The sequence below is a fragment of the Antennarius striatus genome, chromosome 15 (assembly GCF_040054535.1).
Source record: "Antennarius striatus isolate MH-2024 chromosome 15, ASM4005453v1, whole genome shotgun sequence".
NCBI classification, from domain to species: Eukaryota; Metazoa; Chordata; class Actinopteri; order Lophiiformes; family Antennariidae; genus Antennarius; species Antennarius striatus.
In genome coordinates this window covers 16932463-17076641 of record NC_090790.1, presented here as the reverse complement: position 1 = coordinate 17076641, position 144179 = coordinate 16932463, and the positions used below count along the sequence as shown (strand labels likewise).

General features: G+C 43.2%; 2 protein-coding genes across 4 annotated transcripts; both read left to right on the top strand.

Moving 5' to 3' along the window:
• The first annotated feature begins 23295 nt into the window (after positions 1-23295).
• Positions 23296-83758, top strand: col5a1 (procollagen, type V, alpha 1). Of its 2 annotated transcripts, none has more exons than XM_068334455.1 (66): positions 23296-23698; positions 37106-37273; positions 42154-42367; positions 42744-42906; positions 51133-51264; positions 51937-52044; positions 52147-52533; positions 52999-53760; positions 53848-53904; positions 55592-55633; positions 56199-56261; positions 56360-56434; positions 58018-58110; positions 58275-58331; positions 58421-58474; positions 58556-58609; positions 58703-58756; positions 58868-58921; positions 59013-59066; positions 59434-59478; positions 60006-60059; positions 60580-60624; positions 61234-61287; positions 61374-61418; positions 62215-62268; positions 63229-63273; positions 63424-63477; positions 63749-63793; positions 64108-64161; positions 65524-65631; positions 66273-66326; positions 66685-66738; positions 67522-67566; positions 67707-67760; positions 67843-67887; positions 67974-68027; positions 68118-68171; positions 68261-68314; positions 68795-68902; positions 69056-69145; positions 69610-69663; positions 69908-70015; positions 70190-70297; positions 71184-71237; positions 71342-71395; positions 71491-71598; positions 71683-71736; positions 71826-71933; positions 74108-74161; positions 74325-74432; positions 74558-74611; positions 74720-74773; positions 74924-74977; positions 75089-75142; positions 75256-75363; positions 75472-75525; positions 75620-75673; positions 75766-75873; positions 75958-76011; positions 76123-76158; positions 76273-76326; positions 76431-76698; positions 76956-77068; positions 78770-78838; positions 81115-81348; positions 81455-83758. In XM_068334455.1, the coding sequence occupies exons 1-66, from the start codon at positions 23599-23601 to the stop codon at positions 81599-81601; spliced, it is 6231 nt and encodes a 2076-aa protein (XP_068190556.1). In that variant the 5' UTR covers positions 23296-23598; the 3' UTR covers positions 81602-83758. The 2 variants fall into 2 exon arrangements, with proteins under 2 accessions (XP_068190556.1, XP_068190555.1); XM_068334454.1 differs by lacking the exon at positions 78770-78838 and adding an exon at positions 78642-78710.
• A 23722-nt stretch (positions 83759-107480) lies between these two features.
• On the top strand, positions 107481-124305 carry olfm1b (olfactomedin 1b). Of its 2 annotated transcripts, none has more exons than XM_068335534.1 (6): positions 107481-107601; positions 113155-113304; positions 113949-114104; positions 115845-116064; positions 120007-120113; positions 122061-124297. In XM_068335534.1, exons 1-6 carry the CDS (start codon positions 107536-107538, stop codon positions 122733-122735), a joined length of 1374 nt encoding a protein of 457 aa, XP_068191635.1. In that variant the 5' UTR covers positions 107481-107535; the 3' UTR covers positions 122736-124297. The 2 variants fall into 2 exon arrangements, with proteins under 2 accessions (XP_068191635.1, XP_068191634.1); XM_068335533.1 differs by lacking the exon at positions 107481-107601 and adding an exon at positions 111328-112007 and having other exon boundaries at positions 122061-124305.
• Positions 124306-144179: the final 19874 nt, after the last annotated feature.

The window sequence follows — 144179 nt, the reverse complement described above, 5'->3', positions numbered from 1 at the left end:
AACCTCAGTTTTCCAAAGCTTTGAGATGTAAAGTCATTTGAAATTTCTGTCAACGCTGTAAGAATGGGCAGGAAACATTTACTCCATCAGGGTCATTTCTGTAGAACTGGATCAGACACCTGATGTCTTTGACAGAGCTGTCCTATAGAAATTACATTATAGCCTTCGGAGTGGATGGTGAAGCCAGAGTATAACAAAAAGCGAACCCGTGCAGACCTGCCTGTGCTTTGCTTTTACCTGAGGCTTTGAATAATGCAGCAGAAAAGAAGAGTCTTTAAACTTTGCAATGAAATCCATCCTCTCTCAGCTGCTGCAGCACATGACAAACGACTTCTAAATCATTTTTCTTTTCTGACTCACCTAAAAAGAAATACTCTCAGGAGCAAATCCAAGAAAGTTATACTGTCCCATGTGTCCATTACTTTTTTTTTTTTAAACTTGGATTCTAAGTAAGTTTACACAGGATTGTGTTTTTACTCTACACGTATTTCAAATGTTTGATCTGAAATAGCAATTTATTGCCTCACTCAACAGAGTCATCAGCCACCACCACCATCCATGTCAACCAACGTATTTATTGACTGAACTACCTTAAGATGCATTGACGAGAAGAACTGTCTATGTTTAAGTACGGATTATTTCACATGCATTAACAAATCTGAAATTCAGTGTTTATTTCTTATATTTCAGCGACTCATTTTTTTTTAATTTTCAGTGCATTTTGATCATAAAAAGAAACGGATTAAGAGAGTAACCTTTTAGACCCTTCAGACTTCAACTTTAGTTAAACTGCTTGTTCCTTTTTTTGTCTGCTTCAGCATAAATTTGCTCTGTGAAGAACAAAACATGTCACCGAAGCCAAAAGGGAGAAAGGGAAAATTTAACGGTGTCAGCAAAATTCTCAGTTAAGTCATTCACTTAGAGGCTGAAAATCATCTTTCGAAAGAATTGAGGTCGTTGACCAATAGATCACATTAACACATTGTGGGTGCTGTGCTCCACATAACTCATTAAATCTATTTGTGTGTACGCCACAGGTGGAGTAGCTTAAATCAACTAAATTAACTTTATTAATATCCATAAAACAAACCAATAACATCATGTTTCCTTTTGCTGATGCAATTGATTCAAACACGATTATCCTAACAAACACAAACACGCCTCAGAGCAACATTTTCCGATATTGAAAGAGGCTCCATGAGGACAAGCATCAGCCACATACCATTAATAAAATTCATGCATTTTTCTAAAGCATCAAAGCTGTGGGAATTTCTATTATTATCGCCACATTTGACTTCTGTGAAAGCCTTGAGAGAACATGACACACTCTAGTAAAATGCTGCTGTTTACATTCCCCCCCCTGGATAGATGGGAGACATGTCTGTTTCTTATCCTCCAGACCAGAGTCTTCCTCCCTTTTTTAGTGAACACCCATCCAACCAAAGTCACGAAGTGAGAGGAAATATGTCACCGTGGAGACAAGCACTACTTTCGCTTTAACCAGTTGTTTCTGGTGGGAGGATGCTGGGTAATGGTCACGGTAAACGACGGTTCTGCCATTCGGTTTGAGGAGGGAAGGGAGGTGTGAGGAAGATCAAGAACCCAACAATTACAAAAGAGAGGTGAGAGAACAGGGGGGGGGGGGATCTGGAAAGAGAGGGTCATGAGGAAAAGAAATGACGGGAGAGTTTGGAAAAGCCTCTGGGAGGAGAACGAGGAAGGGAGTGGACGAAGGAGAGAAAAAAAGAGAGACTGAAGGAGAAAATGTGGGAGCTGTGAGAACAGGAGGCAGATGAAGCAATGAGTGATGCAAAAGGGTGGGATGGAATTTGCTCAAAAGCAAGAGCCAAGGCAAATGTGCAGCTGTCTAGTAGTTTTGTTCTCTTTAAAAACATCTTTCAGTCTTTGTGCGACTTGTTTCAACACATGAGGCCGAAAATGTAGGTGCGACAGGAAAGGGAAAAAAAAAAAGAGAGGAGAAGAACGGAGGAGGAAAACGATGCTAGGAAAGTAAATAAGTAGAGGTTAACGCACCGGGTAAAAATCAACCGTGGAGATCGAAAGATTGGGAACGAGCGAGAGGGTTGTGTAGGAAATATTGTGCAGAAAGTCAAAAGTGCAAAGATCAACACAGTGGAGAAAAGAAAGAGAAGGAGGAGAAGAATTAAGAGTATTTTTTCAGCGCACCATGTATCCCTCACCCTCCCTGCGGACCCGGAGCTTGCGCACATGTCAGCGCACCAGTGCGCATATGTTTCTACTATTACATGATAGGCTGCTGGGAAAATATAGGAAAAGCCTATCTGTGTGTGCATTGGAAGGGAACAGAGGAAGGGGAGGAGGGGGTGGAGTAACACTGACAGAGCTGCCGTTCCAACAATGGGCTCCACCTTCCTCGAGTGGATCCCAACGCCTGGATTTTTCCAGTCCCGTCTCCTCCTCCTCCTCCTCCTCTGTTGCCCTTCGTCTCGCTAGAGAACCTTTGACACTCCAGAAGCTTCATCTCCATCTCCATTAACGCTCATGACAGCTGTCTGCCCCCCCCCCCCCTTCCACACCCAGAAAGTAATTTTGAGGAATATTCCTCTGTCCTGACAGCTTTGGAGCATTTATGAAAAATTTAGCTTTAGGGGTAATAGCACATATCACCTCTTCATATCGCTTTTCACACCTCAATCCACGAACCCTGCGTGGTCATAGATGACCTCATGTCCCATGAGGTCATCTATGACCTCATGGGATGGTTTAGCGGTTGTGTTATGGAGGTTTACTGGCAGACCAATGGTTAAAACAAATGCCTAACTTTTACCATATGTCATTTCCTCTTTCTCTTCACACTCGTGTCTAGAATCTCTCTGCGGGCTTTCGCTAAGTCTTTAAATCAATGGCGAGTTAGCTTTTATTGCGTTGAAGGACGCGGCGGCGATGATAGTTTATGGGAGATGCTTGAACCCTTGCTGTAATGTCAGTTACTAATAATCGAAATTCAAACGTTAACCACCATATTAAAGTCTTTTATTCTGAGAAGATAAATGGGAAAATAATATCAGAATTATGACATTTCACAGTTGAATTGTAGAATCTGCGGCGTGGGTTTTAAAGGTGTGCGTCGAGACAAGAGAATAAAAGCAGCCTGGAGACTTCACTTCCTTTGCTCTGAATCCTCCGGATGATGATGATGATGATGATGATGATGATGATGATGATGATGATCGGATGACTTCAAACTCACTCCCACCATGAAGCTGCTCTTAGTGGTCCATACAAGTCTGGTTCTGAAACGTTTCTGTGTACTTTTATCTCCACCAGCTCAATTCATTCCTCTGTCCTACCCGCACGTCGTCTTTGTCCGAGTTTCCCTCTTTTTTTGTTTTGACTCACAGATGTGTCTCTTTTATAATCTCCCTTCTTCCTTCCATTTCCTGTCCAGGTAGAGGGGTTTTTCCTTTGCATTTTCCCTTTTTGGTTTCTGCCACAACTTCCTACAAGTTGTCTACTTTAAAGCTAGGATGTCTAACCTTTCAGCAATTTGTTCTCAAATCTTTATTGGAGTTGATTTGGAGTTTGTTTTTCTGGTCAGCATGTGAACGTAAGGGTATGTGTGTGTGTGTGTGTGCGTGTGTGTGTGTGTGTGTTTATGTGTGAGCAGATGGGTTTTTTTATGACTCTTTTCATAGAAAACAGTTGTCTGATACAGCTGAAATGCCTCTCAGGGAGATGGGAGACTAAAACTTTAAAGGTGTAAATTTTCATTTGAACGATGCTAATCCATCACTGAGAGTTCCTGTTTGTGTGTTTTATTAATGAAGAGAGAAAGGAAAGACAACGATCATAGATAGTCGCTGTATCTCATCTGATTATTTATAGAACTTAAATCATTAGCTGTGAGCACACGTACTTTAATGTTCGAAGGCCTACAGAGAACTCAATGCACCCTCCAGTCACGGCTAATGAACCTGTCAAACAAACCGTGTGCGGGACCAAATGTGTACAATAAGAAGAAACAAAAGACATTGAGAGTGAGAAGAGAACCAAAAAAAATAAAAAATACAGCTGATGAGTTTATATTGTCCCATTTTGGCAAAGGAGTGAAAAGATATATATTTATGTGACTGCATAAGCAAAAAAAAAAAAAGATAACATTTGTCTTATTGTGTGTTTAATCAAAATTCAAGTGCTATAAACATACCATTTCAACGTGAGATTTGTGTGTATGATTTATGTATGGGATTGGGGGGGGGTGAGAGGTTGTGTTTGTCTCGTGTCAACTGTCTTTAAATTTAGCCAGTGCTCTGTATATATAGAAAGACCATCCCAAATGAATCCAAGTCGACCTCCTTTCTTTATCTGTGTCTGTTAGCGACAGCATGCACAGGTGGCACCGAGTGTTAGCTCATGCAGCATTTAAGGTCCGTCTGAGTGGTGATCGGATTGGCTGCTGGCAGGAATGCTATGGCTGCCATGTTCCTGCTTGCTGAATCATGCATGTTGGGAGAGCAGCAGAAAGAATTTTACTCTGTTTTCACTCAATGAAAATGTTTCTAGTTATAAGAACGCTCGGAATCAAACCCTCGTACAACTGTTTCCATTACACAGGAGCATACATGTGAATGCTTAGCTAATAGGCTAGGAGTGTCTAGCTTTTTAGCATACATTTATGAAACTTCAAGCAGTAACACGCATTCTGCTTTCGGCTTGTGATGTACCGTTGTGACGTGGACTCCAACATGGCTGTAGAGGAATAAAAATGTAAGAGAAAACACCCAAACCCCTTGAGCTACAGCGAAGCATCAAGACTGCTTTGATCCTGCATTGATATATTGCAGCAAGAACCAGATTTATACCCATAAATTCTTAAAGTGCAAACTTGTGTAGATAGAAAAGTCTCAAAAGTGAGTGGTTTATGGTTTTACCTTCAAGAGGTGCTGCACCAGGAGAAAACTGAGAGGCTAGGCATGTCTTAATAAGGTGAGATCTCCTGTGCTGCAGCTTTGCTTTGCTAATGCTTTCACATGTAGAAACACAACTGAGAGTTACCTAAGAGGCTTTTTACACCTCTGTAAATCAATAAAAAATATTGCAATATGGCAACTGACCTGCCGGTGTTTCGTTCCCATCAAGAGAACGTCAAACGCACCCATACCCTGAGGACCAAATGGGTTGCATTCATCTGACGACAGGTCCAGATGGTGGGTGAATTAAAGCTAGTATGTACCCTGGGATTCTGGCAGTCCTGGTCTGTCATGGTTGTCTTTGTTGCTCCGTGTCTTTTGATGGCTACCTGAATGTGTTCAGACAGTATGGTGGAGAGACATTGTGTTCAAGCAGAGATCAGCACTGCCTCACCTTCGTGTTTGACCCCATAGGAAAAAGTCCTGCGTACTTCACCACATCAGAATGCAACTCTTTCCAGTAAACCAGGACCATTGTAAGATTTGACTGCATCGTAACTCCAGTCATATTTTATAATCATGAAATCAAACCTTTACTGTTCACATTTCCTAGAATACATCTGAGACTTTTCGGAAAACCCCAAACTTGTTGAACAAGAAAAAAGTCGACTAAATCCAAGCAGCGCATCATCTTTGTGGATCGTTTTTTTGCAGGGATTGATGGATTAGCGTTTAAGGCAGACGCCACACCTGAGCGTTTCACCGATATCTGATGCCGGTGAATACCTGCGGAGTGTCTTGTTTAGCCGTCATCACAAGGGAGCAGAGCTTCATTATGTATTATGAACAGTACATAGACAATTGGTTAATGATGTCTTATGGCACCAAGTAGTTAGAGCTGATGTATCATCCAACAGGCGGACCACAGGGGATCAGTTCTATGATTTGGACAGTTTTCACTGCCGCTAATTTGTTCCAGGGAAATAGTCTTTCATTCACCACCGCGTTTCAGGGAGGAATATCTCAAAACCAGAGACTGGAACCGCACGGTCGATGACGCCATGTGTAGAAACACCAATGTTGGATAAACAGAACACAAATTGTTCAATCTGTTCAGTTTTTGTTTATTTTGGAGGTCCTGTGTTCATGTTTTCTAAGTTCGTATTTTCAACAATATCATGGCAGCTACAGAACGGTTGAGTTTTAGATTAAGGCAAATAAAAACCTTATCCGGTGTGAGAAAGACTGAAGGCCACCTGGCTTCCCTCCAATCTGGCATCCTGACCCCTGAAACTTAATGTTCTGTCCACCTGGTTAGTATTTCCTGTGTTTGGGTGCACATCGCCGGCTGTTTTACAAATGAAATGACAGATCGGAGTCTTCCTCTTCAAGGGTCTTTTCGATGTGCTCATTCCACCGCAAAGCTAGTTTTTAATGGTCCTTTGACAGGCTGATGACAACGTTGGTAAAGAAGCTTCCTCTCCTGGGCCGAGCCTCGACCTGCTGGAGGTAAAGTTGCAGGAGAAGATGTCAGCAAATCTGTGCCACTCTAGACTCAATGACCTCCTGCTTTCATGCCATGCTGTCAGTGTAATGAAGCTCATTCGGTTACAAGCTAATTCCACTGAGGAGTGCCAAGGAGCAGTTGAGGTGCTGGTTTGTTCCAGAAAAGATGATTGGTCTGAACTGTCTGTCTATCTGTCTATCAAGAAGCTTCCTCCCAAACTGTTCCACCACAATTCAAACAAGAAACTACTAGTTCTTATCTCAATCCCTTTCATTCCTCTAACTCAGACACTTCTTCTTGAGTCACCTGTCAGTCTAAATCCCTTCTCTCTGGTGTCTTCTGGCATCAGATCAAATCCCCTTAGCAGTGGGAAAGGCTCAGACCCCCTGCTTACGACAACATTAACTACAGAAAATGTTAAGTCATCCTGTTAAAGTCACTTATTGCTTCATTCCATTTTGTTCTGAAAGTGCAGAAACAAGGACAGACTTTGCCTGACATGGGTTTTTAACAAGTCTCTGGGTGTACATTTTTCTCGGTGGGGCTGTATAGCGTAATAACTGCCAGCAGTTCAGAGCTGTGAAGACAAACCTCCGTGGTCCCTTCCCTCTTTTTCTCCCCCGTCCCTCCCATTGGCCTCTCTCCTTTCTTGTAATTTTCTGAAGATTCTGGAAAGTGCTACCTCACCCTTTCTATAAACCCCCTTTTAAACAGGGCGATACTTTATATGTGACACGCTGAAACGTTTCCACCGCTTCTAAATTGGATTGTTAAAGACCCTCTTCATTTGTTCAGCCACGGCACAATATTATTTTTCCGTGCTTTGTTGGAATCATTACCGCTGTCATGTTTTTGCTTCGAGAGGAAGTGACTCGAGAGTTACTTGCCTCATGGGAGACCAGGAAGAAAATCAATTAGACATCCAGGTACGAGCGGCCTTGTCGTATCTGATGAAACCCCTCTTTCATGCACAAGCACAAATCCAACATCTGCTTGAAATGTGGTAGGGGCTGGCGCTGCAAAGAGGGTGGAGAATAGCATGAGGGAAGCGAGGGAGGAAGAAGAGAGGGGGTGCACAAAGGGGAAAGACATTGGCAGTGGGAATATGAATGGAAGAGGGAAAGAACGGAGCTGAATTATGGGCACAAAGGCAATAAAACCTGGAGATGATGGTCTAAAAACAAAAGATCTAGAGTAAGCCTCACCAGATCCTTGAACACATGCCCTCAAAGTGCAGCACGCATCACCAGTGCACACATCAAAAGAAAAGCTCAGGCAGGCCAGGAACTGTCTAGACACGCTCTTCCCATCACACCATCTAGTCCAGCTCTGTTAACTTTGGCCTCTCTCCACCGTACTCAGTTTATTTTTTTCCATCTATGTGTCCTCCTTTGGAGTGGGTCACTGCTTTCAGACAACGGTAGCAGACCTTGATTACATTTGTGCTCACTCACCTGAATTACTGAAGGAACAAGACTCCACCGCCATGTAAGCGTCACTGAGATATTACCTGTGATTCCACCCAAACGTAAGCATAAGCATTTTGGGTTCCAGCTGATGCAGTGTTTACCTTGTTCAACCTCTTGACCTCGGGTGTTGCTATGCTACTGTTTGCTAACTAACAGTGAACACAAAGGGACAGAGTCTGATGGCCATTCCAGAGGAACCACAAATGACTGTAACATGTAATGGCTGTTCATCCAACATTTGCAGAGATTCACTCTCAGGAGAGCATCACTATCTTTATATCCATTTTGTTCTAGTTAACAGGGTAAAGCTTATTTTAAGAGATCACACTGCATAAATGATCTGCCAGTGGAGTTGGATGAAAAGACAAGGGGATCAGGAAAGTACTTGGCAGAAATGAAATAGTATGTCTTCTGGTGGAGATGGCTGAAGTTTAAGGGATCTACAAAGTCACAAGGGTTCATCCTCTGGGGATCACGGAAGTCAACATGTCTCCTTTGTCATAATTTACAAGCTATTTATGTTGAAAGACTTTTGCATAAATGACTCATATTGGGATGAAAAGTTTAGAGATAAGCAAAGTCATGAGGTTTTATCATCCTGAGACCCTGAATGTCTATATCAAAAATATGCCAATTCACCTGGTTGTAAACGTACATACTGTAAATGCTGCACCCCTCCCCCACCATCGATTTTGCTCTGTTCATTTATAAACTGTTCTTCTGATTCCATTAGGATGCAGCCTCTTTGCAGGACAAAATCTTTCAAGGTATCCCTGCTCCGGAACAATCTGCCCAAAGAAATAAAGTTGGCTGAGCCAAAGATCTCTCCCAAATCCCTTTCAGAGAATTGTGAAGCTCCTCTTGTTTTTGATGGAATATCTTTTTTTGTTTTTTTAACCTTTAGGTAGTTATTTTTGCTGCCATTGTGAATCACCTGTGAAGTGGTCCATAAATAAAGATTACAAGCATGACTCTGCGACTGCAAATCAAACGGATAGATGTTGCTGGAACCGCTGAGCTGCTAGGAGGAGACGAATAATTAAAATAAAGCAATTAAATGTGGAAAAACATTACAAAAAGAGGAGGAAAGAGGGAATGAAGTGTACCCAGAGTGTATGAGTAGCTCCTAGAGACTGTTGGGAAAGTCCCCCATCCCTCCATCCCCTCATTTCCTCCTCTAGCAGCTCCTGCCACTGAATAAAGGTTAGACGTTGAGCACAATCTTCCACTGAACACCACAGACATGCACCTGAATGGGTTTTGTCTCCATTATGAGTCCATCAGTGTTTCAGCATCCACAATTTATGTCTTATTTATGGATTAAATGACTTACACCGTCTGCTGCGGACTGTAGAGTTAGTAGTCTGGCTGGAAGAGTGTGTCATCAGCCACATGAGACACCCAGAGCAGCCTCTTCTTCTTCTATTATGACCTGTGGCTGTCTGTATGCCCTCAGCGTTGTCTGTGTTTTAATAGAGATGGAAAACAGTTGTTTACCACATGAGGTTTCCAGCTTTATCTTCCTGCCCTGCCCCAAACCATTGACGACTCTCCCTCCCGGAGTTTCTTTTTCCAACTGTGCATTCACCAGGAGACATCTGGATCTCGACGACTGCTCACCATGACATGGCAACAGCTCGGTTTTTATGATCTTACTTTAAGAAGTTGCAAGTAGCAGCCGTAAATCGACTGACGTCCGAGGAGAGGCATGACTGGCGTGTGACGATCGGACACATTGTGCCCCGATGTCCCTTTCATCTGAGCTTTGGCAAATGTCGATTTTATTTCTTAAACATGCTACTTTAATAAATTCACAATTCAAAATTGTGCACTGCATGTCCCTTCTCCAGACATTGTGTTTATCAAGACCAATGAGCTCCCTGGCAAGGCCTGTAGTGTTAAGATTTTCCACATGAGCGCTGCCAAACCTCAATGAGATGTTTGTGATGAATCGCATTAGATGGAAAGTGTATAAAGCGGGGCTGAGATTACTAGTACAATGATGAGCAATGGAACAATTGTGTGCATGTATGCATCACATACATGAGTGTGTGTGTGTGTGTGGTTATAGAGGAACGGTGATGCTCGGATAAACATGTGTTATCCCCAGAAATCCAAAAGTCTTTATGCAAAGCCTTGAAGAAAAACAGGGGAGGATGTCTGATTGGTGGATTCAAGTCGAGTCGGTGTAATTCGGCTCATCCCGCCTGTGCGCCGCTCCACCTGGCTTCTCTTTAGCGAGCTCATCCATGCATTAAATAAACACAGGTTTGCTTTCTTCTCCCCCCTCTGCATCAAACGTGACGAGGACATAGTTTGGATGTCTGAGTCGGGCACTCCTGAAGCTGAAGACAGACCCGGGAGCACTTGAGCAGGGCATTATTCTATTGCATATTGTGTGAGAGAACATCTGCCAGACACATCTGGGATGGGATCAGGATGAGAGGGGAACCGGTGTCCATCTGTCCTTGATCTACGCGACCTCTACATCTTTGGGATTGCTTGTCTCTGAAGCTGGATCTTACGGTAGATCCAAAAAGAACCAACATGCTGGATTCATTTTCATCGGCAAGAATGTCTCCTGGCAATCCAGAGGAGAAAGAGACAAAATGTCTCCAAGTGTCTTTTCTAAGAGGGGATTGTTTAGTTTCTGTTTGAGTCACAATCCAAACCCTCAGATTGGCTTTATTTAAAGAGGTAACCGAGCCAGTTAAAGGAAAAAGATGACCACAGGCCCTTTGACTCAGCACATTTCACCATTTCCAGCATTTCCTGAATATCTCACAATGTACCAAGCATAGAGGATCTATTCAAACTTTGTGCTACACCCTAAGTTTTAAGCTTAAGCTGCCCCGTGGGGCACACTTAATACTTCAACGTGGAACCAAATCGACCACAGAAAGGCTTAGAGAGATTTATTGGTAAATGAAGCTTCTTTAAAAAAGATGGCAACAGATGTTTTAAGCACTTCTTTCCCAATGAGAAATGAATATGGAGAACACCTGTGCAGAATGGAAGGCATGCATACATGACTATATTCTGTAATCATGCCATCACTTAGAATTAAGGCTGAGAGACGCCTCAATTCCCTCTTTCCTGAATCCAGTCTCAATTTGTCTTTTGTTCTTATTTTGAAGAGCCGGTTTCCTGTTTTATTTTGGTGGTTACGTTCTCCATCTGGTGCTATTTGCTTTACACTTCCTATAAACCCTGGAGTTCATCTGGGTTTTTTCAACACTGAATGTCTGACTGTCCACACATTTCTGACTGTGTGTGACATCCTGTGCCAAAATCAAAATGTGTCTCATCCTTCATCCTGAGAGGAATATGACTCAAATTAAATGGAAATCCATTGTCCTGGAGGCATTTTAGTCAAAGACACAAATGTCAATGTGATGGCAGTGCTTAATTGCAGCCATGAAATCTTCAGGGATTAGGCTCAGCGCCATGTGTTGATCTCAATTCTGCGTTGGGCTGAAGACTAACAATATCACCATTGAAGAGGTTAACAAGCTTAAAAAATAAATTGTATACCATAAATGTGTTCCAATTTTCCATGTAGGAAGGGTCATAACATCTGATTTAACATCTGGAGGGCCATTGGGGAATATGATCTCCCAGAATAGTCAAAAATCATCAAAGCTACAAATTCAACCAAGAAAATGATTTGATAAAAAAGATTTGATCCAGATTTTCAGGGAAAACCCCATAGACACTGCCAATGTTTTAAACCCCGACGTAAATTTTGGGCATCTTGCTGTGATCTTGGCCACACCCCATTCAGACTTTATCTCTACTCTGTTTCTATTGTGGAATCTCTGATTAGCATATCCTTTAAGATCATAATTACTCCAGTCTGTGAAATTTAACTGATGATATCAGTCCTTTAAAGACAAAAAAAAAAAAAAATTCAGTGAAATAAGAATGCGAGACAAAGAACAGCGGGGCCGACGTGAGCCAAGAACTGGGGCTGCATGCCACATGTGGAACCATGTATCTGAAAGGTTTCTTGCCTGCAGAGTTGAGCGTACACTCAGGCTGGAGGCGAGCAGCAGCAGAAATGTCCTCAGCTGCTCAGTCATTTCGGTCATTGTGTTCTCAGTGTCTTATCTCTTCTTATTTGTTGATTTGCAGTCCAATTTAAGGTCACATGTACGTAAGCACCATATGGGCTTGCTGTTATACACCACAAATGCAACAGCGCACCAACGTGGCTTGGAAGTTAGCGAGCTTCTCACATGAAGCGCTGCACGGCAACTAATTGTGACTTAAGTTCTGCAGATATATTCATGACAGAACATTTTTATAGCTGTGCAACGATCAAATCAAATCAAGATATACAGGAGAAATGAAGTCTCAAGGGATCTTTTTATGTCTCATAATGAGCAGAGCAGAAAGATAGTTCTGGTTTTTTCTAACGAAGCAGCTCCCTGTTAGAAACCGTTCGTGGATCTGCTAATTTTGGCTCATGATGGGTTATAGGTAAGAAATCAGATCAGAACATCAAAGACACAGAAAGTTCTGCCGCGTTTCGATCAATGAACCTTTTCAACTTCACCCAGCAGGTGGTTTGTGTTTTCTTCTCATCTGCCTCTTCTTTTCCACGATGTGGCGGTGAAAAAACATGATAAATTAGTAAGAGGAAATTATCTTTGTGAGTTTTATGAAAGGGGTTTTAATGAAAACAAGTACTTCTGCAGGAAGGTCAACACAGTGATCATGTCAAGGTTTCACAATGAAAGAGTTCGGATTAATGATTACGTTTGTAAAATAGGTAAAATATATTTGCAATACAACTCACAGAGTCAGATGTGCATGTGCTGAATTGCCTTGACAGACAACAAAAGCCCTTCATTCAGTAAATGCATACGATGCAGTTTTACCGCAGGAGTTGAGGTCTTGTAGAATCAGCCACAAAATATTTCATTTTGGAGCCAGACAAGACCTAGGACTGGTTGGAGTAAAGGTTTATTGTAGTTTTGCACAGGTGGTTGAACTGACGTAGGGAGGATTGAGGGTTGAGTCAGGTTTGAGGTTTGGGCTGCAGGTGAAGCTGAGCGGACTTGTGAAGCCGTCGCTGGCGATTCAGGTACGAGAAACACATGTTGGGAAAAACAGCACCGGGCGATAAACTATAATATGGAGCCACTGAGCAGCCAGGAGAGTTTATATATCACTGCACCGAGCTGGCAGAACCATCTGGCCGTGAGCGGATGAGGAGCCAGGACTCCTTTAGTGGGACATGTGTTGATCGTAGGCAGGTGTGGCGATCGCTCAGGTGCCAAGAACCAAGGAATTTACGCCCACCGCAAACACGATGACGAAGAGAGGGAGACACGAGGGAGGAAACTGGGGCTGGCTTCAGGTTTCCAGCCTGAGTGTTCCTGTTCTGCAGGGGGGTCATCCCTCTGAAGTCGCTGGACAGTTGGTTCATCTGAGTTTTTAGCTGAAGTAAAAGGAAGAAATCGATTGGATGCTGCTGAAGCCAATTCTGAAGTTGATCTGAAAGCATCTCAAAGTTTTGTTTTCCTGTTTGTAGAAGCTTGAGCACCAAATAATGATAAACTCTGAGTGAAGCGGGTTTAAACGACAGCGGTGAAGATAAGAAACCAGGAATGAAAGTTATTTTATGATTTGTGAAATAAAAAATTAACAATACCCCCCCCCCCACACACACACACACCTGTATGACGACCCAGACCTCGATTATTTTAAAGTCAGACTGATTCCAGCATATTTTATAAGACATATAAAGAACCGAGGATTTAACAATGATGTTTGATTTCATTCTCCGAAAGGTCATCATAAATTTAATCTGCTGAACCTTTTCTCCTGTGGGATTTCAGTATGTGTGTGTGTGTGGGGTGGAGGGTGGGGGGGGTGCTGCTCCTGCAGCCCACGGGACCCCCGCCAAAGCAAAGCTCGCACTCAATTGATGACTGGCAGCTGGTGAGTTCATGACGTGTCAAGTGTGTAGCGTGTGTGTGCGGCGTGTGCGGTGGTTAGTGTGTCCATGCTTTGACATTGTCGTGTGACGGATTCCTCCCTCGCTAGCAGCTGCTGAAGCTTTTCTGCTCGGGTTTTACTCATTCCTGATAAGATTTATACGAGTGCAAACTGAAGGCCGATGGAAACGATCTGTGTCCGTAACCACCATCATCACCATCATCACCTTCTTCATCATCACCATCGCCATCATCATCATCATCATCATCATCACCATCATCATCATCGTCATCTTCGTCGTCATCGTCATCACCATCATCATCATCATCATCATCATCTTCGTGGTCATCGTCATCATCATTATCATCATCATCTTCATCATCGTCATCATTGTCATCATCATCATCATCATCATCATTATCATCATCATCATCATCATCAGCATCATCATCGTCTTCTTCATCATTATCATTTTCATCCTCATCATCATCACCGTCATCCTCATCCTCATCATCATCATCAGCATCATCATCGTCTTCATCATCAGTATCATCATTTTCATCCTCATCATCATCCTCATCATCCTCATCCTCATCATCCTCATCATCCTCATCATCCTCATCATCATCATCATCGTCATCATCATCATCATCATCATCATCATCATCATCATCATCATCATCATCATCATCCTCGCTGAAACAAACCCCAAAAGAAGAGGGGGTACCGTCTGAATGAAGATTTCCTTTTACTTTATTTAATTACAGATTTTGAAAGTGAATGTTGTCACATTGTACTGATTCTGTTTATGTTATTTTATGTTTATTTATTCGATGTAACCACTGACAACACAGAAGTTGTTTTTTGAATTTACAACTTTAAACTTGTCTCATGTTAGCTTACTGATAAACTACTGTATGTTGATGCTAATATAATAAAGGCTTCAGCTCCTTTACAAATAAAGACGAAGGCTCTGAACAAAGAAGTAAACAATAATGATAATAAATATATTTCTATTGGCTCACGATGTTTGATCCATGGATGTTTCTGCATCATTCTGGATGCAGGCCCCCATGAACTGGCCCCATTCGGGGGTGTTTAAAGTCTGAAAGTCGTTGACGTTGGCAAAAACGCCTTTATTCACCGAGTCAGCTGACGCGGCCGAGTTGTCCTCTTCGTTTCAAAAAGGCTCAAACATTGGGGCATTACTTCCACGGGGCGGAGATCCTGAAACTGTGTGCTGTCCACACAATGGCTGGTGGACAGATGACCCTGACCCGAAGCTGTTTCCTTTGACTGCAGGGACAATTTCTGCATCCTGCAAGCGCAGAACATGGAAGGCCGGCAGGCTAATGATATATCGGAATGCCACGTTACGTAACCCTTACAAGTTGCAAACAGTAAGTTGTAATCAACACATGCGTTTATTGGGAGCCACTGCAGAGAGGCCCAAACAGAGGTTGCAGTCAGTTTCTTAGTCTCTGCTGTGGGATCCAGTGACGCATAATTTAAAATAAATCAAGACTGATCAATTTGTGTCTTTCGTATTATTTTTGTTTCCAAGAATTTGACGTGATTTGGTTTTACTTTGGGTCCAAAGTCAATACTTTTGTTTACTCAATCAATAGGGGAAAAAAAAGAGTTATATTTTAACCTAAAATAGACGTGGTTGCATCATGAACAATAATACAATAATAAGATTGTGTACTGATGTATATTATTGGTCATCATCTTAGGTTGTTAGCATGCTATCAATAGTATCACAAACAGTGATTCTGGTGATACTGAACCACCAGATGTGAATTTAAGGGATATATAGTGATTCATCTTGCTAGGAATATCACTGTGTCTCTGTGGCCACTCCCCCTGGAGATGTGGGTGTGGCCACACACACACCTGACATCTGGCCCTGCTTCATACCTGACTCATCTGAGGTATAACTACTCCAGCTCCCCAGCCTTTCCTCACCTGATTTTATTCACACACACATCTGTTTGGGTCTGTCCTGGTCAGTAATTTCCTCCAAGTTTCTAGAAAATCTGTCGATTATTTTTTGTGTAATCTTGCTGAAAAACCCAACAACAATATATGGTGGAAACACGGAAAATTTTATGGTGAACCATCCAAATATTGAGATGCCGGTTTGGCCTAGGATGGTTTCCATTTTCATTCATCTCCCCAAAAATGAAATTTAAAACTGTATAATTACAATCAAGCAGGAAGTTTGATGCAAATAGGAGGGAAACTTACAGAGCCTTATGTGAAACTTTGCTGATATCAACGCAATCGTTGCTTTAATTTGAGGTTTTTCCGTTCATTTCTGAGCTCTGCTGCAATATTAAAGGTTAAAACGGTAAAGAAAAAAGTTTTTAGGTGAGCTGCCAGGCCGCGAGTAGACTAGAATGGGAAAAGAAGGGAAAGTAAATGTGTAATAGGAACTGGCCTATATTTTCAGATTGACTTTGGCCTACTGCAAGAGAAATGTTTTTTCCTTCTTTTATGAAGTAGAAACAAGATTTAAGTCTCAAACACGTCGAAGTATAAATTAGGTCAAATAAACAACCAGTTATTCTACCAGGTAAAAAATCAGTTTTCGCAACTGGAAACAGTTTGGGAACATCCTCACAAATCACTCGGTGTTTATTTCCCTATTTACATAAACACTCAACAAAGCTTCCCCGTAATAAATCCGCTGTCAGCTCAAGCCTCGGTCGACATAGAATTGTTTGCAGTGTCGCTCCTCAGACCTTTGTAATTACGACATAAGACGAGGGTAACAAACGACTCGTTAAAACACACGGGTGTGTAAACTGCCTCCATGATCACAGCCGCCACTACAAACAGCCAACGGGGGGCGGAGCCAAGACGGTTTGTTTCTTCCTCAGTCGACAGGCGACAACTTGGGCACAATTTTCCTCTGTCAGATTGAACTCATTCAAGGGAGTGTTTGGTCTCCCAAATCCAAACTGATCATAGACGAAGGATGTTAGTGACACTACTTGCGATCTGTTCCTTCACCCTTTGGGTTTATTTTTCTTCTTCTTGAAGTTTTCCCACCACAATTACGTCTCTTGTTCCTCCTGATGAACTCCATGTGTCGGCACTTACCTCTTTATCATGTCGTTAAAACTGCATTCATTTAGACTTTTAATGGTAACATTAACCAAAAACCCAGCGGCGCCCAATTAATCAAGAAGTCCTGTGACATTTTTAGGTTTAAATGTTTGAGAAAGAAAATTTGGGAAACCTCCTAAATGAACATGCAAAATCTTTATCTTTAAGACAGTTTGAGACTCTGCACCTCCAGTTCTTTGAGGTCTCTGCTATGCTCACTCTCCACCTCTCCATCCCCACCCAGACCGACTTCATCAGTTCCTTTACCCCATCAGTCTCAGCAGTGTCATCAGCCAGCGCCGCCACCACAACCATTGTCTGGACTCCATTTCTTTGGCATTCCTTCAGTGAAACATTGACTGATGGGTCTAAGAGTCAAAGATGGATTGGAAAGGATGCAGAACAACATCGTGTGGTTTTCTAAATGAAAATGAAAACACAATTTGAACATTAACAAATCTGCAGAGGAGAAATAAAGAACCAAGAAACAGCCTCAGTAACTTCTCAGATGTAGACTTCAAGTTGGATCAAGCTCACTATTATTATTACAACAGCTTGCAGGAAGTTGTGGACCACAGAGAACACAATAGTTTGCCACGTGCATCAGCAAAGTAATCCCTTATTGCGCTTTACAAAACCATCATGTACCTTTGGGACCCTTTAGAGTATCGGCGCGCCAGTTCACATGTCTGCAAATGGTAACGCTCTCTGATCCTACGACTGCTTCACTCTGTGATGCATGTCAAAAGGCCATACATGCATGTTTCCTTTATGTGTTGCATACATGGATTGATTCATGTCTGACTTCAGTATTTTTGGCTTGCGTCTATAAGAGAGATTATATCTGTTCTTGCAAAACTTTTCCAATACATGTTGAAGGGCAGATGCAAGTGGGAGCAAGAGCAGGCAGATGCGACTGACAAATTTAAGACTTGTGTGTTTTACTTCTTTGATGAATGACATTTTTTCATGAAGTACTCTCATTATGTTTTTTTTTTCTAAGATGTGCCACGATTCCTCCAGTTTGTCGAGGGAGGTTTGAAAAAAAACCTGGAATGGGGTGGAGTCACATGGAAAAAACACACTACACTTGTATGCATTTGACAGAGGAGGCATCGAGGTCATTGCCATCAAAAACTACTTGTGTTCATTAAATTGCCAAGCGCTGCTTGAAAGGTGATTTTAATAGTTTTATGACAGCTGGTTCTGTAAAGCCTTTCTAATCTGATAAAGAATGCAAAACCTCAAAACGAGAAAGAAAACCTCAATTCGACACGGACGCGCTGCACATTTGTGTTTCATATGGCTGTCTGAATTAATTAACCTTTTGATTACACTCTGAGGAAACACAACTGGCCTCTGACTCAACTGTTGTGTATGAAATTTTTTCAAAAGGAATGTCACGCTTTTCCACCATCGTACCCTCGCCTCCTTTGCATTGATTTGTATCCTTGTATGAAAAAGGATCGCAAGGCCTTGTCAAATTGTGCAGTGAAATTACAAGCGCAACCTTGCATATGTCTTTATGGACCATCATCTGTTGCACTTTTGTTTGATTTATCATTGTTGTTGTTTTATATTCTACTAGCTGCACAGCGATTTTCTCCTTCAGGGATTATAAGCTTTATTCCCGATCCTCAGATTTAATTCCGAGTTAGAAAGCATCTAAAACGAACGATGAAACCTGAGGCTCACACTTCTAAATTTCACACACTCCCTTTGTCACTCCCAAATTCTTGATTTGCAGCACAACTTCTCACACTGCTTAAAAATCTAATCAACATTTGGAGCTGCCAGGAGCTGCTCAGTGCCAGGATCCACTATTTATCTGTTTTGGTGTGCTGTATGTGAGCTTCCTGCTTCTGAATCTATCATTGAAGTCAAACCACAGAATCAACTCCATTCTGTAATTCCTCCTTCATCATCACAACACAGAAGGATGATGTTTTGATGTACGGATCGTGAAAGATTATTGGGTGTCTGAGGAATGATTGAAAAGATCTAAAAGGCAGGTTTAAGCACGTGTAATTTGACTTGTATAAAGTTTACGACTTCTCAACAAATGAAATGCTTCGGTTTACAGGGAAGCTGAGGAGGAAGAACACGTGCAAATGCAAAGTCTGTCCTGTAAAGATGTCCCTTTAAAGTGCTCCATGTGTTTAAGATGCTACAGTCAGATTAAAACTTCATAAAAGGGAACAAAAAAGTGATTCAAAAATAATAAAAACTGTCTTTGCATTGAGTTAAACAGGACATAATTATTATTTTCAAGCAACAAAACATGTCTTGTATTATTTTGTCGGCTCTCTAGAGTTTGAATTAACCAACTTTGGCCAAAGCCTTTCTGCAAGTTGTCTCAAAATTCTAGTTTCTTGCATTTAAACTTAAATGTCTTCACCAATGAAGACTAAACTGATCGACATAGGGAACCAGAACCAGGCATGGACTCTGTCAGACCCCTGAAGGTGTGCTTCAGTATCCGACACCAAAGACAAAGGATCAAGGATCTTGAGAGGTCGCAGATATTTCTGGAATAATCGTCCTCTAGATTTCGACTTAATCTCATGGTTTCTGTGGATGGAATGCAATCTCAACAGGGAGTCCATTTGCTAGACTGCTGTATGAAACAACCAGTGAACCCATTTTTTTATAAGCACAATGACATTTTCATGACCGTACCCTGTAATCTGCAACTCTTTGTGTCGTGTTACCAAAGAATGAGGCCATTATTTCTGCAGAGGGGCATCAGCTGCCTGCAAACCCTTCCAACCATGACCCCTCGCAGTGAAGTCCTTCATTACAGCCTTCCTCCAGCACACTTAAAACCACTTAACCACTGCAGATCAGAAAGGAATAGGGCCAGAAGTGATGAAAATGAGATGAAGCCACTGTAATATATGACATTCGATGTAAATGATGTGCAGTGCAATCAAAAGACACTCGAACCAGCAGTTCCAGGATCATTAGACACTTCTAACCTTAATAGAGGAGGTCGTGTCAGATGTGAATGACTGATTGGTAAATTCTGCTGTGTGTCAATTCAACATTGAAGCACTGGTTAAATTATTGGTCTATCTATTTGAGAACAAAGGAAAAAACTGGGACGACGTGGTGTTCCCATTCTGATCCATTGAAAGCCCTCCTGTTTTTGGATTTAAACATTCAAGCAATGTCCTTAATATGTAATATGGAATGAAGGACATAATAAAAATCGTGTTTAATAACTTAAATCAAACATCAATTCCCTTTTTTCTTCTGCTACGACCTCGATTTGTTGTACATCAGCCACTGATACATCCATGATAATTGCAGTCGCGAAATACCAACATTTCATATTTACTTAAAAAAGATTTCTTTTTGGACAAGTGGTTTTAATTTAACAATTTAGCCACTCTAAACACTTACGTTATAGTCAGAACAGCCGATGAAACCTGTTCCTGGTGTGTTTACACTGAGATGGCTGTCAAACAAGAGTCTGAAATATCCCAGCTGGCTCCAGAGGCTCATCGTCTGTACTGTAGGTGTAGCTTTAGTACTAGAGAACAATAACAGAAGACAGATTGAGCTGGCGTCTCGTGGACGTATAATAAAAGACGGAGAGACGGGACTGAAGAATTCATCATAAATCACTGTGGTTTTTTTCTATTATAGGTGGTACTTTTGCAGAGAACGTCTGTCTGAGAGTCCTCAGATGAACCATAACAACCAGCGTTCCAGCTTCAGATGAGTCACCGTGTTTTTGGTGAGATGACATTTTAACGGAGCGACTGTAGGCCTCTCGCAGGAGTAGATGGAGAGCTTTAAAATCAGTTTAAGTTCCACCATAAGTACAGGCCTCAGACCATAATTTGTATGTAACGTGTATTTGACCATGTAACCGTCGTGATGTCCTTTCTCTTCTCGGGGACGTGATACAAATCAAGAGTATAAACATGTGGTTTGGAGGGTTACCTGAAGGCAAAAAGGCAGAATGATTGATGTCGTCGCTCATGTCAGTGAAAGAATCGGTGGTGCATAGGGGCCTTTTGTAGCAACAGTGACCACTCAGTAGAGATACTGCATTTTCAAGCTTAATGTTACTCTAATTTTATACATAAATACTCTATAAATACAATATCTAATAATAGAAGTGCTTTAAAATTGGTGTAACTTTAACTCAGGCCACTATGAACTTGACCCCATGATTGGATCACATGGTGATTTTAAATCTTCATAACCAAGAAAGTCTATTACGTAAATCACTGCCGTCATCTTTACGCGACAGTGCAGATGTGATGTGGTACTGTGTACCAATCTCGGCCCATTATATATAGTGTAATATATTTTTATATAGTTTCATTACATGTCAATTGTAACTCAATCTTTTTTTTTGCGCGATTTGAAAATGTTGAGAATGAGACTTTCAATGTTATTTTATATTTTAATGGTTTTGAAGGGTTGCAGCTAAAATTGGTGTGTTTGTTCAGAGTGTCAGCTAGAAACGCCTGTAGGATATACATGTTCCCATTAAAATATTTGTACATCGTATTAGTTTATTTCAATTTTACATTTATATATTCATGTTAGAAACCTATACCAACTTTTTTGAAGTTCGGAGAGCATGTTTTTGGTTTTTAATTGCAATTAATACAATTTTTACTCATTTTGAATGCGATTGTTGATGTATATTTTGGCCCAATATATCAATTAAGTAGGGTATAGTGACATTATAATTATCTGTTCATATAGCTGAAGTTGTGCTAAAGAAAAAGATACCAAGCATGGGCATGTTGAACATTTTTTATGTGGTATATAGAGACAAAAATCAAAGGTACTAATAAATGGCCAAAATAGGCTTAGGGGCCCTGAATGCACCTTTAAAATCATCTTTCACCCTAACCTCAGTACAAATTTGAATTTTCCTGGTTTTATCCTCCTCTCTGTGGAGCCTCTGTGTTCTTGGGTGGATGTTTCCTCCTGTGCTGTATATATAAAATAATATTGTTGTATCTCTGTTCATTTCCACTTCAGAGGTCTATAAAGCACAGCGGCTCACAAACAGCTTCATCATAAGCTGACAGAGGAACTCTTAAGTCAAGGTGCACTGAAAGGTCTGGCTTCCCCTGGAGCTTTTAAATGCATTCCAGGGTCTTCAAAAGGGGAGTTTAGGCAAGAAGAATTACCCTTGACCTCAAGTATTATTCCTATGTCAAGAATGTTCTTTTATGCTCACCTTAAATAATTACAGTCCTGATACCCACCAAAAAAAAAAAAAAAAAAGTTAAGTCTGACCTGATCCTAGTTTTTGCCTCCTAACCGATTTGGTATTTGATTAAATAAATAAACTTTAAGCAGAGCATAAAATGTAGTGAATGGGTTCTCTGACTTTAATCTCATTTACAGAGTAAAAATACTTTTTGATACGTGTGGATTAACTTGTTAAGTGTGCTCACAGAAAGAATTTGATGTCTTCAACATGAATTTGCATCAAAAGGCTCCACAACAGACCACGGCCTCTAATCCTTTATCCATGCTTTGATAAAATACAACCGTGGGAGTGCATGTACAATCTAATGAGGAGTTCACACCACACATTTTATAATAGTGCATGGTCTTAAAACAACTTTCCGTGCAGTGAACCTAAATGGTCATGTGACCTGGATCAAGATCAAGCCTGATGCTAAATTCTAGGGGCAGGTTTCCAGGATGGAGTTGTGAAGGGCTTCAGAAGATGATTCTCCATTACACGAATGAATTAAATGTTTTGGGTGTTTTATTATAGAGAGTACACTAGTATAGTAGTGTAGTGTAGTATTAATGGACACGTACAACCTCAGGTATCTCTTGTACTTGGTTCCAATCCACAGCTGCCATCTCATTAGAATAAAAACTATTTTCTAGGTAACAAAGTTCCATTTTAATGTCTTATTTTAAACAACAAAATTAAAATGAATCATTTAAATTACTAAAAGTTTTGTGATGTATAACATAAAATTTTCTCATTTTTCCCCCCCAGTATAAATCAGCTACCGGTTCAAATTTCCTGCGTCTCCCGCTTGATTAGTTGTGATTCCGGTGCCGTGCGCGCAATGTCGCGTCTTCTTCCACCACTATTTAATTTCTCACCTTCTCCCTCTGGAAATCACGGGTGGAAGAAAGGGAGAGAGGGAGAGCAGGAGTCGGAGGCGTGAAACTTTCCCTCAACTTTTTCCTCCCTTCCCTCCCACGGCCGGTAACGGGGGCCGCCTCTTACGCACGGACTCCTCTGATTTGCCCGAATCTCCTGTCCGGGGAGTGAGTGACAGCGCTGGAAGGAGTGCGTGTGTGTGTGTGTGTGTATGTGTGTGTGCGTGTTGCCCCGTTGGACTTGGAGGGGGCTTTACGTGACGACTGAGAGAGGGGGCAACACTTCTGAACGGAGGCGCAGCCGTGCAGGACAGTTCAGAAGAGCAGAGAGGAGAGGAGCTGTGCGGGAGAGACGGGTGTCCATCCGTCTAGTAGCTGGAGGAACGCGCACTAACAAACCCTTATGGCTGCTTGAGAAATAACGCTACACCCCCCCTCCCCCTTTTTTCTCTTTCTCTGGGACTTTTGGCTTTTAGTAGAGTCCTGACCAGGAGTTGTTGCGAGTCTAATTAGTTTTCTCCAGGTTGAAAAGTGAATCCACTTGCCGTGGACCTCTCTGGCGGTCATGGATACCCATATAAGATGGAAAGTTAAACGGAGGATAAAAGACGCCCAAATCACTTTAGCGGTGATCCTGCTTTTTGTCACATCGCAAGCAAGTTCAGGTAAGATGCAGCTGAGGGATGGGGCTGGAGATCCAGATCCGGTTCGGAGCTGTTCTTGGGTGCGCTTCAACTCATCCCTGTCACTTTCCCCCTCCCCCCCTCCTTAGAATAAAAGTTTTAAATTCAGCTTGAGTTTTATAAAACAATCCAGATGTAAAAACTTTATTTCTAGGGTACATAAAAAGTCTTCATATGTTTTACACTCATGCAGACTTTTTTTTTTTTTTTTTACACACTTTGGTGGAGTTCAAAAGGCCTTTGCACCTTTCCCCCCCTCCTCTCTTACCCTTGTCTTTACAGAGGGATGAATATGATTTTTAATAAGAGGGAGGGGCCGCAGCCTCAAGTGGCAGGGTGGAGCCGTCCTGAGGGCTCCAACATCAGGATGCAACAGGGGGCCCCTTCCTGAGGCTCCAGCTCTGCATCGTTCTTTTATACTAAAAGTCATGCAAGTTCTAAAATATGAAAGGAAAAGTTAAGGATGTCACCCAAATCCATTTACATCATTTTTGTTTTGCAGCACTGCGACGTTCTTTGGGTCTAATGTGGTGGTGGTGGGCCCCGGGGGGGCTGGCCTGCATGTATTATTAGTACCTTAAGGCCGCCTGGCACGGTTGGTGGTCCGCCGCGAGGCTCTGACACGGGGGCTGCCGAGGTGAACAGGTGGCTTCATCTATGTGGACGGTCAGAAAGCGTTCAAGATTGTGCCGAATGTGCCAGATTTGCTTTTAAAGCTCAGTCCATTGTGTAAAAATTTGATGCTGACAAACTGGAACTTATAAAAAGATGGCTGACCCTTGTTTATTTTCATGTTGCCTATAAACAGCGGTTGTTAACTCAACACAATGCAGACCAATGTGTAAAGATCCAGGTCCAGATCTGAGTCATTTCTGATGACAGAAGAGCTCTTCGGTTTTACTGGGTTGTTAGAGGTTATGGAGAATGTCACTGAATCGTTTTTCCACAGCTCTTAATAATATCAACAGAGGGAAAATAGAGTGGTGTAAATTATCCTCAAGGGTGCTGGTACTACCCCTGAAATGTGACACTGGACACAAGCTGAAGGAGGCCGCGTTAGCGACATGCCAGCTACATGCAAGGCTTGTGTTCATCAACCAGTCTGTTTGCTACTTTGGGTTCAGGGAACCGTCAGATTAAATTAATAATTTCTTGTGAGCCTCAAACATTTGCAGCCAGGCTTTAAAGCTCCATCTTCATCATATGATCGGATGACCTCCTAGCTGTGAGGTGGACATGGGTGTTTCTGTCTTGAAAGCCAGCAGGGGGGCCCGTCCAGACCCGCCACCACCTGAGATGTCACACGTGTTAGTACTGTTCACAGAATGCAGAAACGGTTATAACTGATAACATGACGTGAACTGTAAAATCAAACTGGCATGTTGGATTTCCACAAATAGTGTGATTGTGATTGGGCAATTGAGCAGAACTGTTTATGGAGCTGATGTTACTTCATTGCCTCATGATGTCTGACAGATAAAGTAATCATGTGTTAGCGCTCGAGTGGAAGGATCCAGATTTGCATGATCAGAGTCTAACGGGGCTTTTATGAAGTCATTCCCAGGGTTTATTTTTTATTAAGGTATTAATTTTGCTAATTAGCTTAACATAAGAAAAAATGTTCAAAGGCAAATAAGTTTTTCGTTTAAATATTTAAAGCTTTAACACTTCTTCACCATCTGGAGGCAGCAGAAGCTGAAAACACAAGACTGAAATTGATTTAATTAAGTTATGCCAGCAAGACTTGGGCTCCAGCACCTCCAGGAACTACCAGGTTCCTCTCTGTCCCTTGATTTTAACCAGCTAACTTGCTAACATTGTTTGTGCTGCTGTAGTTTTGTAGCTTTCATTAAAGAAGCTGCAGCTTGAAACAAAGTTTATAAGAACAGTGACAGGAAAAAGACAAGAACATCATTTCCTGCTGCTGAGTTGAGTTAGCTTTAAGATGCTCTGTTGGGACAACGCAAACTGGAGTGAGATTTTTTGTCGGGTTTGTCATTTACGCAGGTTTACACACAGGTTTAAGGTTGATTTGTTGTACTGAACCTCAAAAAGGTAAATATGCAGTCAATGTAGCTTAGTATTTATTAAACAGTTCATATAGATGTAAATGCAAGAGAATTCAGTCGTACAACGAATCATATTCCCTGGGTGTACAACTTTTTTTGGCACACTACCAATTTATTTGAAGTTGACAGCAACTTGAGGTCAGAGAGGTTCAACATAATGATGTAAGTCAAGCTTTATTGGAGAGAGAGGGTGAAGTGGTCGTCCATGTTTCTTAGGGGAAGTCATCTCGCCCAGGCGGTAATAAGGAAACCTCACTTTAAACTCATGTGAAAAGTGGTAATAACCATAGACTTATAAGACTAAAGGTCAAGAATGAGAGGAAGGGTCAGCGTGGGTAAGGGAGAGGGTGAAGGTTGGGACTTGGGTTTACAGTTTCACTGCATGAAGAAAGGAATTCTTGCTGTTGAAGCACCAAAGGTTCTTGTTTCATAAAGTCTCGTCTGACTCCTGGAGGTCAAGTGCGTGGTAATATGTTTCAGGTCAGCATTTAATGGTTTTTTGGAAAATAACCTGAAATTTCTTTGGACTCCCAAATACCTGGCTAGCCTCCTGGTGTAGAACTTCAGTTGTTGTGTAGTTTTATGATCATCTTACCTCCTGTAGACCAAATTTATAACTTCTCCCCCAAATGGTTTCTGCTGAATTGCTCTTCTACTTCAGTCAATAGGCCCTTTTCACACATCTTAGAATATCTTTTTCGCTGTGGTTTGTTATTTCTAATTAACCCAAATTTTTTTTGGATGGTCTATGTCGATAACAAACATTCGTGCAGAAGTAGAGCCGTCTTGTGCAGAGTACTTAAGTCATCAAAAATACTGAAATAACATTCTTTGAATAGCTTGAGCAAATGAAAACAAGGATGGATTGTGGCCAGAACCACCAATGACCGATAAGTATTTCTGAGTATGTTGAAAAGACTTGCGGAAATGCGGAGGAATCAGAAAATATGCTCAAGATCTAAAAATTGTGTTATATATCAGGCATTGATTCTTGTGGTATCCTTATGACCATTTGGAATTGATAAACAGAAGAAGGCCGTTGCTGTTTCACGGAGCGCCTTCACATCTGGAGTCGATAAGTTCCATTGTGCTGTCTGCTAAGACCTCCAAAAAGCCAGAAAAATGTCTTCCAGATGTTTTCTTCTCATTCGCGGTGGAACAGGGGACCATAAAAAAAAAAAAAAGTCCACCGTTCTGTGCTGGTTGTAGTGAAAAATCCTAATCGAAAAACATCTGCAGTCTTTATAGCTGAGTTTGTAAAGATAGCGGAGTGGCTGGTGTGTCAGCCACGTTTGCACTGACAGATCACGGGTTATTAAAAGGTTCTTTATGTTGAAGTGAGGCGACTTTATTACACAGCTAAATATCCGATACAGCTGTTCCACAGCGGTTTCTCATTTACTGTTTTTTTTCCAAAGGAAATTGTGATGCTAACAGTCATTTTTCCTGATGCTGTGGAACTGAAATGAGAAAATGGATCGATTGATTAGATTGAGATCCGTTGGACTCTAACAAACTCATTTTGTCCCAGGATATATTTATGAGTTGTCTACGTTAGTAAATAGAAACATCGTGAAACAGTCTTTCTGTCATTACATACTTTACCTCCATGCATTGTTTACGATGACTTTGATCCAACCACTAGAGGGCAGTGAAGTTCTAAAAGTAACAAATATGGCGCCAGTCAGTCGGAGGAGGTTGAGATAATGTGCCTACTAAATACAAAGAGTGAAAAAATGCTATCTGAGGCCAGGAGGTTTTCTTTTTACTTTTTCACTTAATGATTAGCCTCACTAACCCCCAACTGTTTTTGGTGTTATCTCGTCTTAATTCCGAAACTACCAAAAAACATACCCAAATATGTATGAAATGAACGTTTTCCGATGAACAGAAGTCCGTATCCTTCAGTGATGTAGATCGTAAATGGTACTTCAGCGTCATCACTGAGCTACATAGTAGCCAAGAGGCTGTAAGAGTCCAACGAAAGCGGGATTGCTTATCCCCATGGGAATATCATACTTCTATTGTTTCTCCGTGGGTTGCCTTTTACCTCTAAAGTGCCAATTGTCATGTTTGTGACCATTTCAATCAGATAAAAGGTGATGAGAAAAATGGCTTCTTGTGTGAGCCAATCACCTCAACGCGATGGCCGGAATCTGAGGTAGCTGGACTGTGGAGAGAAGCAGTGACCCTGCAATCAAATATGCCACTTTATCCTGTAAATGCAGGCTTTGTGGGAAGCACTCATCAGGTTCAAGGTCTGATAACAACATGAGAGATCCGAAAAAATTTGCAGGCAAAGTCTTTGACCCTGTGTCACAATTTAGATCCTTTTGCACAACACAAGTAGTGCATTATTTGCCCCTATTCTAGACAGTGTGCTGCTTATTCCTTTCCAGACTAATCAAGGGGCAAATAATTGCTGCTCCATGGTCTTCAGACTAAAGCTTGATTTGAAGGCAGATACAAATGGTTTCCTCTAAAAGTATTGTGACCAAAAACTAGTTTCTGCAGAAGATCATTTTGGTACAAATGATATCTGAGAAGGACAGTATGTGCTGCTCTATGGCGGACAATAATGGAACAAAAATCGAGCTGGTGGTGTCTGAAATGTCATCATAAGCACATCAGCGATGTAAAAGTTGGATGTGCTCATGATGCAACGTCCACTCCTGCATTTCATTTCCACCAGAATGCCTCGTAGCTGAGCAAAAAGACGGTGTCGTCCAGGCTCACAATCCCAGTATTCACTTGAGCTGGGAAACAGTGCTTTTCTCTGTAATAGGGTATTATAATCATTGAGCATGGAAAGCAATGTATGACTCATCCTTTCCGAACCCATTCCCCCTTTCTTGGCCCGCGCTTAGCCACAGCCTGAGAAGGAGAAACAGAGTCTAAGCTTTTTCTTTCCTAGTAATGAAAATACAAAAGTTTCTGGTAACTCCAGAGGCTTCAATGTCGTCCAAAAGTGATATTATTGTTCATCCCATCAGGTCGTGAAATTAGTAAGAGATAAAATGGAGGGGTGGTTGTGAAGTAAGTAAAGTGAGTTTCTGCTTTCTCACTAGTCGGTTTTGTTGCAAGGACAGATCAAACAGCAAAAAACTGTGTTGGAGCAAAGATTAATCTCAAATTCATATTTATGTTTTAGTGATTTGAAGAGAGAATTTATTTAGTCACAAATGTAATGAAATAGGGTGGGAGTTTAGACATCTGATGGGGGTTTGGAGAAGAATCAGTGCTACATCCCATCGAAAGAAATCAAAACCTGGAATTCTGGTCCACCTTATCTAACCTCTGTGACTAGGGCCACAATGGGCAGACAGTAATGGACAGATGGATGGATGAATGGATGGATACTTTAAAAACCTGATGTCAAGTGTTATTCGATGGTTGTTAAAACAATTTCAATGCGAGAATAAAACGTCTGTTGATAATGATAAAAGATTTCGTACATTTCTTTCTTTCGGCTCGCATGTCAAAGACTCCCATTTCCTACCGCAAAGCAACATTTGGAACTACCAGTGAAGAAAAAGGATTAGAAGGATGTGCTCTCTGAAAAAGAAGAACAAAAATTAGTGGAACTGCAGGCCAAAAAAGTGGTTTTCGCCTCCTAGCCTCTGCTCTCTGTGCTGCTACTTGTTTGCAGGAGGGCGGGGGCTGCAAAAAGTTAACTCCGGAGCAGAGAAGGAAGCAGATTTAAAGGGCGAGTTTTTGTCTTGTCTTTTCTCAAAAGCATCTCATTCAACCTGGGGCCAGTTGGAAGCTGGTTTTGACTGTTCACTGCTGATGCCAGGCAGTAATAGCCTCATGTCAGTCGTGAAGTTTCTCACAGTAACTTCTGCTCACCCACATGGTTGTGAGTTCGACCCTGGTGACAATGCGGCACTATGACTCAGTCGTTGAGCTTTCCTTTCTGCAGACTGCAGTCTTAGGAGTGTGTGCTGTCGCTCTGGGAAGAATAACGATCGGTGACCCGGATATTTGCTTTCATTTCCTCTTTAGACATTGATTCCTCGTGCAGTGCCAAACCTAAAATTTATCAAAACTGTATTTAAAAGAAAAACATTTTACAATGTCGATCTTATTTTATTGAGTTACATCAGTGAAGGTGATGCTTCTCAAGTTCTTGTAAAACATGATGTGGCTTCTTTTGGCTCTATTGGAAACTTAAGGGAACATATCTTTAATTTTTATTTAAAAAACACATGTTTTCCAGTAGTGGTGGGAAGTTTTCCAGTAAAAATGAATCCACTTACTCCCCAGCCTCGGATGATGGAAGTCGATGGGGACTTTTTTTCATGAACTACTTTTGCAGTTTTGTTGTGTTTATCTTCATGTTTGTTGTGTTAGTTACTAACTGTAAATCTAGTTGTGTAAACTATACGCCTCCACCTGAACACTGGAGCCTCAGTAAAGATGCAGTTTAAAGATTTAATAGAGTTTTTGTGCTCATAAAATTGTAAATGTTTTGTATTGTTTGATTATCCTCTCTTGCCGCTGCTGTGGAATCCATATAATGTTTATGGATCACTAATGATGATGATGATGAAACTCTTTATGAGGAAACATTTCATATTTTGGAGGGCTCCCAGTTTCATCAGTGAACAAGCCACTGACTGAATTGTTGGACAGGCCTCGACTTGCTGGGTTGCCTTTATTGAACATTAAAAAAAAAATCATTATTTTCCAGGATTTATTTGCTTCAGGTTCATTTTGTTGTCTTTTCAAGTTGCCTCTGGAATCACGTTTCTCTGCGTGGCCAAGTGAACCAAAATGGGTCGATAATGTCGGTTCATCTGGAGTCTCTTTTAGAATTGAGAATGAAGACCAGAGGTTAGAAAATACAAGAATAAAGACTTGTAACCTTCAACAACAATACTAGAGGGGGGTGCAGACAGTTATCGCACATGTGAGTTTTAACTTCTTGCTGTAAAATGAGTTTTCAGAGTCGACTCCTGACGATGTTTTTCCATCTCAGTCTGTGGTGAGCAGCAGACGGTGATTTATCGCCGCTGATGTGCTCTGCAGCATGGAGACAGTGAAGTAAACCATTTGGTATTCCCCCTGTTAAAGCAATAAGAATCAGCGCCGAGGAGAAGCTCTGGTCTGATCTGGCCTGTGGTTCAAGAGGCGATAGATGTTGTCTGAGTATGTCTGTACTTCTGTCAGCCTTTTTCTTCATCTCGCCTGCAGCTTCCCTTAGATTACAGCTCGGAGTTAATCTTTTGAACATCTCATAATGAGCGTCTGAATGACATGACCGTGACCGGGGGGAAAGAGGACTTTAGGTACACAAACCCTGATCTCACTCCTCTCATTTCCTCTTCTTCCTCTTCCTCCCCGCTGTTGCGTTCATGGACAGTCTGAGTCAGTCTGGATTAAAGCCTGCCGATAAAGTGAAGTTACTGAATCTGATAGCGGCGTGTGAGGTCAGTTAGAGGATGCTGCTAGCAGCTGGTGGTGTAAACACTGTCCTCTATATGAACAGAATGATTGCGATCACCAATGCTAAATCATTAGCATCCTTGTTGAAGTGCACCATTGGAAGTCTTAATGAGTTCTTAGATATAAACCACTTTTATTATTCTATTCTTGCCGTTCAGGTTTATTACATTGTGTCATTGTGTGCTGTTTTTCTTTGTTTGCCGTCTTTATGAAGTCGTAACCTTCTTCAAAAAAGTGCAGTATAATTAAATTTTTTATTATAAACTTATCACAACAAACTAAATCTGAATGTAACTGCAAAGGCCAATCTAGTATATTAAAGCAAGGGTGAGTGTGTTTTATTGTTTATTAATTCATTTGAAAGAAATTTAATGTTTATTCTTTGCAAGGTTGCATAATGAAATCTTACAGTATCTCCTCAATTTATACATAAATATTTAAAAAAAAAATTCATTTATTCTCATTTTGAACATAAATAATCATTGAAATAATATTTATTAAGACAAATTTTTGGTCACATCATCCAACTGTGTGTCTCTAGAGCTTGTTGCTCGTGGATGCTGCTAATATTTCACTAGAGATGTGGAACTTTCACGGCCTCCAGTGAAGCAGCGATTGTTCATTCGTGTTTGTGTTGGTGTCAGTTTTTACTTGTGTCTCTCAGAGGATGCCCATGCATGTGTGCAATGTGCCCAATCTAGCCAGTCATTTGAAGTAACAAGTCCAGGTTAGGAAGTTCCTCTTCAGGTGACATCTGTAGTATTTATTTGTTAAATAGCACCATTTCTCACTGAAAATGCAATATATGAAAGAGATCGGATTGATGAGGATTGATTTAAACTCCCTGGTTAAAGAAGGCGGCCAATGAGGCCACATTTGGCAAATTTGGGGTAAATTTGTGAGCATTAGGTAGCTTCACTTTTCCGCAAACCGCTTGATTGCACTGAATATTGTTTTTCTCCATCCTTTAAAAGTTATTCCGCCTTAAAAAACAACCTTCTTTATTGACGGAGGCGCCACCGTCACAACACTGCAACCTCATGTAAGGTTTTATAACAAAATCAGGTCAAATTAAAATTAAAAAAAACAACACTCGTACGCCCTCCCTGTCTGTGATGCACACGAGGAGGGGGGCGGCGGGGGGGGGGGGGGGGGGTTCGTCATTGGGCATTCTTGTTTTCAGTTTCCAAGAGGGGCAGGGTCCTCTTTATGGCTGCTAATTACTCCATGTCCTCAGCACCAGGTCAAGCATGTGCCTGGAGAGTCAGGCCTCACTTCAGGAAGGGCTGGAGGAGGAGGAGGAGGATGGGGGGCAGGGAAAGAGGGAAGAATGTTAATCTCCCCCTCTCCATGAAAAAGTCCTAATTCACTGGTCCAGCAGCCCTCCTGTCAGACGGAATGGTGTCGTCTGGAGTCACTGAGTGTTTCTGCAGAATGTTTGTGTGTCTGTTAGTGTGTGTGTACGTGTGTGTGTGTGTGTGCATTGGTGGAAATCCAGAAGAGATGGATAGGTCAGGGGGAATGGGATCCACCACAGTCCTGGCGCTGGGCCATGCAGGATTATGAATGTGGCGCTGAAGCTACTGCTTCAGAAAGAAAAAAGGTAGAAAGAAAGGAAAACAGGGAGTTTTTCTATCAAACAGCTGTTTTAAATGAAGCGACTTCAACCCACGAATTTCTAAAAAATACACACATAAAAGACACTTTTATGAATTCATTATCCTCAACTTCGCTGCGACTTCATGCGGCCCCCGTGTCTGACAAACAATCCCATAAAAGGCTGAAAGGAAAGCTAACCGCTAACTCGTTCAGCACGTCACCCTCGTGAGCCAGAATTTGCTCATTAAGTTGTTTAGTTTGCACGGCGCACATGGCTCGAAAATACATTACACACCATCCGTCTATACGCTGGAGTCACAGAAACATTTGTGACACAAACTTGTGAATTAATACAAAACCTTAATGTCTTTGTTTTGTACATCGGATGCTGTTTGCCCCTGTGTGTCGACGGAGGCACGTAAGTGTGGATAACATCAGAAGCAAAGAGAAGTTTTTATTTCTGCATGAAAAAGCTAATAAAGTAGGGCCTTGCAGACTGGACTTGCAGCTTTGGCTTGTTGCGTTCCTTTAAACGAAAGCAGCAGAAGTAAGGAGGGCGCATTGGCAAAGAGCAAAATGTACACATGACCTTGTCAAATAAACAGCTTGTGTGTATGTTTGGAGAAGCCGCCGCTTGGATGTGAGCGGCTGTGGTCAGAGGGAAACTCATTTTTAACATTCAGTGCCAGAGGTGTTGGTCCCCCGAGGGATCTGCCATGCTAAGTGGGTCAACAACTCAGTCTTAACAAGGTGGGACTGAGACCCAACCTGGAGGTTTAGGATGTGGTCGGCAGCTTCCTCTGGAAGGTCGACCTCCGTCGTCGACGGGAATCCGTGAATGGAGGCGTGTGACGTGAAGCGGGGAGGTAAACAGAGCTGATTGTGTTTGTCCGGCTGCCTTCGCCGACGTTTGATTCAGACGAGTCTTCGCTTTATTGGGTGAGACAGTTGTTGTTTTTTTGGAGATAGGTCTATTACGGAGCTGGTGCAGCAGCGGAGATATATTATGCTAACCTTTCACCGCCCTCTTCTTCCCTTGTAAGCTGCTAATTGGCCCTCTCCACCTGGCTGACCTCCAGGCGACCCTGCAGAAGCCCTTCATGCTCCTTTACATCCATCAGGGGATCTACCATCTCGAGTGAATAAACAACTTTCCCTGGAGGAAAAAAAAAAAAGGGAATAAGCAAATGGAAATTAGACGGCGTTCATTATATAGACGACTGATTGATGGAAGGAAGAGCGTTTAACGTCTACGGGAAGGAGGCGTCCTTGATGAGGATTTCCTTTTCCCGAAAAGTCACTCAACTTCCTGGGATTACTTTGCGTCGGTGCGGATTAGCACACAGCGGGGGTCGTGATACAGTTAGCAACGATTGGATGCTCCTTGCAGACTCTGAGCTGGCTGTTGCTATAGCGACGGCTGTATTTCTCTACGATGTGCGGAGACAGGAGGCCGGCGCTGCCCTAAAGGTGTTGCTTTGAATCGTGCATCACTTTGTTGCTTGTTGCTGTCATCTCTGAGCTAATCAAACAGCCGTGGGTCATTGGAAACTTCTTATGAGGCATTGATTTGTGTTTAGCTGCTTGTGTCAGAAACCAGAGCACACAAAGTGATGGTGAACTGAGAGCGATCGTATTGATTGATCACATGAAGGACGATAAGAAGTCCAGCTGAGTCTTTACAGAGGGACTTACCCCAGGACGTCTCCATGTAAGGAAGTGAAGGGATCCGTGTTGAGGAAGGCGATGGATCGGAGGCTGAGGCTGGTTGCTTTAAAGGGACGCTCAGACAGCGGTTGGCGTGTTGAAGCGTAGGACAGTTGTGTTATTTCCATGCCTTGTATGGACTCCAGCCACCGGTGATCGATTGATTAGCTCAGGGGGGGGACAGTGTGCTGCTGGATGTTGGCAGGTTAAAGGATGTTGCTGTTGTATTTACCTTTGTGGCTTTCTGAGAAGCTCTCAGCGTAGCTCGACCACCGTTCTTTAAAAACAAATGACATTAAAAGGATTTTTTCCACAAGTTTACATAAAAAAATGAAGGGTTTTACCTGAAACATGTAAAGGTGTTGGTGAGTTGTTGGTGTTGTGGTTGTAGGTTCCCTCTGGGTACAAAAACATCCAATGAGGTCATTAGATGTGTTGTCATGTGGTGACCCCGCCTCTCGATGAGTGACGGTTGGGGATCAACTTGACATTTATGTGCTGCAAAGTTTGTTTTCAGGGTCATGCTTCCATACTTTCCGATTGGTTTTGCACTTCCCGGCATTTAATGTCAGAGTAATTTGGACACAGTTTTACATCTCGTATCAGATTCAGAGCAACAGCCCTTTGATGGAGTTTCATTCGATTCCACGCTGAAACTTTAAGTCAACCTTTTTGTTGTTGTAGTTGTAGTTCCTGAAGCCAACAAACTCATAAAGCATTCCATATGTTCACATTCCAACGTCTCCCACTTAAAGTCAAATAATGCGATGATGCACAATCGCAGCTTTTGATTGGAGGTTGGGTTGCAATAAAAGTCATCTCCCTTTGGCCGGCGATCACACGGCCGTGGTTCGGTGAGGCGCTCATTAATCGAACCTCCATCATGGAGGTGATTGATGGATATCTCCTGGCTGCAGAAACACGTTCTGTCTCTTCATTATGAGTTGATGACAATCAGACTTTTTCTTTTTTTGTTTTTGGTTCATTATCTTTCTTATCAGTTCCATCTGGAGGTGTAAGGATCTCCAAGATTTTTCTGGGATGCCAGCCCCGGGTATGATACTTAGATTTAACAAATTATTTGTTATTCTATTTGCCTCTACTTAATTATCCCCCCTAAAGCAATGCTACTTCAGTTACAGAGACTGGGATTGGTTAATGGGCTTCCTCCAACACAGGAAGAGCAGGCGGTTCTTTGGATAGAGATAAAAAGATGGAAACATCCTGATTGGGAAATCACCACACATCAAAATGTACTTGAGTACCATCCCATCATATCTCCTTTAAATGGCTCAGACTTGTTCCAGTCTGCCATTATGTGAACATTTGTGACTTTAATCAGGAACAAGTTGCTCTTTTAATGCTTGATTTGTGGAGTAATCTGAATAAGCTGCGACTGACGTTGGCGCGTTTTAAGAACTTCTTTTTAGTTCGGGGTCTTTTTGTGCAGCTGCAGATCAACGCGTGCAGCCAAAGTGCTCCTAAATGGAGACCTCTGTTTAAGAATGTCATGTTATTATTTTTTTTCTGATTGATCTCCGCTGTGTGTGAGTCATGCTTAATGACATTCAGCTGGAGGTTGTCGCAGGGAAACGCAGAATGTACAAACACTTTCCCTCTGCCCGTTCCCTTTTCCTGCTTTCCCAGCGTCCCTTTCTCTCAGGATTTCAGTGAATGCTTTTTTTCTTGTGTGTGTGTGTGTGTGTGTGTGTGTGTGTGTGTGGTCTTTCTAGCCTGACATTTGGATGTCTTTACCTGTGTGTGGGTCGCCTTTGACATTCCACATTCACATGACAACACAAAAATGCCTCCAGCAGAATACCACAGCTTTTGTCTTTATTTCTTAAACTCCCGTGGTCATAAAATCCTTCTGTTGTCCTCGCTTTCATGTTTGTCCTCCTCTAAAATACCCTGACAGCCCCTGTCCTAATGTAAGCGTAAGGTCCCTGCGGACATGACCCAATGTCCTTTGCTGGGCTAAATGCTAACGTCTTTTATGCAGCTGGATGTGTGTGTGTGTGTGTGTGCATCCAGCTTGTAGGAACAACTGTTTTTCCTGGGTGGTTTTGGCATTGCTGGTTGCGGTGCAGGGTCAAACCCCATGTCGCATTGTTCTGACCCAGTGTGTGTCTACGGCGGTCCGGTTACAGCCAGGGCGAGCAGTCTGAAAGTGTGCTAATTGCATGGCTGTGGCCAAAAGGAGGTAGCGGTAGGTTTAGAAATGAATGGAAGGATGGGATTCATTGTGGATCTAAGCCACAATGGTCGTCTATAAATGGGTACATCTTTATTTTGCACTTAAATGTATGACAGAAAACCACAAAACCGAAGTCCCCTGCAGAGTAACTACAACGTCTGAGTCAGCAAAGACAGAATGTACAGGCATTGGTTAAATATATATGTATATGGTGACGCTTTTGGCTTTTTAAAGGTTTATATTCTTTTTATGAAAACGTAATGTATGGACTATATGTTTAGCATCGTGGTTTAGAAATATATGACAATTTAAAGCTATTTTTGAAATACGATCTAACGTCTTTCCTTATGTTTCTTCTCTCCTCTGCAGTGGAACCAGCAGACCTCTTGAAGATTTTAGATTTTCGCAGTTTACCTGAGGGTGTTACAAGAACAACGGGATTCTGCTCACATAGGAGATCAACACAAGGACCCGATGTGGCTTACAGAGTAACCAAAGACGCCCAGCTCAGCGCCCCGACCAAACAACTGTATCCAGGTGAGCATCCGTCGAAACGGTTTACCTATAAAGACATATCTCACTTCGATCCGTTTCATCTCACGGAGCAAACATGCTCATTTTTTCCGTAATCCACTGCAGATGTTGCGGTTCCTTCTTTCAAGACCTTTAACTTATATTAGAAGCTGCCTCTGTGATATAGTCTCCTTGCCATCTGGTCAACTTACTGACCTTTAACCCCACATCATAGTAAAATGGGATTACAACATTCAAACGGAGCTGGGAAGCAATTTGTATTTGCTCCCACCTGGCCCGTTCCTTTCATTCCCCCCCAAGGTTGTGCCTTTATTGGCTCCTGTAACTTCATTATGTATGTCGACTCCATCTCTGCTTTATGAGATCTCGGGTAGGATATGCCTGCTGTGTCTGCTTACCCTCCATTTAAGCACATTTACCCCTCGCTAACACTTCTCCTGCATGCACAGATTGTTACAGAGAAGTTTTTTTTTTTCCCTTGCTAAAGAAACGAGAGATTTCAAGCACATCTGGATATGTTTGATAAGTGGGTCAGTCCTGCTGCCGAAAACATGAAATTTGAAATACAATCTAGGGATAAATATAGATAATGCATGCTTATAAAAACCAACAGCAGATGCATGAATCCAGCTCTGTAATATTTAATGTCGTGGGAGGAGCTGGGGGATGGAAAAGCAGAGAAACTAGGGGGAGGGATGGTCGGAGGGAGGGAAGTCTTGGGTTTGACTTTCTCCTTGTTCTATTGTGCTGACGTGGCTTTGGGTTACTGCACTATGGTGCGCTGCAGAACTACTTTCCCCTCCTATCCCTCTCTGGTAATCTTTCCTCACTTTCCTCCCTCCTTCTTCCTCTTTATTTTCCCTTAAGCATCATAATTTTTCCCTCTATTATTCCTCCTAGACTACCGCTGCAGCTCAGAGCTTTCTCTCTTTGTGTTCCGCTTAAATTTTCTCCCTTCTCTGCAGATATATATATAGATATATTTTTTATTTTTTTACATTGCAGATAATCAGTTCTGTTACTGAAGCAACCGCTTTTCGAACTGATTAGTTTTCGTGCCGCATAGAGGCATGAAAAGCAATGCAGAAAAGCAGATACAGGAAAACAGAGGAGCTTCCCACAAAAAAAAAAGTTAGATTGGATGACAGCCCACGTTCACGGTCTCGTGGAGCTGTTGCATCGGCGTCGGTGGAACTTTGATCCATGTCACGGTTCTTCTGCGGGGCTTAAAGTAGATCCACGAAGCTCCGTTGGCCAGCATGCCGTATCACGCTCTCCAATCAAATAAATGCTGTACTCTTTGAAGCTCTATGACAGCAAAGCCTATGTGAGTCTCTGTTTGGAGACACATGCTATAATTACACACGTGCTGCTCCAGATCAGCCGAAATAACAGTCCACATAAAACAAACTGGATTGGAGGAGTTCTTAGCCGGCGGTGCTCAGTCTTTAGGTGCAAACAGAGCGACCAGCTGTCTGCGGGTCAAACGACTTTAGTTCCGTCTGTGATGTGGTCTCTCCATCGCATCCACGTTCAGATGCAGTCTATCTGTATCGGTACCAGTCTGCAGCAGGACGACAAGACATTAAAATTTGCTGCTGTTTTCAAGACAAACGGCAAAAACCCCACGGCGCCGATCGAGGAAAAAAAAAAAAAAAAAGCCCTTGACCCCAACGCCACAGACAGTCTGTCGTGATGTGTTGGAAAAAAAAAAAAAAAAGCAAGTACAGACATGGAATCATTAAGCAAACATGTGGAAGGGATGATTCATTTCAAACCCAACGAGGCGCCGAACACAGAGGAGGCCTTTCTTACCTTTATTATGTGAACCAGAGGGAAGAAACGGAAATGAAGCCGCCTGCCCTTTAACTTTAATACCTCACACTCCCCATGCGTCTCGCTAGTCCGACTCCACCTGACAAGTCTTCATGCGTCCAGATCGACCTTCTGGAAACATCATATGTGAGTGTGTTCCCTTTTAGGTTGTTTTTGGGTGTCAAACATGTATCATATCTCTATGTGTGGCCAGTTACTAGTAAATAAAGAATCTGTGGATGCAACAGCAATAAAGAAATCCATTTTTTAGTGCAAAACATAAAAAACAAAACAAAACATCAACAGAATCACTCTGTTGTTTCTACGTGACGTAGTTAGTCTCCTCCGGATGTCCCTGTTGCATCCGTTAAAAAGATTAGCCTGCACTTGCACCACATCTGCCTGAAATTATCACCTATTTGGCCTCCGGCAACGAGCGGCGAGGGGCGTCACCGGGAGCAGAAGCAATCAGACGTGCATCGTAAAAAATAAGTTGCTTCTTCAACTGATGATTTTTTTTTTTCTGTTCTGTTTAATCACACAAACCTCGCCTTCTCTCGCCGTTCTTAAATCACAGACCTAGTGGATGGATTTCAGGACCTACCCACTCTTTTTCGCATAGGTTTCCCCCGTTTTGTCCTCGTCCACCAGGTACTGACAGGTACACTCTCTGCAGAGATGTGCAATCCCGCAGGAATGCTTCACGCTCCTTACAGAACAAGGGGTTTGGACACAGCGATGACTGAATGACCAATTATGGGATACACGGCTTTCTAGCTCATTTAGCCGCTTGAATGCACGCTGACGGTAGAATGGATCAGTCAAAGCACCGGCTGGAGTCGCTCTCAGGTTCTGCAGCGCACCGTCAAAATGAAAGGTAACTTTAATTGGGCTCTTAATCTGGAGGAAATTGCCGGGTTCCGTGTTTGTGGGACGTCTGGTGTTTTTGAGTTTCACACACTTTTATAAGTCAGTCAGACGCTGACGGTGGCGCTGCTAGTGGAAACTCCCAGAACGTCTGGCACTACAAACACACACACACAGAAAATGAGGAATGAGGTATCTCTCATCTGGTGGCCTGAGGTAGAAAAAAAGCGGCATTCCAGGGAAACCTGAGCTTTTCCCGACCCCCCCCTCCCACCTCACCCCTCTTTCCATCCCCAGATTGTTATGAAGGCTTCTGGAAAGGGTGAAGAAGAAAGGATGAGAAAAATGCTCATTTTAAATCCCCAAAATTTTTGTTGACCTTCCCCCTTTTTACCTTCTCTTCTGGTGATAGAGGTTTCCTCAGGGCGTCTCAGCGGCAGGGGGGAGAGGAGGCGCTGCATAAACATGAATCTGCAAATGAGAGGCCCTCTCTGCATAAACGCTGAATCGCTTCTCCTCAATTTAACCAAAAAAAACCCCAATGAATTCGAAAATTTGTTTTTCTGTTGCACCTTTCAACCATCAGCTGACCCTTGACCTCTGCAGAAACAGCCAATCCTGAGCCGGTGCTGAGTCAAATATGTCTCCTCAGCAAACACGGGAAAAAGTGGCAAACTTTTCTTTGTCATTCTTTCTTTCTTGCACTTTCTTTCCATATTATCCTTCCTGTCCTCTCAATTCTTCATGCATCTGTCACCAAACTCCTCTACGAGATTTGTGAAGGGTTGTCTGTCTCTCCTTCTCCTCCTCTTTTCTTCTGTTTATTCCCTCCTGCTATCTGCCATGCAACATCCTGTCAAAGCGTCTGTCAATCAAATCAGCGTTTCCCTCGGCGTGCCCAAGCTGAATTCCAGCGGGGATGCTCTGCTAAAGCATGTTTTCTCTGCATGATGTGATTTTATATATATATATTATGTCATTAATGAAGGATTAATAAGAAGGCAGGAGGATGAGAAGGCAAAAAGACACCCAGATGCTAAAGGGGGTGAAAGAGCCACAACCATCCCTGCTTCTTCTTTTTCCTACTATCTCATCCTAAACACCCTGGGGTGTCTTTTTCTGCTCGGCTTCTGATTGGATGTTTCGCTGTCATTCCGTTGTCAACATTTTCCTGCCTGTCTCTTGTTATCCCAAAAATGGTACGACGACAGAGTGAGGGGCGTCGATGGCTGCATGCTGCAAAATCCACTGCAACCACAGACCCTGCCTCCTTTTTTTTTTTTTTTTTTTTTCCGGTCGTCTGGAAATTTCTGCCCTGCACACACTGAGAAGAGGACATCTGCAGTCATGCGTTTGTATTTGAACTATGCTAAACGCATTTTTCAAGCATGAATCATGGATTCAACAGGTTTTAATTTTTTGTCAGACTACAAAATCAGAATTCTCTGTTTGCCTCCAGTGTCGTCTGATCTCTACATTAGTCGCCTCAGATCGCGGTGGCGTTCTCTTTCTGGGGTCCTGAGAACGCCCTACCGAGGCAATCTGTCTGGCAGATGTGGAAAAAAATGGAGGAAATAGTTGAAACTGTACACTGGAAGCATGCAGATGGTGGCAAAAACATCTACGTCCTGTCTCTGCACCTTTTATGTGCTTAAATACTTCAATACGATTCCATTCCCATATTTGTATCTCACAAATTCTTCCCCCCTATAAAAAAATTCTTCACTCCCGTTTTTTCGTTTCTGACCCTCCGCCGGAGCGTCTCGGAGTCTGCGAGTTCCATCAAGCAGTGGGAGAAGAGAGAAGTGGAAGGGAGGGGTTTGAAGGATAGTCTCCCAGGATCACATGCTTTTGTAATTAAGCTTCTCATCCTGTTTCGTGCTGGAAATACTACTTTGCACTTCGAGCTTCTTCCTTCCTTTTACAGATTGATCCTATCCTGTTACATTTTGGGCATCTCAGATGCTTCCTCTCAGATCCCCCCACCTTATCCACTCTCTTTTGTCTGTTTTTGTAGGAGTTTGATCCAATCGAGTAGCAAAAAATAACTTCAATGTCTGATGACACCAAAGATCACATTATCCCTGAATTAATGATATTTTTACAACATTCTGGAGGCGGATAGAGGATTTAATTTTTCAGGTGATGGATGGTTATTGCTATCTATAACTCTCCTTTTCCCTCCCTCTCCGTCCCACCAGGTGATGTCTTCCCTGAGGACTTTTCCATCTTGGCTACGGTGAAGGCAAAGAAGGGCAGCCAGTCCTTCCTGCTGTCCGTTTACAACGAACAGGGCATCCAGCAGCTCGGACTGGAAGTGGGCCGCTCCCCAGTGTTCCTGTACGAGGACCACACCGGCAGACCCAGCCCCGAGGACTACCCCCTCTTCAGGGGGGTCAACCTAGCTGATGGAAAGTAGGTGCACCGGTTTCACATCTGTCGTCATTATTGTCCAACAGTCCCGTAGAAAACCATGTCGGACGCTTTTTGTCGATGCGTCTTCCCCTCTCATTGAGATCCGGCTAAATGTAAGCCTTGAGGCACCTGGCCCAGGTGTCTCTTCTGCATTAGATATCTTAACAGCAGCCTTTCCTTCAACCCCTTACACTCTATATGGATTGCATCACCCAGTACAGTGGATTATATGCTTGCAGGCACACTTTAGGATTCTGTTTGGAGAGGAGAGTGAGATTAAATTCCACATTAGTCCAACAAAACGAAGGAGACGTATCTGAATTTTGAGGCCATGTAACCCAGTAAGTGCGTGAATTAACTTCACCTCCTCCTTCAGGTGGCATCGAGTGGCCATCAGTGTGCACAGGCAGACCATCACACTCATTCTGGACTGTAAAAAGAAGACCACCCAGAAGCTGCTCCGAAGCCCCAGCCCCATCATCGACACCAAGGGAATAGTCGTGTTTGGAACTAGAATACTTGATGAAGAAGTCTTTGAGGTAATGTCCAATCAGGATTTATCAGTATTTGGACTATTGGCATGCTTGTTTCGTGTCATGGGACGAGTGAATTGAATTATATGTTTGATCATTGCTGCTATTTTGCATCTCCAGCAGTCACCAGGACAACTTGGATTCAAATTCCTCAAGCAAATGACATTACAGCAGATAAGATTGTTCATGCTAACTATGCTACTCGCACTTGTGGTTGCATCGGGAAGCATCACTGCTCGCATTCCCGATTCCCGTCCTGAACTGGCTGCAGAGGTGTTTGACTTTAGCATCGGTTTTAAACCTTCTGACATCTTCCACTTAAAAATCAGATCGACTTAACTTAACCTGTGTCACATTTTTGTGGCTTTTAAGTCATTTTGCATCGAAGCAGGTAGGACTTGCCAGTCAAAATGTTGTATTGCTGTTTGAAATCAGCTGTAGTGATCTTGATTAGATGGGTTCTCTTAGACATGACAGGTTTTAATGATTAGAACGATGTCCGATTCTTCTGGCGTCTGATTGTATTGCTCTTGAAAGGAGATTACTGATAATCTGACTAGTGACATGGAGCCCCTTGGTGATTCATGATACCCAGATGTGTAGGACGGCAAAATATTTCTTGCTTTCACATGGTGGCGAAGAATGATAATTAGTTTGGAGATCCTAGAGCTGGCTTTTTTGTGTGGATGTATGCGGTTCTTAAACACGACCCGTCGCACATCGAAGTTCAAGCCATGGAGAATAGTGTTGTCTTTGTCCTGTCAGAGTCGTGCTTGTTTAAAAGGGGATTAGTCCGTGAGGTTGAGGCCCTCAATAATAATTAGTAACAGAGGCTGACTGATGTGACTGATGTTGAGCCAGCTGACCTTTAACCTCACTGCTGCTCAGTGAGAACAGACAAAAAGAATCAGATATGACATCACCCCCCCTCCATCCCCACTCCTACAATTCATAAAGTCAGTCTGCCAAGCTATAGGGGGGATAGATATATATATGTACACGGTGGGATATAAACCTAAAGCCTCACTTCATGCCTTAATTTAAAACCATTAATCACGGTACCATAAGCAAAACCAGATTTCTATATTTCAAGACAGACATGCGGACACAACTGGATGGTTTATAAAATCATGTGTTGGAGTTGTGGCAGCAGCCAGCGGCATTACCTGTCAACCCAACGGGGTCTGGGTTTGAATTCAGAAGTCTCTCCACGCTGCATCGAGAGTCTTTCTTGTTTCATGAATGGATGGATGCGGCAGCGCTGTGTTGTGTCGTTTCTCCTCGCACTGAGGTGTGGATATCGCTGTTTTCTCATGTACCGTATGTTTCTAACTTTTACTTTTGCCTGGTGACCATCAGTTTTGCCGAGAAAACAACTATTTTTTTGTTTAACTTCATAAGGAGATTAGAGTAATTCGGCGCCACGGTAATAGTTCTATGGTTAACGTGGGAACGGACCGATATTTTTGCAAAAGATGTTAAAAGCCTTCCTGCTGTGCGTGTCTGCCAGTTGGGAGACAGGACAGGCTCCAGTGCCTGCAGAAAATGGAAAATATGCCACATACTTTCCAAATTATTCTCAGGCTGCGCTCCTTTCCTCCTCTCTAGTTTGGCCTGATCCCGTCGGATACCACCGAGAGGCGGTGTGCACAAAAACATCAAGAGGACATATTTGATCACACCTGCAGGCAAATGAGTTCAGTCGACTCGAGGGAGCAAATTCCAGCCAATCTCCTCAGAAAAGCAGCACGTAAAAATCGGGAAGAAACGATAAGGAGAACAGGCGCTCCAGAACTTTTTTGGGAGCTGGTGTTTGACGTCTTTCATTTGACTTCTCCTGAGACTTAGCAGTAAAATCCTCGTCCATCGTAAGGAAGAGATAAAGAGAGATATTTAACGTCTTTCCTGGATTTTTCTCTTGTCAGGGAAAGTCTTGAGAGGGGCTCGAGTCGTTCTTTTCGTGCAGTCATCAGGACGCAAGTAGCACTTAGTGTGCTGTGGTGGTTTGTGGTTTGGTTTCTGACATGGTTATTGTGGTCGCAGTGAGAGTTTCTACCCTACATAAATGCCATAATGGTATTTTTCCCCTTTGTAGTTTTGAGAAGAGCAACAGTCAAGAATTTGACAGCAAACGAGGGGTTGATTGAGGGCGTTTCACTGGTAATCGATACTGATTAGTTGCAGAAGGCATCATTACTCCCTTATAATATGCATGTTGGCACCCAAATCTGTTTGCAAATGTTAATGTTCTGCATAACTATGAGTTCTTGGGTGTGGACGGCGTGCCTGCATTTCCAATATATCTTAATCTCTGTAAGGTAGGGGCCTTCGTGACATAGCCCATCTGCAGAACGTGTCCCTTGGTTTCTGTGTTCGCTGTTGCTTCCCAGCGAGCGTGCCAAGAAAAACCAGGAATGATTTAATGCCCATCCCTCGGCTCTAAGTGGTGTTCAGTGAAAAAAAGAGCTGCGGTAGGTTTGAGGGGAACACAAACTCAACAAACGGTCCACTCACTCCGAGGTAATCCGCAGGGGACCTCCGGCGAATCGAAGCAGCCGAGGGGGAGTCGTGCAAACACAGCGGTTCTTGTCTGGCCTCCATTGTCGTCATACCCTGAATGTGGGTGATCGTATGGTGTCGTTTTTATCAGGGAGTTTGGAATATTAGAGCGTCGAGGCAGAAGTAGAAAGAAAGGAGGTTTTGGGTTCGTGAAAACAAGCGTGAAGCGAGATCGCAAGGAGGACCGAGTTCGGATAGAGGAGCCAAATGTTTTGGGTCGCTCTCTGGAAAGAATGAGGAGCTCTTTCCCACTGATGTCAGTCATGGAACAACACCTGTGGCACATGACATCATGGTATCTGCTGATAGGCCGTCCCGGTCAGATGGGCCGAACGGGGGGCAGGGAATGTGTCAGATGGGCGTTTTCTATAGGTAGGAGATGAGGAGGAAGCAATCTTCATGGTTTGAGAGGAAGAATGTCAAGTTAAGACATACTGTATGTTAAAGGAGGATTAGAGCCGGAATGAGTGGGGGAGACAAAGGCAATAAGATGAGCAGTGGGCTGGGAGGCCTTTTATAGGGCTGGGATGAAGCGGGTTGTGGGTCTCCCATAGTGCAACAAGAGCCAGGAAAAAGTAATAAAAGCATGCAACACATGAGCTTGATGCTAGTAAAGAGCTTCAATTCCGTGACGCCACGATGCGTTTTACACATCCTGTTTCCTCAAAACATCTAAGGTAAAGACACCTGGAGAGACACAGGACGCACCGCAAAGAGGCGGAACCGGATTTAAGGCTGGGTTTGATTACGGCTTCCCTCATGGAACCCTTCAGATGACACTTAGAAAATGTGACGCCCCGCTCGGGCGTTCCTGATTGGTCAGTTGCAGAAATATGAAGAGGTATTTCAGCCGATTCCTTGACTAAAACTCGAGCTGTGGGCGTGATCTCAAGTGGAAGGCTCTGAAAAGGGTTTGCTGGAGTCTCGTTTTCAGACATGACCACAAATCCTCGATGGCATTCTGTTCGGCGGTCCGGTTCATTCTGTGATTGCTGCAGAATTTTCTTCTAAAAAAAATCTTTTTTTTAAAAAAGAAACTGCAAAAAAAGGTGTTGGTGGTGGAAATATAATTATGTTGTGGTTAGGTGAGGTTTCCAAGGTTAGGATACTGCAGGAATACCTGAGGAGCCGAGTGTGAACTGCAAACAAATAGCCGTCTGTCATCAATGTGAAATGAATGGGAAATAAACACCTTTCAACACAATGTGATGCGGCGCAGCTCAGTTTCAAACAGTCAAAAAAAACAAAAATTACACGCGTCTGAAAGGCCGGACGCCCTGCAGCATCGCTCAATTACAAAGCAGCCAGTTTTCTACGTGGAAACTGGAAAAACTGAGCGCAATCATTTTCCCACAGATAAAATCGAGTCACCGGGGGAAGTGATGCATTCAGTTTATGAGGCATTCTGACTAAATGTGTCGACCGCGGTCGCTCCCAGCTGGATTTAGACACAGCAACCCAAATCTATCAGGGTGCAGCGCTATTCTGAAGCGTTAGTCATCGCTCCTAATGGACAATCACAGATTCAAGTAGAGAATATGCTGCTGTTTCTACCGTGTCACGGTGTAACCATGACATCCTCTTTGGAATAAGTCGCTCCGGTGCAGCATATATGTTAAAAAACACAAAGTACATGACGTCAGATTCCTGTAGATGTACATGCGTCGCTGCAGACGTCGGGGCTCTGCATCATCTTGTCCAAAAATATATTTCATGCTTCAGTGTCAGAACACACTGCTTCTATACAGCACAAGTTGAGGAATGACATGCCAGCTTCGGTAAGCCCCAGGGGAGATGAATTTTCCACCGTGGATAATTAAGAGAATTTCCCTAACTCATGTCAGATGTTTGTATTTCATCCCCTGTTATCCCTCCACTGTGTCAGCAATAGCCGAAGTGTGCCCTCAGCACTTTTTTCAAATGCAGATTGGAGAAAATGGCCAAGCCAAACACGGAGAATCTACGTCTGCTGAGGTGAGACGAGGCACTCTGGTTTCCACTACCCCACAAGAATGGGAAATGGAAAAAGGGGGCTACCCGCAGTCCACGGAGAGGTGGAATTAAAAGTCTAACACAGAGGGCAGTGTGATGGGAGCCGGGAGGCCGGCGGCGGTAACAGTGGAAAGGCCGAGGTGGGATCCAAAAGCAGGACAGTGGTGAAGAGGTGAGGTTAACGGATAAGTGAAGGTGGGCGGACGGACCTGTTGGTCTTGGCGACGGACGGAGTTGAAATCTGCACGGGAAAAAGGAATCTGGATTAGAAAGCGCTTGATGTCTGGGAAAGATTTCATTCTTGCAAACGTGTCGTAATGGAAATACTGTGCAGCTATCAGAGAAATCTATTCTCTGTCTGTGTTAACGTGACTTTCGCATCGGCTTTGATTTACGGCCTCTGCACGGCGAGTCGACCTCTGTGATGGCTTGTTTGGTTTTGGTGGTCCGGCTGGAGCGTGCCCAGGCGCTGTCATCGGTGTGCCGGTGTGGGCTGGCGGTGGGACCTGGCTCAGAGCTCAGGGGTGACTGTGTAAATATGTTGTGAAAGTAGCTCGCCTTCAAATCCAGCCAGAGACGGGACCTCCCAGACTCTTATCCTGTTCTGCGAGGCACTCCCACCCCTTTCCCCTTGCTGAAATATGACCGGTGAAACAAGGAGAACCCCGATTTTCTTCTTTAAAACTGTTCTGTTAGCTTTCCGTGAGGCTCGAAAAGATAAACAGACGCATTATCAGGTGTCCCTGGGGGATGTGAAGAAATTACCAGCATCGGTTTTGTGATGTTTATTTCACGCCACGCTGCTCTAAGGCAGGAAAGTCCAAATTTCATTGGACGACGAGTCAGCAGGGGGTCACCTGACATCACTGCAAAACTTTACTTTAATCAGAATAAGCTTTTCTTGTTCTGTCTTTACCTCATGCTCAAAGTATGTGTTTATATAAAATAGAAAAGGAGTTGCAGAATATATACTTTAAGCCTGCAGCTCCTGTTGTTTCACATACATTGTCCATCCATCCCCTCCATCATTTCTTTTTGACCCAGAAGAAGCCAATGAGCTCGGTCCACCCCGCATCACTGCGGGTCAGGTTCAGATGGAGGCAAATGTTTGGCAGCAACGCTCAGAGCTCTCTACTGCCCCCACCTGGACACGACCGGAAGGTCCAACAGGGGACCAATGAAGGGGGGGGTGGGCGTTCAGTCAGGAAAATCCCAAAAGCTGATGTGGCATGTCAGCTAATAAAAACGTCCAAATGTTGGTTGGTGCTCATCCGTCTCTGGTTGTTAAGCTACAGTTTTGTAATCACTACCAGCGATGTGTGTTTCACATCGGCCAAGAAAACATTTTTTCTCCGACTTTTTACCAGTCGGCGCCAGAAGAAGGTTCTACTCATGCTATGAAGTTTTAAAAATGCAAATGAAGAATAGCAATTCATTTCAACAGTGTGCAACATTAAGCCATTATATTTAAGACATAATTATTTGGATGCATGGCTAAAAGTCTCACCTGTTGCTCTTGGGCAGAAAATTATGATGTCATTGAGATGTTTTAGCCTGTTGCTATGGTTTATTAAACTTTGATGAGGTTCTAATTAAGTGACTTCGCCAGATTGCATCCTGGGAATCCGGTGATTCGGTGGCGCCTCAGACTTTCGAGAGGATCTGTAAATGAACGAGATGGCTCGCCCGTCCAATTTGCGCTCGGTGTCGAATTCTCCTTTTTCAAAAAAAAAAAAAAAAGTCCAGAACTTTTAGCGCAGAATCAAACTTCAGCTGGAACAGTTGGTGCAACGTGACTGAACAAAGCTTAGCTCAGTTTCACATTCCCTATCCAGCTTCATCCTCGTTTTTCCCCCGAACATGCCTTTGGCTATGGAGCTAGCACAATCAAAAGTAGCCATCAGCTTTTTCAGCCTCATATCGGCTCGCTTTTCTTTAGAGTCATTCATACGTGCACATATTTTTAAACACGTCCTGCCTGCACTTATCTCATTAATCCTTAGGTGTATGATTAATTATCTCTTCCTGGTGCTATTAGGAACACCCCCCCTGCCCTCCTTGTAGTTTATATCTACCCTGACACTCCTCTGCCTGCTCCGAGTGTTGGGGAAAGGGAGCGTTGGGAAGAACCAAAAAAAAAAAATAAAGCTGAAAAATAGCGTGTGGCTCGGAGAGCGGTTGCTACGCTCCTATCAGCAAGGGATGTTTGGTGACCTCATTCCAAATACTGAATTCCCATCATCCCCTTTCAGCGCAGCTGCGACAGGCAGTCACGCCAGAATGAGGGAGAGACTGTCAAACTGCAATAAAGTGGAAGCTCCTTAAGGATCCCCCGCTCCGGACTAATAGTCCAGTCATGTGAAAGTTGTGGGGAGCTGTGACTTCATTACTGGGAGGGCTGCTCCAGTCTTACAGGAAGTACTGGGATTTGTTTTCCTGCATCGGACATAAACCCCAACTGATAACATAAGCCAAGGACGGAGCAGGAAGACATCATCTTGTGGGGTTTCACAAGGGCCATTAAATAAAGGATCTGGGTTCTGACTTCTGGGTGGTATTTTTCGAGTGCGGCTCGGGTCGTCGCTGATCCGTCACCGGTTGGGCCGCAATCCATTTGTGTTTGTCAGAAAGCAGAGCTAACCTCAGAGAGTTGGAGCTGAGGAGGATGCGTTGAGGGATTCACGGCGGGTCCGATTCTCACACTCCACCCCACCCCCTTTAAAAAAAAATGTATTAACTTCAGCGCAGTTGAAGCTGTGATTTTTGCAGGATGACATCACTCATTTTTTTGGACGCGTGATCGGTTTCTGGACGGATACAACACAGCCTTTTTGGTGCCGTGTGTGTTCTGTTCAGAAACATATGGCAAACACACACACAAACCCAGCTCCCCACGTAGCCCGGGGATCCTTCTGAGCCTCTTCTTTCTTCCTTCCCTCTCATCTCCGATGAGCCTTTTCTATCAATCTTCTCTCTCTAGTTTCTTTTTTCTTTCTTTTAAAAAAAAAAAAGAAAAAAAGAGTTCTCCTACTTTGATTTTCTCACTTCTGCTTCTACCCCCCCCCCCCCTTCAAGTCACACGGTTCATATCAGCTATCAATAACTGCAGGTCCGCTCATGTTCTGCAGCGCCGCTGAGTCGATCCATTCATTTAACACAATCGGCTCAGAGGCATGAATCAGTCGTGTCCCGTTCAGGTCTTGGAGGGGGGGTGGGTGGGTTGTGGTGGTGGGTGGGGAGGGGTCGGGGGGATCCTTCGTGCTGCTGATAATCCTTCATCTCGTTACCGTTGAACTCTGGGTGTTTGTGTTTGTCGACATGATGTCAGCCGTTCCGTGTTATCTCGTAGTTCCGCTCTGTTTACTGCGAGCTCGCTCTCTGCTCCTCCACCCCGATGCCAAATGACATTCTTGGACCCAGACTAAGTTCTTCATCATGTAGCCACCATTTAGACCCCCCACCCCCACCCCCACCCACCCCTCCGTGCTCGTCTTCCTCCCACAGTCGCCTGTTCTGCATGTGGTAATGCTGCAAACAGATGTTCTCCCTCATCTTTATTTGTTTACCCCCCCCCCCATTACAAGACGCAGAATGTGAGAGCGGCATCTCTGTCGTTTGTTTGTTTACATGCACGGCTTGTGCCTGCCAGTCACATGACTTCCTGTTTGTTGTGGTTTCCAGGGAGACATCCAGCAGCTAATGATTGTACCAGACCATCGTGCTGCCTTTGACTACTGCGAGCACTACAGCCCCGATTGTGAAGTGCCGGCACCGGACCAGCCCCAGAACCAGGACCCCAACATCGACGAATACGTGAGTGACTAGACCCTCTCTTATCATCTGACGTTTTTCTTCTGCCTCACTCATTTATTTATTTTTTGACAGAAGCACCTCCAAAAGTGCTCGATCTTCCTCAAGGAAGTTCATTTTCATTATTCTACGACTTCAATGTTGAAAAACTCAGCAGGATCCTGTGCAGAAAAAGAGCCTCTGGGCTCATGCAACAGAGCTTCCCTCGGCGCGAGGAAAGTGCTGACTAGGGGAGAAAAAGGGTTATCAGGCGATGCACTTAGTTCATAATGTTCAGGAATGATGTGCTGCCTGCCTAAGCCTGTATGCCGGCGCTGTTCAATGCACTGAATACCAATACGGCGTTAAATAAAGGTGCGCCGGTGTTAAAAGGGAACACAGAGCTCATCCTTTTGACCTTATCCTGGCCTCCCGGGGGGCGCACATGAACTCACTCATAGATTATTGTACAAAGCGCTGGAAAAAGTCATTTGTCATTCAGTCCCAACAAGTTATAACAGGAAGGTAGGACGACGAGGCGTTCCTGCGTCCTTCTGATCGATGGCGACGTTTGTCATGCAGGTGTCAGCCTGACCCGGCAGCAGAGCATCATATTTAGAAACCATATTTTTAATAATTGATGAGCGTTATTTCCATCTCGACAGAAGTGTAATGCCCCCCCCCCCTTTTTTTTAGAACACAGAGGAGGACAGCTACTATTATGAATACCCTTATTATGAGGATGTGGACGGGAAGCCATACGCGTCGCCAACGGACACCGAGATCACCTCAAAAGACATCAAGGTAGTCCTTTTCTTCACATCAGTGAGAACATCTGATTTGTTCCCGTTACGTTGAGTTAACCGTCAAACACATCCTCCTCTTCCTCTTCTTCCTCCTCTGCAGGTGACAGACGATGGCAGCCTGTCGACCACGATGAAGGAGGTGATCGGCGGAGATCCCTCCGGAAAGTTGCTGACCTCCATCTCCACCGACTCGGCTTCCGCCGGATCGTCTTCCAGCTCCTCAAGTACCGCCGCCGGTGGTGACAACTCCTACGGCGCGGAGAACAGCCCTTATGACTACGACGGCTACGGTAACTACGAGACCTACTACGACTCCACCAGCGCGCCCGATGGAGACTCCTCCAGACGCCTTACCATCACCAACACGGGCGACATGGAACTGGGAATCGGAGGCGGTCTGGATTTTGGCGCAGGAACCGGAGGGAGGGTCGTCACCGGGGGAGGAGGAGGAGGAGCCACGGGATCCGCAACCATCAACAAGACATCAGTAGGTTGACGTTGGTGTGATTGATATGATCAATAGGTTTAATGGATTCCACCGGTGTGTGAACTCAGTAGGACCTTCTGCCTGTAATAACCCTCCGATCCACAGGGGGGAAGCAGAGCCAATGGGGAAGTCTGAGATTGGGATGGGTTGTATAGAAATCATTGTATACTCTATATAAATCATTAATTTGAACTAAAGTGAGAAATTGCCAAACTAAGAACAAGTATGTAAAATAAATAAATAAATAAAACGACTGGATTTTATTTAAGTAAATTTTTATTTAAAATACGATTGTAAATTTCCCAGGGATACAATCATAAAATCAATCAATTATACTTTTCCAATACTTTCCGACATTTTATAAATGAAACATTTTTAAATTCAAAAGCTCGCAAATCAATGTTTGTTTGCTGACGTGAGAATTTGTCAGATTCTTCTAACGCAATCACGTCTGTGTTTTAATAGATAGCCGGTTCCTATGACGACTATGCTGAAGGATACGATTACAACATTGACAGCCATTTCACCACGGGTGGAGGCGGCGGTGGCGCCGGCGGCGCCGGCGGCGGTACCGTTAACATCGGTGGTGGTGGTGGAGGAGGCGGTAGCAGCGGCAAAGTTCTCATTGGCGGTGGGGATGGCGGCGCCAGCAGCACGGTCGTTGTAGGCGGTGGAGACGGCGTCAGCGGTGGCAAAGTCCTCATTGGCGGTGGGGATGGCGGCGCCAGCAGCACGGTTGTCTTCGGCGGCGGAGACGGCGGCGTCAGCGGTGGCAAAGTCCTCATCGGCGGCGGGGATGGCGGCGGCAGCAGCAGCACGGTTGTCTTCGGCGGCGGAGACGGCGACGGCGGCAGCAAAGTCCTCATCGACGGTGGGGATTATGACACCAGCAGTTCCACCATCACCATGGGGGGCGGGGCTGCCGGAGGAGGTTCCGTCTCCGTGGGCGGAGGGTCCGTTTCCGCGGGCGGAGGTTCCGTCTCCGTGGGCGGATCTTCAACCGCCGGAGGTGGATCGGCCAGCGCCGGCGCCGGAGCAGGGGGGTCCATCGCCACCGGAATGGGTCTGGACTTGGAAGGCGAGGGCGACTACACGGATCTGGACAGGTTCAAGGAGGAGTCCATAACGGATTACGATTTAGACCTGTACGACACCTACGGCGACCTGGATTACGTCGACAAGGATGGCAAAGTGCTGCCCGCCGAGACCGATGAGCTCTTCGGACAGGTGACGCCTTCACCGGCGTGGCGTGTGATGAGGTTGAGGAAGAGGAGGAGCCTAATCATGTTTGTCCTTCTGTGTTTTGGCGTGTAGGTCGACGGCGCTCGCGGAGAGAAGGGACAGAAGGGAGAGCCTGCTGTCATCGAGCCTGTGAGTACCCATATTTAAACGACACGCTCGTGCAACAGATGCACGCTGCGTGCGCGCGTGCATGCACACGCGTGTTTATATTGGAGCACATGTGAGTGGCCTACATCCAAACTGCCCCTCCATCCCGAACCAGAACCCCCCCACCCCCACCCCACGAGGCTAAACATTCTGGTTTAAGGTGGACTGGAACTTTCTCGTTGCGTGGAGTCCTCGTTCCTCGCTGGTCATCACGACCGTGGCGTAAACAATTTGGACAACAGCCATGCAGGGATCGTCAATAATCTCCAAACAGTGTGTGGGGAGTGTGTAAACACAAGTGGGGGTGGGGGGCGTAGAACGAGAACGAGAACAAAAGGGAGGAAGGAGGACTGTCTGCTTAAAACCTCTTCAGGAATAAAAACAGGTGGGAGACATCCAACACTGGTGCGTACTGGTGACGGTGCGAAGATGAGGAGGACTCCTTTTGTGTGTTTTCAAAGGTATATACATCAGACGGGGGTGGGGTGGGGGGGGGCGTTCACGAGCTACAGCTGTTTCACTTCAAACAAATGTCACTGAGCTCTTCTGAGTACACAGGCCTCTGCGTCTGACTCCATCCACGTCGTAGGATGCCTCGTACCCCCCCCCCCGCCCCCCTCAAGTTCGCCCACCTCTCTTTTCGAACATGCAACATGCCTGAAACACGTTCACGGCTTTCGAGCACAAAGCTGAACCCCTTTTCCGTCACTCATGCTGCAGGGGGACCGCCAGCTCGTCCTGCAGAGCCTCGTAAATTACTCGCCGTTACCCGATGGTTAAAACGCTCCATGGGAACGGGATGGTCAGGGGTTGATGGGGGCAAGGGGGGGGGACAGGGGGTTCTGTGAAGGTTTGTTCCCAAATACTAAACAGGAAGTCGAAAGCAAAACTGTTAAAAAAAATGGATAAGTCTCGATGGCGTCGCTTTATTTCGGGATGCGTTCACTCACGCATGTTCAGAGATGCTTTCAAGGGCTTTCATTTTGATAAAAAAAACGTTCCCTGCAGCTTCTCCGAGTTGAAGTCCACCTCAGGGCGTTCTCCATGGATTAATTGTGAGCCTGACTGGAGTGACAGGCAGGAATGCACATTAATTTGGCACAAGCTTTGAGCTGGAAGGTCGACGGGCAGGTGTGTCGGGACATGTAGGCATGTGCGCTTAACCCTTGCGTGTCGTCTTAATGTTCCGCGTCCTCCCCTTTGCTCTCAGGGTCAAATACGATCTGTCTTTCGCTAAACTCCCACGATAAACTAATTTAAATGATTTATAAACCCCGAATCTGCTTGGTAAGAACAAAACAACATCGTTCATCAGGAATGTTGTGAATATCTGGGGAGGTTTTCTGAGCAAAAGCGCAAAGGTGCGTTTAATTTTTATTACAACACGGTTGCCGTAAATATTTCATCCACTAAATCAGAGGTTTATTTTACTGTTATTGTTTAAAGTAGGGATATTTTTACCTTTGTCCAAGTTTGTAGTAGCAGAAAAGTAAGTATCACTAGAAATGCATTTTATGCTGATGATACTTGACTTTTAACTACTGTATATTTCAAATTTTTTCCTTTCAAACGTAGCGGCGGGTCATTTATGAAAACATGGGTCACTTAAGAATGAGGCTGTGAGATAGACGAGCTCGCATCTGATTATTTCTGTGCTTGTGTGTTTCAGGGAATGTTGGTGGAGGGTCCGCCTGGGCCTGAAGGGCCGACGGTAAGTCATTCTCTACCGCTCTGAAGACGCTCCCTATTAACGTCTTAGCTTGTTAGTGTTTGTCCTCTCTTCTCTTCTGTCGCCCTTGATCACAGGAATTGTTCTGTTTAGCCTCCTCCGAAGCCGTTTCTTCTCATCCGTTTAAAAAAAAAAAAAAAAAAAAAAGCACATTCAGAGCTTCGCTGCAGATATTTTCTGGCTGCCTCATTTGTAATATAAAGGCAGTGGCGTAGGCCCCCGTGAAGAATATGGACTTGCCCAGATGTTGGACGACTAAATTATAAATCTTGGCAGATTTTTTTCAGCCACAGTTACTCTTGAAACCCTGCAGATGGAGTCCCGCATAGATCAGCCATCCGAGCGTTGAGCTGCAGACAAATAAAGAGCGCCTCAAAAAAAGGATTTACAGCTCTGCAAGCTGTCCCGTATCGCCTCATGCATTCCTTTCTACCATGTGTGACCACTTTGCAAGAGAAAACTGTAGTGGAGCTTATAGGACTGTCTCGTTGTTTTTTGCATAATGCATTTATGATTTGTGTAAAACCAAAGCCTCTGCTTGAAATAGGGTCTTCCAGGACCACCAGGTTCTAGTGGCCCACCAGGCAGCCCTGGAGATAATGGAGAGAGGGTGAGTGGGAATTTATCCTACCTCACTTCCAGAGCTAAAAAGTGACAAGAAGCTGTTTTTAGCATGTTCTCATATTGTTGTGTCATTTCCATCCCAAGGGTCTTCCAGGTCGTCCTGGTCTTCCTGGTGCTGATGGTCTGCCGGGACCCGCTGGAACCGTCCTGATGCTGCCTGTAAGTACATCGCACCAAAGGGTTAAAATGGTAAAGTAGAAGCAGCTGCCCGTTTGAATGTTTACCCTACTTAAAGGTTTAGTCTTGATAAAACACAAGTAGGATTTAACTATCTGTGCCATCAATAACTCTGACATTTGGTTTACGCTCGGCAGAATGGAGGGGCTTTCCTTGAGTCCTTGAAGTCTTTTCTAATGGCCTTACAAATAGTTTGTCATGTAAATCTGTGTTTTAGCAACCCCTTGTGGTGTGTATGTTAGCCAGCTAGCCCAGTGCCCCTCAGAATTTTCATTAAATTATATTATAGAACTTTGTCCCCCCAATACTTGTAATTTCTTTGGGCTAAGAAGTCAAGAAAGCCAAGCAGACACGCAGCCATGCTAACAACCTCTCTATGGCATTTAGCTTTTTAAGAAATTTTTTGAAAAAATGTTTTTTTCGCTTTCTTGCCTTTGTTCTCGGAAAATGAAACTGACACTGCTGCTTTTGGATCTGATTAGCCGTGCAGATGTGAATCTGTGGTTTTGAGGGCTTCTCGGAGCAGTCTGGTTCGAGCCACGTGGCAAAACTCCGTCTGGACAGGAACTCATGTCCTTCTGGTGTATCCGCTGGAAGAAAGCACGATTTGAAACACGATCCACCAGCTCCAGACCTAATGAGAAACACACAATGTTGTTTAAGCTCCCTTTGGTTCACCGTTGAAATCGTGATGTAAACACAAAGGCGAATTTCATCATCCGTCCTGCGGCGATGCATGTTTCTATTTGACAGTCTTTAAAAAAAATGAAACTCCCAAAGTGGTTCCCATCATTCCTAAAGTTTTTCTTTTTCTCTGGGCCTCTTTACTTGACGATTTAATGTGGCAGAACATTTTGTTCAAGGCTTGATGATACAGAGGAATGTCAGTAAAGGAAGAATCAAAGACAGACCCAATGGCTTGTGGGCCGGCAGGCTGGTGAACGGAGACTGCGTGTATTTGACTGTGCCGGAGATAGCGAAGGGAAAGGGCGATCTTAAACGAATCTCTGCACAAACCGAGTCAGAAGAAATGGAGGTATTTGCACAAAGGCTGCAAATGATTGTGCAAGGGATAAAATGGATCTGACACTGCCTCGCCGTTCAGAATCAGCTGTTTGTGTTTTGCCCCTTGGCGGAGATCTTAATGTGATGATGAAATCGGCATTTCACTGTAGCGTTGCATCTGTAAACCAACGACCGCCCTGGAAACGGCTCTGGGTAGCCCCACCCCAGGATGCCTGGTTCAAACAAACCTGTGTTGCACAACGAGCCCGCGTTCAAAATGGTGCAGTGCAGACTTACCGCCACCAGATGGCAGTAGTATTTGGAACTCACGCCCAACAGAGGCGGGTTTTGGTGGAGCTGAATTGGACGCTAGAGGCTGGTGCTGACTGTAGTTCAGGTCTCAGTATGAGGAAACTTTATTTGAGAAATAATATTAAGAATTAATTTCAGAATCAAAAGTAAAAATGCCGATTTTTATCCGCATTTTCCTCAGAAATTAGTTTTCCAATTGTGTTGGTCCTACTGCGGGGTTCACCTTTGACCTTTGACTCCCTCCATAGTTCAGAATGAGTGCTGGAGGCGATTCTGGACAGAAGGGACCGGCTGTATCAGCACAAGAGGCCCAGATGCAAGCCATCATGCAGCAGGCCAGGGTAAGCGCTGACACGCCAACGCATCGTGTTCTTTTAATTAACTGTAAAACTTTTTTTTACATTTCAATCCATTTTATGTTTAATATCCATCAGATAAATGTTGAATTAATCTGCCTTTTTAAGTTGATTTCTTATCATTTTGCATGTTTTCTTTTTTCATGCAGCTCGCGATGCGAGGCCCGACTGGTCCGATGGGTTTGACTGGCCGATCCGGCCCTCTGGTACGTATGCAACACCCTACCCGGACTCGGAAAGCTATGGAAGTTAATTGGAAGAAAACATGATCAGTGAAGTTCCTCTTTGTTCCCAGGGTCCTCCTGGTGTATCTGGTCTGAAGGGAGAGTCTGGAGATGCCGGTCCTCAGGTATGAGGAGTAAATCTATTTTTATTTTCAAAGCCATTCTAAGTAACTTCTTTGAAATTTTTTTGTTCATTTTTTTTATAGGGACCACGTGGTCCTTTGGGATCACCAGGACCCACTGGAAAGCCCGGTAGAAGGGTAAGAAAAGCTAAGCTTCCGACATATCATTGAGTGGAAACCCAGACGTGTTCTGCTCTTTGCGTTGTCTTTATGTTGGTGTTGTGTTCACAGGGTCGTCCTGGATCCGATGGTGCTCGGGGTATGCCAGGACAGCCTGGACCCAAGGTACTTTCCCTGCCAGTCTTGACATCCTTTGTTGCACCATATTTCATAATCCCGGTTTAGAAGTGTTCTTGAAGCTCGGACAAAAGGATGTGCATCTTTCTTTTTTCTCAGGGAGACCGAGGGTTCGATGGTCTTGCTGGACTTCCTGGCGAAAAAGGACACAGAGTGAGTTGGTTTTTTTTCCCCGCCACGCCGTGAAAAATACACAATTGCGTACATGTGCCGGCATTAAATCGAAATTTTTGTTTTCACACAGGGTGAAGCGGGCCCCACCGGACCTCCTGGCAATACCGGAGAGGATGGAGAGAGGGTAAAACAGAAATAGCATGACTTTCCTCTGCAATTTCTTTTTGTCATCTGAGCCAAGCAGACCTCATATAAAGAAGGCCTGCATTTCATCCCTCTAATTGTAATTGTTTTGCAATAGAAAGACTTTGCTGACTTTGCTGAAATTCTCACTCGTAGGACCCAAATTTCCTCTCTCCACTGGTATTTTCTGGCTTCTGCGTGTCTTTATCTGCTTCCAATCTCCATAAACCATTCCCACTTTACCTCCAGCTGATGCAACCTGATCCCCTCTTTCTTTGTGCCATCCCATTACCTCTGCATCCTCGCTTTTGCCTCCATTATCATTCGTAGTCGATTTCCCATCCTTACCCCTTCTGTCTCTCCTTCAGGGAGACGATGGAGAGATCGGACCCAGGGGACTTCCCGGTGAACCCGTGAGTAAAAATCGCCTGTACCGCCATTTAGTCGCGCGCCGACACATTATAGGACTCTCCATGTCGTAGTGTTAGCAGACAGTCGTGTGGGCTGATGACATCATGTATCACCTTATGCAAATAGAAAGTTTCATTATGCAGTCGGGGAAAGTACACAAAGATCAGACGTTTGCTTTTGCTTCACTTGTGCAAGAGCATCTTTGAAGGAAAGACACGCAGGCAGCTCATGTTGGGCTTCTTATAATAGCCTTCTACTCCCTAAAGTGGGCTATTTCTGATGAGGGGGGGGGGGCAGAGAGATGGAGGAGTTCCATTTATATCTCCTGCAATGAGTCATGTTGTCCACTAGGGTGTGCTGCTTTGGTTTCAGGCTGCTAAAACCTCAGGCCTTCACAGCGCTGTGCGACAGACGTCTCAGGAGAACACACACACACACAATGACGTCTAATTTTCAATATGACGTCATTAATAATTCATTACCCCTTCCTCAGATGCGATGTGATGTAATTTCTCTTCTTGTTTCCTAGGGGCCCCGTGGTTTGCTGGGACCAAAAGGACCTCAGGGACCTTCTGGACCTCCTGTGAGCCCCTCGCCCACCCCCTTGACACCTTCACCTTTTCTATTCCATATATGCTGTTACAATAGATTTACTGTTTAGTGAGCAGAATCCATATTTTGCCGTTTCATTGGCGACACTGCAAACAACACCCGCAGGGAAACACAAAACAATATATTTCAGGCGGCGAACATGATGGGTTGCAAACGTTATGGAGCGTAACTTCAGCGTTTCAGATAAATGTCGAGAGAACAACGAGGCTTAAACTTAATCCTGGAATTGTTTCAGCTGATTTTAATGTAACAGAAGGTGAGCGCTACAGCTGATATCACTCACTGCAGGATGTAGAGATCTGAAATGCAATAAAGCACAAACTCAAATTCATAACGTTGCAACCGCAAAAAACAAAGTGTGGATTACAAACATCAGCCAAGAGTAAAAATTTAACAGATGAAGTTTCACATCAACTAGTTTTTTTTTTTCTGTGTGGCACAGATTTGCTCACCTGTCCTCACCTATGTTGTGTTTATTTCATGCGCTGTAGGGCGTTACCGGCATGGACGGACCATCTGGACCCAAAGGAAACATCGTGAGTGAAGCTTGAATTCATTAAATCGCTGCAATTCTTGATCAAATGTTCTGCACTTCAGATAAAGTAACAAAAAAATCAACATATGTTCTTTATGCTGTCTTAAAATCGATGTGCCTTCTCTTCCTCCTCCTCCTCCGCTTCCTCCTCCTCGTTCTGTTATGCTCTCACACACACCGGTACAGTCGGAGGATATTTAGGAGGTAATGAAGAAAAAGAAATGTTCATTTGTTTCCATCCAGGTCAATTTCTCCCAGTGCCTGGCTATAATTAAAGGATATCTAGCTGGAGCATCTGGTCTGCTCTGTTGGGAAATTTTCCAACCAGGTTGTGATGGAAAATCAACAGATTTCCTACAACCCTGGACCAGGGGAGCATAATTGATTGCTGCTTCTCTGAGAAAGAAGTTTTTTTTTGCGTGTTTGTGGTTCAGGAATTTTCTTCGTTGGGAAATTAGATGTCAAAAATTGTTCGCTGTGGGTTATTCCTCTTTCTTTGTCATCTTTGCAATTACTTCTTTCTAGAGCAACTTTAATAATTGAACCACATGCAGCAACAAATTGCACTGAGATTGATGAGATTTGTGTCTTTTTTTTTGTTTTGTTCCAGGGACCTCAAGGCGAGCCAGGACCTCCAGGACAGCAGGGCAACCCAGGCACCCAGGTCAGCGCAGAAACCGAGTCTGAAATCACACGTGTTTCATCTTCCGTCAAACTAAATGTTCTGAGCATTTTGTATTCCCTCCACAGGGTCTCCCAGGACCCCAGGGAGCCATCGGACCCCCAGGAGAGAAGGTACGACGTGGCGCCATCGCACAACGACAGATCATGAATTATGACTTTTCATAAGGGAAAAAAAGTGCTTCTCTCATGTATTTGCATGAGCTAAAATACAAGTTGCTTATCTCACTTTTATGCAAACAGTATCCACATCCCCGACACAGGACCACACAGAGGCGAGCAGACATTACAGATAGAATGTGATTTAAATTTTTGTTCCATTCTGAATACTTTTTAATCCAATTCCAGCTAGATCACATCTGCCAACGTCCGGATTGGTTTTATTATTGAACAGTTGGAATTAAAGAATGAATAATGTAGGTGTTACATTTCTCATGATGATGAATTTAATATTGCAGCCTACTGAACCAAAGGAAAATGGAATATAAAAACAAATTGACTTATTCGAAAATGTCGATTTTGAAGAAATAATCCAGAGCTCGAATTTTTCATTCATCATAAAAATGTACTGGATGTACTGGATCATCCTGAATGCATCACTAGATCGATTGGATGGACCATTAACTATGTTCTCTCGCTAATCCAACTTCCTTGATTCCTTGACATTTTTATTTGGGGCCAACAACATCTCAAAATTTTTATTTTCAATCCAAACTGAGATATTTGCGAAGGTTTCAATCAATCTGAATTTATTGCTGATTAGCAAGTGCTGGAATTCTTGACCCCACTGAAATTTTGAACATATTATCTTGATAATATTGTTATTGCAAGCACATTAGCACATTAGTTCACTGCAAAGGTGCACTGAGCCGCTAGCTTTTTGCTCTGCTAACAATGTATTTGTCTTTAGGGTCCTAATGGAAAACCAGGCTTGCCAGGAATGCCAGGAGCTGACGGTCCTCCTGTGAGTCTGTGCTCCACACATCCAGTTAATGCTTCCAAGTCAAACCATCCCCCGATCTGTCTCTGCTTTAATTCAGCTTTTTAAATAAATTTTGCATTTAAAAACTGGCATAAAGATGAAGTCAACACTTCCCAAAGTGCTTAAAAGCACCTCTTAGTTGCCATAAATTATTTGGCTTAAACGTGTGCACGTGATGCGGCACGTGTGTGTAACGGCGAAACAGCACACACAAACCGACACACGCAAGCAACACATTCCCATCATCTGCACTGAAGACACCTGATGGCAGATGTGTCCTTCGAAGGCACCAGGTGGCACCTAAAAAAAACCCCCCAAAAAAACCTGTGAAATATGAATGACAACAGCGGAAGAAAAAGAGAAATGCTGCTAAGAATGAGGGAAACGGTCGAAGGTAAAAGAAAGAAATCACTGTACGGTTTCCCTTGAGTCCCTCGGTCCTTCATTCTCCTTCATTTACTCCTCCTTTCATGTCAATACCTCTCCCCCACCCTCTCGTCCTTTTCTATTTCCATCTCCATCCTCTCTCTCTCCTGGCTAAAAGACTGTTAGAAGCTTTGCAGAACTCCATTGTCTCTTGAGATGGAAATCAATTTCCTTCCAATATCTTTAATTCTTTTTACCGGATGTCAACGTTAGATGTGTGTTTTCGTGCCTTCTGCATTGTGTGTATATATACATGTCTGTATACTATGCCTGCCATGAATTATGAGCTCCTATAGCTCTTAGAACACAGTAATAGCTCTGCGGTAATACTGTGCATTAAGGTTATTAATCCCAAATGAGATTGAACTCTAAAGGCTCTTATTCCAATTTTCCGGTTTGATACGTCCTCCCATAGTTTTATAACTTAATCCCTCCGTTAGCGTGGGGTTTTGTGGTATTTATGGTGGTAATTATCCTGAAATGAGATGCAATAACGTTTTTCTTAATAATTCACAGGGTCACCCTGGAAAGGAGGGGCCTCATGGAGAGAAAGGTCACATGGTCAGTTTGGATTCACGGCTCCCTTTTGGATATTTCATTGTTTTCTTTTAAAGATGTTTTTCTATACTTTTTCTTTCTCTCAGTTCAGACATATTTGCTTGAACCCATGTCAAGAGTTTTGTAGTTGATTGTGTGCTTCTTTCCATTCAGGGCCCTGCCGGCCCTCAAGGGCCCATCGGTTATCCTGGGCCTCGGGGTGTGAAGGTGAGATGATTACAAACTGGGGAGAGGTGAATTCATGATGCTAATGGTACCGCACCATTTAGACGTTTTATGGGCTAATAGTTAGCCATTATTGAAAAGCCTTTAATTTAAAACATTTTAAAATAGTTAAAACAACTATTTTCCAAGATTTTTCCAGCCTTAAAATCTGAAAGAAGACAAAAATGCTTCCATGATTACTTTTCTAAATATAAAGCAATGGTGATGGTTTCTCTGACTCGGCATCTAACGCCTGTCTTTTCCTGGCTTACAGGGAGCAGATGGTGTTCGTGGTCTCAAAGGGAACAAGGGTGAAAAGGTGGGAGAGCGCAGACCGTCGGATCAGAGAGGGACTTAAAGCTTCTGAGAAATCGTAGCCTGAATTACACTGAAGATCTTTCTTTTTTTTTGACAATGACGCAAGTGGCCTTGCTTGAGATGTTTCCTGCTAATGATAAGGATCTCTGTGAAATCCTGTAAAACCGATATGAATTTTGCAAATGCAGACAAAAAAAAAAGAAAGAAAAAAGAAAGATTATTAAGGGTTTCTATAGCAACAGGATAGGGCATGAACATCTGTATCGAGCTACTCATTCTCCCATTCTGTGCGTCCTTTCCTCTGCTTCTTGCCAGGGAGAAGACGGCTTCCCTGGCTTCAAGGGGGACATGGGCATCAAAGGCGACAGGGTGAGTTTGTGTTAATCGCATCTCGGGTCCGGGAACATCCATCAAATGAATTAAACTGATCCGAAAACCTGAAACATCTGCGCTCAGAAATGTTTTCCCGTCCTGTTTTGGCAATAGTTTTGAGGGTGACCTTTATCCTTACTAAATTAAAATGCCAACTACTGTGACACGTTAGCCTGTGGTGGCCTAAACTTCAGTGACTACTGAGGAATTGTGGGAAATGAGCAAACACAAGGCATGGCTCCGACAGGCCAAATGTTAGTGTACTGGCGTGTGAGCAGGTCCCATTCCTTTGGGGTTTTTTTAGTCAATTTATTCCATTTTACAGGTGTATGCAGGAACAGCGTCTTTCTCCAAACCACGTTAGGGACTTATGAAGTCAAATAGCGGTAAAACAGTGAGAAAACATTCTTCGCCCTAGCCCCGACTTCAAACATCAAAATCCCCGGTCCCTTACCGCTCTAGCCGAGTACAGAAAGGAAGGGGAAATCAATGGCACTTTAAACCCCATCAAGCTCGAGAGAGAGAGAGAGTCGGGGCTCCAGCCGGTTTTCCTCTGGAGATACAGCAGATCCAGATGAAAGCAAGGATTTGAGGAGGCACTCGGCTATGGAGGAGACACACATGGGCCAGAATCTAAATGACTCCTTTTTTTAGCATGCCTATGTGTGTGTGTGTGTATCTCTTTGATGAACTTGCAAGTACGAGTCAAATATAGTTTGCGTGACGGAGATTTACGTGCACTAGGGTGTGGGTGAGAGCGCGCTCGCTAATCACACGAGTCTTTAACTGGATATCTTTCACACACCACCGGATCTCTGCTGCAGCGACTGGTTGTCAGAACGAGTTTGTACTCGTGTCATTTAGCTCACGTCCCGCTAGAAATCTATCGCAAGTACAGAGAGAAGGAATAATAGATTCTAACCATGTGGGAAAGTAGCTTCACTCCATTCTTGAAGCGACTTTACAATCACAGCGTGTGACCTGAAGTGTGTGAGCCTGTTCTCCTCTGAAGGAAAATGCTTTTATGGCATTAAATAAAAATGTTTACGAATGCATTTTACATAAAGGATTGATGATTTTCTCGTGTCTCCAGTATCTATAAGTGATGTCGGTATAATATTAATGTTTACGCTCAAAATTTGCAGTTGCAGTTTAGATTACTGACGCTAGGTGGCAGTAATGTGTCCAAAATGGTAACAATGCACTGATAAAAGGCAGCAAAGAAGAAAAGTCATAACTAGACATAAAGATAAAATATGCAGGGATTAAATCTATTTCTAAATTGTGGTTTTACTGAAAAAATACAGAAAGTGAACACACAAGATTTTATACTTATGCATTTTCCCCTGTGCCTTCTAGGGTGAGCTCGGGTCATCCGGACCCCGAGGAGAGGATGGTCCAGAGGGACCAAAGGGTCGCTCAGGACTCCCAGGAGATTCTGGTCCACTCGGCCCCAGCGGTGAGAAGGTAAGATCCTTCTAACCTTTGGCTTTGACAACCCAATTTCCTGCTCTTACCACAGCGTCAGCCTGAGCTTCACAAGAACTGATGCAACCGAATGAAAACCCATCACTCCTTTTAATCATCAATCATGTTTGATTTAGGACGGTAGATCGGCAGGACTTAACAAGGAAATTATTTTTTTCCCCAATCGTCTCCTCTGAGCGGTGGTCTTTTTTTTTTCTTTTTTAAATTGTGCTGCTGTTCATGAAGCAGCTGGCAGCACAAAATGGACTGAGCTGTTAATGTTCTTCATTGTTGAACTGATCGCTGTATAATCTGTTTTCTGACAATGGGCTAAGGGTATGCTGCCATTTCTGTTGCACACACAAAAATAACTTTTAATGGCCTTTTACGCAGGCTGCAGCCTCTTTATAGTCTTTCAGCAACAGACTGGGCTTGAAAAAAAAAATCTCATCCACAATCTGGACTGGAGGGAAAACTTTCATCAGATTTCACAGTAAACAACGTGCACATGTTCATCTGCCTTATACCCTCCTCGAAAAGTGCCTTTTTTGGAATTTTAACCATACTTTTAACTTAATGCGTGTACAGAACTAAATTGTTTCAAAGTGAATCTTAAACTATTTGGTTTCCCTCATTTACAGGGTAAACTTGGAGTCCCTGGATTGCCAGGATACCCAGGAAGACAAGGACCAAAGGTAATCAATCGCATGTAATCAACAGATGTTTTTTGATTGTTGTCCGTTAGAAGCCTGTTGATAAAAATTCACAATCTGTGCATCTGCATGTATCTGGAATAGAAAGAATGCATTGATTTGCTGAACTCCTTTTTTTTTTTTTTTTTTTGGCTCATCTTGTAGCCAAATCCTCATTTTGACAACCGGACATGCTTGAAGCTCCCCCGATCAAAGACAGCCGGGGATTTAAAGCACTTTTTTTTTTTTTTTTTGTAAATTCATGGTGCACTTTAATCTCCTGTTGCAGTTAATACCCTCAGGAATCAACAATGTTAAAGTTTTGTCTCTCTAATCAATAACTGCTGCCTTTCTCACACAGGGATCTCAAGGTTTCCAAGGTTTTCCAGGTGCCAACGGAGAGAAAGGAACTCGGGTACGTGGTGCAGTTGTTTTTTTTCCCCTATCATTCCTACAATGGTTTGATCAATGCCGACGATACATTCCAGATGTGCTCCTGTCCTGGCTTGCATCCTGCAGATGCATCAAACGACAGGAAGTTGCTGCCTGGTTATAAAATAAATATTTTTTTACCAAGGCAATCACTTCCTCATTATCACTTACACAGCTCATTTCAGACCACCAAAAAACATTGTTTATCAATTTGCGGCTCTTGAGCAATGTTTCATTTTCTTGTTGTTTAAGCGATGGGCCATTAAGTTGCCTGTAAGAGTAATGGTTTTTCACCGCAAGTAGAGGAAGATGCACAAAGCTTTTTATCTTCAAAAAACATTTGTGAAGTTTATGAGAGTGAGCTCCCACACGGAAAGAGACGTAGGCACCATTAACGTAGTTCCGCAGCACTTATTTGAAATTTAAAAGCTTCAACAAACACAAAGCTGTTTTTCTCATTTAAGTGATACGCAGCCACTGTTATCGAATATTGCCTTGAAAGCCCTAAATTGTGTGTTATTGTTGATTAAAATGTCTCTTTCCAAGGTGCTAATGAATCCGCTGTAAGTGATGATGGGTGTTGACGTTACTTTTGAAGCCAGTGATCCCAAATTAACGATAAAAGATCATCTCTGAGACCGTAAATGGCCCACTTCTGTTGAAATGCAAATGCTACCGTCTGCTGACATTATTATAAAGCAAAGAAGCTCCTTAATTATGCAAGTGCCGCTCCTTTGATGGTGGTTTCTGTTCTTGGTGTCCACAGGGAACAGCAGGAAAGCCTGGCCCACGTGGACAGAGGGGACCGACGGTTAGTCTTACTCAGCAGAACCCTGCTTATGCACAGATGGCCGTCTTGGCACCCGAGTTAGAATACAGGTTCAACTGGAGGCTGGTAATACATCTTAGTAACCTCTCTATGATTTCAACCAATGTTATTTTTCCATCAAGGGTCCTCGAGGAGAGAGGGGACCAAGGGGACCAACAGGAAAAGCTGGACCAAAGGTGTGCAGGATGTTTTAACTTTTCGTTTTCTGGCACGTGTTGTGGCACAAGTTCACCATTTACTCTATTTTGTCTCTTTCAGGGTAACTCAGGAAACGATGGCCCACCAGGACCTCCCGGAGAGAGGGTACGCACCTCAAGAGTCTTTTTTGTAAATTCACTTAATGTGTAGAAATTTATTCGAGATGACTCACTGGGAATCATGTGTTTCAGGGTCTGCCAGGGCCTCAGGGACCAACAGGTTTCCCAGGACCAAAAGGCCCTCCCGTAAGTCTAAACACAAACCCCACATGGCTCTAAATACCCTTTTTCTTTGGTCGTGCTGTGTACTTAGAGATTTTTTTGTACTTTTCTCAGGGACCTGCAGGGAAAGATGGACTGCCTGGACACCCTGGGCAGAGAGGAGAGACTGTGAGTAAACCGATCTGAATAATGAGCTCTTCATCTGTATCCCATAGAACCGCAATGTTTGACATCTCTATTTCCTCTGCAACACACAGGGATTCCAAGGCAAGACCGGCCCTCCTGGTCCTCCAGGAGTGGTTGGACCTCAGGTGAGTCCAGAAATTTACTCTCTGGCTGTTGTTTTGGTGACATGACTCGTATCGATTGTATTTCTGCATAGAAAATAACAAAAATGCACTAATCTAAACAGTTTTGCAGATTTGCATTCAGTTAAATTGCTAAAACACAAAAATGTTCCTGCATCATAGGAGCTGTGACTTCTGGGATATTTGTTGTCTTTTTGTGTTTGCAAAGGGTTCCTCATCCATAATGCATAAACATTTGGTCTTTCCCTCCCCAACCACTAATGCTGTTTGAGAACACTGATGATAATGGGTCTGTGTGTGGCCTTAATGACTAGTAATCCTCCCACACAGCAAATGTTCAGCTTCCTGGTGCCATGTTTTGTGTAAGACGTGGGAATTTTGGTTCAAATCGCCGATTTTACTCGCAATGTTCCTCTTCTCTTCCTCACACCTCTGCTGCAGCTGGGTGTGTACACATTTACATTTTTCCTCTAACAATCACAGGGACCGACAGGTGAAACTGGACCCATGGGAGATCGTGGCCACCCTGGACCCCCAGGCCCACCTGGTGAGCAGGGTCTGCCTGGAGCTGCAGGAAAAGAAGGCGCCAAGGTGACTTATTCAGTTCACACCCATTGGTAGCATAAAATATACCAGTAATAACATCAATATGTTAATATGATGACTTAACTGCATTAATTTTCTCATTTAGTCACATAATTGCACCACATTCACAGAATTAATAGCAATTTGCTTTGACTTTAGGGTGACCCCGGTCCTGCTGGCCCAGCAGGCAAAGATGGACCCCCCGGACCCAGAGGTTTCACTGGAGAGAGAGGTCTGCCTGGCCCTGTGGTTAGTATGAAGAAGCTTCTCTCACAGCTTTCTTATTGCATAATAGTTCTTGGCAATAAAGTGGCTGTAAAACCACTAAGACATCAGACACCAGAAGCTCAACAGGGCTTTAGGCTGTAAATGTATTTTTTATTCTAACCATTCTAAAACGAGTTAGTTTGACCAGCTAGTTAGACCATTCAGACTATTTTCTTTACTGGTTGGACTAAAATCATTGGCAGAAACATCTGTCTCTCATCTCCTGGGTTGCACACATCCATTTATAATGTGACGGATGTTTGCAGCAGTCCTAGTAAATAACTGATCTCCCCATCTGCTCCCAGCCTCCACTTTGGGGACTGTAGGAGGTTTTCCATCTCACGCTGAGCCTGATTGAAGATAGACAGTCCGGTGTAAAGTAGGAAGTGTGCTTCCCCAATGTGTGTGTTTGTTTTCTGAAGCCTTCATTTTATTCTGTCCTGCAGGGGGCTCACGGTCTGAAAGGGAATGAGGGTCCTCACGGCCCACCTGGTCCTGCTGTGAGTACAATTTGCTGCATTCGCATTCCCACTTTGTCACTCCGGTTAGCTCCCTCTAAGCTCCCATAATGTGTCTACATCTCATAGAATTGCCTTCACAGTGAAGTCAGAGCCCTGAGCGGTTCCAGGCTCATATATCGTAAAAACGATGAACACTTTTAGGAGAATAGATGCGTCCGAATGTATTAAAATTAACATTTTGAGTTACTATGATTGCTAACACCACTATGTGGCGCTGTTGTAGGGCTCTCCTGGAGAACGTGGTCCTGCTGGCCCAGCCGGACCTACGGGTCTCCCAGGACGTTCCGGCCCTCAAGGACCCCCAGGACCTGCTGGAGAGAAAGGCGGACCCGTAAGAACTTGACATTACAGAGATTTCGAAGACAATTACAGAATTTTCCACACTATAAGGCGCACCTTCAATGAGTGATCTATTCTAAAGCTTTTCATGTATAAGGCGCCTTATAGTGTGGAAAGTACTGTTTGTTTCCTAGACAATCTATAACTGAAAACAAAAACATTTTAGGGTGAGAAAGGACCCCAAGGCCCGGCTGGAAGAGATGGCATTCAAGGACCTGTGGGTCTGCCAGGACCTGGAGGACCTCATGGACCACCCGGAGAGGATGGCGACAAGGCGAGTAACATTGAAAGAAGATTTCAGATGTCTTCTTGTCTTTTTCCAAGTCCCACATGAGAGAAATCTATCTGATGGAGTCTGCATCGATTAGCGGCTCTTTAAAAGGCAAACCTGGCTTTTTCTACATAGGTAGAGAAGGGAGGGATTATGTGGCGACGACAGAAAGTGTGAAAGTGACCCTTTAGAGGAAGTCAGGATTCTGAGGAAGTAACGGCTCCTCGTTCCCTCTATAAACATTTGCAGGAACATCCATGGAGATTCTCAGAGGATAATCTCTTATCCTTTTGAAGAATGTCTCGGGTCTTAAGTGACCTCACTGCGGTCCCCGCGGAGCAGACGGACATGGATAATACAGACGGGATTAGCTATGCAAATAAAAAGGATCTCTGAAGCTAATCTTTACACACATTCAGACACTTTCTTTTTTTTTGATGTCCTGTCCACTGGGAACGAGTAACTCCAAGGATTTTATTTTAAATAGCCTTATATCGACTCACAATGAGCATCGTCTGACTCCAGAAGCTCATGGTCTCTCCAGGCACCCACAGATGGTTGAGGCTTTGAAGTAACAGCCCAAGGTTCAGCAATCTGGGAATTCTGGTGCCAACAGGTTGAGATGAGAGTAATTATCTTTCCTGCTTTGACGTCTGCTCGTAGCAGCAGTGACTGATAATGATAAGCCCTGTCAGATGGAAACTGCATTTGTCACCATTCGTCAGAGGAGAGATGTAACTAAACTACGCATAGACAGATCTTGAAAATAAATGTCTCTTCAATAGAGTGTCTGATAATAATTTAACCTTATTCGTTGCCATATTCTGGCTCGCGCGCCTCTTAGAATTGAGGCTTTGGTCTGTCCTCGCGCTAACATCTCTTTCTGCAGGGAGAGCTCGGTGAGCCGGGCCAGAAGGGAAGCAAAGGTGACAAAGGAGAACACGTAAGTTTTTGTAGTGCAATTCTAAAATGCATTATTTATTACCCTTGACGATGCAAGAATAATTGGGTTTTACTGAAAAATGTGGTGTTTCCTCTCCTTGATAGGGTCCACCTGGTCCCACCGGCCCTCAAGGACCTGTTGGAGCACCCGGTCCTGCTGTAAGTGTCTAGTTAAGGCGGTTCAGTACAAGTCATCTATTTTAAATGTTGGGCAAATAGCATCATTATCTTTTCCATGTTTGTGCCCTCCTCAGGGTGCAGATGGAGAGCCTGGTCCCAGAGGTCAGCAGGGTCTGTTTGGCCAGAAGGGAGATGAAGGATCGAGAGGATTCCCTGGACCTCCAGGTCCAGTCGGGCTGCAGGTATGGACATCAGCGAAAAATACAACCTGTAGTACGTTTTATCTTTAGGAAACTACGTGTTTAAATCCTTCACTCTCATTTCAGGGCTTGCCTGGTCCACCTGGTGAGAAAGGTGAAACTGGAGACGTTGGTCAAATGGTAAGAACTCCATGGAGAACACTTCATCGAGATGACTGATATTTCAAGCATGAAAAAGATCAACTCATACTGGATTTCTTTGGGTATAGGGTCCACCCGGTCCTCCTGGTCCAAGAGGACCCTCAGGACCCCCAGGAGCCGATGGCCCTCAGGGACCTCCTGGTGGTATTGGTAACCCTGGTGCTGTCGGAGAAAAGGTAAGACTCGTTTCTTAGTGCTGTTTAACTCCAGCGCAGTGATGTAGCTCTACCCCCCCCGAGGTGTTCCGCTCCAGCTGAGGCAGCTCAGGGAGCAGAGTGTCAGTTTGATGGCATCGATTCTGGCAGGGCATCGCACCCGTTTTTAAATCGCACCTGCCTCCTCTTTAATGGTCAATTAAAGCCTTAACGGACGGCCCCCAAAGTCACACAGATGCATTTGAGGGGATGTTGTTTTTTTTTCGTGCCTGATGCTAATCGCGCAGACCTCCAAGAGCACAAATCACCATTAGTGAAAAACACGTTGAGACGGACAGTAAAAATGACTTAAAGATTTAATTGTAGCTCGCCAATAATATTCTAATTACACAAATGAATTTCACTCCCATGACAATTTTATGCACATAATTACACACGGAAAAATCTGCTAAGCAAAGAACACGGCCCACCAATTTAAATCCTGTGTTTAAAGTGCTGTATCGTCATTTTAATGCAAGTGGCAGAAACTGTGTGTACACACACACGCACGCACACACACACACACACACACACACACACACACACACACACGCATACACACATATACTCCTGCAGTTGAAAATTTACTCCATACTAGCCCTATTCCAGTATATATTAAAAAGTAAATGTATGCTATTTTTCCACACAACAAAAGTCCCACAGTGGGTTTCTTATACACTCCACACCTGACTGTGGCACACTTTTTATTGTAACCCCCCTATAAGCTCTGACCCACTTTCTACTCAGTTGACTGGTATTTCTAACGCTGTTGAGGAGACAGCGTGTTAACGGTTTGAAAGCTCTGCGGTGAAGCCTGTGAGTGATATCTTTTCACAAGGCAGCTCTTAATATTTCCCATGCCTATTTATGTGATACCCTTTTAAATGTGACATGCAGCCAGAATGAAAGACGCAGTGAAAATCTAATGGACATCAGCAATGGTACAGCTGCTGTGTGGACAGAGTGCGAATTAATATTCAAGGGCACTGTAGTCTGAATTATAAAATGGTGAAATGCATTATTAAAGGTGGCTGTCATGAAATCAGCTCCAGCTCTTATTTTTCATTCGGAAAGGTCTCGTTTGGCAGCTTTTGCCTCCCTCTGACTGCAGTGCGGTGCGCCATCTCATCACTTTTCTGTCCATAGTGGTGGTGTGATTTGTTTTATCTCCATGGTTCAGTCAATAGACTCACCTTTTACTCCTTTATAATCTCGCTGGAGGATAGCCTGCCCTTCGCCTGTGCAAACAAGTACAGCACTCTTTTGGCCTAATCGCTCTTTAGCTGATCCGGCATTTTATCAGTCAGCTCAGGGAGCTGGCAAGCAACCAAACCTTGTCTTTTTTTTGTCTTTTTTTTTTTGTCTTCGTACGCATCCCTGTTTATATCCGAACAAGCAGCTATCTTTCATGCTCTCAGTCTCTATTAGTTCAGTAGCTTTGTGGTGAACATCGGCAGGTTTTTGTTGGGGATGGGATTCAAGGCCCCGTTCATGGTTTCTGGGATGCGCTCCAGCATAAAGACCCTTGTATGAGTCTGATACAGGAGGATGCTCTAAAACAAGCGCTGGTGCTGCTTCAAGTCGATTCCTTGACAGCAACAAGAGAAGGTGGTGGAAGACGGCCAGACACTTAATTTAAGAGTTTAGCGATACGGAGTTTTACTTGATGCTGGAGAGAATGGGGGATAAGCTCCACAAACTGCAGCGCTGTGCAATCGATTGGCTCCTCGCCTCCCCAAACAATGACACGGACTAATGTCGTCTCCTGAAACAGGTGTGTCAGACTGTATCTCCAGTCAACCCCAGCAGGGAGGACAGTGGGCTTATGTGACATTGAATAACGATAGCGCCCGGCGTAAGGGTGAGTCAACAGGGCAACTATCCAATGAGGCAGGAGAAGGAAGACAAGATATATGTGCAGGGGTCCGGTGAGAACAGTGAGGTCAGCGCCGTGCTGAGCCTCGGTCGTCCAATCTGTTGGAGTTGATGGATTAACATCGCTTGTGTCATCTCTTTCTCTTCTCTATTTGGGTGACAAGGGCACCCAGACAGTGAGGGCTGCTGTGAATGATGGGGATTTTTAAGACTCACGGTAGATCAACAAATCACCTTTCTGATGATGCGCTTCTCTCTCACCCTCACTTGTCTCTTATCAGGGAGATGCCGGAGAAACAGGAGAGCCAGGTCTTCAGGGAGAACTCGGCCCACCGGTGAGTTATCTCATCCCTCTTTCATCCACTTCTGCGTGAATGAGGAGAATGTGAGCATCAAACGACCCACATAATTCCACACCAAAGAGATGGAATCATGAGTTCATCCAGGATGACTCGCTTTTAATGAGGCTGAATGAGAACCTACTGTGTGTTATTCCAGGGTCCAAGAGGAGAGAGAGGAGAGAAGGGAGAGTCAGGTCCGGCTGGTGCAGCTGGACCTCCCGGCCCCAAGGGTCCCCCTGGAGATGATGGTCCCAAAGGAAGTCCTGTAAATACATTTTACCTTCTAAAGCAACCAACTCTCTTTGCTGATTTTACCTCGCGTAACTGTGGCACAGAACAAAATAACTTTCCTTGAAAAAAGCAGTAATGCAAGTTTTCATTCATTTTAAGGGTCCAAGTGGATTCCCCGGCGATCCTGGTCCCCCCGGAGAGCCTGGTCCTGCTGTACGTATGGCATCAACTAAGATGTGATGGAATTGTGCAAAATCCAAGGTTGTTTTTTTTTAAAATTTATAATACAGCATTACTGATGTTTGTTGAATTTTTATGAAGGGGTTAGACGGCCCGCCCGGTGACAAGGGAGATGATGGAGAGGCCGGTCAGGCTGTGAGTGTTCCATTTTGTATTACTTTGCCACAACTCTGTTCTTGACTGAAAATATTTTTCATTCTGAAGTAGTTTTTTTTCCAAAATTTGAAATTCAAATTGCTGGAAATGAACAATGTTTAATTTCCATTTCAATCAAATTCAAACTAGGGTTCTCCTGGACCCACCGGAGAGTCTGGTCCTTCTGGACCACCAGGAAAGAGAGTAAGTACTGTTTTTCTGTCTCTTATCCTTGCAAAATATCATCAGTGCTTGAATTTTAAAATGTTCCGTCTTCGTATTCCTCACCTGTCGTTCCTTTTTTTTTCTAAATAGGGACCCCCTGGAGTAACAGGACCTGAGGGAAGACAAGGAGAGAAGGGAGCCAAGGTAACACATCCAACATGATCAGAGTCCCTGTTCACCCGGTGCACCAAACACGTCAGAAATAACAAACGAGCGAGAATCAAATAGGTTGTGCTTGTCTTGATTTTGCGTAACAGGGAGAGGCTGGATTGGAAGGTCCTCAAGGAAAAACTGGTCCTGTTGGTCCTCAAGGATCTCCTGGCAAACCCGGCTCTGAAGGCCTCAGGGGTATCCCTGGCCCAGTTGTGAGTACTTTCTACCTTCACACTAATTTATCACGCAGCGATGTTGTGCAGTGTTGATGAAATATGTTTTCTGATGGGCCAAACACGTGTAATTTTATTTCTATGCAGGGAGAGCAAGGTCTACCTGGTCCTTCTGGGCCTGATGGACCTCCTGGACCTATGGTGAGAAAGAACAGCCCTGGTCTGAGGTATCTCATGTAATATCTGACCCGCATTCTTTTTCAACAGCTATTTCCTCTCCGTTGTGTTCCTACAGGGACCTCCTGGTTTGCCCGGTTTGAAGGGAGACTCTGGTGTCAAGGGAGAAAAGGTGAGACCAGTTGAGAGAACCGAGAACGAAACATTCAGATGGATGTATGTTTGTTGTATCGATAACACACGTGTGTCAATCTCTACCCACAGGGTCATCCAGGTCTCATTGGTCTCATCGGACCCCCAGGTGAACAGGGAGAAAAGGGTGACAGAGGTCTTCCTGGTCCTTCGGGATCTTCTGGTCCCAAAGGAGACAATGTGAGTAAACGTAAAGTAATTGACCAGAAACAGACAACTAACCGAGCCGTTACATAATCAGCTGCTCTGGTTTTTGTCCCTCAGGGTATCGCTGGTCCTTCTGGTCCACTTGGTCCTCTCGGTCCACCCGGATTACCTGTAAGATTTCCCTTATTATGTTTGTTGTACAAGAGAAGCTCTAGTGTGTGACTCAATATCGGGTCAGGTCTCTGTTGATATTGATCACTTAATCATCTTTGTTGTTTCCAGGGTCCTCCTGGTCCCAAAGGTGCTAAAGGCTCATCGGTGAGTGATTTGTTGGAGAGTGAAATCCATTAGAAGCTAACAAGCGTCTATCGTAACAATCCTGAAGTCATTTTTCATTTAAGATGACTGATTTCTGTCTTTCGTTCTGCTCAGGGTCAAACTGGACCAAAGGGAGAGACTGGTACACCTGGACCTCCTGGACCTCCTGTGAGTAAATACATCAAACCTTCATCTTATCTGATCCTCAAGCACGACTCGCGCAAATGTACATCTCCATCTTTATCTCCAACTTTTTCACCTCTTCATTACAGGGACCTCCCGGCGATGTCATCCACCCACTCCCCATCCAGGCATCCATGAAGGGCAGAACTCGTAGGGACATCGACGCCAGCCAGATGATGGATGACGTCGCTGTGGATGCCAACTACAAAGACTACGACGATGGCATGGAGGAAATCTTTGGCTCGCTCAACTCCCTCAAGCTGGAGATCGAGCAGATGAAGCATCCGCTGGGCACGCAGGGCAACCCCGCCCGTACCTGCAAGGACCTGCAGCTCTGCCACCCTGATTTCCCCGATGGTTTGTATTGCATTGACGCTGAAAAAAATGGAGAAATTTAAACGCTTATAACTTAGAACTAAATAGTTTGTTTTACCAGATAGATAATATTGAATTACTTTTAGTCCGTGCATCATCTGAAAACGATGTGAGAAGCTTCTACCCAAAGCCGTGCAGCAGAGACATCACCTTGACCCGACTTTAAGTCATATAAGCTACTGTATAATTGCTCTCCCTCTCTCTTTCCCTCTGTTCTCCCGCTCTCTCCATTCCTCCAGGTGAGTACTGGATTGATCCGAACCAGGGCTGCTCTCGGGACTCCTTCAAGGTTTACTGCAACTTCACAGCAGGCGGAGAGAGCTGCATCTTCCCTGATAAGAAGTCTGAAGGGGTAAGGCCTTGTACACCGCACGCACACACATGCACACACACACACACATAGGAAGTACAGTCAGGCTGAGGATACAGCAAGCGAGAATGTTGGGACTAGCAAGGTGCGGTTAAAAAAAAGAAAAGAAAAGCATCTATTTTCATTCTCGGGGTTGTGAAGTGATTGACAGTAAAGAAAAGTGAAAGCTACAAATAAATCCATCTTTTTTTCCGCACGTCTGAGACTAACAGTCGCTCACATTGTGTAAACAACTGGTACGTCTCTGGAGTATTTTGCAGCGATAGCTCTATTGCGCTTACACGTGTTACCATATAATTAGCCTCTGTGAGATAACTCAGTGCGTTGTTACCACGACGACGTGGAGATGACTCAACAGGACTGCGTTTCCCACGAGGAACAAAGTTATCCAAGCTAAAAAAAATCACTTGTTCTGACTGCAGACGCACACACACTCGCCCCAACACGTCCGTATTATTTGGAGCATCGTATTTAGGAGGGATACCATTAAGGGCTTTATCACCTGTAAAGCCTTTGGTAGGTGACAAGCACATTTAAGAGGATTTTCGGTTCATTATGCATCTAGCTATAGAGGAGAGCAGTGGAGTGGTGAAACATTGGGAACGCTGTCTTTGACAAGTCTGGGGGGGGGGGGGGGGGTTGTGTAACAGCGCCACGCTACAGCCATTTTAATGATCCCACTTACCGAGCCTCAGAGGAGCAGGAGTTTGCTTAAGCTTAGAATAATGAAGCTGACTTTTTATAGCCCGCTGCTGATGGGCTACTCTCGTTTGTGTCGAGGTCGAACAGAAAAGGCGCCGTTCTGTCAGTCTTTCCAAAGAGCCTGCAAACACTCCCACGTGCATTTGGATCAGCGCGGTTATTATAGTCTGCATACAACGGCCGTCGCAAAGCCACACACACTAGCATGGATTATAGAAGGAAAAGAAAGTCACAGCAAGGACGTGCGTTCTCTCTCCTGCACCATTCACTCCACTGAAAGCAAGTGAAGGTCACCTTCAAGGCAGCGTGGGTTTGATATACGCCATCTCCTAGCGATGAGCGATCTGCGGCTCATCATTCATTAAGGCACTAATGTATTGGTGACAGTTCGATATCAAAACCCTACTATCTAATTATCGGGAATTCTTCATTTTCATGGCTGAGACCATTAGAGCCCTGGCCTTTCGGACAAGTCGTGACTTTAAAAAGTCGGCGCCCAACAGCCCAGATAGAGGCTGCGCTATAAGGCCGATCCTTGCAGACGATCATTTCCTAATAAATCACTGTGTACTCATGAATTTTTCAGCAGCAATTAGCCAGCTACAGTTTGTACTCTAGAAAATGGCATAATGGTTTACTAAAATCTTCTGCAATTGGACCTGGCTGGTCTGGTTTGAGCTCACAGACTGCTGTTTCAGGTTCGGAGGACTCCTCAGAGGACAAACCGAAGAAGAAGGAAAAAAAATAGAAGGGGGTGGGAAGGAGAGGAGATGTTTGTCTGTGGGATCTGTGTCCTTTCTTTAACAATGTTTTTTCCTCCTCCTCTTCTACCTCTGTCAATCCATGCCCCCAGGCTAGGCTCACATCCTGGGTTAAGGAGAATCCTGGCTCCTGGTTCAGTGAATTCAAACGTGGTAAACTGGTAAGCCGGACTCCTGACTTCCTCCAATCCCTTCCCTGAACGCCTCTTATATTTTACAGAGCAAAATGGCAAAATGGCCCAAAGACTCGCCAGGCACATGGTATAGTCACTACAAGAGAGGTTCCCTGGTAAGTGACCCTGCATGCGGTCCCAGAGTCCTGGTTTTTGGCCTGGACTCTGCGTACCTGAGGCTATGCATGGTTCTGGTTCTACAAAGTATGTATATGCACTGGCACCTTGCTTGTTGGTAGTTCTGGTACCGTGGTGCATGTTTCAGCACGTATCGCTCTCACCTTCAGTCCAGCAACACGAATGATGCTCCCATATGGAAAAGGAGGAGAGGTTTATCGGCCACACAGGCATGATTTGCAACCCGATCGGAATCTAACGGCGTTTTAACCGCGCCGAGAAAAAACAAAGTGCCGTTCAGTGGTTTAAATCTTGCCTGTGTCCCCCCACCCCACCCTCTGCAACACCTATACCAAGATACGAGAGCGTCTCTAAGAGTGACCGTGCGCCTCGACACACCAATGACTCAAGGAGCAGCAGCATGCCCATAAAACAGCGAGACAAAAAGCACCTCCCCTACGCATTACGTTTGTTCAGTTGGGTCATGCATCCTTCACAAGAGAGAAAATCAAGTTATTTCCCCTTGACTGCAGCTCTTCAGGCCAAAAGTCTCCTTAAACATAAGTTAGCTGCAGCGGATCGGCTCCGAGTCAGACAGGTCAGGCACTCGGTCACCACCCAGGGGCTTCTGGGTAGTCGGTCACTTTTGACTTGCGGCTGTGATGATGAAAGAGGTAATGTTTTTCTGGCGATGTTGGGCTGGATCCACACGCTGCATTGGGCGGGGAAGAGGGAGGAAAGGGCGTGGCAGGTTCAAACTAGAACCGCATGAGACTGTCCACGCCACTCAGTGTGAACGCAGTTTCCACTTCGAGCCGTGATGCCGACACTCAAAGACGCGACGCCGTGGTGGAGTCATGGCTTCACCGTTCATGTTATGATTAACCAGCCAATTAAAACCATCACTGGCAGCTTGTTGCTGCAAAAAACAAAAAGAAAAAAAAGAGACGATTAGCGATTCGCTCTGCTAGCTTTGAGTGTTGCCACACGGTTTGCACATGCATGTGAGCTGAGGTGTGTGTGTGTGTGTGTGCATGCGTGCAAGAGGAAACAGAAAGAATACCTCCGGGCTCGCAGATGGTTGGACGCTCTGGCTGCATGGCGCTGGCGCCGCATGCACCCCCCCCCACCCTCTCAGTAAGTCCTGTTTGTCTGAGAGACGAAGCCACCATGTGGATCTAATGGATTTGTGATGGTTGGTATGCAGATAGCCACAAAAACCGAACCGCCAAACGGTTCCAAGCCTTCAGTACGATCAGCCAGGATTACTCAGCGTTATAATAAGCGCGGTGGGATACATCACTGTTTTCTGACACGAGCTCAGAAAGCTAAAGGTTAATCACCGGGCAATTAACACATTGTTACCCACACATATTGACATTAGCATAATTACATTTTCACATACTTACCATAATTTTCTCATAATTAGTTATATATTTTACATAATTAGATAAAATATAAATCGTGCATTCAGTTACGCTATTTTCCTTTTCTTTTGTTTTTTTTGTACTTTGAAGGCAGATTTTTCCACATTAAATTTGCACAGCCATTAAATTCTTGAAAATATCATACAGCCTCCCACCTGGATGGAATTGTTGATGAAAAATGTCGTTAAAAACAGAATGCAAAGACTTTAGAGAGCCATAATATAACATATTCATTGATTATAGCCACTTACCATTTTAATAATTAACCTGAAAAATGTTTCAAAAAATGTTCCAAACAGGTGTTTTTAGAGCACCTTCTGTTGTACCTGACATAACCTATTTAATAATTAGTACTTATTTCCATTACATTTGTTTTTTATTTGTTTTATAATAATAAAATATTTTTTAAATATCATCTGTTCATCAGATGTGTGGATAGTGTAGTTCTACTGTTGTTCAAACCGGTCCAATACCACACTAAATGTATTAATCCGCAGGTAAAAATAGTCCCCAGTCTGTTAGAATAGAATATCATATTTATGACCTGTTCCGCACACACTGCCAAAATAAGAGCACAGCAGTGTGTTAACTCCGAACGCCATTATTGTGATGCTATTTTCAACAAGAGAGATGTCCTAGAAACACAAAAACAGCCGTTAATCAAAAACTAAAATACGAGTCATGGGGCCCCCAGAAGACAAACGCTGCACAGTGCAGGCCCTAAATCTTCTGTAGGGATCTTCAGGATACTCCTCATCATCATCATCCACTCCTCCTTTACTCCTGTCTCTTTTCTCGGTGTTTCCGTTTCAACGCTCAGCTCCTCTCTCTTCCCTTTTTTTTTTCAGCTTTCCTACGTGGATGCTGAGGGCAACCCCATCGGCGTGGTCCAGATGACTTTCTTGCGACTGCTGAGCGCCGGAGGTCGACAGAACATGACGTACAACTGCCACCAGTCGGTGGCCTGGCACGACCAGGATGAGGACAACTACGACAAGGCAATACGCTTCCTGGGCTCCAACGACGAGGAGATGTCCTACGACAACAACCCCTACATCCGCTCCCTGGTCGACGGCTGTGCGGTAAGTTGATCCAGAAGGGCCCCTCTGAAGCCGGCTCAGTCAGCAGCAGTGACACGTTCTACCCCCGAATGCTAACTCCTCATTCCGCTGTGCCTCTTTCTGACAGACGAGGAGGGGCTACGAAAAGACAGTACTTGAGATCAACACGCCAAAGGTGGAGCAGGTGCCATTCGTCGACATCATGTTCAACGACTTTGGAAGTTCAGCACAAAAGTTCGGATTCGAAGTGGGCCCTGTCTGTTTCATCGGCTAAGACTTTTCCCTGAGCAAATGGAGAGAAAAAGCATATATTTGTTTTCTCAGAAAAAAACCCCCCCAATAGGACAATTCTATTTGTAAAAAAAAAAAAAAAGCAATTTTGTTTCCATAAAGCAACAAGTATAAGTAAAATGAAATCAAGCTGAGAACATGGTGAAATTCTATAGGAATAGAGGAAAACCAAATAACCTTGAAACCTCAGTGTGCCTTCTCCATCACATGCAAGTTTTGAAACTGAATGTCAGATCCTGCCTCCTGTAGTCCCATTTCATCAACCTTGATTTATTTTTTATCGACCCAAAACATCGAAGGCCACCCTGAGAGCTGCGGCCGATCACGACGCTCGCGGCGTCCGCCATGGACTCCATCTGATTTGGCTCTTTTCTTTAAGTTTCCACATTTTTCTCCCTGGCTTTTTTCGCTTGTCTTTTGTTTTGTTTGCTCGGTCACTATGGGAGCTTTTGTTTGTGCATAATTGTCTCCCCATTCTCTTTGAATGGATCTTTTATATATATATATAAATATATATAAATATATATAAATAATTTTTATGTTTGTAAGTACATTCTGTATATTTTTCCTGGTAATGTTTATTGCTTCTGGCTTCAAAACATGCATGTGACTTTATTAATTGTGAGATAGGAGATGGCTGATAAGGGGATAACATCCAAACTGTAGAAATTTTATTAGCGAAAGTGAAGAAATTTGACTTGTAAAAATTGCAAAATTTGGAAAAAACAAAAATTGGGAAGTCCTGTCTTGTTGCAGTTGTGGAGCACACCTTGTTGTAATTTAAGAACGGAATGGAAATAAAAGACGAAAACAAGCTCTGTGATATTATGTGACAGTTTTGATTTGCGTAACAAAGAAGAAATAATACATTCCTGCTTTTTGCGCCCTCTGAACAAACACACCTACCGTGGTCGCAACGGCGTTAACTTAATAAACAGCTTTTGTACTTTTTTTTTTTTTCCTCAAGCACTCATCCGTCTGACTATGCAACAGGGAGGTGATGTCACATTTGAATGAAAATACAAAAGAAATCAAACCCTAGGTGCTATTTTTCTCTTTTCTCTGTGGTGCTATGTATTTTTCAAGTTTTTTTTTTGTTGTTGTTTGAATGAAAGGAAGTTGCATCCCTTTTTTTTTTTTTTTTTTTGTTTATTCATTTTAAATGATCAGCGGTGGTGTTTGCATGACATATCTTTATGTATCTGCTCACGGATCAGTGCGGCATGGCGGTGCATTTTATCTCCTGCTTCAGCGGACTGCACAGATAAGAAGCTTTTTTTTTTCTTCTTTTTTTTCTTTTTTTTGCCAAATGTCGGAATAACAAGAAGAAGCTAAGATGGCGCCGTTGGCTTGGCGTGTGGTCGCTCTAAAGACGCTGCATTCGGGCTCTCGCTGTTGGATCGTTTGTACCACGTCGACCAATGGATGAAGCCGGATATGTGATCTGGCCAAAGTATTGTTAGGTGCTTGAAACCCCTGTCACCAAAGATTTTGTCATATATATTTTGCTCTAAGGGTCAATCTTCACTTTACGCGGGAAACAGTCTTATTTTTGATTTAACCGCTTCACCAAATTCGCCGGATGAAAGAGTTGTCCTCGTGCAGCGTCGAAAACTAGCTTGTCGGTCTTCTATTTTTGCCCTTGTTGTAATTATGCTCTTCATTCTAACTATGCACTCTCTATGCTTATGACCACTAGTATCGACCACAGAATTTTTAAAGCCCTTGATAGTAAAAGTTCAGTTTTCTTTATTTTACACTTTCGAATATGTGACTTGAACCGTTTCTGTTAAGATAACTCAATATGCTTGTAGATCTCCTGCTTTTCTTTTCCATTGTGATGCCGTACACCAAAAAAAAAAAAAATTTACACATTTTTTGCATTCAATAAAAAGGACAAATCTTTGTAAATTTCCAGAGCCAGCAGTGATGCTGCCGTTGTTTTGTTTTGTCTCTGTTTTATTTTGTAGATTTCCATTTGTCTGTCTTTGTTTGTTTGTTTTTCACGGTCTTGGTAAACCTGTGTAAGGATAAGATGATAGAATTTATATTGGTTTTTTTGTCAATAAATTCAACTCTACTGTGGCCATCCACTCTTGTATGTCTTTTAAAGCATTAAAACCTATCTGTATGCATGAAACTGTAAAGTTTTTTTCTCTTGTTGGAATTTTTTTTTTGTTTTTTTTGTCACGTGACCTCCTGTCCTCATGCGATTCGTCAGGATACATCAGTTTTTGGAGAAGCTGTAACTGAACTAAATTCAATGTTCCTTTGTAGCGTATTTATTGTATAATTTAAAATAAATGTTAAATGACACCATAGTTTAAGAGCCGCCCTCTTTACATGTCCACGGATAAAACTAAATTTAGTGACGTCATTCTACCGGAAAAGCAAACGTTAGGCCACATCATGTAATTGAACATCATCTCTGGGGTCTGTGTGTGTGTGTGTGTGTGTGTGTGTGTGTGTGTGTGTGTGTGTGTGTGTGTGTGTGTGTGTGTGTGTGTGTGTGTGTGTGTGTGTGTGTGTGTGAATGAATGCTGAAGGTTGAATGATGTCTGCAGCACAGTTGAAGCCATTTATTCCTCTATGTTGTGATTGTTTTTAACATTTGTTGCCCCACAGATGCTTCAGAGAGAAGAAAGGCTGCATCTCATGATCGGACATCCAATCATCCATCGATTGTTTCCTGCTGATGCCTCCAATAAAGTCTGCTGAAAGAATCTTTCTGACTAGGCATTTTTGTGGACAGCTAATGAATTCTATCACTTAATCCACTTTTTTTTAAGTGCCTGTAAGGCATTATGATAAGCCAAAAAGTGAATGATAACTCCTCAGCTGTGTGCATTTTGTGCAAATCCACCGCAATAATGATTAAATTAGAAACTCCTCTCATGCACCACTAATTTCACAAATCTGTAATCTCTTAGCATTGATCAATTTTGCGGTGGTGAGGACTCGCAGCACTTCAAGTGTCTCATTAGCAGAAAGCCTTGCAGAGCAGAACAAACAACATTTAAAAAAGAAATCGTGCACTATTTCATGATAAATGTTTAATCCCGTGTTTATGGGATGGATTCAGAGCCATCAGAATGCAGGGGTCACAGTGAAGCAGCATCCTGAGAGGAAGGAAAGCAGGGTGATGCTGATAAGTAGAGCATCAAAGTAGGTTCAAGATGAGGAAGGGAGGGAAAAACATGCAAGAAGGTATTTATGTGCTTTCAATTACGGCGACAGGTGATGTGTCAAAAGACTAGACTGGCGCCGAAGCGCCAAGTGCTTGTGAAACATTTTGCAGGAGCACATTTAGGAATGTGTGAAAAGGTCACTTTGGGACATGCAAATGTGTTTGCAGCAGCAGCAGCAGCAGCAGCAGCACTCCAGGAAATTTATGGTGGAGCAGATGCATCAATGAATGCAGGAGAGCCACGGGCGATGCTGAGGTGCAGAAAGGCTCAAGGAGCAAAAACCCCAAGCTCAGATCTCCTCCCTGGCAAAGTGATGATGTAAAAGTTCATTAGAAAAGGAAAAAAACTTCATTTGAGATGCTTTTATGGAAAGTAAATGCATAAAGGCGGAATCAGCGAATTATTCTTGAACTAAAAGCAACCACTGGAGAAAATCCCCCCTATGGCTGCTGAATTATTCACTAATTTATGGAGAAAATCTTTTGTGGGTTTTCTTTGTAATTGTTTGGTTTGTGGTTTGGAGTCGGGACGCAGAAGCTGAATCACAGGAGAGGAAACAATGACTCAGATCCTTCCACACACCTCTACATTCATGTTTGCACCCACACTGCTGGCTTTTATGTATATTTTTGGATCATTTTAACTCTTTGATCTTCAAACAATCCACGAAATGAAACCTGAATCTGAGAAGCTCAGAGCTGAAAATCACAATTTATATACAGTACGTCTCTTAACTTCTCTAATGCTATCTTTTAATTACGTCTGATTTATTCTTAGCTCTTTTTTCCAAGGAATTGATGCAAAGGTCGTTGGCTTTGATCATCATCGCTGACAGGTGAGGAGGATGACCCTGATGATGTAATCCCAGCAGCACCTGTCAGTGGGCGGGACTTACTGGGCAGCAGGTAAGCAACTGCAGACAGAAACATCTGAGGGAGAAACTATGAAATCAATGGGGCACCATTGCAAATCAATATCCTTAACAGATTATAAATATGTTTTACAAATTTCACGATGTAAAGCTGGCGTTTAAATCCGCTTGTTCTTCTGCCTTTCTGGAAATACAGGGGAGCGCTCGAGTCTAGATCCTTTATTGAAACATTCAATTCACCATAACCTCTATTTTACTCCCTGCTGTGTTACACATCATTATTCTATTTGTGAGGATCTGACCCCGTGAAATAAACCATAAATGAAACAGACACACATTAAGATCCGCTGCCTTTCTTCATCCCACAGCAGCTCGGAGCGACCTTGACTTTATCCGTATGAAACAGACTTGTTTGTTATTAAATACTGTAGAGGAGTAGAAAGATCCTGGACCGTTTTTTAAGCATTCATACTGTATCCGACTGCTGCGGTTGGATGCATCCATCACGTGCGTCCGAATTAAGAGTTCAGAGCCGTTGTTCTTGTCGACAAATGTAGACTGAAGCTGTTTGACTGCAGACATGCAGCCATGTGAAGCCGCCTGGGTGGCCGGCCTTAATCACATTAGAAAACCAACACTCTGAACTCCAGCCACTCCTTAAACTCAAAGTCTATTAGAGCGGAAAGAGGCTGGTATTAATATCCCGATATGACAGTCCCTGTGCTGTAACGCTATCTCTCTCTCTGCTATCTGATTCATATATAAGTAGGTCGGTGGAGCCAGGGCCTGGCTGTGAACGGTCTCAATCAGTCTGAGATCTACAGGCTCAAAGCAATTACACATTAAAGTGGGGCCCTGTCCCAAATTTCCCTTTTAGCTTTCGCCATTTTGGCCCCTGAGCTCTCCCCTAAGCTTTTCTCAGCCCTCGCTAACACACGTAGGAATGGATATATGGTTTCACCAGCAAATCGCTGGATAATCAAAAGTAACCACAGAAGAGAAGGGTTTACGTGATATTTAGTGTTTTCAGTGCTTTACGCTCCTCATTTCTCCATGCATCAATTCCATAAACAGCAACAGATCTCTAAAGTTTACAGCCGACACAATTACTTTCCCACAAATAAATTCAAGTGTGAAGGTGTTAAAAAAAATTTATGCAGAATACTGAATATAAGTCAGCCTGGGATCAGAAGAATTGAGGCAAAATTTGAGGCAGAAGTTGTACAAATAAATGAGTTTTTGCATCTGGTTTAAGGGGACGATTTGATTATTTGGAACAAATGTGTTTCAGTTTGTCTGACTGATTATAATTATTTTCCAGCTGAATTTAAACTCAGTCTTAACCCGAGGATAAAAAACCTCCAAGCACTGAAAAAGAAAACATTTTTTAAATGTTTGCTTTTTTTTAAATATATCTTCAAGGACGCTATAAAGCTGCAGGGTGAAGTCTGTCAGCTGTCAATCACTCCATTTTGACACACCCTAAACGCTGGCAGGTCCAATCAGCTGAGAGAATTCCTGTGTGAGCGTGAGCTCGAGCAAAATGAAACAACTTCATTTATTCATACACATAAAAGTTTGCTCATTTGGTTGACCTGGAGGATTTAAAATGAGCTGTAAAAAATGTGATGGGTGTGTGAAAACGGAATGAAATTAAACTGTATACTCTGGTCTGATTTTAAGATGAAATAAGACAATGAATATAAGATAAGATTCTCCTTTGAGAGGAGGTAAATTAAGATAAGAGGAGGATTAGAAGAGCGCTAGAAGACAAGAGGAACAGAGTGATGGAACTGAGGGAAATGTTTGATGTGTAAATCCACCACACACAGCTGGCAATGTTTTCCCTGCAGAGTGCAGGTAAATAACACATGAGTTTGGTTCATATTTAGAATATTATTCAAATAAGTGTCACTACATATCATTAGCATGCAGGGAATGAATTATTCTCCTCGTCTTTGTTCCTCTCAGCCATCGTCAGGAGGGATACAAGCATCTGGGATGTCGTTAAATTCAATTCTTCAGATGGGAGAGCTCCCGGGTGGGGGGTGGGGTGGGGGGGGGATCAGATGTCTGGAGGAAAAACAAATGTTTTACCTGCAAATTAGCAAACAATAAAAGTTTTCCACATTAACATAAGGAGCACATGTTGGTGGGTGTGGGTGGGGGGAGCGTTAGCAATGTGCAGTTTCTTTACAGGAGTAATTACTGGTCCTTCTACTGATGTCATGAATTCTGTGCCAAAAAGAAAATAGCTAACAATACGACGCAAACCTCCTCTCAGCAGAAGCTTTGTCCCACTCGTGTAAAACTTAGCGCTTGATTTAATTAGATCGTCCTGTTTCACGGCCAGAAGGAAGAGCATATGGTCCTGCACTTTTTCCTCCCCCCCCCTCCTTAACTCACAAACAGTAGTTCTGTTCTATTTTCGGATTCTCAGAGAACGGGCTTTGAAGCTTCAGGCCTTTCCTCCACACGCCGGCGTCCCCCCATAGAGAGACAGGGGTCAGGTAGACCCGTGTGGTACGGGACCCCAACAGCACCCAAGGACGGACCCCGGTTAACAGCATTAATTACTTCCCCTCGACGCCGTGGGAGCCCAGGTTCTTCCCTTGATGCCTTTCAAAAGAGACAAACAAGGACGGGGTAAGTTATTCACTTAATAGAGATTATTCTACAAAACACGGGCTGTGAAGCTGCACAGCCGGCTCCAGGGTCTATTATTAAACGCCCCTGAATGTTTCTATAGCTTCACGTACCTCTGTTAGATGTGTAGCAACGTGATGGGACTGACTGTGGGATGCTTCCACAGGAAGAGGAAGGAGGAAGAGAGAAGAAGGATGAAAAAAGGAAGGTGAAAGCTGAGGAAGAAGTAAAAGAAAGAAGAAGAAAAGGAAGTAGGGAGACAAAGAAGTTGAGAGAGGACGAAGAAAAAGGAAGGGAAGAAGTGAGGACGTAGAAGTAACAGGAAAGGAGATGAAGAAGAAAAGCAGGAAGGTTCATGTCAGAATTGAAATCAAAGAGTAATCACAATCGTAAATAAAACAATAAGCAATGCAGTCACAGACTGCAACATCCCGCGACACCCCTGAATTCAAAATTTTACCCTGACATACTTCCATAGGTCAAAGATCAAAGCTAGTTCTACTTTCATCGATCAGTACTGGCTTTGATCACTGGCCTTCTCCCTCGTCTTTCTATCTTATCCGGTTCCTGAACGTACAAAAGTTAAAAATTGACCTTGACCTTAGTTTTCTCAAGGTCAAGGTCATCTCATTTTTATCCCCTTTGCTGCCTGAGTAATGTGCTTTTTGTTTCATCTTTCTATCTGCAATGGTTGCGAAGATATTTGTTGGACTAACTAACGTACGAACGGACAAACACACAAACGCTGACAATCACATATACATCACCGCTTTGAAACGGGATGTAAACATTTAATACATCTCAAAAAATAGAATCTCCAAAAAATCTTCTGAATAAATGATTGTTGAAATCTGTCTTCGGTGTTTTCAGCTCGCCTCAGTCCAGTCCGGTTAACTCCTGATGGAGAATCCAGTAAACGTTTCACACCAGCGCGTCTTCATCCCGGAAGAAGACGAGACGATCCTGAAATATCTCCGATGGACACGACGCGTTTACGGCGGATGTGTGGTGTTACTGCTTCCTGAGGTGCGTTTGTTGCTCGAGGAGAGGCAGGAAGACATAGTGGTTCCTTTATGACTCCACATTTGGAGGCAGGGAAAATAAACTGGAGGGATCTGACGAGGTCGATGAGCAGAGAAATCAATGCTGTTTGCTCTCAGATTCAATTTGGGGACATTTTATGTGGCGGCGTTAGCTGTCAACAAACAATCTGTCATAATATAGGTTTGATTACGTTTCCTCTCCTCAGCCTTTCACGAGGAAACGCATAACTACGAAAACATCAGCTTCATTCAGACTTCAGTTCTCCTCCATTTTCTCTAGACCCTCCATTCTCATATATCTATGAATCGGATGATAAAACCATTTCAGGACATTCAGCTGAATATAAATGATGCTGGCAAATGCTATCAGCAGCGTACTTCATTCCCCTCCTGTGCATTTAAATCATTCCAGAGACGGCAAAACAGAAGCCAGGCTTGGTCGTATAGCGGATGCAAATTCAGCTGCTAAAACACACATTAATTAGCATATGCAGACTTGTACATGCAAACCAGCGCTTGTAACAAATGGATTAAATGTACTGGGGTTGTATATAACATAGCCACACTTTTTTTTTTTTGTAGCCCTTGTATATCAACAGTCAGACTCTCATCTGCAGCTGGTTGCAGTAGTCTCTAAAATAGCATCTGGTTGGCTCCTTGGGCCGGCCTTGACCACCCTGCCTGTTATATTTCAGTCAGTGTCACATCAACGGCCACTAAAATGACCTGGATGTCAGCTTCTGCGGTGCAGACTGGGTCATTTCCTTTATGCATACATGGATCTGGCAGTTGAGGTCACTCCAAAGTATTATTTTTAGTCCAAGCGGTGCAATTTAGTTCGTTTTTTTTCTTGCATTTAAATCACAAAACCAACCTGACTTTGCATTGATTGCAGTCTCCTAGAATCACAAATCATCTCTGCATCCTGCCACAACTTTAAAAAAAAAAAAAAGGAGATGAAAGTTGGGAAATAAGGAAGATTAAATTATGAAAGTGCAAATGTGCCACCTGAGGTCACGCCGTATGGAGGTAATTCATCACTGTCATTTCCGACATCAACGCTTTTCCGGCAGGTCAAGAAGCTTCCTCCTATTAAACATCAAGAGGAGACGGCGATGCCAGGAAGAATCAAACCAGTGAAGCGTCTTTGGCATGCAGGAAACTCGTCCTGCAGTCTGCTAAGCAAAACAGATCTCTAACCAGTCCTGTGAGAAACATTCGATTATAATGAGGTTATATTGCCAGCGGCAATTTGACATCATTTCACTGACGGTTCTGTTGGCTCTGAAAACAGAATATTCCAACCCAGTGAATATTTCTCTCCCCCTCCCCCCTTATCCTTATGAACCTTATCATAAAATATCATTGGGTGTAAAATATGAATGTAGGAAATTACCAACATTTATCTTGATGGTGATTGGTTTGAAGTGCAATCTCTGACAACTTCCTTGACCGTTGTGAGTGTAATCACTATCCTAAATAATGGATGCATGGCATGCAGGTTAACTAGATTCTGGCTGGCAGTGATGAGGACCTGTCCTATTGAACACTTTCTACTCAAGTACAAAGCGGGGTTGAATAAAAGTCAGTGGTTCAATGGCTAATAAGGTCTAACAGCTTCTTCCAAATTGGCCCTTCCGATCAAGACTGGTCCTGGTCGGAATTAGAAATAGGCCTAACTGAAATCCTAGGAAGGTCTGATTTGATTTGAGTTGTTTAAATTTCGTCCACATTGTTAGATAAGAGTTTTTTTGCTTTAAAATATTTTATGCTGGTGTCAAAAAATAAATAAAAAAAATCAGGGCAATCAAAACAGAAATACCCCATGTGTCCAACTGGATCCAAATCCGGATTAGCAGTGTGTGGACAAGAGAAAAATCATCTGAACTTGTGAGTGTCTTGATTCCAAAAACTATCCAGGGCAGTATTACTTCATTTGGTGTAAAGCTTCATCATCACCAACAGCTACCATAGAAGAAGAATGTTCCAGATAGATCAAACTATGTAGTTATGACTGTGCCTCTGGTGCTATGGCATTTCAAAATGCCTTATGTGATGATATACAAAAAAAACCCAGTGTGTTAGAGCAATATCTGTGGGCTACTGACAGGATTATAGAGGCAAGGATAGGCTAGACTCATTTTCCTGAACCGGACAGATTGATGGGGAAGAAAATGGCTCTAATGACATTAAGTTGACTCATCTCATTGCTGTCGACCGACCTGTTAGCAGACATCCAGCCTGCAAGCTCTTACCTTGTTTTAGACTAAAGTAGAGACACATATAGCCTGGAGAGAAACTGAACCAATTTCTCTTCCTCGGCTGTCCTTCATCGCCCAACTGGTCTTCCTCTCTTTCTCATCCCACAATGCTTTCTAGCTTGACGTCAGAGTCTGAAAGCGTCTCTTAGTGTTTGTTCTCCGACAGCGAGTCTCCCATCAGCCTTGAGTCAGTCAAACTGATTGCGTTTAACGGCTGACTTCACAACCCTTTTTTTTTCTGAATGAGGCGTCATTAACCGTCACCTAATATGACGGCGGGGGGTTTTGGAAATGCCGAGCACACTCCATTTGAAGTACAACAAAGATGTTTCATCATCCAAAACCCAGCTGGATCAAATAAACTTGGGTAATACATCTTTAATGGTGCCTTGGCAGGCGTCAGGAAGCATTAAGGATTTTGAGGACTAATCTACCCTTCGGTGTTCTTACATCGTTGTTATCATTGATCTGTAACCCAAAACCTGTCACATGAGGTTGTAGGTGCGCCAGCTTTACCTCGACCACACTTCTCATTCTTGTCTGTCTTGCACAGGAAGTAATTGCTTGGGTCATCGGTAAGAGTTCACGTATGACGATGGACTGATGATCTCGGAATACGCTTTATTTCGTAAGTAGGCCTCACATTGACAAATGAAGACAATTTAAAAAAAAACTTGGGTAAACGGTGGGCCACGTACAGTATACAAGGTCCACAGTCAACAGCTCGAATATATGTTGAAAGCAGAAGCACACATGGTGTTTATCATCATTTACGGCACACATCAAATGCGTCCTTACAAGCTGTTTGATGCACATTTGGAAATATGAGTGGGATATCAGCACACCTGCAACAGAGAGCTGTTGTGAGTGTTATGATGAATAAATCATCGCCTTTTGGAATATCACTTGATTCGAATAGCAATAAGAAAACACATCTGGGATACACTTTGAGGTAATTTTGAGTAAGATGCCAGATGGAGTTGAAAGAAAAGCAAGATAAAAGCTCCTTGAGACAGTCAAATTGAGAATCCTAGTGTGTTTCTCTGAACTGGATTGATTTGGTTCCATTTTCATTCCTCCTCTAGTTCAGTTTCCTTACAATAAAAATAACGGCGCCTCCTTAATCCTGCATTATTAATTAAGATACGTCTGTTTTACAAATAAAAGTGTCTGTTTCTTCTCCTCTTTGCCTCAAACAGTAATGCATTTCCACCATTTCCAGCCTTGGTGAATGCATTTATCCCATAAATGATAAATCAAGAAGACAGATCTCAGCCCCGTCCCTTCCTTCTCTTTCTGCTCTTCTCCATAACAAATGGCGTAGACATCCACTTCCTCAACTGTTCAGATGTCTTAATGAAAGAAAGAGAATGAGTCTCATGAGCATATGCTTTTCCTTAACTAATTAAAACATAAAGCATTTAATTAGGGACTCAATCAGCCGCCCCATCTGTCAAAAAGTGGGACACTACCAACAAAATCCAGGCGTTTCTTCGTATCGCGCCGACCCGCCTCGCCGTTTGTCGTCATTAACTATGAGATTTTCGCAGGTGTGCAGGTGGAAACCAGTGGCCGACGTAGAAACAGCTGTGGAAGCAGAAAGGAAGTTATTTCATTAACCACTTCAAAGCACATTGGTTATTTCACTGCATTTACCAAGGACAAGGTTTCATTTGGATTACAGGGGGAATTTGGAACAAATTAAATCAAAGTTTTTTTGCTTTTCGAGGACCAAAATATTGTACATTCTAGTCCAGTTTGGTGGAACAGCATATAAACTAGGTAGCTGGAAAAGTATGACAATGTTCTGCTGCACTGTACCAACATTAATACCAATTTGCAGGATTCCATTTGAGCGCTGCTGCTTGGGGCCCAAACAAAAGTGTGTATACATAACTCGACATTTTGTTATTTCCCAGCTGTCGGTTTCCTCCGTCTTTGACCTGATTCCATCTTCAGGTTAATTCCACATTGGCTTCGATGAGGCTGCAACCCCCGCAAACAGACAGGTTGATCATTATGGAGACCACGTCTACTGCAGGAGCCGCTAGCTTGCAGCTCTCACCGGGCTGTAAATGCTGACGTGGTGGAATTAAACCCAGCTCGAGCTGTTGGAGCGAAGGCCGTGACCATGAGGGCTGAAATTTTTCAGCCCTCGCGGCTGGTCCATCATGAGGTGAAAACGTCATATAGAGCATCAGCTGTCAAAGGAGCATACAGGTAGCAAGAATTGAAAGCAGCTTGTGGAACATCTACTGTAGAAATGGGCCTCAATATGAATATGAATCGCTCTTTGGCATGACTGTTTTAGCGAATACGAGGGAGTGTGAGGATCGTCTGTTTACGTGGATAGTTTCAGGAGTTTTGGGGGAGAAATGTTAAAAAGATTCAATTTTTCCCTAAAAATCATATATGGACATGTAAGCATTTTCCCATGCATGCAGGCTAAACAGCTTGTGCAAAATCTGTCTCAGTAAACAAAGATGGACAAAGATGCGGGATGTCACAGGTGATTCATTCCCTCGTGAACTTGGATTGAATTTCGATCATAATTGCAGAACAAGTCTGTTGGTGAAATATATGCATGACCCTGAAAGCAGACGACAATCTGTCTTTGTTGAGTCACTTTATAGCTCTCATACATCCATTCCTGTCTTCTCTTCCTCTTCGTCTCATTCAACACTTCTCAGCGATGATATCAAAAAGCGCCTGATGTAAAAGCGCCAGCATCCACGCATTAATGCCAAAGTTAATGGGAAGACAAAAAAGGGTTGGGTGTGGGATGATTTGTAGGGGAGTGTGGACTGTCCACACGCCCGCGGTTGTGGTTATGTAGGAGAGGAATTCAATCACGACGGCGGGCCGTGTGATGTCATACAATGCAATACGTCGGCGGCGATGGCTGGAGAATTACTCGTTAAATCAAGCGGCGAACACGTCCGAGCTGCTGGAGAACATGATAACCAGCTCCAGGAGTTATAAAACTGCAACAGGGCCTTGCATGTAGGTGGCAGTAACTCACTGAGCTGCGTACAAGCGTGGGCGTGATTCAATGCCAGAATTATGAGTCTGCATTGAAGATAAGCTCAGAAGAAAAAGACAGGGCCGTCTTCATATTGTTGTCAGTATCTGTATTATTACTGCATTTGTCTGCGTGACCTCTTAATGCATACGTGATTTATCATTCCATGAGTGTCTGTGTGTGTGTGTGTGTGTGTGTGTGTGCAGGCAGCAGAAGGCTGATAACGGCCGCGTGATCTGAAATGTCAAATCTATGTATTTGTTTCTGTCGCTAACATGGCTTTTGTCGTGTGGCCCACATGATGCTCAGTCAATGCATTATTAATGATGTTGTGCTGCAAGTAGTGTTGCATTTATCCGGTACTGGATAGCAAAGAAAAAATACCATATTTGACAAACAAGCTGCTCGTGTAGCCAGGATTTAGAGATTGGGGAATTTATAAAAGCTGAGCCCGATGCTAATTTCTCAAGTGTTTAAAAAAAAAAGCAATAAAAAATTGTAGTTTTGCTTCAATCGTAACAGTACAAGTTTGCGGTATCATCATTCTGACACACTCCTTAGTTCCAAGATGTAAATTGGACCTGTAGAGCTCAGTGCCAGCATCCTCGCAATTTCAATTGGGCTCATTTAGGCGTAAACTGGCCTCAGAGACAAAACAAGGCCCGGGGAAATGAAGAATTAGCCGAGAGCCAAGTGACGGAGCGTTCGGCACCTGATTCTTAGGCTGGGACAGATGGCAGAACTGCATTAGGATGGCACAAACATGCTCCAAGACGGAGAGAGGGAGAGGGAGAATCAGAACGCCGCACACACACATGCAGCATTGTCTGTGATCCCGGAGGCAGGCGGCCAAAAAAACTCAATGTTTCATGAGGATTTAAGTCTCTGCATAAAACCTGCGACTGTGGACGTGAGACATCGGATCATAAGAAATCGCCCAAGAACAGCTGTCAGGGTCTGGAGACGCAAAGTCTTTTCACACGCCATTTATTTAGTCACGATATGACGACACGTGTGTGATTTTTCATTCGGTGACCATCGCACTTAGCCCGCCATGTTCCCAAATCAATCTCTGCCAAAAAGGTCACGAACCAGTGGGCCGTTTCCCCTCCTGTACCGACGCCGTCCACGCAGCCGAGCTGGCTAACGTAGTTAGAGGATCATCCTGGCTTTCACGTCACGCTCAATTTTGTGTACCGGTATTAACTGCTCCTCGCTTAAGATCCCTGGTCTCCAGGGGGAACGATAATCCATCAATATTTAGATTCGTTTTGCCACTCCTCCATGATCCAACGTGATGAGCAGAGCTAATAAAAGTATGGGCAGGCAGAAACTGGTGATAACACATTATCCGCTATCTAATCCCACTTCTAATTAGGGATGCTGGCTTAAAGGAAAAAAATAAATAAAAAAATGGGAAAAAATTGAAAAGACGGTACCGGATAGCCGCTGGGATTTTCTATTGTATGAACACATGTGTGCTTGTACGACAACAGTCTTGGATATCTGAGACCATCCGGTGCACTTCCACAACCTTGACATTGCTTTAAACCGCGTTCCAAAACACGCCGTAGGGTTTTGTCAGATTGATTTCATCCCTCCCAGGCAGCCATGTGTTCTCAGCCGTTGGTTTCATTTCGGCATTTCACTAAACTTCATTAACTTCCACAGAAAATTCAAAATGGCGTGTAATAGGTAATCCATCACCAGGAACATTTAGCCCTTTTGTAGGAGTGAGGTGCTGTATATTATCAGCAGTGATTACTTTGAGAAGTTTCCCCCTGAAAACGTTCATGTGAACGGCAAGCTGCCAAAAAGTTACATTTGACAGATGCGTTTTAGTTTATTTGCTAAATGGCGAGCCTACGGAGCGACTACAAAGATCCTCGAGCAAAAAGAGGCATTGAGATTTCTAATTAGGATGCAAAATGAGACGGAGAATGCATTTTCTACAGTTCTTTTAGGTGTTTATTTTCCCTTCCTCCTCCCCGAGCCGAACGTCTCTCTCTCTCCGTGAGACAAATTGAAGCGAGCTTACGTGGAAGAATCCCTCTCAAACTCTTCCTGACACCCAGTGTCACGACTTACAAAAGTTTTAGAGCACTACGCGGGGGGAAAAAATCTCTAATTGCCTTGCAAGAAAGGCCTTCCCAACAGCTTTAGAACTAAGGGACAGCAAAGGGAAATATGGATCTGATGTCCAAAGGAGGTCAAAGCTGCAGCCAAAAATCCCAAATTATTCTTTTATCCGTGTTTTGGGACTATTTTCTGCTGTGAGGAAGCGTAGCAGCTCAATAATACCCACCCATTAGAAAGAGAAGAGTGAGGTTCACTCTTTATAATTCATAAACGCAGTATCCTTTATAATGCATTATAACACTATCTTATTGCGGGTAATGCAACATGCCTATTAGCCAGCCCACAGTAGCATTAGCAGACAAAACAGATAAATGAAAGCTTCCTCCTGTGGGGGAGCTTCCATCTGCAGCAAAAAGTAACCTGAGATCAGCCTCTCTACTGTAATTCCTCTTCCTCCATCAACTCATCCTCATCATCCTCCTAACCCCCCCATTGTCCGGTTAAAGAATGAATGTCCTCTCGTTTCTCTATTTCCTCTAACAGCGTAAAGAACCACTTTTCCTCTTGCTTGAGCTTCGATTAATTATTCAAAGCCTGAAATTAGATTTTAGAGGAAAAGCCATCTTGGTAGCGATGGAGGTTATTGCGTCGTCCGCCTGCTGCGTTTGAAGGGGGAAGGCGTTTTGGGTTTTTTTGTCTCGTAAAATATAAAGTAAAAGTCACTGTCTAAAGATTTGTAAAGGCTGCTAATGATACCCAATGTGATGCAAATGATTCATTCACGGCTGCTGCCCAGCTTCCTGGAGAATAGATGGGGGTAAAACTCAGGCCTAATGATGTTTGGAAAGGAATCTGTTCTGCAGTGAGACTCAAATGCATCTGCAAACACAATGTCTTTTTTTTTTTTTTTTTTTTAAAGCCCCCACCACTGATTCAGAAACAGAAAGGAATCCTGTTTGAAACCTGTCGATGCTTGTTCAAATTACATTAGAAATTCTGTTTCAAATTGAGCAGCCTCATCATCGCACCGATGGTAATCTCCTCATCCTGTTAGGAGCTGAGGCAGACGGGCGTATGTGGTGTCAGTTTCATCCAGACGAACGTCGGTTATCAACCGCTTTAGGCAACAAGTTTGGGTTGGGCAACATCAAAACTCTTGCTTTCAAAATCAATCCTCCTCATACGCATCACATAAACAACTTGACAACAACGTAAATGAAACTGGTGAGATGCATTTGGCAAGATGAAGAAGGATTTATTTACTCGGCGTCCAGTTGGAGATATAAAAACAAAAAAAAAACAAAAAACATGCATCTGTTCTGTGCCAGCTGCACATCGGCGCCCTCGCACACCATTTGGATTCTGTCGACACAAATCTGACTCAGGGAGGCACTCAGATCACAAGACAGCGCCGCTATATGAAGCCGTCAGGATGAGACTCGCAACTTCCTCTTGTGAGATGAAAGAAAGAAAAAGGTCTTGTCAGCTCAGTGGAGTTGTGTTGATTTACTCTGTTGTACACAATCCAAAAATAACAGCAAAGCAAGCGGTTTTAACTCATCATATACATCTGCAGGAATGCTGTGTTAAAGCCAAATGAGAGAAATCTTCAAATTTTAGTGATCCTGTGCCGTGAATGTAATGAATCCCACCATGTGTGGTGTGGTACTGTGTGCGGGGCGTAATCGAGTATTATTACTGATCTATTTCCTGTATATTCCATTACTTGTTCAACACAGAATTACTTTTCTAACCACAGTAACAGTATGGGGTGGGGTGGGGGGGGGTTCTACTATACTGCAGCATGGAGGTTAGACCCACTGTGTGCATGTCAATGAGCAAAATGGATGCTTGCTTCCACACAGGTGTAATTGGATCATTCACCTGCCTCTAGTGCAATCATTTATCCCCCCCACCCCTCCTGTGGGACCCAATATTTAAGTTGGAGAGGGGGGGGGGGCTGTGAGGCTCAGCTTCTATTGATTTGACTTCTCAAACTGATGATGAGTCTTTGAACACGTGTGATCAAGTCGTTACGTAATGTCTTCAGGCGGCTGTGGATGTAAAAATAGCATTTAGAGTTTATAAGATGAATAAAAAGTAAAGAGCGAGAACAAGGACATTTATTGAATGAATATTCCTGCAGAAAATTCAAAATATATGGATTGAGATGGTTACAGCACCACAACTGTGCTGATGAAGGCAACCAGCGACACAACACGGGTTGACAGCCGCATTATATTCATATTTTATTAATGCTGCTTGCAAAACAATACAGACCTGGTGATATATGGGGAAAATGTTCACTTCCAGGTATTGAAATGCACATTTTGACATTTCTTTGATGATTAAATTTGTAATTCATTTATGAAAAAAAGAAAAAAGAGGCAGACTGTCACGCAGCCGACCGTTTGTTCTTCGGTTGACATTTTCTTGGCTTTGATGTCATTCACCCAAAACCCAGAGGACAGCACTGCTCTGGGGGAAGGGAGGGAGGTGGGGAGGGGGGCAGTGGCAAAGCCAACATTTTAAAAAGCATCATTGTCATCGGTGGCGACAAACAGTCATTTTTAATGTATAAAGGTGCGTTTGTTTGTGACATGAAGGTGAAAAAAGAACTTTTCAGAACTAGAAATGACTTTATAAATTTTATTTTACTATATTATAGTGTTTTTGCATAAAACGGTAATAGTAGTAGAAGATTCTGATGCTATGAATGTATGCATTAGACCTCCGTTCTAAATCAGTATAACTGAATAGCCGTCTCTTTCATATCTGGGAGTTCCACCAGTCGCCGTTTGATTTGATTCTTTTCAATGATGCTCTTTGACTGGATGCAGAAGTCGCCCCAGGCCATGATATTACAACCATGATGAATACAGAAAAAAATGCATTATGGGAGTTTTACCAAGTGCTTATACACGGTGTGTTAGGATGATGAATTCTGGTGCCTGGGCACCCTCCAGATACAACACAGACAAAAAAAAAAAAGATGAAAACTGTGTCATACGCAGAGGAAGAGAGAGCGAGAGAGAGAGACGGATACAAAGAGAAAGGGGAAACACCGGGGTTTATTCACAGCGTCTGAAGATGATAAAAGATGGAGCATACGGTGCAGTTTGTAATACACTGCAATCCAACACAACAGCCTCACAAACCAAACTACAGTCACATCTGCTTCTCTCTGACACCAAAGCTATGGATTATAAGATCAACACAGGTGGATTCAGGGCTGTACAGGAGTGGGGGGGGGGTTTAAGAGATTATAACCACCTCTTGCAGGTCTGACATCACCTGTCAGAAACAACCTGTCAGGGTGTATACAGATAAAAACCAGTCCTCTTGTGATTTGACGGATCGTCCTCCTCAGCTGAGGATGATGCTCAGCCTTGTCTGATTTATGGTCTGTCTTCATTTCTGCACAGGGAGGTTTTTTTTTTTTCTTCTCTCTTTTTGGTTTCTATGGCACCCCGGTGTTCAAGCCAATGAGAGGTGCCAGTTTTGAAGTTGTAACAATCGCACCGCCGCCGCCGCCGCCACATTGCGAAGCAGCAAATGCATCTCTATCATCTAAATGCTCCCGTTGGATGAGCTTTGGAATAACGTTTAACCGAACTCCACGGCGCCAGAGTACAATGTTCATATTGAAATCCCGAGCCGCACTCAAATCATTATTAGGTTTTTGCTCCTAAAAATAAAATCACACACACTCACCATCATAAATCACTGCTAGTCGGCTGGAAAGTTTCAGCGGACCAACTTTGAATATAAAGGCACTTTCTTGTCGACTTTTCTCTGAGTTGTTTTTTGTCCCCCCTTGTGTCCCGTTAAACCGATTCCGCTCGGGATGTAGAATCAAACAATTTACACACGAAACGCAGTGTCAGAATGACAAATCGGATTTCTTGACAATAATAACATAACCTATGTAACAGGGAAACATAATTTTCTGAGAGAGGGAGAGATCAACTCAATTGTGCGCTGACGCCGGAAGACATACCTCATACACAAATTCTTCTATTGGGGAAATACGACTGCAACCGTCATGAATGACTTAATACCCAACAAGCTGTGTTGCTTAAAGCTTTGCTGCTGGATTTGTGGGATGATTAGGACGCCTGTCGGGAATACAGCACAGAATTAACATCCCTGTTTTACCATATACTCAGATATAGAGTGCGCTATCTGTGATTTGCACAGACAAGCCCGATCCATTAACTGGTACCCAGCTGCTAATACTAGATACAGATTGGGTGTTGCAATGAAACATGACAGACAAGATGATTTCTCATGGTTTTTTGTTTTTTTAGAATGTTGTGATGTCTTCTGGAGGAGCAAAATCATGTATAACAGAAGTATTAGCATGTTTACCAGATACGCAGTAAGGCAACGAAATAAAAATGTGCTCTTTAAAACCAAAACCAGTCTGAGGATAACAATCAACCCCAGAGCGGTTCAGAGAGCGAGGCAGTGACCGTGAAGATGCGGCTCCAGGTTTTAAAACAGAAAGATGCATCCAAAACCCCACAGGCAGTGGTTAAAAAAAATGGATAGAAAACAATAGGAGATGAAAAACAAGGCGAAGAAAGGCTGAAAGGGCAAACAAAAGCAGATAACGAGACACGGGTGGCAACTGGATACAGGTGAAACCGATCACGGCAGGAGGCCATAAAAAAAAGAAGGGAAGGCGACAAAACAACAACAAACATGGACAACAACACATGAAAACACGACATGGAAAACAGTTTAATTAATTAGTATCCATCTGTGTTTAAAATTAGAACAACGCATTGTACAGTACAAAAAACAATGCAACATTTAAAGCTACATTTTGCGGCAAAAAGCATTTCTATGAATTCTGAAATGGGCTGCTTTGACCTTCCGGGCAAACTCCTAGCCTAGAAATACGATTATTTCAGGACACACAGAAGGTGAGGCGTTGCTTCCAGCTCATGCCGCATAATTAAAACATTCACAAATCTGGCAACCCAGTAGGGTGAGAGCACATTGCTGGGATTCAGCTCTGCTGCTCCTACTAGTGATCTGGCAACTGGAGGCATCATCCGGTAATTAGTTCTGACACGAGAACAAGAATCACACAGAGATGCTGTTTGCGATGAGCAAACAGAGGATGGTACCTCATGACAAAAATACTAATGTCAAGCTCTCCTCTCTCCTCTCTCCTCTGTCTGCTGTTGTTCATCCATCAGTCAGTCTCCTGCCTTCCTCCTGACTATTCTTTGTTTTCTGCTTTTTCATGACAGCCTCCGGTCCAGCCTCTCCCACCCCCCACCCCCTCCTCCGATGTCCTTTCTGTGTAAGTCTGCTGCATCTTTCCTGCCTGACCTACATAACCTCTGGTCATCAATTCTGTACATACCCCACGCTCTATGATGATTCCTAAGTTTCAAAAAAAAAAAAAAAAAAAAAAGGCCCTTCCTGGGGGCCGTGTGCAGCACCACGCCATTCAAACGCATGCACATGCTCAGACAGACATAAGCCCCCACCGGCAACAACCCCGAACCGACAGCGCTGCAGCCTTTTCAGGGGCAGGAGAAAACATGGCGACTCTGACACAGACGCTGGACGGGAAATAAAAGAATAAATGGAACGGATAATTAATAGATGGAGGGAGAAACACGAAAAAATCTCACTGTAACCTCGGCTGACTGGGTGGATGGACGAGAGAACAGACGGGGGAAATGTCGACTGTCAACCGTGAAGAAGTTCGATCGCCACAAGAGCGCACAGTGGATGTCACGTAGACTTTTCCGGGAGGGGGTGAAGGCGTACATGCGGGATGGCTTTTCATCAATTTAGGGTTTTGTATCGTTGCTGTAAATATCTGCATTAGTCAAATCACGGGGCTGAGTCGGGGCATCACAGGCCGGGCTGGAGGGCTGGCCTGTAGGCTTTGTCGCCCCGGGGGCCTCGAGTTGTTTGTGTTTACCGCAGCAAACTGTACGGTTCAGCAACAAAACCCGCCCAGAGGAAGACCATTTCACGCTATCACCTCGCCCCTCTTCTTATCGTACCGTGCTGTACGCCTCTTTTGTGCAGCACCCCCCCCCAAAAAAAAACAAAGAGTTGGATCTCTTTTAAAACACTTCTTCCTCAAATTCATTTCGACTTTTATTATCTCCCATCTACTCGTTTCGATTATCTTACACTCTCTTGCATTCATTTCTCTTTTCCGGTGCTTTCGTCCTCACTCATCCCGCTCAGCCCATTCTCTCATCTGCCCATGTTCTGAAGGCCCAACACCGATACGGTGATTATAATATGGATTAATATGATAATCACACCTTTATGGCAGTTACTGGTCAAGGTTCTGGGCCCTTTCAGACCCGGTCTGCAGCCGACTAATGAACCCAGCATTACTGAGACCTGACTGACGTGTAAAACTCCCTCCAGAGAGTGCAGAGAGAGAGAGAGTGATGAAAGGGGGGGAGTAATGGCAGCGTGCCTGAGAGGAAAGACACAAATTCCATTAGGACCTAAATTTAAACTGGATCTCCTTTTACTCACTTTGTCTCCCACTTGCTTTCACACACTCCACTCACTGATCCAAATGGGTGAGAGGGAAAGAACTCAATTGGTGAAAGAACTGGGCCTCGTTTTAAAAAAAAAAATAAAAAATTAGGACACAGTTTGAAGGTTTAGTTGATTATGCAAACACAGTTAAAAAAAAAAGAAAAAAAGAAGAGGTATAAGGAAAAAAAGTGAGCGTAGGTGTGCGTTCAGGCAACGCAAGCATTCGCCTCGGAGTCACTTCCCCTTCCCAAGAAACTAAAAGGAAGACGTTTTACATACATCTGCATACAAACAAGACAATCTGGCCATTTTGCATTTTGAGCTCGATCGAAAGGAAATAAATGTCGGAGGAATATTCATACATGCATCCACATTAAATCAACAACCCTGTTGATCTTAGCTCTGTTTGAATAGTTGTTGGTTTTTTTTTTTCAAATCTGCCAAATCTCAAACTCTTATTGACTTTGCTGACATTCACCATCCAAACATTCTCCATCCATCACCCGTTTGCTGCCCTCATTGCACGCCCGCTCCTCTATCTTTCTGCATTATTGCCACGGCTGAACTCTACCGTGTTGCACCGACGGCGCAAACCTGTCGCCATAATTGGATTTTTATGTTGAAAAACTGCAAGATAAAAATATCCCTGCATATTAATTAATCTCTCTCTCTCTCACACACACACACACACACACACACAAGACTTACAGTAAACACACAAACAAATGCACATGCAACGCTTTTTGTTTTGTTCTCCCTTGCAACTCATAACAGAAAATTTCATCAGGCATGCAAAAAATAATCTGCTGTGCTTAGTGGTGTCCTCAGTTCCTTCATGCTTCTGAATGAACTTAAATATTAACTGTGGTGAGATGCGTTCCCCCGGTCGTCAAGGGCTGAGCAACGCCATGCAAGGGGGGGGGACGGTCTCCCACCGCAAAAACAAATGTTCCTATTTCTGTCCAGATCATTCCACTTCCATCACTCACTGTTCCCATTCTCCTGGCTGGTAATCAACATCATTGATTGAGTTAAAAGTCAGCCACACGCATAGCAACCAAATGCATTAACGCTTGCGTGCAACATATGGAACACCAGTCTGCAAAGGATGGATCCGAAAGCTTCACTGATGCTCTAGATTCAACCAGCGGGTGTTTGCTTAAGATTTAAAATCACCATCCCAAAAAAATTTTTAAAAAAAAATCATCCAACAACTTTTTTCAGTTTGACCTTGCATCGCCTCATTCTCATGCGCACAGCAGCAGAAATCTACCAAAACACACACAAAAGATGTATTTTTGCCCCGACGCCAGCACCCAGGTGATTTATGTATCTGTGAAACCAAAACAGAATTAATTCCACATCTACATCCTCTCGGCGATAATGTGATTCAGACAGACACGGGCTGCGGGATCATGTGACCTTCCAATTAAAAGCTTATTGTTGACATTCACAATGGAATAAGTGCTGTACCGCCCACGCAGAAACAGAGCACCCGGGTATCAAAGTAGTACTCCACACAGCTCTGGGCATGAAGCGTACTGATGAACTGACACACTATGGGATTGTATTCGGTTATTTTAACCTCAAAACTTCACTTTAAAAGTCCTGCCAGAGGCTTTTCATTCTAACTGATGAGACCTCTGCTGGCGCTGAAGAGGTGGAAGGTGAGCTGTAATAGGATTTACACGAGGTCACCAGACTTCAGTCCAAAGGGCAAAGATGTGATTTGTCTTCCATCACGGGCTCGATACAACCATCGGGAGGGTGAGGGAGACGGCCGACGCGAGGCCTTGGGGTCCTGAAGAGCTGATCAGGCATCACAAATGATGGCGGCAAACCAAAGAACATGGGCGGGTCCAAGGGCCGCGTCAGAAAGAAGTGGCCCCAGCTGAAATCTCAGCAATCCCTGAAGTGGCCCACTCCTATTTTGACGGAGTGTCAAATATTGTTATAACCATTTTGTAACCATGGTGATGGTGCATTTACATCACGTGGGAGGGAAACTTTCAACCTGGAGATCAATTAGAATCTTATTAATAAGTAAGAATTGATCAATTAGATGTGAAAATATAGGAATTGTGACAATCTGGTCATGAAGTTAAATGATTGGATGTTCAGAGATTCCCTCACAACAGAGGATTAGATAACCGTTGGTTTTTCTGTTCAGAAGATCTGATTTCTTGAGTAACAGAAAATTTATTTTATGACTTCCTGCATTCAACAGTAGGTGGTTGTCACTGCTGACAGCCACACAGCCTTACGATTAAGATTAGAATTAGACTGGATTAAGGATGTACATTTACATACAGTGTATGAGCAATTTAAAAGCAATTAATCGATTTTTATTTGCTCCTTTTTCTGTGTGTTGTAGTTTTTGCTAGATACTTGATGGACGTTTGTGGAACTAAATGGAAAGGTTGGGATTGTGGAAATAATTTTTCCACCACTATTATATATAAGAGCTCTTTAAGTGTTGTTTTTAAAACTTTTTAGTCAAAAAAAACTAGTTATATCAAGGATTATTTTTAAAAAATAAGAGCAAATTCTAGATCTATTCTGTATTCTGACGAGACCCAACAAGTCCTCTAACAAGAACAGACAGAAACCTGCATCAGAGCCAAGACTGATGATGATGATTATGATGATTATGATGATGATGATTATGATGCTGATGCTGATGATGATGGTTAGACCTGCGGAAGAGGAAGCATCATCCCAAACAAACTGAATTTATTCACTTTCCTTTACAGCAAGGATGTCAGACTCATTTCCACCGAGGGCCACATCAGCATAATGGTTGTCTTCAAAGGGCCAGATGTAAGTAATAAATGTAACTAAATGTAACTCAATGTAATGTAACATAAATGTAACTACTCCTTAATGTTAAGTAACTCTGAATTCATTGCTTATTTAAGTTACAGTTGAACAGAAAAAATATGTTTGCTTGTTTCTCTGTTGTAACATAAATCCTTTTAATTTGTCAGGTTATTACACTCACAGAACTCCATCATACAAGAATCAAACTATAAGTGAATAAAGTAATATAACATCAAACACAAGTTAGGACATTAACTTTGTTCAATTTGTCAGAGTTAAAATGGGCTTAATCACTGCATTGTGAGAAATGTAGTCTTTGGTCAAGGCACACTTTTGACATACTTAATTTTAGACACTGACCTTTTATGCTCTTGCGGGCCACATTTGGTCCCCCTGGGCCTTGAGTTTGACACATGTGCTTTACAGTCACCCTCATTTCTTTTTCAAAGCATAACTTAAAAGCTGTTCAACATTTTTTCACACAACTTAACAACCAAGTGCTGACATGGTGCATTTGCATATTTAGACTACATGTAAGCTTACATTTGAATTCAGGCTGGAGGTTTGTCTCATAAATATTTGTCGACTCATCTCATGTTTTCCTTTGAATACTTGCAGAGTTCTGTTCATTTGTTTGTTTGTTTTTTACTTATAAAATCATATTTTTTCCTCAAATCAACAACAACTAATGATATAAATGCAGCAGAGTATTCAAAAGCACACAGAATGTCATGCTTGATTGAATTTGCATTTACTAGGTGTGTATTTTTTTTAAAAAATTTTTATTTAATTTTGTCTGCTTTATTTTGAAATGCCTCGGTTTCACTTCGGTTTCAAATGTAGAATTGCAAACCTAATCTGATTAGGAATGCTTTCTATAATCTATAAGGATGGACCAACAGCGAGGCTTGGAGAGCTTTCCCCTCCTGAACGCTCGCCAATTTGAATCTCCCTCTCTCAAAGCGATGCAGCTTCCGTTTTCGGAACCGTGTACGAAGCTCCGTCACTCTCCTCTTTTCATCCAGAGCTTATACGGGCAGCTTGAGGCGTGGAGGTAAACTTTTGGCGTTATCAGAGAGACGGTTTATTGCCAGTGTAGGAGACAGCTGTTTGCGCGCCCGCAGCCGGATGATCAACGCGCTCCGACGCAGCGATTATTAAGTGCGTCCGCGAAGAGCGAGAGACGGGAGAGGCGCAGAAAGACGGACTCTCCCCCCGGTCTGAACTGAACATGCACAGGCGCGATTCCGTGAAACAGATCCGTCTCCTCCCGGGCTGCTGAAGGATCGAATACAGATAATAAAAAGAATCAAGAACAAGAATCAAGCGAGAGACAGCGGAGGAAAGGACTGCCGTTCTCCGGGTGGGTGGGTGGGTGGGTGGGTGGGTGGGGGACGCGACGGGACTCGATCTGCATGTGAGACCGCTGGTCCACGCACACCGGAGGCAAGAGATGCAGCCTGCGAGCAAGCTTCTGACTCTGATTCTCCTCATCTTCATGGGCACAGAACTCACACAAGTAGGTTTTTTTTTATTTATTACACCTTCTCCTCCTTTATTAAAAATACATTTTAAAAAAAATTAAAAAAAATAGAGCCCCGCGGTTAATTGGCTCCAGATCGGATGAGCGATTATTCGGTTACCTCGCATTCCAAACCCCGGCTGAATTAGCCCCTCGACTCCTCGTGAACAGATTAACGGATGGGATTACACGATGTGAATATGTGACTTCACTGGTTGAGGGGTCTGGTGTTGGATGTGATCAGTCGATTTCCTCCGATTAATCAACTACACGGTATCAGAATGCAATGTTGTGCGCGTTTCTCTCTCTCTTTCTCTCTCTCTCTCTCTCTCTCTCTCTCTCTCTCTCTCTCTCTCTCTCTCTCTCTCTCTCTCTCTCTCTCTCTCTCTCTCTCTCTCTCTCTCTCTGTGAGGCCATTGTTGAATTATTCTCTAAAATCACGGCTCCACAACCAAACGCAGTGTCTCAGAGAGGGTTTTTTTTTTTGAGCATGCTCAATGACCAGTGTGACTGGCTGTGTAGGGGAAAAGAACAGTTAGTCCACCAGTGTGTGCTAAAGGAGGTGGAAACATCACTGGTCAATAACAAAGCATCTATATGACTCTTTACTGGAACTAGTAATTGCTTCCTGCTCTTTGGAGAGCCATTTGCAGCAATGCATATAATAGTGCTGCCTTAAACTGTTGGGATTATAAATCCTCTCAAAATGCTGTCATGGTCAGGGGGAGGGCGGAGGAGAGAGGATGGAGGAGGAGAATTTATTTATTCCCAGGCCCTGCAGCCACTGGAATAAACAATTTGTTGATTTAATTGCTTCGCATGAACAGAGAGTCATGATTCATGGTGTTCACTGTCAGGTGAATCCAATTGTGGTTGGTAATTGGAAAGTAAAAGAAAAAAAAAGTCCCACTGAGGTTCTGTCAATAAATTATTCCCACTGTATCTGTAATATACTCCAAGTGACAAACTCAATAAAATGTGCTGGGAGTAGGTTGCCGGCCCTGGTTACCGATCTGTTGGAACAATATTGATGTGATATTGCTTTTTTTTTTTGCAGAAATATGCCAGCGATTGATTTCTGCAAATTTATGAGGAATGTCAGCGTGCTGGGAACAGCACGGTTTTTTTTTTTTCTCTTCTCTTTTTATTTATTCATGGAGCAACAGCTTGGTTTAGAGGTTGATAGAATTTGTAATATCTGATCAAAGCTGCAAACACACATCCGTTGCAATTTTTTCTTCTTCTTTCTATCATTGGATGGAAGCATCAAACTTGCATCCTGGACCCGAGTGCAGCAGCACAGAAGTGCAAAATAACTGCTGACACAGTTGAACGATGGAGGCTCTTTTGCTCTGATTGATGGAAGCCATCAGTTAGGAGGAAGGAGGGAGGGAAAAGGGGAGCGGGCTTCACATCCATGGTGGTTGGCCTGGCGTGGGTCGGGTTCGAGGGGGCCTGATGTCACGCTTATGTCACCCCCAACCCCCCCCATGCCCTGTGCATTTCTTCTATTTCTAGTGGATATCGTCCAGGAGAGAGCAGAAACAGTTTGTGCCGCCCCTGCTGTACGAGCCCACGGTTCATTCGACCGTGGGCAGAAGAGGCCTCTCCGCTTCTCGCCTGTTTGAAGACAGATAGAACAAGTGAGAGGTGTATCTAGAGATGCCTTTTAGTTCCAGATTACTCATGAGACGAGAAGGGGGGGGGGGTATATATCCAGGAATGGAGGCGCGGATGAGGAGGCTCCTTTAACCACCTCACGCAGGTTTGGCCACCTTTTCTTAACATCTAGCCGAGGGAGTGAGGAGACACGTGATCAGTAGCCCACCGTCCTCGACCATTCATCCACATCTGGTTCCTCCTCTGAAGGTTGTAACGACCGCCTGGCATCCAGGCGCACGTCCCAAAGCACCTCAGAGGCACCTGACAGAACAGATGGCGTTTCTATAAATGCCACCACCTCCTCCTGACACAGGCAACTGCATTTCACCCATTTATTCAAATTTAAATCTCACATAATAACTGTACATTCTTTACCTCCTCTGGCAGGGTGACGTTTTGAAACACTTTGGCTTTTTTTAATTCACAAAGCTCTCCACCCCACCCCACCCCAAAAAAAAAAAAAAAAGAAGAAGATCAATACTGGCTGAAAACTGAGGATGAAGTTGAGCTGAATTGCACAACGCGTGGTGTGATTGGCAGCCGGGGTTGAAGCTATTTATTATTCAGTATGGTCGGCTGAGTAATGAAGAGAGAGGGGAGGGAGAGAGAAAGCCAGCAGGAGAGGAGTAGGTGGAGATATGCTGCGTTTTTCACTCATAGGCTGGAAATAAAAGCATTTTTTAAAAGAAACTTTATGAGCATTTAGTCCACTGGAAACTCTGCAGCTCACTCATGAATGTATCCGGCTGGTGTTTGGTGGCATGCATGCCAATCATCTCTCCTAACATCTATTTTGTCCCTATAAACAGTTGTAGACACACCTGCTTTAACACAACACCACACAATCTGACCAAAAGCTTTGCACACAATCGTCTTGACGCAAGATTATTCCATCGGGCTCATTTTAAGGGATCATTTTGCAGGTGTCGTTGTAATTAAGTTTGCATTTTTTTTTAGATTTATAGCATTATAAATACATTTCTTCTCCAGTGACTGATATTGCGCAGGTCTGATGAAGATAGCGTTACGCAAATCTCCCCGTGCGCGTCTTTTGTGGGCGCACCTGTGGAGCACCTTACACAAACTTTTGTTTCGCTCCATTTAAAACTGAGGAGGACGAATTCTCTGAAAGCTCGTCACTAGAGAGCACTGTTACGCACCGAACGACACCAGGCCGCGTTCTGGACCCCACCCACAGCGGCGCACGGTGCCGATCCGATCCAGATACTCATACAATCCTGGATCCACCACTCATTTGAGCTCTCACCCCAAAAGATCACGAAGAAAGGAGACTGGATGGAGGGAGAGGGACGTGGGAGTGCGAACCACACCCATTTCCATCTTTCACTTCACCAGAAAAATGCATTATGGGCTTGACAAGAATAGCTGTGGATGGAGAGGCACTGGTGCTATTCTGGGCGCCTCATGCATGATGTAGTGCTGTATTTTAACCCGTAGGCTGCAGCATTAGACGATTTAAGTATGACAAATAATTTATTTAGGAGATGGAGAGAATTCTAAATTTTGTTTTTCAGTGTTCCGAGTCAATCACGCAGGTTTTACGCGCATGCATTCGAAATCAAACCATTTAAAGACAAGTTGTTGGTTTTTCTTTTAACTGAGCGACTTTTTTTAAAAAAATACTGTACATATTTTAGCTGTCTTGCCTTTTAAGCCCCCCCCCCTCCTATTTTAGTTCCAGTAATGCCAAAATCAGCTACACGATGGCGCCAGAGTAACACGAATCAACAGCTCCTCATCTGCGCCCGAGGCTTTCAGAAACTTCTCCACACAACCGTCATTAAAATGCGTTATTACGCATGTCTGTTCATGTTGGGGCATGGGGTGCAGTCGGATAGTGGTTGTTAAAAACTGAGTAAGAAGTGACATTTTTTCACGCATGATCCCAGTAAAGACCAAGGGGCCCCGGGACAGAGAAATGTCATTGCTTAAAATACCCCCTATCCTCCGCTCGTCAGTGTCCGCTGCACCGCATTGTCATCCACCCCTGGAGATAACCCTGTGTCGGGCGGAATTGGGCGTAGAGACCACTGTGAACCCAACCTGACTGACATCATTGCGTTCGGTGATACGGACGCATCCGTAGTACCTCCTCTTTCCTCATCCCATCCATTTGGAGCCGCCAGTGCGCGTCAAGTCAGTGGCACTTCATCAGGGAGCGCACCAAGGCAGGAGGCGGACCATCGGGCGTGAACGAAATAGTAACGGTGAATCGGGGGAGGTAGCAGTGTGCGGGACAACGCAGGAAAAGGAGCAATCCGGAGAGGACGTTTTTATCAGGATCCATTCGCACTTTTTTTCCCCCCTCTCTCCATCTCGCTGGATTTAATTCATGCATTTTAACCTCCGTCCCGATCCGCGTTTCTTCCGTCTCCCGCGTCCGACTCGTTCGCCACTCGTTGGAGATGTCCAAAAAAAGACCAGCCGAGCCGGAGTCTCGGGTGAAGCAGCAAGCCGCTTTGGGCAACATGACCCGCATCCCTTGTTTCTCACCGGAGTGTGTAGAATGAAGACGGCTTGAAGAAAAAAAAAATAAAATAAAAAAAAAAGTCCGACCAGAAAGCGCAAAGATGTCGGTGCCTTTGCTGAAGATCGGCGTCGTGCTCAGCACCATGGCGATGATCACCAACTGGATGTCGCAGACCCTCCCCTCTCTGGTGGGGCTCAATACCACCAAGCTCACGGCTGCACAGGGAGGGTATCCAGACCGGAGCACCGGAGTAAGTGCGCAAGTTACGCATATTTCCAGCAGCTGGTTGGCGTTTTTTTTTTTTCCTCCCCCCACTTTGAATGAATGAATCGAATGCTGCAATCAAATGGTTAGAATAGAGAATAGAAATTATGTGACGCGTTTGCAAGACGCATATAAAACTAAAAAAAACCCCCAAAAGAAGACGCACTTGGAGGTCCATCATTGATCTTCTGCGCTCAGTGGAAAGTTATCCTCTGGCTCTTTTCCTATGATTCTGATAGAATTAGTACCTCTACGGTCCTACCCCCCCCCCCCCTCCACCCCATCCTCTGAAACATCTGGGGTCGTATTCTCCCCTTCACCTCCTGTGTGAATGAGATGAAGCGTTTCTTCTTTCCTCTGTCAGGCTTGCTGGCAGATTCGGAGCTGCTTCTGTGCCAGGATGACATTGAGAACGCTCTGTCAAGTAGATGCTTGGAATTAAATTTAGAACAAGCAAAGCTGAATGCAAATAAATGGGGGAAAGCAGAGCTGTTTGCTAGAAGGTTTAAGCTTCTTCTTTTAAAAAAAAAAAAGCATTCGTTATGAGGTTTTATTTGATTACTCGAGCTGTAGTGATGCTGACGGAGTGCAGAGTTTGTCAGACGGTGATTCTCTTTGTCCTGTTAGCACCTCCTTTGGTGGAAACAGCTGACTGACAGGTGTTGAGATTGCTCCTCTTGGATTTTGTGAACTCACTCCTTCCCACTAATTGGATGAAGTCACTCTCTCTTATCCGATCAGCAGGTGACTGGTTCTCCGAAGGAGGAGGAAGGGGAGGGAGGAGAAAGAAAAAACAAAACCCTGACGTCATACCTGACATATTTTTTACACGGGAGCGTTCGCACACCCATCCATGCGAGTAGCTCCAGCTGAGTGGATTTGCTGCATCTTTCCTTTGTGCAGATGTAAAATATTCCGTATGATGGTGCAGCATGGGTGGAGCCTGGTGGGTTTTGTGGTGTCCGGCGTGTTGATGGATGAAATGCAGGCTTAACTTAGACTGGAAAATCAGACAAATGCAAAAAAAAGGGGGAGCCTCAAACACAAGAAAAACCTCCTCTTTCTCCTGAATCACTTTTCCCTTCCCCCCTCCCTTACATCTTGTTTCATTTATCCTCTCTTTTTGTTCGAAGGTGTTGCCAGCAAACCCTGAGGAATCATGGCAGGTGTACAGTTCAGCCCAGGATAGCGAGGGGAGGTGTGTCTGCACCGTGGTGGCGCCCCAGCAGTCCATGTGTTCGCGGGACGCCCGCACCAAACAACTGAGGCAGCTGTTAGAGAAGGTAAATACGGCTCAACCCCTCAGAAACACTAACAATCGGTGACACACGATACCCATGGTGAGTTAGCTTTGCTCACTACGCACACAGATTTGTGCACAGTCTCTCACATCCTTACGATCGTCCAATCGCCGTTTGACAAGACTGGGAATGGTGCTCTAATGAGCTCCCTGGAAACCCAACAGGCATCATGGGAGGCAGCTATACGCTCCCTCCCTGCTTTTTTTTTGTTTTTTTGTGCTGCACGTATCCAAAGCAGCACATCTAATGATGCAACCCAGCCACAATACCCACACAAAGCACTTAAGTGCATTTATGACTAATTGCATTTTGTCTTAAGATGGAGCTAATCACCACATAATTTAGAGGAGCTCACCGATTGGTGCGGAGACAATCAGCGGCGCTCGGATTACTGAAATTCAAGATGTGTTTCTGGGACGCAACAGTTTAGAGAACACAAATGTCATAACAGTTTGGGTCCTACACCTCCACCATGTGTCTGAGGCCCCCGACGAGTCGGCCTGATGTCAGAATTTGGCAGTCGCTGCAAGACGAAAGCCAAAGCACCATGTCCTTTCTCGCACTCATTCCTCCAATTAGATAGTTGGATGTAGCTGCGTTCCTAATGTGTGCGTGTGTTACCTCAGGTCCAGAACATGACGCAGTCCATCCAGGTGCTGGACCAGCGAACCCAGAGGGACTTGCAGTATGTGGAGAAGATGGAGGTGCAGCTCCGTGGCCTGGAGACCAAGTTCAGGCAGGTGGAGGAGAACCACAAGCAGAATATTGCCAAGCAATACAAGGTACGGAACCGGATGTCTATCCACTGACCCAGCCCCACATTCCGTCACGCTGCTCCTCAGCCCATCAGCCGAAAACCTTCCACAGTTTGTGTTTGTGTGCTACCCATCCACGTGTTTGCAGGAACCCACACTGCATGCAGTTATTAAGAAATAAGATAGCAGGAATTCACCACAGCTCAGGCTGTAAAATCATAAATCAACAGGAATTTTATGTTCATCGGAGTGATGGCGAGACGCCCCCCCCACCCCGCACACAGAACACACGTCTTTAGTCAAGGAGACAGTAACTGATCCTATTGTGAATAAATAGGGTTTGAAATATGTCTCTCCCTAGAATACATTTCCCTCCATTAAAGTTCTATTTCTCATCCACCTGGAACTGCAAATAACTTCTATTTCATCAATAATTAACATGCAAATGTTAATTTGAATGAATTGATTGTCTGAAAATGATGAATTAGTATTTTCAGAAAAAACCAAAGACGACATCATCAAATTACTTGATTACCAGACAGAGAAAATGATTTAAAAAAAGAAAAATCAAAGCTTTTTTTTTTTTTTTTTGCTTGAAAAACTACAAATTAATCAAACTCTCTGAATATTTGACAATGCTGCTGATTGGCTGTCTGATTGTTGATTAAGGGCTTTTGTGTAGGAAAGGTTGTTGTAGTGAAACAAAAACAAGAGCTTTCAATGAGTCTTTATACGATAAATAAAAGTATCCCAGACTTACATGCAGCCAGTCTCACATACACAGTCTTGCCTGCATCCTCACCTGCATCCTCATCATCTGCACCGTCCCACCTGCGTGACCCTGTTTGCCGCATGTCATGTGCAAAAATTCTCTAATGTGTCTGCAAGTGCGCGTTTGTGTGTCTGTTAGACAGGTTAGCAAGCTCCAGCCCCTGTCAACAGTGTGTCGTTTTCTTGCTTGCAGGGCTAACTTTAACACATGTAAAGAGAGCCACAGGGAAGAAGAGGCAGGTCAAATCCAGATTCCCTTGAACTGGGGCCACAGTACTGAGAGCATTTGGGCGTGAAACAGTTAATTTACCTTTAGCACCATTAAGACATAGAACCCCCACCCCTGTTCCAAACCAACCCACCACTGATCTCCTCCTGCATGTTACTGCTGTCAAAGTTTTCCATCTAAAAGCTTTTTTTTTCAAAACTTAAAATTCTTATTATTATTATTATAATTATTATTATTATTGCTGTTAATCTTTTTTTTTTTTCTCTTTTGGCTTTTGTCTATGCATATTTGGTAACTCAGAAAATCTCTTCGTTAAACTATAGACTTAAAATTTGGAGACACGTTGTTGTGTGTGACATGTAAAAGCATGTAACCCTTAAATACGATGTTGCATTTTAAACAATGATGACCAATAAAGAGCTTTCCCAATTGTTGTCAGTGTACCGAGGGCTTGCTTTTTAACGGCTGCTCGCCGCCCGTGGGCGGAGCCTCCTGCTCTGCTCATCCGGCGAGTGGAGAATAATGCTGCGGGTTTGTTTGCTCGGACACACACCTGCACGGACAAAACAAGCAAACACTGAACACGGACACCAACAAATGGTGGAAGGGGGGGGTGGTGGTCTTCATGTCAGTGGCGTGGCAGGCTAGAGTCAGTGTAGTCAGGTTCAGACAGGTGTTTTTTTTTTATTTTTTCCTACTTCTTCTTTTATGGACAGTCTCCTTTTGTCGCGCATGACATTCAACCGAGCTTATTCTAATCCTTTCAGGCCATAAAAGCGAAAATGGAGGAGCTTAGGCCGTTGATACCAGTGTTGGAGGAGTACAAGGCCGATGCCAAATTGGTATTGCAGTTTAAGGAGGAGGTCCAGAATCTGACGTCAGTTCTAAACGAACTTCAGGAGGAGATGGGAGCCTATGACTACGAGGAGCTCCACAACAGAGTGTCAAATCTTGAGGAGAGACTCCGAGCATGCATGCAAAAATTAGGTAGGAACAGAAAGTTGTTGCCACACACTTTTTTGCTTCAAACACGTGCATGCACAAACATGATCCAGGAAGAGACGCTCAGGCATAGTCACATGATTCAGAACACGACAGAAACATGTTGTGTTGCTGTGATATTCCATCAGTCCAATGCAGATCACACAAGGCTTACAAAACGTTCACTTTGTGTTTCTCTTTCGCCCTCTGATGGACTCGTCTGTCGGCGTCCTCTCGCTGAGACGGACTGATAATGAATCCATCAGAGGAACACACGACTTTCTTCTGCCCTTTTTTCTCGGGTTGCAACAGATACTCATAATTGATCAATCAATAAAATATTTTGTTAGATGTGAAAAATCAGGACAATTTCATCTTCAAATTTTGTCAAACTATAGTACAAAACTGACAAAAGATAACATTTGAAATTATTTCCCTTTAAAGTGACCAAAACAATGATTAAATATCAGTTTTAGTGAATAATTTACATTTGATTGAAGATGACTGACTGACTGAATATTTCATTAAATTGATAACTGCTGCAGCTCTCCGTAGAAGAAAGGTAGAAAACCAATAAATGTACAATTTTGGGTTTTTTGGATCATTTGTTTGATGAGAATTCTTTCTTTTACTATTATTTGATATCACAGGTTTCAAACAATAACATAACAACCAGTAAAATCATCCTTATTTGGGACTCTCTTCCTTCATCACACACTCTTTTCACACATGTTTGGGTGGCTCGCTTCAAAAACTGGGTTCCCCTGATGAAATTCTGATGCTGGGATGTTTTAATGAGGTGTTTTTTTGAGTGGCGCCAAAGGTTCACACACACACACACACACACACACACACACACACACACACACACACACACACACACACACACACACACACACACACACACACACACACACACACACACACACACCAACAGGTAGAGGAAAAGCTGCTGACAGCGACCTCAGCTCGCTAGCTTCCATCACAGTCTGATCTTTTCTTTTAGACTCTTTTTCTGTCTTTTCTCGCCGCTCTCACAACGTACAACTCTAATAGATGCACACCCACACTGCCCGGAGTAAGATATATAGCAAGATCCAAGAAGATGCGCATCACGGGGGATCATACTGTGTTCCAGTTTGGAATAATTCAGAGTAAGATGACAGGAAAGTTTTCGGTGACTGTTCTTTCTGAAAGGCTAGCAGTGATTTTACCAACCGGTTGTCCAGTTTCTTATTCTGTCATATCTGAGGGCACAATTCCTCCGCTGTCACCTCCCTTTGGGCCTCCCAGGAGTCCGGTCGGGTTCTCTTCTCTCAGTTCAGTGCAGTTGCTGCAACTGGAAGAGGTTCTCCAGAGATCAAGAGGAGGTCAGCCAGAGAGGAGCTGCTGGCTCAGGCAGAACAGGGGACGGTTGCACCTTTCATCCTCGCACGATCGCCGGAGCACTCGTGCATAGTGTGCACAAATGCACTCCTGTTATTGAGATTAAACCGGTGAAGGTCACTTCTTTAAATTAGCATCAGCAGTTGGACAACAACAACAACACGGGCAAAAAAAAAGACAAATAAAAATGGAGAGGTCAGGCAAAACTTTAGTATGGAGTGACAGAGTGATGTGAGAAGCTGATAGGAGTGATGGAGTGAAAGCGTGTGAGAAAAGTGAAAGAGACTAACCGGGGTCCCCACAGAGCTGTCCCTCAAGCTGTTTTGTGCAGGAGAGACTAACGGCCTGGCATCTGCCGGGATACAATGACCATCGATCAAGAGGACATGCCAGCTTGCTGGGCAATAATCAAATAAATAAATCACTCTGATGTCGGGTCCTGGCGATGTGGAGGTGCAAGGAGCTTCAGGCCCTTCACAGCGAAGTGCTGATTGAAGGAGCAGGAGAGCCGCGTCAGCACATAAACCACCGTCCCTACCTTGAATTTCAAACAACTTCACCTTCTCTGGTAGTTCTCCAATAAATAATCGCTTCATGGGACATGGTTGAAAAAAGAAAAAGTCAGTCAAGTAGTTGGGCGTAAAAAAGAAATTTCCTGTTTCATCGACCGGTCCAACCATTTCTGGTGGTGTTGCTCCACAGACGCCTGTGACTTCTAAATGTCAACCTACAAAATTATTCAATACAGTAAACTAAAATAAAAAGCACATTACCGTCACGTTTTCGACTTTTCTCGCCTTTTCTTGCGTTTGTCGGCGAGAAAAAGGCGTTTGTTTTGCGTTCGACTTCCACATTTTGTTCGACTTCTAAGACAAAAAAAATTCCGAATTCTTTGGTCGAATACCGATTTGTTCGATGTCTAAAGCGTTCAAAAACCAAGGCATGCTTGCATTGAACATGTCACGTAATCGTGAAATGACTTCACTGGAAGTAGATGAGGTATGAGAGGAATGATCAAGCCTCCCACCAGCAGCTGACAGAGTGTAACTCAAGTACTGATTTGGGCAAATACATGACATCACCTTTTCTTTCAGTTCAGCCGCGCCCATTTCAAACAGAGACAGATGGAGGATGCAGTAAAAGGATGTGAGGATAAGCATCCTGGTTGAGACAACCATGTTTAAGATGTCTGATCGTCTGAATATTAATGTTTCTTACATTGTCGCGCCTTAACCATGATTCTTAAAGTGTTCTTCTGCCACCAATAACGGTTAAAAAAATTTAAAAAGTGAGACTCACACTAAGAACATCCTTTATAAACCATCATCTCTCTTCCTCAAGTGAATCAAATCTTTATCCTTTATCTAAATCCTCACCTTTTGGGGTAAAGCTGACGCCGTTTTTTTTCATTAAACCACATCAGCCCAGCTCCCATTAGGGTTATCTGTTGGGTCTGCCCTTTTTGCCTCTGGCCGAACAAATTCAGGCCAAAAGGGGATTAGACTCTGTGCATCTCTAGAATGCAGATGCATCGACTCCCTGGTGGTCTGCAGCGGTGATCGCGTCTACAGATCCAGGCTTGATTCAAGAAATAAATAAATCTCCTCTGGTTATTACTGCATCCTCTAATCCTGCTCCTGGTTATGTAAGGGACACAATAGATATGTGATCATGTGTTTGTCTCTCGGCCTCCGAGGAGGTGTAACGTCCCCACACACTCACAGACGCGACATATGTCACACATACAGGCGAACCGATATGGAAAAATGTTATTGTGTACAGGAAAGGAATTTAAGCACAGCGATGAACAGGAGGTAGGGGAGGTGAGGGAAGGAGGGAAACAAGTGATGTATTGAGAGGTTAATGGATGCACCACTTCACGCAGAGATGTTAATGAAAACTTAAAATGAGCCGCCATCTCTGTCCCACTTTTGAAATTAGTGTTTCAGCAGGACTCATTACATTCATGAGGCGAAATTAACTCATCAAAAACATCTAATTAGCATTCCTCTTGCCGAAACATCGCCTGGAAATCAGAGCATGTCCAAGTGAACGGATGCAACATCAAATGGGGTACCTTTAGCGGGGAATATCGTTTTTGTTGTTATTTCTACAAAACAATGGATGTATTAATCCAGCTTTAAACCGTCTCTCAATCACAAGAACCCGGCGATGTTTTGTTTTTTTCGTTGTCATAAAGAGCGCTGTCGTCACTAATTAGCACTACAGCAGCTCACACGCCGCTCACGGGACCAGAGGTTTTCCCTTTCCTATTCTCTCCTCCTCTCACTTTCTCACACATCCACAAAGAGACCATAACAGACATTAGAATGTGTGAACTGAATCATAAGCACCTCTCGCACAGTACATTATGCAAAGAGAAGATCGGGGGACGTAACAGGCCGGACATCAATTCCCTCCATCTTCAGGCAAAATCCTTTTTATTTTTAATTTTTATAATATTTGCAGCAAATGACAGTGAATCCATCGTAATAGATTTTGGATTAGTTTAAGTGCCCAAAATGAATGTTGCTCTAGATGTTTGCACTTCTTTCCTTGCAGCGTGTGGAAAGTTGACGGGCATTAGCGAACCCATCACCATCAAGACATCAGGGTCCAGGTTCGGCTCCTGGATGACTGACCCCCTGGCGCCTGAAGGAGATACACGGGTATGTAAGGCTACACACACAGTCTGGACTGGAAACCTCATGGGATATCCAATGCCTGACTGGTAATCAGGCCAAAATGTGTCCACATCAGCAGAAACTGCCCGAACCAATCACGCAGAGTTCAGACGTAGGTCATGTTTGGTCGACTTCCTGTTGAAAAAGCAAGTTCATGTCGTAACTTAAAAAAGCCCATAAAGGGGAACAGTTGGAGATCTTTTGGTCCATTGTTTTGGCCCAAATTAAGATATCGACTAGCAGGTGGATCGAGTATTTAGCCGCTAAGATGCTGGGTGTTTTCTTCAGGTGTTAATAGGGAACAGATCTAAGCTACAAGGAGAAGCACAGTGAATTTAAACCAGGTAGCCGCAAACAAGACTCCAAATGAATGCTAATGTCGCTACACGTCTGCTGAATGTGTGAGGCCATGCTCATCTACTTGTTCCCCAGCGATGTGAACATAGCCTAAATTGTGTAGATGGACATGTAACACAGGTTTTTTTTTCATTAAAATTAACTTTTGACATGTTAAATGATAAATAATCAGTGTTTTATCAAAGCAAATCAAATAATGCAGCAGATGGCAACAGAATGTGGTATATTATCCTCCGTCTTTGCAGCCTGATGTTGGCGGCTCAAATGAGTGCAATCAATATATGTTAGGAGTACTTTGATCAAATTTTAAGTTTGTGATTTAAAAATTCTCTGATCGTCTTGCAGTGTGTGATAGCAAACAGAACATCGTTGGGATTTGTCGATCATACAACTTGAATACATCAGTTTGGTGCTGATAATCATGGATTTATACAGTTGGCTGTAAACTTTAATGCTGACGCAGACCTCCCCCCTCATCTGCAGGTCGGCTCGCTCCAAAGTCATCCCGAATCGGAGGTGAAGGTCGGATCTCATTGCAAAATAAGTCTGAGTTAATTGGTCACCACCCTTCTCAGCTGATCTAATCGCTTTTGGGGGAAAAGGAGCTTAATAAATGTCCCTCTTTTAATTACTAAAACACATTAAAATGTAATGCCAGGGATAAATCCTCGTTCTTTACGGGAAGCTGTCGGGTGGATCAGCGAGGGGAGGGAGCTGGAAATAAACTTTATTTGTTGGGCCCGGTGTGAACGCACTCATTGTGCACCGTTTTTATGAGACGCATTAATAAAAGACAGAAGTCTCAAAGTCACATGGGAGCAAAAGTGATCGGAAACTTGAGCGAGCAGATTTCAGGTTAGGAGTTTTGCTTCCTGGGGGCTAATTGCTGTGACATAGGCATGCATTTTTTAAAGATTTTTTACAGCTGGGGTGGGCTAGGGGGTTTCTGCTGACTAAGCTATTTTTTTGTAGAATCTAAACCACTGTAAATTCATGATCAGAGTGTAGTTGACGGGGGGGGGGACGTCGGTCTGCTCTGGTTTCTTTCATCCCGTTTCCTTACGGTGTGCTTTTTCCTGGGCCTGCAGAAACCTGATTCCTTGATGATAATAATTTTAAAAAAAGAATCCACAGAAGTGGATTGAAGCAGGTAGGAGAGGAGATCAGGTGTTTGGATTCCGCTGAGGATGAGAAAGTGTTAAGCCTCTGGGAGCTCCAGAAGGAAGCGCTGCCTCCTCTCTGCTGCAGGGGTCAGCAGGAAGCCGGGCCGGAGCAGCCGAGACGGGCCTTTTATGTGAAATGATGGGCATCATCCCTGCGGGCCTGGGCTCATCCCGGCCTGTCAATCTGACTGTTTGCTTTCAGAGGATGCCGGATCTCAGATTTGTCTGCTCCTTGCTGGAGCCTCAGCTCTTAGCGTAATTGGGACGCTTGTTGACATCACAATTTGATTTATTCTGAACTCTCTGCGTAGACTCTTGATACACGAGTCAGGCTGATGAATGATGACGGCGGTTTCTGTCTCTGCTCTAGTTCAAAACCCAATTCTGTCTCCGTCTCATCCTGACGTTTCAGGTCTGGTACATGGACGGTTACCATAACAACCGCTTTGTGCGGGAGTACAGGTCGATGCAGGACTTCATGACGTCGGACAACTTCACGTCCCACCGGTTGCCCCACCCGTGGTCCGGGACAGGTCAGGTGGTCTACAACGGCTCCATCTACTTCAACAAGTTCCAGAGTCACGTCATCATCAAGTTCGACTTCCGCACCTCCTCCATCAGCAAGTCCCGGCAGCTCGACTACGCCGGGTTCAACAACGCGTATCACTACGCCTGGGGCGGCCATTCAGACATCGACCTGATGGTGGACGAGGGGGGTCTATGGGCCGTTTACGCCACAAACCAGAACGCCGGCAACATCGTCATTAGCAAGCTGAACCCCAACACGCTTCAGATCATGAAGAGCTGGACCACCAACCATCCCAAAAGGAGCGCCGGCGAGTCTTTTTTGATCTGCGGCACGCTGTACGTCACCAACGGCTACTCAGGAGGCACCAAGGTCTACTACGCCTACTCCACCAACTCCTCCACTTACGAGTACATCGACATTGCTTTCCAGAATAAGTACTCGCATATCTCCATGCTGGACTACAACCCACGAGACCGCGCCCTCTACGCCTGGAACAACGGACACCAGGTCCTCTACAACGTGACGCTGTTCCACGTTATCCGCTCAGAGGAACTGTAACCACCTAAAACCGTATCGTCTGTAGAGATATCCATATATACAAAAATATATCTGTGGAGGAAGAAGACTTTATTCCAAGACTATTCTCTTTATAATAACTTTTACAGAGAGACTGTATCAACAGTGAATGCATAGTGGATTGAATGTGCACATATATAAAACTGAAAAAAAAAAAAATCGAAGGGTTTCATTCCAGATGTGATACATATGTTAAGGAAAAAAAGAAATGTTTCATTTTATTTAAAAAGAAATCAGATGATTCTTAAGAAAACAAAACTTTTTTTAAATGTAAATAAAAGTCAGTATATGACTTTGATAGCTACCCATAGTAGACTTTATTTTAATAGACGCCATCATTTTGTTTTGGGGTATTTTGGGTATTTTTGGATTGAAACTCTTCGACTGTTTTGCCGCATAGAATGATTGTAAACCTAGATATTTAAAAAAAACAAAAAACAATAAGAACAGATGCCAAAAAAAAAAAAAAATCACGCCTTTTTTATATAACGGAATATAAACTCGTTCCTGTGGCGCCGGTTTTTTCTGTAGAAATCCTCCCAGCTGAACTTTTTCTTTTGGTCAGTGGGGGTCCTGAAGCAAAGACTGTTGGGCAATAAACTGTTGGACCCCCCCTGCCCACCGGGTCCTGAGGGCCAAAAGGAGGACGGGAGGTCAGTTCAGACAGAAAACACGGTAGCCTTAAGGGTCCATACTGTCATATCATTTTTAATGGAGCACAGTAGCAGTAAACAGCAAACAATAACATCCACTAAAAGATCTGAGGCACTGACTGTTGACAGCTCTGTTGTTTGAGATGAATTTCCTGTATTAGTGACTATGTGTGAAAAAGGCTTTCTTTGCATGAGTGTTTCACTCCGGTCTGCTCTTCTGAATGTCTTTCGCTGTATGAAGCTATATTAAAAAAAATTTTTTTTTGGAGGGAGAGTGGGACAAAGTGGGTTACCTTTGGGGATTTGAGTATTTTTTATTTTTTTGCAAAGATATTTACTTTTTATTTTGCAGCTTCTTTGAATTGGTTTTTTTGTTTTGTTTACTTCGTTTTCATAGCAGTCATTTCGGTTTCAAATGTTCTTGTATCACTGTAAATGTTGGCAGCGGTTTTGCCTCTCTGTATTTGTTTATTTGTACTGCGTGGGAGGAATGTATCTAGCTCACATCCCTGAAGAATTTTTTTTATTTTTTTTTTTACAGAATGTATTAAGAATTGTATCGTGAGTTCCCCGGTCCTCCAATCTTCAATTTAAATCATGCGCCTACCATATAGGGAGGGGTTTCTTTTGGGATGATGATCCTGTCTCACGTCATTTCCCCCTCCCAACCCCACCGCTCGTAAACGACGCCCGCTGTTTTAAATGTAAAACCTCGACGAGGACAAAAGCTTTTCACTCTTTTTGCGCTTTGCTGGACATGTGTTGTATCTGAGACAAGATAGTTAATGATTCGTGTCAATAAAACAGAGAAATCTGATGCTGGTATTACTTCTGTCATAATAGTGATCACAGGTATACACCTCAGCTTATTTCGTTTTAAGTTACGTCATTATAGATTGTACAGAAGTTTTTTAAAAAGAAAGGAACGGAAAGGAGCAAAGTTTATATCATTTTACTCCACTTTATATGTGCCCGCCATAAGTATTGGAATCGTAAAATCACTACTAAACTGTTAAAAGCACATAATATCATGATACCATACAATAAATAAAAATAAAGATAGGTCAAATCATATATTATCAGCTCATAGCAGTGGTGTGTGGTGAGGTGTATGGCTGGTGAGGCAGCCATATACCTCACCACACCACGGTCATTAAATTGGCAGCATGCCACTAAAGATTGGTTGATTACATTACAAGAGTACCACTCAATTTCAAAAGAGAAGGTTATTTTCTGATCTGATGTTCGAAGCCGATCTTTAAGCTCCGATATTGATCTTGTTATATTAATTTCATAATGTTTCAATTGATAGTCCAATCTGAGGTGAGGTTGTACCATCTGTATAATGACAAGTAAAGATCTTTAATCTGAATCTTAAATACGCTGCTCTGTTTGGCTCCATGGACCTCACCAACTCACTGACCCCCGTGACCCACAATGCAGAAGAAGCGGCTGAAGACGAGACGGTGACGTATGAGACGACGTACTATATTAAAAAATAAAATTGAGTTGTTTATGAACTTAAAATAGATTTGTGTGAACCAAATATTCTTCAAAACGCACTCATAAATAGTACGGTAGAGAACAGGGAATGATTATCTTCAGTTTAGCCTGGAGACGAGTTAATCTGTCTTATCTCGTGTTTTTTGACTTACGTCGCATCTCCTGGAACCGTTGAAAGACGTAAGCCAAGATGTGCCTGTTTTATGGCAGCCTTAACAATGATCTCTAGAAATCAGAAGGTTTCATTGATTGCAAAACATTTATTTTAAATCACCGTCTGGCAGAATTTCAACTGGAAAAACCTACTTGTGTTTGTTTTTTTCAGATTTCTTTTTGTATGTTGTCTTTTTTTTTAAACAAAATTGCCACCTTTTGTTCTTTCAGCCATTTTCTCTTTTTTCTTTGTTCCCCACATCATTCCTCTATCCCGCCACCTCCCTTATCCTCCAGCCAGTTTCTTTTTCCTGCTCCTCATAGCTCCAGCTCCCTCTCCACGTCGTATTCCCTCTGATGTTTCAATCGATGAATAAATGATTGCTTCTATTTTCTCTCCGAGTGTTTGGCCAACACACGCTGGGAGGAGTTCGACGTGGGATTTTGGGAGACATATGAAATAAAAGAAGAAAACAGAGGGAGATAAACATGCTCGGCAGAAGGTCTTGCGGCGGATGACACGGTGAGCTGTCAGTCAGTGGCGGAATATTTTTACATATTTAAACGTTGATTGGCGCATCAGGAGACACGCGCACCCTCTCGTCCCAGTTCCCAACACAGCCATGCCTGTAAACCTGACAGTTGCATTTCATTTCATCATTTCACATGCCATCTCTCTTGTCATCGTTGCACCAATGGATTATTTACTCCACACTTCAATAAGTGCAATAGGCTAATGACTGTGCATGCGTTGTCCTCTAAATGTCAGGACTACTGCAGCAACACTTCTGGGAGTAGAGGGTGGATACAGGGAGAGATCTGACCTTGCTCGGCCCAGCTGTGAGGTGCATGATTCCCCCAAGGATGAAGCCAGTTAGCAGTAATAGAACGCCAGTGTGTACCTGTCAACAACAGGCTAGCAAAAATGTTGCACAGCACTGCAATGTACTCTATATTGCAAAATTTTATGCCATTTGTCACAATTGTGGACCGTTCCCTGTGTCATCTCGCATAATTTACCTCACAGGCAGCGTCTCTATGGCCGCTTTGAACGTTTGAAGGCTGAGTTATGTAGCCTTGAAAAACTGCCAAAACACCATTAAAGCTGACACAAACTTCTAATTGATATTCGGCCCGATAAAACTCATTTATGCAGCTGCTTGTGAAGCTGGGTGTTACTTAAAAATCTACAGAAGCGATGTGTTACGTTAAAGAAAAAAACCCCCCCAAAGACTTATCAAAACACATCCAAACACAAGATGAGCGATGATCAGAAAGAGACATGTTTGCTTTTTAGCAGATTGATGAGCATCAGTCGATTCATTCATGCTTCATTCATCATGTTTTATGCACGCAACCTGATGCTTCTCACACCTTCATGTAAATGAACACAATCTTTTTCTTAGCTTGGATTTTTGGAACACTCCTGTAGACCGTTAATTTCTACAGCAGGGTTTAATAAGCACTAAAAGAACCAGATGACACGAGATTCTGTGTACCAATTAAGGAATAATAAAATCTTAATATGCAGCCAGGTGTCTTGACATTTTCCACAGCAGATTTCGTTATTTCACCTCCAAACCGATGTGGAATCAGAACCCTTTGAACTAATGACTTGTACGTAATTTGCATAGAAGTGACCAGATTTATTCATTTATTCAGTTTATTTCTTTTTTTCTGGACAGGTTGTCACGGTTCAGTGTCACTGGCGTGTGGCAGGAGGAGTGGCCGAACCTTTGGGCGGAGTCTCGTCTCCACACCCGTCCATCACCTCCGACACCTGGACTTGATCAGGTTGATTATCCTGAGGCTTCTTAAGCCTGACTCGCTTTTGGTTCTTCTTTGCCAGGTTCTTTTTTTCCCTTGCCTGTGTGTCTAGTTTGTTGGAGTTTTCCTTTGTTTCTTGGAGGATTAAGGATTAAAATATGAATGAAAGCCTCTCCTTGGGTGTTCTGAATTTGGAAAAAAAAGGGGGAAAAAGGGTTGATGGGTAGAAGCCATTTGGATTGTAAAATTCCCGCCCAAATATCAACATCTCTCTCATTACAACACATTATCAACCAAATTCATACATTAAATGTCACATTTCACAGTGATATTTTTCACAGGCAAAGCACATGTAGTTTAATTATCCATAACAATCTGAGATATTAACCATTTATGTCAGAAGTATAACCTTGCAAAGTTAAGTTTTTAAAAGCTTTTTTAAAGGCCGGTAGAGCTTGATAATAATGAAAATGTTTTTAGTTTAGTTCTTGCTTTCTTCTGTAAAAATGCTGTGTTTCCTCTCAGTTGATAGCTGAATACATTATCCTGAATTTGTGCTAATAGTAGACCTAACACTGAAATATTTAAAAAAAAATAACTTCCTTGTCTGCAAAGGCAATTCTTAGATGTATCTGTCATTTCCAACCAAGTATTAGATGTTTTAATTTTTTGAATTCGAGTTCAGCAATCCAAAAAATCCAGGAAATGGTTAAAGTTTCATTGAAGATATAAAAACCTTATTAATCCTCAACTGTCAAGAGAACCAAAGCAGTAATAACATTTCCACAGCCTAGAACCCACCACACACTGGAGCAATTACCGTCAGCCCTTTTAAATTTAATGCAAGATGACACTCCGACAGTTTCTCAAACATGCTGCGTTTTACTGTTCTTTTGCCAAATTTTCATTTCAGATTCGTCAAGCAGGCAGCAGAACAAAAACAGAAATAAAGTCGGGGTTTCATGTTTTCATTGTAGCTGGGAGCAATCTCCAACGTAAAACTATTACAAGCCCAGGGTGGTTTGGAATAATGGTCAATAAATCAATAGAACCATAAACAATAGGATGGAGAGAGAAAAACAACAGCAATAAAGACAATTCATTTTAATTATGGTGTCATAAAAAGGCAAAGCAAAAAGAACTCAGATGTACCCTTTGCGGTTTTCAGCGCGCCGGTTTTGTTTACAGTTGTTGTCTTTGTCAGCAAATGGAACACCTGTTCAGTAACAAAATGTCTCCTCAATTAGCATTTCCTCTGAAGCGCTGCATACATTGAAACACACACACACACAGCTGTGTGTACCATACTGTACAGACCATAAAATGAAATCACCATAATGTTTTCTAGATAAATGCGTTCATTCGTTTGCTTTGCATACCCGACGGAAATGTGAACACGACCTCGACGAAGACTGACATTTATCACTTTTAGCACTCTTTGGATTCAACAATGCTTCAGTGTCAGCTATAGTTGCTAATTATGTCAGTCTGCTGTTTAATGTTCTGAAGCAAGCACAGATTAGTTTCATAGGTTTCCTTAAAGATTAATGTTGAAAATGAGAATGTCAAGCAAAAACTGCGAGACTTACGCAAAACAGTCAAGTTACCGAAAACCAAAATGAGCTGAAAGACACACAAATGCAACCAAGTTGTATTACATAGATGTATTAATAGAGGCTGACTCTTGATTCTTTGTTGATGGAACATTAATTTAACTAAGTGCTATGAGTTGAACTTGACTATCATAGTGATGCTAATTTTGCCAAATATGTCATCGTATATAAATATCTGTGCAGCAAAAAATTGCAAGAAAACAAATTATTAATCTTAAATCACTTTTTTTTTAAGTCTAGTTAATCACAAATATGAAGTCCATCCTGTTCAGACTACAGCTGCTAACAACCGTGAACACAAACAGCTGAATTTACACATCAGCTCTCAAATGTGTCTGTTTATATGTAATTGCTCCCAACCCTGAACAAAGTCCGTTCTGAACCCTGACTGCCTGTGGGTTACTGATGCCTAATTAGCAGAGCATCATTTATATATAGCACCCAATTTGTGCTTGTGGATTTATGCTAATTTGTGTACACACATGCAACTCTTGTCTTGCACTCATATATCTTTATCATTACTGTGCTCTATCAAACATACAGGCTTTGTAGAGCGTCTGTTTTCAGAGTTTGGGTATGAAATGGTTTCAGTAAGGATAAATCTAACCCGTGCCTGATTAAGGAGCCGAGTCAGAATTTGGAAAAACCAGATTCCATGTGGTTTATGCAACCTTTCAAAAGTCAGACATGAGAATAAAATGAGATGTATCATGCAGAATGAACAGGTTCAAGGTGACAAGAACAAGCTGACCCATTACTCTTAAAGCCTTCAACAGGGAGCGTTGCTACGCCCTGATTGGCTAACAAAAAGAATGCTCTCAATCATTAGGAGTCAAGCCCCATACGCTGCACCCCAGGTCATCTTGAAATCACTCCAGTGGAATAGACAGAATCTAAGATTGAGCTAAATCGAACAGAGAAAGAGTAAAAAGAGCAACAACAACAACAACAAAAACCTGGAATGATTCCGTCCCTGGAAATGCAATTATTTTTGTTTTCATTTCAATTAATCGTTGCAATTGTTACGTTTTTTTGTGCTGTGATTACGTAATCCCGATCAGATCTAATCCATTGCTCCCCGGCCTCGTGTGTTGGTATGTATTACTAACAAGCTGTGGTGACAAAATGCACGCCATCTGTCCACACGGGAGATTTCACACTCATGTTCATGTCTGGCTTGTTCCAGTATTCTCATCAGGGACACTGGCCAATCATCACATAGAGGCAAAGAGCAACAAGCTCCAGCCTGTTGGGCCCAGTCACATGTTCGCCACACTGGTTTTCAGTCATTTTTGATGTCGAAATGGGGGGAAAGTGTTTGTTTGTTTGTGTTTAGTACAGGTTTGGATTGCTTTTGCAGACATGCATTTTTCAAAATCAGCTGAACAATAATGCTTTCTCTCCTTTTTGGCATGCAATTAAAGTGAAAGAACATCTTGTGCAAATTGAGAAGCTCCCTTGCATCAGCATCTGTCAACAGTGTCTAGAAGTGAGATTAGGATACTCGGGGACCTTAAATGAATCCTCAGTGGGGTTTTGATCCAGTAGTCTGGTAGTAGTAGCTGTGATTCAGTACGATCCTAATCCCTGCTTCCACATGATTTAAAGACAAGCCGCAACAGAGTGATGAATTATTCAGCTTTGGTTGTTCACCTGGAATGAAACCAAGAGATGGAATCAAAATGAAATTTAAAAGTGATGTTGACAAATTACAATCTTCCCTCCCCAATCCTTTCATATAAGATCACAATTTTTAAAAAAACAAAAACAAAAACAACCCCGCTGGTGATAAATATCTTCACAGGAATTCTTCACTCATTACTTTACAATTTTTTTTGAGTCTCCTTTAATTTGTGGGGAGCGACTCTGCAGCAAGATGTCAGTATCACAATTACTTTACATGCAAGGCCGTGTCAGTCAGCTGCATTCATGTTATTATTAATATGAATGCAGATTGGCAGCGCAGAATCACTGCGTTTTTGTTGATAGCCCCGTCTTTGTTCTTTTATATAAATAAAATTACCACCCAAAGGTCCGAGTGGGCTTGAAAGAGGAACCAGAGGAACTCCCCTGCAGTCAGGAGGGAGAGCAGCTTGCAATGAAGCAGGAGACTGATGCAGTTATGTTGACTCCTACTTTTGAGGAAAAGGATCACTGTGAAGATCAGACTCAGTAAGTGGTAGCTGAAGATGGAGCAGCACAGACAGAGTCTGTTGTCAACCTGCCGTTCATAACCCCTGTGGTCGGGGCAGCAAACATTGACCTGCTGATCTCTAACACCTCTTATGTATCCGTCAGTCAGGATGAGAGAGGAGAAACAACTGCTGGTGAGAATTTTTTTTTTTTTTTTCAAAAAAACTGTCGTTGAGAATGAAGAAGAGGTAAATCGTCAGCACAGACTACTGGATCACTGCCTTAAAGCCGAACTGAAGTCACACAGGATAGGTATACAAAACACCATTTTAATATATGAAACAATAGATTTGTTGATGAATTAATTTTATTCTTTAATCAATAGTTCCTAATATCCTTGCATTTCTGCGTTTGTGTCATCACAGCAGCGTTGTTGAAGCCAGTGTTCGTGTTTGTCCTTTCGTTTGTTCGTATGTCCACTAAATATCTTTGGAACTGTTACAGATAGAAAGATGAAACAAAAAGCACATGACTCGGGCAGCAAAGGGGATGAAAATGAGATGATGACCTTGACCTTGAGAAAACTAGGTCAAGGTCTAATTTAAACTTTTCTACACTCAGGAACGGGATAAGATAGAAAGACGAGGGAGAATTCCAGTGTGAGTAAGACCATAGATCAAAGATAGTCCTTTGATCTACCTATGCACTAGATTTGATCTAGGTAAAAGGTAGTGCATAGCTTTGACCTATCCAGAGAGATCAAAGCTACTGCTTTGATCAATGACAGTAGGTCAGAGCACTAGCTTTAATCTTTGACCCATGCAAATAGGTTAGGGTAAAATTTTGAATTCAGGGGTGTCGCGGGATGTTTCAGTCTGTGACTTTCTTGTTCTACATTAGGATTGTTTAAGTTTTGAGGAAAAAGACCACTGTGAAGATCACACTCTGTACATGGTAGCTAAAGATGGAGCAGCACAGACACAGTCTGTTGTCAACCTGCCGGTCATAACCTCTGTGGTAGGAGCAGCAAACCATGACCTGCTGATGTCTAACACCTCTTATGTATCCGTCGGTCATGATGAGGGAGGAGAAACAAGCAGAAAAAATGTTGAGATTGAGTCTCAGTTTCTCAAGTAACACCAGTAGGAAGCCATACGTTTTTGTAAAAATGGTTTAAGAACAAGCATTGGCTTGACTCGCCACATGAGAGTCCACACAGGGGAGAAGCCTTATGGTTCTGAAACATGTGGAAAATATTTCAGACGTAAAAACACCTTGACTAACCACATGAAAATCCACACAGGGGAGAAGCCTCATGGTTGTGAAACTTGTGGAAAAGATTTCACAGCGCAATCAAGCTTGAAAAGCCACATGAAAATCCACACAGAGTGAGATTCTTTACAGCAGCGGTCCCCAACTACCGAGTCGCCACCAGGTACCATTGCATTTTTCCTTTTTTTCCAATAGATTATCTGTCTAAAGACCTTTTATTTTGAAAAGTGACTCCTTGTACAGAATGACACACAGAATGCATGCACCTGTGCCGCTTGACAGGTTTTGGTCATGTGACAGGTTACCAATCATTGCCCCAAAATTAAGCGGCCACAACTGTGCCAGTGTTTTGGATTGAAGTCAAGGCAGATTATCCTGAGATCGCCCAAAAAGTATCGAAAACCCTGCTTCCATTTCCAATCTCCTGTCTTTGGATTTTCTGCTTTGACCTCAAACTACGGAGTAGTCCGGACATCCCGGTACGCCTAGATGTTTCTCATTGCAGAGAAACAAGCTTAGGGCTCATTATTATTATTATTTGATTGACTTGTTCACTCTTTTATGTAGAAATGATCAGTGTTTCTTCTGCTTCGAATACAGTGATTGTAAATCGCTATAGGGTTTTTCAAAATAAACCTCATCAGCGCAGTCACTTGAATTGAGTTCTTTAATATAATTATTCATTGAAAAGGATTTTTGGTCTAAGATGAATAACTTTGTTTGCAGAGATGTTGATGATCAATTTATGAAAAAATGTATCTTATTGTCTGTTGATGTCTGCGTTTGGCATTAGACCATTGTGGTGATTTATTATTAGACTACAGCCGTCCTGGCGTTATTGTCGAGTAAATGAAGGTCACCCTAAAGGTCACGACACCCACTTAAACACCTCTCTTTTCTCTTTCTTGTCCTTGAAAGGATCCTAATTGCGTCGCTCGCGTCCGTTGCCGACCTCCCTCCGCTTTTTGCCTTTCTGCGTCAGTTACCCACAATGCAAATTGGGAGTGACAGAGCAATCACAAACTCCATCACAGGAAGAAAGAGTTAATCCGAGATGCAGGGGCGAGTTCGACACGTGTTGGCGATTAAACTGTTTGATCGAGTGTCATCCATAATTCTTAAGTGTAGCCTCTACATAATGACAAAATAAATCAATCCATTTGCTAAAACGATGTTACGTGAGAAATCAATCTAAAGAGCGGGGCCGGTTAGCGTCTATCTACTGACGCTTGACCAATCATGATTGACTGATGGATTAATCCTAAATCACATTCCAGACAAAATCCCACTGATCCCAGTTCTTACATCTGTGCAAAATCACATGCTTGGGGGACTTGTGTATGTGTGTCAGTGCGCAGCGATGCATTTTGAAATGCTACATTCGCATACCTCCTAACGCCTGCCGCTACCCCCCCCCACTCCATTTCTGCCCCCCAGGTGCACTGAGGCAGAGAGCAGGGTAGAGCAGAGCTGTGTGCGGTGACAGTGACATCCATTGCATGCAATGAATAATCAATGAACACCATCTGGCACATACAACAGGGGACACTGCTCCAATCCTTTACTCTGGGATGTCTCCCTCTCCCTCTCCCTCCCCCTCTCCCTCCATCTCTCTCTCTTTCTCACTCCATCCCACATTCCGTCTCTCACTTTTTCTCACCTGCTTCTCGCCCTCCCTCTCTCACCTTTCCCACACATATTACACAACTGCCGTCTCGCTTTCTGTCATCATCTCGTGTTTCTTCCATCTACATCCATTTGCTCCGGTTGCCACCACCTCCGCCTCCCCTCGCCCCCCCACCCCAAGTATCTCGGAGTCACAGGCGAGTCATAATACCCCTCGTTCTGATTCAGAGGTTCAATTCCCTAGAGGCTAATGGGGTGACCCGTTGGACTTTGAAGGACGTGAACTTTTATGATTTACACTAAGTGAATAGGTTAACGTGTTTGTCTGATGGAGCTGAATGAAGTCTGTTTTCAAAGTATCTTCTTTTGGTTTTTGAATTTTATCTGCATTTTCTTTCTTTTTTTTTTTAATGGAACCTGTGTTTTTTAGTTTGATGAATGTTAAGAGGCTTAGATGTTTTCTTTGTTCAAGAAAAACACGCTGTGGTGTTGAAAATCCTACCACCGTTTGTTTTTTGAGATGTGAATTCCTTTTTGCGTGAATCCTTTTTGGATTTTGTGTCAACATGATGATCTTGTAATTTGGCTTTTATGAATAAATGTGATTTCATAACGGGAACATTTTACATGTGCATCATATGCTGTCGCTGCATCTAGAGTAGCTGTCTGAACAAGTGTATTACTCCTGTCTGGATGGACTTGGCACTCCGTTTATCTTCCTCTATTTCTTCCAGAACTGCCGTCGCCACATCAGCATCCTTAAACCATCCACTGCCACCCAGCCCTTCAGGTTCCTTCCTGTTGGAGAGTCTTTCACACTCCAATCTGGCAGATGCAGTCAGTATTATGTGTTTCATAAGCATATTAATTAAAAAACAGAAAAATGAAAAGGCTTCATCTGGTTCGATCAGACCAGGGATTTCTGTATCTCTAATGCTTTATAGGCTGCAACAAATATAAAAAGAGAAATACTAAATAACATTGCAGGTGATAAGGAGGAGGAAATCCATTCTCACACAGGGAGCAGAAGGCCAGGGGTGTGTCCCACGCCGCTAATCAGGCTCCCGATTGGTCCGGCTGGTCTGTAGCTAAAGAGGCGAGGACTTGTCTCATCACAAACTGACCTGTGCTCCAGATTTCTCTGGCAGTAGCAGCATGGATTCCTCTCAGTCGCTCTGATGCTGGTGTGTGTGTGTGTGTGTGTGTGTGTGTGTGTGTGTGTGTGTGTGTGTGTGTGTGTGTGTGTGTGTGTGTGTGTGTGTGTGTGTGTGTGACAAAATTTACATTTTGTGAACAGATTTGAGCTGTGAGACACTCCAAACCGAGCTGCAATTGTTGGAATCTGCTTTGAACTGCATTTCAAACGTTTTATTTGTGTGAAAATCCCATTTCGTTTATTTATTTATTTATTTATTTATTTATGGTTTAGTTTGTCTTTTTTCATTTTCCAGAAGCTCTTAAATCGATCTCGACACAATCTAGAAATTAAAAAAAAATTTGGGCTGGCAGTCTCAAAATTTCAAATCACACTAAAAGAACTTTTGAATATATGCTAACAACATTTTCAACACATGCTTTCTTAACTAGTTGAGTCAACTACTTCAACGAATGCTTCTTTTACCATCTCTCCGTCTTGGAAGGACATCTTGTTCTTCATGTTGAGGTGACTCATCCTGAACGATGTTTTGGTGGCGGCTTTCGCTTTTGAAGTTCGCCGTGAAAAAAACAACTGCTGTCCAAACAACTGGCTTTTTATTTTCCTTCTCTTTCCTCTTTCTCAACTCACTTTTTAGTAGAAAGTCGGTTTTGATCTTTCTATGAACAGTTTCTCTTCTTTGGCATTGAGATGGTGGACTGACAGATGAGGCAAACGCCCTCCGAAAAATGCCCCAGTCCAGCCCCAGTCATTTTTTTGTCACTTTCATTTTATTGGAATTTTAGAGTAATAACAAAACAACACAACAACAACACAGAACAAAATAACAAAATGCCTAAAGAGGGTGACAAACTTAAAAGAAATAAAAAAAAGTGAGTCTAGTTTCTATTTCTGTATTAAGAATATGGTTTTTAATCGTAAAGATAAGCCATTTTGGCCAATTTTTCTTGGCATTATTCTTTTTGAGTCTCGATCATATTTTATTTACAATTTTCAACCATACATCTTTTGCTTGAGGGGTGTGGTTTATACCATTGTTTTGTGATTTCCTTCTTACAAGCTACAATTTAAAAAAAAAAAAAAATCTATCTTCTTTCAACACAACATTTTCCGTCATATTTGCAAAATAAAAGTTGCATAAATGTTTGGGTATATCATAACTCATAATTTCAACAACAGCAACGTTTTTCGTAGAACTTGAATATTTTCATCAAGAAGCAGAATGGGATATATTTCAGCAGCTCCTTCTCCTTCAGCCCATCCATCAGGAGGCGCTATTGCTTAGTAACCACCAGCTGGAGTTGATCAGTATTGATTAGTAAAAGTCCTTTCAGTCAAAGCAGGAACAACAATGTGCAACAATTGGGCATCATCATCATCATCATCACCAGAGTGCATTCTGGGACGGGACTGCCCAGAAGAGGAAACGGTTCAGACGCAGCTCTAAAAAGATTCCAGAGCTGTAGACATTGTTGTCAGTTAATTCACAGCAAAAGTAAGTCAAATTTAGTAATCATATGCAAAAGGAGCTAAAGGGACTCAATCCAACATCCATTCGCTTCCCAGACCAACATCGTCACTCCTCAGTGATGAAGATGGCTCAGTGGAGAAGGACGGCAACAGCGATGTAATGAGATGATGGATGGAATCCTACCCTGGGTGAGAGGTAGGACAACAAACTGTGTGTGTGTGTGTGTATGTGTATGTGTTTGTGTGTGTGTGTGTGCGAACTCAAACAAAAATACCAAAAAGGTTAAAGAAAAAAACAAAACAACTAAAAACAAAACGCAATTTCAAACAATAGAGATTTTCGTGCATTTCCGTTGCGAATTTCCAAGATTTCACTCTGCAAATTTCTGAATTTCCAACCAATTTCAACAGATTGGATTCCAAGGGAACAAAGAACACAGAATAAACAGTAAGTGAAATAAATTTATGATTTTGTGTTTTTTTAAAATCTATGTATAAATTGGTCCTTTTGTCTATTTCAAACATAAAAACTACAAATTTACAAATTTTTTCTGTATCTGAATAACTGTCTAATTTGAAGCAGCTCCTGCCTGAGAAGAAAGTTTCTTTCTGGTTTGTCTTTCCTTCTTTTCATCAGGATGAAACGTCGTTTCTCTCCAGTCAGAATATCAGGTCAGCCGATTGATCACACACGAAATCCTCACCGCCATTTGTCTCTCCTTCTGCTGCGGCGTCCGGCATGAAAGTCTCTGTAATCTCCGTTGAACCGACGCAGCAACGGTGACTACTTTAAATTTTAATATGAGAAGATCAACACGGTGAAAATCAATAAAAAATAGCGCCGGTAGTGAATGGAACTCAGTATCTGAGGAGGATAAACTGCTGACAACATGCAAAGCCTTCACAAATCAATTCAAAATGTGTTTTTCCAACACCTACAGCTGCCAACACTGAAAGACAAGCCTATTATGATGGTGTGATATTCTAATTAAATAATATGTTGTGATGTTTTATATTCTGTTAATTGTGTCGTAAGTGTTTGAATATGTGTCTTGTGTTAAAGCTCTAACAGTTTGTTGTGTACAGTGCACCCTCGTGCATTCACGCAGGATTCATATTTAAACTACCGTAAATAATAAGATATATAGATCGTGATTTCGATTGCGTGTGTAGTGTCCACATCTCATCTTCCACTCCCGAATCATTCAGGTGAAACAGTGCTGCAGGTTTTGATGCAAATGAATCAACTTCAGCATCTTGTTGAAAAGCATTGAATGAATGAACGACTGGCTACAACAAAGAAAATTCTTGAAAGTGTTTATCAAACTGACAGACAATTGTCAACCTGCTCTGTGCAGTGTCACTGTCAACTATCACACAGGCCTTTGCTTTGCATCGCCAGGTTCTACAAGTTTTGTCGAATCATGGCGCTGCAGCTTTGAGGAGAGATGCTGCATCTTTCATTTCAATCTATTTAGTTTAACAGGTTGCTGACAATAAAAAGTCAGTTATTTGTTATTTTAGTCTTATCATGAGAAGATGATTTCTCACCAATCAGAATGGATGGAATGAGAATAAGTCTGACGAGTCGTCTGAAAGTATGTCTCCCATTATATAACTAAGGAAGAAATGCATTAATGTTTTCAATGATCCCTGATTGTTTGGGCCTAAACTCATCTTGTAATTTAAAGTCTGGCATTGATATCCAGATTGATTTTATTTCTAGCCACAGATTTATTTCCTCTGTAGCGTCTCATCACTGGCTTTTAGTCGCTGCTGTTACACAAGCAGATGTTTTAATTTGTCTGTTTGTTTCAGAAACGCTACAGAGGAAATGGAGATAGAACAGCACTTCGAAAAAATGTGCGTACAAAGCAACCATTAGCCCTGAACTGAAGGGAGGCCTCGGCCTTGTGAAGCTACGCTGAGATGAAGACGAGGTCGAAGAATGTCGCCTCAGCCACAGCTACCCATGCAGATCTTTTAAATCCGATCGGTTCCTTCGCCCTAAACATTCGCCAGTGTGTCCATTTTAAATCTGCGGCGACCATCCAGAGTTTGTCTCCTGAAATCCTGACCTCGTGTCTGATCCCAGAATGATGCCTCCAACCCTTTGAGGATTACATTGACAACATCCAGATGAAATAATTCACTGTATGACTTAAAACAAACAGCAGTTACTTCAGCGTGTAATAAAGATGTACCCTCTTTTTTTAACGGGAAACAGCTGGTCCTCTATTGACTGCCAGGTTCTCTCCTAGAGAGAGGAGTCTTTGCCTTTAATTAATTTCCTGTATGATTGAGCACAGCTTAATAGTCATTTCCTAGCTGTCCAGTGTGATAAGAATGAAAACAGCCACATTAAAAGGAAAGACTTTTTCCACAAAAACACCCCTATAATTAACCTTGAGTCTTTTTTTCCTGGGAGTTTTTGTAAACATTATGCAAATAAGGGAAACATTAAACTCCTCTGGATGATATCATTTGCACAAGGTGAGAAGTTGTTAAAATTGTAAAGAGGTTATAAACATTTAAAGTGACATCAAGTGTGTGACTTTTCTGTAAAAAGGACAGAGAACATGTCTTGATTGCTGCAGACGAAAACTGAACATTGTCATGGCGCCCTCTTGTCTTTTGTAAGGCACAACTCCAAGAAAACACCATTCTGCCCCAGAATCTACTGGGGCAGAATGGTTGTGCTTCTTCTGGTCTGTGAGAGCAGATCGGGCGTGCAGCCCATCAATGGCTGGCATATTCAAAGACAAAATGGGTGCTGGACAGGGAAAGAAAGAGGCTCCTTTGGTTTTTTTTTTTTTATGGTCTGAAATGACTCCAGTTGAGGTTTTTTTAGATATCATTCCAGATCTTCATCCATCAGAAAGTTTAAACAAACCCATCACGATCATCCACATATAACATACAACTTTGCCGTTTTGTTACAAAGACCTTGAACAGCTTGAAAGCAAAACACAAAAACCGTTCTTCCCACTGTCTGAAATATAGGCTCCTTTTTAACTTGCGCTCCACACTTCCTCTTTGTTAGTGCACTTTCATCCTTGCTTAATTAAAGCTGGACGAGGGATACCCCCCACTGCTCCCTGCACCGAGCGCTATCTGCTGTCGACCTGCCTGCATGGGGAGGACAACGATGGCAACAGGGCGGTCAGTTGCTTTTAATTAGATGGGTAGCACAGGGAAATTTTGTTTCTAAAATTAAAAGGGAAAAAAGGAAAATTCAAGGTTGAAACACCCCTGTCTTCCTGCTCTTGGGATTCTCCTTTGAAATCTAATATTAACTAAGTTGAAGAAGTCAGTGCCACCAAACGCTGCTGCTAAACCAGCGGGCCCAATTAAAAATGGACAGTTTACATATGCCTCATACCACCATAAAAATACCCTTTGCTATATGGAAAAGCTCTTCAAGCATGTCTGACTTCAGACTAGTCCTGCTTGTTACATTTCTTACAGTTGTTCCTTAAAAATACCTTAAAAACCTTAAAAATCCTGTTTCGTTTGACTTGGGAACATCATTGACTCACCCAACCCGATTGCATCATACTATGTTCTTGTACGCTTGGTGCTGATTGGTTATTGGCTGCAAAGTATATCTTGTTTGTAGTTGAGCTACTCTAATATTTGATGGCAAAGTTCTCAACTTGTTGGTGTTAAAAGCGTTGAAAAAAGCTCTCAGTTTGTGCTTCCAGCATCCCCAAGAGTCACTACCTACTTCAAATTTTATAAATGCCCCAAAACTGCACCATATTTTGCAATGATGACAATGAAAATTTGTGTTTTCAATGAAAACACAAATTTTCTGCTTGAATTATACTTTAGTGTATGAAGGTTAGAGGTTAGGGTTAGGGACAGGGTTTGGATTAGGGGTTAGGGTCCCACAAAGTGAAAATTGCTTATTTCTGATGACCTAGTGCTTCCTGTGTCTATGGTCTGTTATATGAAACTCAAAAGTTTGAAATACGTCCCATTTCACCAAAAGCCCATTTGTCCAACAGCCTGTGATCCTTAAAACAAACTGCCTTTGCTCTGGAGGCCCATCGCTCCAAAAATACCCTCTCTGTAGTCGTTTCAGTGATGGCCAGCTTTTCTGACCACCGAACAACAGACTCCAACCCCAACCAATGGACCTCAGGAGCACTGGGATTTAATTTTCCGGATAACAAGCTAAAGGACAAATGGGATTTGGGTCCATCGGAGTATGTTTTGTGTTTGGTTTTTTTTGTAATAATGGAATGTCTTCGCTCCTTTTGTGTTTACTTTTACAGCCACTTGCTATAAATACTTGAAAACTGCTTTGCATAAGATGTGCTGCGCAACATTGTGAGGATTTCCATATGGCAGACAGCATAGAGAATCAGAAATCCAAGAGGACTGGAATGACATTTCTCACATCTACTCCTCTGCGGTCCTCATCAAATTCACAAGACTTTTATGGTTTCTGCAACTGCTCACAGGTTATCATTAAAATCATTAAAAAGGAGCAATTTCAAAACGAGAATTGCCATCTACCAATCAGATCCAGTAGGGTGGCTATTTCCCTCGCTGTAGTAGGATTAAGTACTGATACAGACACAATGGCATCTCTCATTGGAAATTCACAGCGGAACCCTGTACTTAAGCAGTCAGCTGTACAGACGCCTCGTGGTTAAACCTCGCAATGGCTTCTGGGTGACTGATTTTCCAGTGCGCCGCAATGACAGTGGAGAGAGAAGCCCCAGTAAGCGTGAAGATCTGCAGACTGATGTGTGAAAACCGAGACGACTCACAGAGCGCTGGCACAGGAAAGAAGCTGATGGGATGCTCGATAACTAACAACCAGCATGGGTTTTCCATTAATTCCCACCTCCCATGAATGCAACTTCAATTGTAGGAGAGTAATGGGTGAGATCTGGCCATGCACCAGACCACTGGGGAGGTTATGTGTTTGGTTTTTAGCTTGTGTTTTCCCACTTTCATCTCAGATGAAATCATGAAATCAGTGATCCAGATTGCACTTCTCTTCTGCTCCAAAGGGAAAGCTGGTCTTCTTTAAAGAAAGAAGCACGATAACGCAACACAGCTCAGAGCCAGTGTCTCAAAGGAAACCTCCGAACCGGAAATTGGCATCGCCTTTTTATGGACTCTCCAGGATCAGGCTTTGATCCAGCAGCCGTTCACTCAGACAGTCTCAAAGACTGTTGTAAAACTTTCTGAGCATTTAATTGAACAGTGCGTCTTCCGCGACTGGAGATACCTGCAAAAAAAACAACAAAAACTGTAGAAGAAGACAACTCCATAAAGGCAGGAGGGAGAACTATGATTTGTTGACTTATGGATTTGCGTGTAGAATGAGCACAAAGGGATTTTTTTGTGTGCAGCAATCAGGCTTATACAGAGTCTTCCATCATTTTTTCCTTCTCATTTCCATTCCTTTTTTTTATTAGTAATACAAAAATCCAAGATTCTACATCTCAGCCTCCCGTTAATGAATGCCCCGCTGCATTATGCAAATTTATGACAAAGGGCTTTGCTTAATCTAAATTGCCCATTTATTATGAGATTTCTCACATGATAGCAGCAGATGAGAAGGAAAAAAAAAGTTCCTGCTCCATTTCCAACTGTAGCTGATCTGCTTCTGGAAAACAGTGTTTTATTTCTCCACAACATGTAGAGAGAAATTTATGGTGGTATAAATCAGCCCTCGCTAGTTCTACTCTCTGTGGAGTCATTTCGGGTATATGGATTTTTGAGTCGGGGACCTGGAACAACCCGATGATGTAAACACAAAGACCTGACAAACAAAGAGAGATGGAAAGACAAGGTCATGTTTTCTGACCAGATATAGGATCCCTGTCTCTTTACACAGAGGAAAGAGTCCCTGACATGACATCTGTCTCATCATGATCTGCAAATATTCGCTAAACAGACTGAGAATCTATAAAGCAGCAAAACCATCGAGTCTTCTCTTTGTGGGAAACCTTACTCCTCAAGTGAAGGTTCATGTAACCGAGTAATTAAAGTTAAAATAAAAATGTAAATGGTCATTATTTATTAGTTTTTTTTTATTTGTTCATTAAATAACCAAATATAATGAATTTACTTGTGTTTGGCTTGACCACACTTACGTTTCCAGGGCAGATAATCCCATAACACTATAATACTTGCATATTGTAATATGTTGCTTCTGATTGGTGCGCAAGAAGATGACATCATTATTCCCAAACCAAGCCTCTCCCACTTCACAACCAGTGAGAAGAAGCCAAACACAATGAACAAAAAAAGCACAGCTTTCATAACTCAGATTGTAATATTTCCATTCGAGATACTATCAGAAAATTGATTACCAAGCTCCTGCAAATAATTTAAATGATTATTCTTTGAGTTTCTATTTTTACATCCAATAAAATTTGAAAAATCACACCTGAGATTAATTCATCCTGAATTAAGTTCCCACGGCGTATTTCCATATTTTATTAAATGTTAATTACCTCATGTTGTGTTGTTTTCTCTGTTTTAGCACCAGGTCCTCTGCTCAAAGGAAGCTAAAGCTAAGAGAAATGAACAGTAGATATTCTTTCACCTCCTCCTCCTTCAGGCTACCTCCTACTACTTCTTCATCTCCTCGCCTCTGAGCTCTCACTGCACCCACCAAGTAATCAAATCATAGGTACAGCGTCATCCCAGAAACCATCAATTTCTTGCAACAAAGCCTGTTGTTTCTCTTGAAACAAGCTGGAGGACAGTTTCTTCCACGTGAGTCTGCGTTAACACTACATCTATGCGCTATAGAGGATTACAAAGTGAGGTCAACACACCCCATCTCATCTGTTTGTTCCGTTTCATTTTCGAGGATGTGCTTTTCCTTCCCACCTCTACCAGGAAACAGTGGAGAAGGAGTGGGTGGGGGCTGGAGATCTGATCAAAAACATGATGTTTTAGTACAGCACATGAAGCTATTTCATCATCTCTGGATCCTCTTCTGACACCTCATATGACAGAGTGCTGTAGCTTGTGTGTGTGTGTGTGTGTGTGTGTGTGTGTGTGTGTGCAGTTATGGTGGATGGAGATGATGATGTTGAGCCCACACCAACCTTACCCCCTGCAAAATCTCCCGTGATTTATAATACCATGGTTCCAGTGGGGGGGGGGGGGGGGCACATTGCTGTCTCACAAATAAAGGAACGATAAAGTTGAATTTAAAGTGAAATTCGCAGGAAACCATATGTGCTTCTGAACGAAAGGATTTAACTTTATTTCAAAAGAAGCCAAAAAACAGACCATAAAACAAACAAAAATACTCCCATTCTAATAATAGCTCACATTCAGAGCATCGAACTGGAGGTAGCATTGACAGATTAGTCATTGATCACTAACATTCACCAGAAATGTATTAAATAAATTACTGTTGGTTCTGCACGTTAGTTTGAGATACGTTCTGCAAGTTGTGATGGAGGAAGAGGAGCAGCCACAGAGGTCTGCTGGATGAAGATCTGCAGGCTCATTTTACTGTTCCCTGCTGTTTCAAACTCATTCTGCATGCTGCATAAAATCTGATCTCCGCTGCTCACTGAACAATGGAAAACAGCCAATTATGACTTTCAAACATCAAAAGTTTTACAGCTACACCTTCAGTCTTACTTTATAACCTCTGCTTCTATTGTGTGCTATATACACTAATATATATATTAATATACAGTATTTTATATGCGCTCATTGTATTTTTCCTTTTTTTACCTATTTATCTATTGCACATATATTTTTTCTTGTTGTTTATTAGCCCGTGTGGGAACGTTGTTGAATTTCCCCTGAGATCCTTAAACTATCCACTTCTGTCTGTCTAACCTAATAAATACACCAGTAACACTCATGTTAGATTTCTGAAGAACTGCTACCACCATTCAGCCCAGGTGTCACTAAATCTCCCAGGATTTTCACTTTAATGCTCATGGCTTAAATAAAGCAGAGTAGAACCTGATAGAATATAAGTAAAACCTGAGAAACCATTCATTCAAATGCATCCTGGTTTAATTATTATCTCTTATAAACCTGAACCTCTTCACAACTTTTTTTTTTTACAGCAGCCAAG

Excerpts from the sequence above, each read along its gene's own strand:
- olfm1b (XM_068335533.1), top strand. The coding sequence starts at position 111,858 with ATGTCGGTGCCTTTGCTGAAGATCGGCGTCGTGCTCAGCACCATGGCG. Across the intron at positions 113,305-113,948 it reads TGAGGCAGCTGTTAGAGAAG|GTCCAGAACATGACGCAGTC; the intron begins GTAAATACGGCT and ends GTGTTACCTCAG. Across the intron at positions 114,105-115,844 it reads ATATTGCCAAGCAATACAAG|GCCATAAAAGCGAAAATGGA; the intron begins GTACGGAACCGG and ends TAATCCTTTCAG.
- col5a1 (XM_068334455.1), top strand. The coding sequence starts at position 23,599 with ATGGATACCCATATAAGATGGAAAGTTAAACGGAGGATAAAAGACGCC. Across the intron at positions 68,315-68,794 it reads CAGGAGTGGTTGGACCTCAG|GGACCGACAGGTGAAACTGG; the intron begins GTGAGTCCAGAA and ends TAACAATCACAG. Across the intron at positions 75,364-75,471 it reads GGGGTATCCCTGGCCCAGTT|GGAGAGCAAGGTCTACCTGG; the intron begins GTGAGTACTTTC and ends ATTTCTATGCAG.